At 41.8% G+C, this 123,141-nt stretch overlaps 3 protein-coding genes across 12 annotated transcripts; 1 reads left to right on the forward strand and 2 right to left on the reverse strand.

Annotated features, from left to right (window-relative positions):
- The first annotated feature begins 1,521 nt into the window (after positions 1–1,521).
- fam113 (family with sequence similarity 113) lies at positions 1,522–24,630 on the forward strand. The gene is made up of 13 exons (XM_088921339.1): positions 1,522–1,534; positions 6,588–6,705; positions 8,965–9,044; positions 9,383–9,615; positions 11,705–11,855; positions 13,780–14,014; positions 17,339–17,428; positions 18,398–18,487; positions 18,906–19,094; positions 20,568–20,715; positions 22,514–22,596; positions 23,036–23,092; positions 24,491–24,630. The coding sequence occupies exons 2-13, from the start codon at positions 6,633–6,635 to the stop codon at positions 24,628–24,630; spliced, it is 1,569 nt and encodes a 522-aa protein (XP_088777465.1). The 5' UTR covers positions 1,522–1,534; positions 6,588–6,632.
- A 1,259-nt stretch (positions 24,631–25,889) lies between these two features.
- Positions 25,890–108,554, reverse strand: LOC148842017 (dynactin subunit 1-like). 7 transcript variants are annotated; one of them, XM_088919472.1, is made up of 32 exons: positions 108,454–108,554; positions 88,580–88,831; positions 83,606–83,684; positions 79,419–79,450; positions 74,265–74,285; positions 69,654–69,671; positions 67,265–67,285; positions 65,407–65,601; positions 64,792–64,989; positions 61,433–61,637; positions 59,678–59,756; positions 59,095–59,254; positions 58,271–58,375; positions 57,646–57,837; positions 56,608–56,724; positions 55,971–56,123; positions 55,264–55,424; positions 53,868–54,036; positions 50,803–50,871; positions 50,176–50,238; positions 46,525–46,674; positions 43,758–43,919; positions 43,105–43,236; positions 42,549–42,677; positions 41,321–41,463; positions 40,505–40,671; positions 39,687–39,701; positions 38,746–38,876; positions 36,286–36,472; positions 35,002–35,075; positions 33,114–33,203; positions 25,890–28,048 (listed from the first exon to the last, which is right to left on the reverse strand). In XM_088919472.1, the coding sequence occupies exons 2-32, from the start codon at positions 88,805–88,807 to the stop codon at positions 27,911–27,913; spliced, it is 3,783 nt and encodes a 1,260-aa protein (XP_088775598.1). In that variant the 5' UTR covers positions 88,808–88,831; positions 108,454–108,554; the 3' UTR covers positions 25,890–27,910. The 7 variants fall into 7 exon arrangements, with proteins under 7 accessions (XP_088775598.1, XP_088775579.1, XP_088775589.1 ...); XM_088919453.1 differs by lacking the exon at positions 108,454–108,554 and adding an exon at positions 95,952–96,316; XM_088919463.1 differs by lacking the exons at positions 39,687–39,701; positions 108,454–108,554 and adding an exon at positions 95,952–96,316.
- A 6,762-nt stretch (positions 108,555–115,316) lies between these two features.
- Positions 115,317–121,546, reverse strand: nat8 (N-acetyltransferase 8). Of its 4 annotated transcripts, none has more exons than XM_088924748.1 (3): positions 121,325–121,546; positions 118,814–118,872; positions 115,317–116,521 (listed from the first exon to the last, which is right to left on the reverse strand). In XM_088924748.1, exon 3 carries the CDS (start codon positions 116,510–116,512, stop codon positions 115,850–115,852), a length of 663 nt encoding a protein of 220 aa, XP_088780874.1. In that variant the 5' UTR covers positions 116,513–116,521; positions 118,814–118,872; positions 121,325–121,546; the 3' UTR covers positions 115,317–115,849. The 4 variants fall into 4 exon arrangements, with proteins under 4 accessions (XP_088780874.1, XP_088780894.1, XP_088780902.1 ...); XM_088924768.1 differs by having other exon boundaries at positions 121,364–121,487; XM_088924776.1 differs by lacking the exon at positions 118,814–118,872 and having other exon boundaries at positions 121,364–121,540.
- Positions 121,547–123,141: the final 1,595 nt, after the last annotated feature.

Below are 123,141 nucleotides of genomic sequence, written 5' to 3' on the forward strand. Positions count from 1 at the left end.
GAGGTAGAGACTTTTAGCTGGAAGGTTGTGGGTTTAAGTCCCCGTTTAGGAAACGTATTATATTCTTAATCACAGTAAATGACTCAAATTGCTCCCCAAAAATGCAAAGCTACCCCATACTGTAAGTCTCTTTGAATAACAGCAACTGCTAAAAAAATCACTCCACAGTGACAGGAGACAATACTTTATATGTAGGGCTGTGTGCAGAAAGCACTTGTATATAGAGTATTTCTTGTCAGAAAATCGGGAAACTGCTTTCTATTTAAGAAGCTTATTTGAACTTTTGAAACTATATTTCTAAAACTTAAACTGACGACTGACACCCGTCTTCATTTCTACCAGCTTTGACCGATTTAATCATTCGAATTAAGTTTCACGCCAAAAATAAAAAATAACCGAGTAAAAGCGTAAAAAAGACCAGGAGGTACACTACAGGAAAAAAATAATTGAATTTAGCTAAATACAGAATCTTTCAAGGCTAAACGTTACGTGAAAATTCCAAATTTACGTGTCGGCTTCAGTAGAAACCAAATGCCATCAATAAACTTAAATTCAAAATCGCGGTCTACTTCCCAGGGTTACCGCCAAAGACCGCAGCCCGACCAGCGGAGAGCAGATCGATCGATTGGTCGAGTCTAATGAGCCGGACGAAGCTTTACACCTGACTTGAGCTGCTGCTCGAGTAACTAGACTTTTGAAAAACAAGCGCTTTTGCATACACTGCAGACTTTCCCAAAAGCGTGAGTTATAATACATGTTCTTTTTTCCTATGCATTTCTGTGGTCAGCTGTTACTTGATTTTGATGTAAAATCGTACAGTATGTGCCTAGGATTATACTGTAATTCTTTAAACAAAAACGAGATATGCAAAAAATCGAGCAATGATTAATTATTAAGCATTTCCACTGTACTATTTATGTCATGTATGGTATGATATGTACTGTATATGGTCTTTGCGGATAGGAGGGGAAGAGAATATCGAGGGCGTTCTCTATATTTTATTTTCCTTTTGGCGGCTTTTGATATGCAATGATATGCAGAAGTTTTGACGACAAGAGCTGTTGTTTTTTTGTCTTCTAAAGTTAAAAGGTTAGATAATTATTTGGTGGTTTCAAGGGCCACTGGGAGTTGAACTTTCGGTTGGGTTGTAAAATCGGTCGCAGTTTCGTACGTGGTTTTGGCCGCGAACACGCGAGTGAAGCCGAGCTCGGTCCTGCGAGAACAGCGCGACCTCGATTGAAAAAATGAGTACTCAACCAGCCCCGTCACAAAACACTTCATAGGAATGAATGCCATGCTGTAAAACGAAGGAGCACTAACAGGAATTAACACTAACGCTGATGCATATTGTTTTTATGGTTATTAAATTCAAGCTTTACAATTCATCCATCCATCCATTCTCTAACTCTTTCCTCCAATTCAGGGTCCAGGAGGAGCCGGAGCTTGTTCTGGAGAGCAGCGGGCACAAGGTGTGGTACACCCTGGATGGGACACCAGTCCATCGCAGGGCACACACAGACACACTCACACCAGGGTCAGTCCTCCCAAATTACCTAGCAGTATGTCTTTGGACTGAGGGAGGAAACCGGAGCACTGGGAGAAAAGTGTTGAAATAGTTCTATCTACCTTAAAATAGCTAATATAGTTTCCTGAACAAAAATTGCCATATTTGTAAATGTCACAACTGCTTTTTGTCTATGGCCAGTCTCATGTACTTGTAGTCATTGACAACCTCTACAACCTGACCATTAATTACAGGAGATTAATTAATTGGAAAAGTGTTGCATTTTTACTAAAATCAATATTCAGTTCCTTTGTTTTCTTAACATTTAACTTCAAACATAAGTCATCATGCCATTTAGTAAAATTGTTTAGAGTGGGCCAGTGATGATTTTCTGGGTGTTTTATAGGTTGACCAGGGCTGTTATATCAGAAATTTCAAAGGGATCTCTGTGTGTTTGCTCTTACAATTGTTAGTGTACCAAATATACAACAGGGTGATTGTCAAAGATTCATTTCCCCAGTATGACCTGTTGAAACCTGGTTGTTAAGAATCTACTGTATCTGTCAGATACTGGTTAATTTGAAGTTCTTTTAGAGTTTCTGTGCAGGCATCAGTGGTTGTTCTGTACTGATGTATCGAAAACAGAAAATCAAGAAATAAGATCCCTACACATGTCTTTGCTTGGTCAAGATGCTGTTAAACCAGATTTAATGATGCAAGTATCGTGACGTCCACTCCTCTCCCTTCTCTGTATGCAAACTGCAGGGAGTCGGTAAGTGCAGAACTCTTCCACACATTATCTGGACCTGCACCTTTTCTTGCATTCATTCTCCTAAAAGGTTCAAACACCACTGCCATGTTGATTTTAATAAACTCTTTGGATACTGGAAAAACAGCACTATTTCTAGGTGGTTGTGGATTCAAAACGGGTATAAAACACATCTAAATCAATTGCCAGCTGTTGCCCATGCGATCAAACACAGGAGCACTATTACCATGACCTTTCTGAGAGAGATTGGCCAAGGATGTAAGATGGATCACTTTATTGGCCATATACAATTTCTTGTATTAGGGATTTGTCTTTTACCCCAACATACCCCAACTCTCCATGAGACACACAGACAGGGAGAGAGAAGCTTGGGGTCAGAGCACAGGGTCAGCCATTGTACAGCGCCCATGGAGCAGTTGGGGTTAAGGGCCTTGCTCAGGGGTCCAACGGAGTAGGATTCCTCTGCCAGCCGCGGGATACAAACTGGCAACCTTCTGGTTCGTAAGCCACAGAGCCACCACACCGCCCCAATGCCTGATATCACCTGTAGTGGTGGCCTTCTCTTTTTTTTCCTCAGACTGATCAGTATCTTTCCTGATCTCCCTTTTCACCTCTTTTCTGAACTGCACTCCTTGTCCCTTGAGAAAAAGCCACTTTCTTTTTAAAGAATACATGTTTGAGGCTTTTGATTACCCGACTTTTGTTAGCGGGGGGGAAAAACCTTAAAGAGTTTGGCAGGAATGACTGAATCTACACAGAAAGAAATGTATCTGGTACTACAGTACATCAACATGTTCATCAGTATCCTTCAATGTGTCTCTAAACACATCCCATCGCATGCAGTCGAAACAATGCTGTAGTCGCGCAGTTGGTTTTGTCCCAGAGCTGTGCTTTTCTTGTCTGAGGCTTGTTTCTCTTGAACAGCAGCTGACAGATCGGCCGGTGAAGCACTGTTGCCAGGTGGAGGTCTTGCGAGGAAAGAGTAGGCATTTGGAATTGTCCCGTAGCAACGATCGATAATTCCGTTCAACTGTGTAGGGCAGGTCAAATATTGATAATATGTAAAAAGTCTGTTTGCTTTTTTTAGCGTGCAACTGTTAAAATCTCCTAACATGAATTTAGGAGCATCTGGGGATGCAGCATTCAGTTTCTGGTAAACATCAAAAATAATTTCAGATGCCTTTTCTACATTCGCTTTAGGGTGGCTGTAAACTGTTATAAAACACTTCAGGTGGGTAGCTGCGTCAGCATGCGTAGGCTGCAAAGGAACAAGTAATAGGTTTATTATCATACATCAGAAAGACCACCAAAACTAAAATTATTCTGCAGCTAGGATCACACCTTCTCCCTTCCCTTAACGACAGACTACTGTTCTTTTAAATTTTCTCCATTCATTGGAAGTTTCATTTCACACCTCTCTGCACCCATTCTGACTTAACACCTCTTGATTGGCCTCTCTTTCTGTCCCCTGCTCCCGCCTCTCACTCCTCCTCCCTCCCAACCTTTGTTCTCCCGCTACTTTACCTTTGCCTACTGCCCTGTCTCTCTCACACCTGAAGAAGGCTCCACGGCCGAAACGTTGTGTTCTCTTTCTTCTTTTTTTCAGCATGGAATAAACCTATTACTTGTTCCTCTGTTATAAAACACTGTGAGAACTCTCGAGAATAGAAGGACACAAAGCGAAGCTGAGCAGCTTGATGACAGACTCACGCGCACTCTTATGGATGATAATATCGTGGCACCAGTGGTTATTTATTATCAGACAGACTCTTCCACTGTGACAGTGCATTTGCTCCTACAATGCCCTAACCCTCTCAGAGGTGATTAAAAGGAGACTCGATAGGAATATTCAGAATTGGGGAAGGATTTGGGAGAACTTAAACCAACTGGCTTTTTCAAGATCAACAAACAAGCACGCTGACAGAAATTAAGATGTAGCGACTGAGAACACAGGGGGTTCTTGTTTTCCTTTAGTTAAGAATTTCCAATTGTTTTTTTTTTATATTCTCACCCTATTTGAAATAGCAAATCGTATGGTTTTCAGGTTTCACATTTCTTGGCTTCCAGCAACAAACCAGCACAAGGGAGAGAGAAAGTTTGGGCAGACGCTTCCAGGCACTTATCTTTTATTAACATGTCACAGGCAATACCACCCTGTGCAGCAAGTTCAATGCTGATTGGAGGAGAGGTGTGTCCCTCACAGACAGTATGTCACTGTGCAGCAAATTCATTTCTGATTGGAGGAGGATTGTGTTAATCAGAGGCAGGATCACATGCCTGCAAGGGTCCAGAGGGCCACAGGTGTTGCTGAGAGAGATCTTGCTGACTCATCCCCCTCTTCCCTCTGGGACTCACAGGGGAATTTGGGAACTAATCCTAGTTACTCTTAACTGGTGACATGGTCCTCCCCAAGCTCAAACCCATGATTGTAGAGCTCAGGCTGTGCCCGCACAGTTGGGTTCAAACAAGAAAGGTTACAAATGAGAGGAGTCCTTAAAGCCATTCTAAATTGTTTTGTTGCTAATTGTTGATTGATTGATTGATCCAGCTGCTTCCCGAAAGAAGTCAGCGTCTCCCTTTCAGAAGCATGGCTAAGTGGCGTGTTCCAGACCTCTGCAACCCTATACTGGTGAAGCCACTTGTTTACTTGTTTGAGGTCCAGCGATTTACACAAATGGTGGTCGGCATGTGAAACAAGCCGCATAACGAAGCTCTTGAAATTGGTGCTCTCTGATCTTTTGAGGAACAGCTGGATGATATCCGTGGGACAAAGTGAGGAAGATAGGTCTACTCTTATTTACTTGAGGTTTTTATTTGACATTTTTAATTTCCTGAAATGGAACAAACTATAAATCAAAAATTAAAAGATGCACAAAGGGGGGAGAAAGATGGGCTAATTACACAGGTTTTGAAAATGGGAAAAATCACCTGACCTAGCTGTCACAGGTTTTACACTGGTTGAAATATTCTTTAGCCCTACGTCTTCCCATAAGGACAGTTTCTGTAAATGAATGCAGCCAAGCATGATCTGAGTTAGGGATTTCTATGTCTACTTTTGACTGGATAAGAGATTATTTTACCTGTAGGAAAACCCAGCAGCAAAAGTCATCATGCTTAGAGTATGACAGTAACGTGAATTGCCATTAAGAGGTGAGGTTATGCTCACTTCCATCTCAGAATCTTTTTTCTTTGCTATAGTAATCGCAATAAGTTCTATAAATAGTTGATTTCACTTATTTTCTTACAAATAAAATATAACTTTTTTTTTTGTGTAGGAGTGCCTGTTATCACTCAAGCCTGTTTTGACTGCTGGGGCTGTAAAAGCTGTCAAGGTCAGTCATGTGGGGAGGGTTTAGTTAAGAATGCAGCACAGAAAAAGGCCAGGATTTCTGACACGATGATTGAGAAGGAAATATACATTTTTTCAAGATCCCTTTGGATTAATAGAACTCCCTGGTGCTGAGGAATAATTTTGTGGGGCATGATCCACTTATCCAGTTGAGTAATTCTGGTGTTGGATTACAGGTATGTTGACCTTATGTTCGGATTTAAATTCCTGAGTGTAATTTTGTCATGATTGCAGAGCCGTCTTGAATTCAGACTTGTAGTTATTCAGTTAATTGTGGGTTAATTGCTTAAACCAGTCTGTGCTAAATGATTCTGGTTGTGCTTGTGTGTAGCACTGGCAGAAGTTTCAATGACAAAGTCACTTCCTTGCAGACATCTTAGTGAAAGCCTCTTTTGTAGCCTTAATTAAAAGGTGATTTGGAATAGTTAATTGAGAATGGTATTTGCATTTAGTGTTGCATGCAGACATTTCTTTATAGGTCTTTTCGCAAGTTAGGAAAGGAGTGACTTTGGCAAAAGTCAGTATATTGGCTTTTTCCACAGGATGCCTTTACTAATTTAGTTCTGGTCTCTAAATGGGCACCACAGTTCAGCTTCTTTCTTGGCACAGTGTTAGGTGTTGATGTGGAGCTCCTGTCTTCAGTTTAGTTTAGTGATCCTCTGAAGGTTTCTTGGTGTCCTGAAATATGCTTTATGTATAGATTCCTTATAGTAAAACTGTCCCTTAGGTGCTGCTGTGGATGTCGTGTTTGAAAGAACACTTTTCTTTGTCCCAATTATCTTAATCGCTAAAGGAGGCATTTGAAAGGAACACAGTTTCCCTTCCTTGGGGTGGGGAGGAAATCTCTTAGATAATGTTAACCTTTCATCAACCACTCACATTAGATCTTAGAACTTGCCATTACATTTCTCTGTTATGTGCTGGAACACCACGAAGGTATAAATATATTAATTATTATTTTGCAGTGTCTTTTAGCTTCTTACTTGAAGTGTCCTGGATTGGAAGAAGGCATGAAGCAAGTGAGACAACTCCAGGCTTGTCATCTTCTGCACAACAAGTTTGTGGTGGTTCTTGGGGACTCCAGTGAGTGGTTTTCTTTATGGCGATTATACAGCGGCTCGTCTTCTTCAGTCACACAGCACTGAAAGAGCGTGGCTGGAGTCGAGCGCATGCGCACAGCAGAACAGATATCGATGTCTGGCCTCGCAGGCGAGCTGATAGTCAGGGGGCGGAGATAGTGTGGGGGACGGAGCAGTCACGCTTGTTTGGGGATGGACGCACATTTCAGTGTGGTGACAGTTTCCGAAATGCACTCCGGTATAATTCATCTGGACTTCACCTCTGTCATCTGAAGTGAGTAATTTGTACACAACCTAGTTCAAATATTAAGACTTCAAGAGAGAGGATTCTGTTTTTCAGAGTTTTGTGTTAAAACATAAATAATTCCTTTTCCTATTGAAATCCATTTCCAGAAACACTAATATTAAAAAGAAAATGCATTATCTAATGAAGAGGGAGTGTGTTTTTACAGTAGCAATGTTAAAAGCCTAACTGAGAGTATTTTTTCTGCCATCCATGTCCAGATTTGCATTTAACCTTCTATCATTATTTTGGCAAAGCCATTATTACAACACAAAACTATTTTCACTGCATCTTAATAAACCAATTTTAAATCAATAAAACCTATCAGCCATATATTTTTTATATTTTTGTATAGGATCTGCGTCTTGAAAATAACCAGATAGTTATGTATACCCATTCAGAATATTGTTTTTACGGTCCAAGATCCAATGGGTTTTTAATGGAACCCATTATCAATAAATTATCAATAAGAATTATAGTTCTTTTTTTAAGAAAGATAAAGGATTCCATATTTCCAAAAAGTGGAATATATATTTTTTAGAACATAAGAAAGATTACAATTCCAGTTTTAAGTTCACTTCCACATGTGGGAGTTTGGAACAAGCTGCCCAGCCATGTGGTTGAAGCTGGTGCCCTGGCTTCTCTCAAAAACAATTAATCCGAAGATCTCGTCCAGCTATCTGCTAACTATCAAATGGGCTAGATGGGCCAATCTGGTTTGTAATGGTTTGTAACCATTTTTATGCCCTATTCCACGGCCACTTCCAGTCTTGTTATGGCTGAGTCAAAGCACACTAAACACTAAACAGGGTAGGTTCACCATCTGCTCAGTTCTTTTTAGGCTACTCAGGCTGCTCTTGGCACTGGAGCAGCTGTGTTCATCTTGAATGAAGCAGGGAAGCATCTGAGTACCTGAGCTTGTGCTGACATGGTTAGGGCTGTATAAGTAGAGTTTCTGAGTTTCTCTTTCGAATGCTGACAGTTATCATTGACTGAATGATTTTGGAATAAAGCTTTTTTTTTTGGTTCAAGGTCCAGATCCAACAAAAGCAGTTGTGCCAATCTGACTTCGATCACATTTTTGCCTTTTTGTAAATAAAATGCAGTTTTTTTTTCTGTGCAGCATTTAATAATCGATTTACAATATTCTAAGTATTGCTTTATGAGCTACACGAGTCTACTATTAGATAGCAACTGCAAAAGGATTTTTCTAAACATTATTGTATACTGGCAACCAGAGGAGCAATATGTTTTTTCCAGCACTTGTATAAATTGGTAACATACATTGCCAGCAGTTGCCTGTTAAATGCTATTTGCAGTGTTTCCTTAGGTGGAGAGAACTCTCGCTGGAATGCTGGTACTTAATTATGGCCAAGCTAATGTATTCAAGGCTCTTGCACAGCCAGCTCTGTTTTCTTCTGGACTTCATTCTAGATGGACCACAACGCAGGCTCCTCTGTCCTTGTTTTAGCTCTGTCTTGTCTCTGTTGCTCTCAACCCTGTAGCACAGCAAGGAGGCTCATTTTGACATTTTGCAGATTTATGGACATCTTGAATGTTTAGTTCTGAAGTCTGTTTGAGAGCCATGTTTATTTTTGCACTTACGGAATAGATACATCCTTGTTCTGTATATCCATTTGTATTGGAGAAACCTCTGAGTGTTCTTCGGTTACTTCCTGCCTTGACTGTTGCAGTACAACACACGGCTGTTTTCAGTTGTGCATCAGAGAGACAGCACTGGGCCAAGACAGCAGCACAGGGCACATCATGCTAGCTTTAGGAAAGCAACAAGCCAGGGTAAGATCTCTTAAAACCTTACTTTGGGCTTGCAAAGTGTTACTCAGCCTTGGCTCAGAAGTCTAAACATCAGATGTCACTAGCAGCTAATAAAGGTCCTTTGGCATCAGTTAACTAGTTACTCATACTGCTGTGCATGAACTGTGTGACTCTGTTGATACATTCAGATGTTTTAACTTTCAGTTCAGCGCTCAGTTTACAAAGACCTTGTGATGTTGCTACAGAAGGACAGCTTTCTGTCGGTGGCCCAGCTGAAATGCAAGGTAAAGAGCCCTATTACCTACTGGTACAGGGAGACAAAATGTTTCTCCCATTTGGACTGGGTGCCAGTCCTTTTCCTTTGATCTTAAAGCAGTGATGAAACAAGACAGGAATATATTGATTTAATTTTCGCAAATCGTCTGTAATCTATGATTGCTTTTTTTTACTCTCTCTTCTGACCCCATTTAGGAGGAAAGGGGTCAGGTGTTTGGAGTAGTTTCTTTTAATAGAGGGCTGGTATTATTTTAAGAGGTAATAGGGGAAAATATTCTAAAGCTGTTTGGCTGATTGCAAGCATGTAATTTGAATGGAGTGTTTTTTGCTTGGCTGTGCATGTCAGGGAGAGCTCAGTTTTGCGCAGGACTGTCTGGTGGAAGGAGGTGTCCAGAGCCAGATGACCAATGGGACGAACTACAGGGAGGTCCGCCAGTTCCGCACCGATCACCACTTGGTGCGCTTCTACTTCCTGACGCGGATCTACTCCGGCTACATGGAGAGCATCCTGGCGGACTTCCGGGCTGGACCGCAGCCGGACGTGCTTGTGGTCAACTCCTGCGTGTGGGACGTGTCCAGGTCTTTTCTCCCCTTCCAGCAAGATTTTCAAACCTACTTCCGCCACATGAAGTGCAATCTGAATCTGTGCATAAAATCTTTCCACTTTTAGGATGATTGATGTTTCAGATTTGGGGAAATTCCCCTTGGTTGTAGAATCGAACCTCACTCTAGTTTTACTTGGCATTGATGAGAGAAAGTTGTTAGAACTAGTGTTCCAGATGGCCATGGAGATATGATTTTACCTGGATTGGAAACTAAAGGCATGTAAAACATGTAGAGTTACAATAACCAATAGTCTTTAGTTCTTGATGCATTTATTGAGATCAATCTTTCTGATTCCTCTTATTGCATGCAGCATGTATGTTATTCTCTTTCTGCTTTCAGATGAAGTAATCTAATTACAGCTGATTATCTGAATGCTGTTTTATCTGTAGTTTTCTTATTCGTTTTGGTTACCAGCCAGCAAGAAAATAGGAATACCCCAAATAAATTAAAGCCTTATGCTTTAAGGTTAAGTGGGAATTTCAAGTTAAGTGGTTAGCGTTGCTGCCTCACAGTTCTGGGGCCCTGGGTTCAATTCCTGGGGTGCTGTCTGTGTGGAGTTTGAATGTTGTCCTCGGGTTTGCGTGGGTTTCCTTCAGGTGCTCTGGTTTCCTCCCACAGTCCAAAGACATGACGGTAGGTTAATTAATTAGCTTGTGAGAAAATTGGCCCTGGTGTCAAGTGTGTGCGTGTTTGTGTCTGTGTGTCTGCCCTGCGATGGACTGGCGTCCTGTCCAGGGTGTACCCCATCTTACTCCAATTGCGTGATTGGTTCCAGCTTCCCCGAGACCCTTAATTGCATGACATGGTTAGAAAATGGTTAGATGGATAGACTGGTGACTCAAACAAGTTTGTGAATTGGAGTAATTGAACTAGAAAAATCTTTATGAAATTCTGTTCAGTGAGCAGGAACGCAAAGGGCATTTGGACAGAATTAATTGACTTTCTGAAATAAACTGGGTTATTTAGATAGTAGTTTATGAATATGGACAGTTTCTTTTATGCAGAGCTTTGCCATATGCTTGTGAGTCCTTTGTAAACATATAAGCAGTCTTTTTATAAACTGGCAATAATAGTAACAGTATAGTTAATGGTATTTACTGTCGTGCAAAGCTATGTAGTTTTTTAACACTCTCTTTCGGGACTGGAGTTCCCTTGGCAGAGCTGCGCAGTGCAGGTTCTGCTGGATTGCTGGTGGGCTTGCCAGCCATTAGCCTTCAGGCGCCTGTGGTGGCACTACTGTCGGGGAGAGCTGCACCAGTGCTCCAGCAGCGGCTCGCTCTGCCGCAGGCCGTCCGTGACTCGCAGGACAGAATCGGCTGCGGCTGAGTGGTCCCGCGTGGTCCTTCGTGGTCCCGTGGTCCTTCGTGGTCCCGTGGTCCCGCGTGGTCCCGCGTGGTCCCGCGTGGTCCCGTGGTCCCGTGGTCCCGCGTGGTCCCGCGTGGTCCCGCGTGGTCCCGTGGTCCCGTGGTCCCGCGTGGTCCCGCCGCAGTGGTCCTGAAGTGCTGCAGTCAGGTTTGCAGTGAGGAATTGGAGACTCTATACAGAGAGTAGGGGGAGGGTAGACGAAATACAATATGAAATAAATGGAGGTTCAAAATTACTATAATAAATAATTTATGTATATTTTGGATCAAGAAGATTGCTAAATCACATTGTCAAACATTGTATCTCAAGCATTTGAAACTCTGAGGGTTCAATCAACCATAATCACTAGGCTGTGCGTACACATTCAAAAGCTGTTTTAGCTTGGAAAATAATTTAAAATGAAATAAATCAATAAGGAAGCACACGGTGTGGTATGCGGGACGTTAATATATATACTTAAAAGCTAATAAAAATGAAACAAAGCCTTCAAAAACAGAAACAGAGTGTACTGTATGTTTCTCCTACTGTGGCGTTCAAACGTTTTCAGTAGTTTGGAAACCCGGGCTATGAAATATGGTTTGTTTTGTTGCATATTGTACACTGTTTTGTCTGTGGACCAGGACTGCTCATTAACATATGGCAGGGAGGTGGTGCCGTGCCTTTCGGGCTTTCAGCTGACTGCTGTGTGTTGGCCCAGGTATGGTCCGAATTCCATGAGCGAGTACGTGGAGAACCTCCAGACCTTCTTCAGGAAGCTGAAGGAGACCCTGCTCCCGGAGTGCCTGGTGCTGTGGAGCCTGGCCATGCCCCTGGGCAGGAGGCTCACTGGAGGGTTCCTCGTGCCGGAGGTGAGCGTGGCAGAGCTGCTCGTTCGGGCGGAGTGAAGGGGCGGGGCGATTCGGAGGGCCGAGGCTTTTCAAAATGGCAGCTGTTTCTTGTAATAAAATCCATTTATTTTCCTGTTGTTGCAACAGATGTTCTTCAATATAAACTCTTCAGTCCAAATTACCTTTACATACAAAAAAAAACATGGGTCAAGGTAAAAGCAATCCTGTATATTGCTGTCCAGGAATGTGCTATTAGCCAAAAGGGATTAAATTTTCTGAAAACCTTTGTGTTCTTTGTGACGGGGATTTTAATACCCATCCTTTAGTGTTAAGGGTATCTTAAAAGATCTGTACTTCAGTTGTGATGTTGATCAGTGTAGAGTGGTCAGATTTCCAGCATGGTGCAATGCAAAATGTATTTGGTTTCTTTCGTCTTTGTGTGGGAACTCGGAACGGCAGTTTTACTAGGCTGAATCTGTGGCTACACTGCAGGTGTCATACATCAAAGGCAGCGTCTCCTGTTCCTCCTGTCTTCTTGATTGTGTGTGGTACTGCAGTACACTACACGCTGACAACCTTTACCATTCTGTGGAAAGCTGTGTCTGATCTGATAGTACTTGAGACTTTTCAAACACAATTTAAAATATCAATATGCATAGTCAAATTTCTAGACATTTATACAAAATTGCTTTTACCTTGACCTGTGTTTTTTTTTGTAAAGATAATTTGCATTGAGGAATTGTATTGAAGGACCTCTGCTGTAATAACAGGAAACTAAATGCAAGTTGAGGATTTTATTTGACGAAATAGCTGCTATTTTGAAAAGTAGAGTGTCTGTCAAGTATGATAATAGATTGATACACAATGTACTGACTCTCTGTAAGCTTGCATTAAAAAAAACTGGGTTTATTTTAACAAGCTATTCATCTGAGTTTCCAGAATAATTGAGATTTTCTGGCTGGTAAACACTGGCTCATTTGATCTGTGTGCCATAATGTCATAGGATATAAAATTGTAGCAGTGCTACAGCAGGGATTCTTGAAACCATTATTTAAAGTAATTCAGGTCTTCATGTTCTGCAGCTAATCTGAATATTGCCTCAGCTTGCCATTAGAAAGTATTTCTCTGTGACATAAGCAGAATTTTAATTACAGTGTCTGTATAGCAAATAGTATAATGGTGCAGGGGTTAGCATTGCTGCCTTCCAGTGGAGGTGGAGTCTGTGTGGTGTTTGAGTGGGTCTTCTCTGGGTGCTCTGGTGCCTTCCCACAGTAAAAAGGCATTCTGATAGGTTAATTAGGTTTGGGGAAATTGGCCCTGGTGTGGGTGTGTACTGTATGTGTGTGCCGTCCTGTCCAGGGTGTATCTGCGCACCCATTGCTTGCTGGGATAGGCACTGGCTTCTCCTGCGACTCTGAATTGACTGAAGCAATTAGAAAATCAATTTGTGTACGTCTTGAAATCATTGGTAAATATTAAAATTACCATTTTATTGCAGTGAGAGGAAAGCTGTATTGCCAGCATTATCCAGGCCAATATAAATCCAAAAGGTTGATTTATTCAACGCTTTTTATTGTCTGCTTCTGTGGAAATTTCTTTGGCTTCTCCCATAAAGGTACAGAAACACAAAACAGCAAAACATAAAAGTCACATAAAATCACATGAAGTGCATGAAACCACAACAGTATGTGATGCATAAATAAATGGATAAATAAAGAGGTAGTGGGGGACTACAGCTACATACAGGTACATTCATTGAGCAGTTTTATTGCAGAGAGGACGAAGAGTTAGAAATCTTATGACGTTTCTTTGGGGAATCTGCAGTTTCTGCCATATCTAGAATGGGCTTGAAGCAGGCGTCACTGGGATTGGCTTCCAGGGCCTGCTGGAAGGCTGAGCCGGTTGTGCCAGCTCGCGTGCCGCCTCCTGTTTCTCCCGCCGCCAGGTGCAGCACTTGAGTCAGACGCTGCGCCACGACGTGATCGAGGCCAACTTCTACAGCGCCGCGCTGGCCGACCGCCACGGCTTCGACGTGCTGGACCTGCACTTCCACTTCCGGCGCCGCCTGCAGCACCGCACGGGCGACGGCGTGCACTGGGGCCCCGCGGCCCACCGCCACATCAGCTGCCTGCTGCTGCGGCACGTGGCCGAGGCCTGGGGCGTGCGGCTGCCCGACGGGGGTGAGTGCGCCGGAGCTCGTCCCTGTGGGATCGCTCACCCCAGCCTTGACATGAATAGGACCGGCGAAAGGCGAGGAAAAGAAACGCAGCGTTTCGGCTGTGGAGCCTTCTTCGGGTGTGTCACCCGGTGTCGCCTGCAGGAGGCTCCACAGCCGAAACGTTGTGCTTCTTTTCCTCTCTTTTCAGCACAAAATAAACCTTTACTGGTTCTTTTGCAGCCCATGCGTGCTGACGCAGCCGTCTACTTGGAACTACTTCAGTTTCCATGAATATTTACCCAGTGTTGTAGATGTAGTAGTAGAGGAGTTTATTGGCATCTGTACATGTACATGGGAATTGTTATTCGTGCCGATCTCTTAGGACACACACAGTACAGCAGAAAAAAACATGGTAGTCTATGCAAAAAGTGCACGGACTACTATGTATTAATGAATTTGTGTATTCATGCATTGTTTTCAGGCTGAGGTATGCCTGGACAAACAAATCAAGGTTCACAAGCAACATCAAAAGCATTTGCTTAAATCTGGGTTTCCCTAAATTCCTTCAGAAATACCTCTTTGCATGAAGCCCATTTTAAAATATGAATTCAAAATGTAAGTGTTGAGTCACAGGCAGATGTAGCAGCTATCATTGGATTTCACATAGTTTTGAATATAAGATGATGGTGCAGAGATACTCGGACAAGGTTGTGCCAGTTATCTGATACTTCCTGCTTGTGTTTGAGGAATGCACAAACAGTAAGGTAGGTAAAATGAAAATGGCAGAATTAAACTATTTGTGTGAAGTGTGACTAAGTGGGTACTTCTTTATGGCAATGATTCCATAGGAGAGGAATGTTGTTGACATTTTCACAAATGGATCACTTTACCCTGAGAGGTGAAAGAAAATGGGGAAAGGGTTTGAAAGATTCCCACTGAAACTGGACACCTGCAGATTAAGAATCACAGGAAAAGAATCATTTTTCACTGATCAAACGAATTCCACAGAGTGTAGTGAACGTTTGGGAGTATGGGCCTGTGTTCCCTGAAGATCGTGCACACAGGACAGTCCAGCCGCAGTGTGGGCAGTCACAGCCTCACTCCCCTGTGGCCATGTGGCCAGTGAAGCTGTGCAGTTCGTGACCGATTCGTTCACTCTGCAACTCACAACTGGCAACCCACTGAAGCTAAGCAGCTAAGAAGTGGGGCCAGCAGGGGGCGCTCACCCTGCGGTCTGTGTGGGGCCTAATGCCCCAGTATAGTGACGGGGACACTATACTGTAAACAGGCCGTCCTTCGGATGAGACGTAAATCCGAGGTCCTGACTCTCTGTGGTCATTAAAAATCCCAGGGCGTTTCTCGAAAAGAGTAGGGGTGTAACCCCGGCGTCCTGGCCAAATTTCATGGCCTCCTAATAATCCCCCCTCTATGAACTGGCTTCATCACTCTCCTCTCCTCCCCACTGAGAGCTGGTGTGTGGGGAGTGGACTGGTGCACTATGGCTGCTGTCACATCATCCAGGTGGAGCTGCACACTGGTGGTGGTGGAGGGGATCCCCATTACCTGTAAAGCACTTTCAGTGGAGTGTCCAGAAAAGCTCTACATTAGTGTAAGCAATTATTATTAAAATTATAATTACTCTTTGTAAACCAATCCCTTCTGTGAATCCAACAATTCCATTCGCAAGTCCTCAGGTCTCTCTCTCTCTCGGAGTGCTGGCTGAGCCAGGGCAGGAATGATCCAGCTGCAGTCTCAGACCTCAGGCAACCAAGAGAGGAACTAGGAAACTTGAGCCAAGTGCGAAACAGTAATTATTAAACAATTGTGATAAATTGCTCAATAAATATACAAATTAACCTCCTATTAATGAAGTGTGGATCTTTATGAATTGACATAGCTAGTTCCTAGGAACAGGATGTGGTGCGAAGGAATAAGTGTTGTCATGCCACCGCAAATGAAATAAGACATGTTACAAGTGAGTCGGTGTTTCCCCTAATGTTTTTAGATCAATTCTAGCCATGCCCAAGCTTAATATGTTTAACACACCCTCAAGTTACTCAGAGCACTGGTGTGTACTCAGGAGATACTCCCATTTGTTCAGTGTAAATTAGAGGGACCATTGGTTTTGACTGGGAGATTTTAATCAACCACTAAAGATCTGGGGGTTAACCTTGGCTGCCCTTAAGTCATAATCAAGTCCAGAAGGGAAAGATGAGTTGGATATTATAACAATGGGTATTTCAGGCGCCTAGTGAACTGACAAAAATGTTTTACTGAAAAAAATAACAGGCAGTTATCTTTGAGCATGCAAGAACAGTACAGTATTTTCACAGTGCCATTCTTTGTATTTTTTTTGTTAAATCTTGATAGTTGCTGAATATCAATTTGTGCACTAACGACAGCATTAAAATACGTTCAGGAAGTGTTGGAAACAAATCAATACACTTGATTACAGCATAAATTAATGGTTGCGTTTTTGTGCTCAAACAGGAAATGGAGGTCCAGTCAATGTAGGGTTCAAAATCTGTTTGTTGCAGCAGAAGACATTGTACACATTTATGGTGTGTTTAGTGAGTAGAAGTGCCGGGAGGTTTTATTACTTGTAATGGTACAGTATGTTCCACCTGCCCCAGCTACCCCCAATTCCCTGCACGTAGCATATTCAATTCCACCGTGTGATGACATGTGATGGCTGTCCTTAGTAATTTTCCTTTTGCTGGCACTGATAGCACTTTTTGGGTTAGTGGTTGGAGTCCTAATGAATTGTCAAAATTGGGATGAAATATTAGCATTACTGTAGCATAATGAATAATTCCTGCCCAGTGCGATTGTTTGGCTGGCGTTATCTCTGCAAAGTGCTGCAGTAGGTATTCTTGAGGACTGTATGCTTTGGAGCAGGAGCCCTCATTTGGTGTGCCTTATAAGTGGATCTAAGCTGTTATGCTTCCTAACCAGAGGTACTTCGCCTGCAGTGACATCGGCCCATCATTCACCCTTTTCTTTTTGTTTCTGTAGAGGCAGGCTCCTGGTTGCTAAGACCCATTTCTGTGGAAGTGAAGGCATCTCTTGGTAGCACGTTTATTTTCTCCGTGACAGGGTTTCTTAGCGTATGAGCTAATGGGTCTGTTAGCTAAGGCAATGGTTTCCATACACAGCAGACTAATTTCTGCTTTTTTAAATATGTATGTTTTAAGTTTCTGACCCTTTACACGCACATCCTCACATGCTCCTCTCTTGCTACTAGTTGGTAAAGGATGTTTGCTCATTGTTTATCACGAAGGTAATCACAACCAAGGAGCACTCTCCTTTCTGAAAGTGTTGGTTTGAACGGTTCTGTTTTCCTCAGATGCTGGTGACACTGAGAGAGCTACCGGTGCCCTTCCATTCAACATTCTGCCATTTTACCAGCCTAATCTGGACCCAGCATCTGGCTCAGGTAAACATTCAGCTTAAGTTAGTGTTTGCAGTCCTGTTGACATACATTGCCATTTTTTGCATCTGGTGTTTTTATGCCTAGTTTTTTTTTTCTTCAAAATTATTTTGCTTTCCCAGAAACTTCCCATAGGAGAAATTACATGTGAACACGAGATATATTTTATATCCATCTCCAAGATCAAACATAAGAAAGGTCACAGTTGTGATGCGGCCATCCAGCTCCATAACGCTAATTTGTTTGGTAGCAGCTGATTCCTCACCAGTCCTTCAGGTTAGACTTTTCGATGGTTTTACTGCCATCCCACCAGAAGGTGTAGAAGAAATATCATTGCTTACAGTGCGTTTCAGTTTTCTGCTTCTACGCCTCCATTAACGATGCAGTGTTTGGGCATTGTGAGGATAATGTGCATGCAGATGTGTGTGTTGAGTAGCATGTATCTAGAAGTGCCATTCCTAAGAGCTGGGTGGCTTTCTTTCCATCACTGTCACACTGGCTCGCTGAGGCAGTGCACAGTCCGAGAATATCTCCAGTCACATTCTTCAGCACACTACTTTTATTGTTATTGTTTTGTGTTTTTTTCCCTAAAATAATGATACTGTACAATCATTACGTCTCAATGTCACAGTGGTGCAGTTTTCATTTTAAATCCAGTGTGCACGATTCACTGTGGAAATGATCCATTGTTCTTCCATCTGGGGAAGAAGCCTTTTTTCACCAAGTTCAGCCTTTTCTGTTCTTCAGAATTTAGATCTCTCCTCAGGAACTTACAGGGACACAACATCACACTCTCAACATGGTAAAATTGTTTTCCAGTTGTACTGTAGGTGCTTTCCACACCCACTGTCGGATTGATCATAATTCAACATAATTAACCTCGATATTAAAATTTTGAGGTGAGAGCGAGAAGGGCTTCTCTTGGCGTGATCTTGATGTAATGATAGCGAGCTGCTGCCTGCTGCTTGTCCCCAGGCCTCCCCGGCGGCGAGGAGAAAAGACTGCAGTCCTCTGGCGCCAGCCGTCAGGGCCTGCCCCTGAGGATGAACGCCTTTCGCTATGATGGTAAAGAGCTGGCAGCTCGTGCATTCTCATTGACGTGTCAGTAAAGATACAGTGCCCAGCACTCTGCTTTAACCCTCCCAATTTCAGCATGTCAGCATGAGATACTTTTCTTTGTCTATTGACAGGTTCAAACCACACTAGTCAAGTCGCACTGGGGGTTTCAACACCAGATTCCACATATCCAACATTGTTAGCCTCATTGTTATCACAGCCTTTTAGAGACTCCTCGTTTGGATGGAGAAAGATAAACAGGATGTGTTGAGCTTCTCTGAAGAAGTGATGGAAGTCACTTTTCCCCAAAGACGTGTTCACGATACTTCTGACGACAGGGCAGCTACTGTAGGTGGAAGTGAGCTTGGAGAGTGCTGGGGGGTAGATCTCTTCTATCCACACATCCTGTGCCATTTTCTGTTTTCAGGACCAGTGTCGGACCCAAATTCAAGATGCCAGAATCTGGCATTCAGATATGGCACCTGTAACAAAGAGAGCAGTTTCAATCCCTTCTTCTATGAGGACACTCTCCTGGTTGGTACAGCGTCGGGCCCCCAGTTTGTCACTGGATACATGAGCTTCGAGGAGAAGTACAGACAGGCAATGTGCTGCCCAGGTAAGCAAAGGCATAGAGGAAAATGCTGTGAAATATTTATGTTCAGGATTGTTAAAAATCCGCAGTTAATGAACATCTCCAGCATTTTTCTCACCCCTATATATTTTTAGACCTCTTGTTTTTAACAAGGAACATCAGAATAGTAATGAGATAAGCCAGAAACAATGCAACACGTTTAATAGGATTTCTCAACCCTCCCCAGCCCCAAGTACACTAACACCTGTAGTTTGTTTAATGGAAGTGACTGTTTCTGTGGATGTGTTATTAAAATCTTTTAAGGATAAAGTGCACTGTGGAAAAGCTGCACGAGTGAAAAATAATAATGCATGCCGCACATGAGCTCTTTTGTCTAAAAAAATCTCTTGTGCAATCGTGCTCGATTTCATGTCCAGCATTGCAAAGACTATCTGATAAAGCAGAGTGCATGAAGACAGGCAAGCCTGAGGCATTTCAATTGCTTGCTGTCTTAGCTGGCACTCTTCGCTGCTGTGAGGAGAAGGACAACAGTGGCGCATCTCAAGGAAGAGGGTTGATTAATTAAATGACCACTGTTCTTGAGTCAGGAATCTTAATACGGACATGAGAGCATTTCCAAAAGAGAGGAGGCAGTCTGAGCCTGACCTGGGCTGAATATGATCCCTGTATTAAAACCCAAGGAGTGAGAAGGACCAATCATGTAGGTATACAGTACAGCACCACGGAAACTCAGCCCCATTCAGTAAGTCTTTGGGGTAATTATTTTCAGTACTATAAAGCATGTTTGTGATTTTGATATGCACTTGGGTTATTATTTATGAAAAACATACTGAAAAAATGGATCACCGAGCATTTTTGCATAATGTTTACACCCTCCCTGGCTTCAGTAAGTAATAAGTGTTATTCAGTAACGTGTTGACCCACCCCCTGACAAAATACAGCACACAGGCATACTTCATCAGCAGACTTGAGCTGCATTGGAAACTTGTGGGAGGAAGTGTGTCGGCGTGGGATCAGAGACCTGTGGATAGACAGGTGCACCTCTAACCTGGTGCAAAGCTTGTGTTGTTTCAAGCACTGTCCTCGCATGCGAACGGCCTTTCCCTACAGAGCCCCTGCTGATCAACCTCGCTAATGACAAATGTTCATCCGCATCCTGAACAAAATGACAGTGCATCTGCTTCAGGAAAGATTTGTGTAGTTTGTTTTTGTACATGCATGCGATGCTCTTCACTTTGCAGTAGGCTCAAATGGATCTGGGAATAAAGCATCCTGCAGCTCTCCCATTTGAAGCCAAAGAACAGAGATGTGCAGGAAATGTAGAAATACGGTACATGTGTAAAAGCATTCTCAACAGTGTGCTGATAGCATGATGGTTTTTTTTTAACTTGGTAGGATCACACTTGCAATGGGTTGGAAGAGCTGTGAATTTCCTTCTTTATTGGGTTAGAAACATTTTAAGCTTTGCTCTTACTCAGTGTCATTTTCTATCCACAGGTCCAGATTTCAGTCAGATGAGAGTTTATAATGCTTGCCATTTGCAGCTGACTCAGGTTAGGACCAGTAACCATTGTGTGATGAGGCAGAGACCAGCCAGGAGGCAGTTTGCTCCCTACAGCCAGCATGGGTTTCATCCCCGTTGGAGGTACTGACTCAGCGGGGTGTCCCGGCCAGACGGACACCTGTCCCAGCTTTGTGTTGAGAATCATTTACACCTCTGTTATATTGTCAAACTTTTTTTACACGTTTTGGCTGTATGATTACCTGTTTTTGCACTTAAGAATTTTCATCTCATCATTAGATACTTTTTGATTTGCAGAATGTGATTTCTTATAAATGTTTAGACTTAACAGCTGCTCTGTGTTCTGAAAACAGGGGTGTGTGAATCATTCCCAGTGTTTTATACCTCGTTTTACAGGAAATGCGTGTGCTGTCCTCTGCGTAGTTCTACCATTTCCGTCTCCATTTCAGATAAACCTTGCGAACTTCAGCAGATGAGCCTGTCTGGCAGATAAAGTACAAATGGGGGCAGATCCATGCCTTCCGGAGTCTGTGTTGATCCCAGGTTTCGAAACTAGAAGTTGATCATTGTTAACTTCAGAAGTGTAAAATGTTGGGAAAGGGTGGCGTTTGTGTGTTTTTTATGCTGTAGCTAAAGGGAATTGTGTACGTATGGAGAATGGGGAAGTGGTTGTTGTATAGTGGGCTATTCAGGCTAGAGTGACTGGAGGAAGAAATACAGAACCCTGTCCCTATTTTCTTCTAAATATACATTTGATTTTCTTCAGAGGCCATCAGGCCTCGTGTCACTTACATGTATAATTAAAGCATTTTTATGATAGTATATGGTTGCTTTTTTGCATTTTGTGTTTTTCCTTTAACCCCTGACACCTCTTGGTGGTGGCAGTGAACCCCACGAAGTCCAGCTCTGGTTCAGGTACTCCGCGGTGTGAAATCCAATGGTCTGTAAGGGGAAGCAGTTGCCTTAACACAGCACAGCTCCAGAAGAGGCTGGTTTACAGGCCGGTCAGCGGTCCGGACTGAGCACATCTGGAATGACCTGAATGGACACTCCTCTTGAAAAGACGCCTGACAAACAGAGGGGGATTTGCATCTCGTCTTGCCTGTGACTGTATGACGCATCAGGTGAGGCATCGTTGAGAGACACCTGGGGATTAATTCTCGTGTAAATTGCAGAGAGTAAAGCTGCTTGCATTATCTTCATAGATGTATTAATGAGCTCAAGTTATGATTAATATTTGTATTCCTTTGAACGTGAAATGCTCTCGAATGTGAGAAACAGTTTTTCAAAAGAAAACATTTAAAAAGTGAGTTAAATTTTAAATAAGTCGTATTGTTTTTTTGTTTTAGTATAGTACCATCAAGTTCAAGTTTGTCATGTGTACCCGAGTATGATGAAAAGTTTACTTGCGTGATTTCCTCACATGACAAATGACATAACAAATGATACAGCACTGACATTGAAAATGACATCACAAATGATATTACAATTCTTCGAGACAGGAAAAAAGTAGCAGCTAGAATTTTAACTGCATTTAGATACAGGTAGCAGCTGTGTGCAAGCTTTGCTCTTTACAAAATGTGTGAAATTCAGCAGTGGCAGTATTTTCAGTTCAGTGCAAAACAGAGTAGTGTAAGTCGAGGGGAGGATTTAAGAGGAGTTTAGGAGTCTTTTGGCTGTGGGGTAGAAGCTTTCTTTGGACCTGGAGGTCTGGGCTTTATACTCCTTGATTATGTTATTCGCCCTTCTGAGGCAGCGCGTGGTGAAGATGGTCTGGATAGAAGGGAGTTCTGTACCAGTGACGGCCTCGACTGTCTGTAGTTTTTTTTTTTACGGTCATGAGCGATTGCCATACCAACCTGTCATGAATTGAGAAGGCTTTCAGCTGTGTATCTGTAGAAATGTGTGAGTGTTTGTGAAGACACGCCAAATCTCCCGAGTCTCCTGAGGAAGTGGAGGCGCTGGTGTGCTGCCCTGATGACGTCGCCTATGTGATGGGGCCAGGTCAGATGTCCACTTCCACAGCAGCCTCACTGATCTAGACAGAGGCATGGCCACCTCCCAGCTTCGGGAAGCCAACAACCAGTGTCTTGGTTTTGCTGACATTGAGGGAGAGGTTGTCCTGGCACCATACCACCAGTCCCTGACCTCTTTCCTGTATTCTGTTTCATCATTTTTTGTGATCGGACCTACAATGATGGTGTCAACAGGGAACTGAAGGAGGGAGTCAGAGCACACAGCCTGGTGAAGGTGTTCATATTGTCTAAATGAGCCAAAGCAGAGTGCAGTGCAAGGGAGATGTGGACCTATTATATCTGTATGCAAATGGAAGTGGATCAAGATTGTGACACCAGAGTTAATGTGCGTCTATATTTCATATTCTGATGCACATTTTCTTATGGTTTAGTATTCCATATCTTAAAGTCTTTGCTCTGTGTTGCAGCTAAACTTGATCACTTCCAGATGTTGCCCTGCATGCCACTCCCATGTGGCCTCTCAGGTGAGGCGGGACGCTTGGGCTGTTGACCCTGGGAACTTCACTTTTTCATTTGCCACTGGCTAATGTATGCCACTAATCTGCACAAGACTGGGAGACTGTTTTTTGCGTCACCTCTCCTTTATCAAAATGAGGAGGTTACAGACGTATCCAATAAAATACAAGGAGTCATTTGTTTAGCTTTTCTTGGAAAGTAGTGTAAACATGATCCAGGAAAAGCCTGATATGTTACAGTCATTTCTGTATTAGCGTGATTAAATATTCTTTAACTTGAATGCAGTGCTGCTCTTCTTTATTCACTGTTAAAGCAAATTACTGTAGGTCTTTTTCTTTTATTCTAGTACCAAGAAAAAAAATCCCAGAGTTCATTTTAATTTATTCAGGTATTTATTCAAATAAGGTATTCTTGTAAAAAACACTATTCTTTAAATATACTTTGGGCTATGTGAACAATTGAGTAGCTGTATTAAGATATCCAAAAGCAATTTAAAAAACGTACTAAAGGACATTGGTGACGCTAATTACTGTTTTGATTAGTTTACACATTAAATCTGAGCGGTTGAAAGAAATGCTATCAAATATTTTATTCTATACCAGCATTACTGTTGACCTGGGCATATTTAAACAATTGCGGTGGGGAGCAGCATCAGCAGCATCAGTAGGCTGCAAAGGGACAAGTAAGAGGTTTATTCCATGCTGAAAGAGAAGAAAGAAAACACAATGTTTCGGCTGTGGAGCTGTCTTCAGGTGTGAGAGTGTATATTTAGACAATTGCAGTTTTCCTTTTTAAAGAAACTAACAAGAAAGCTGAAACTTTCTTAGCTTATAAGAAATAAGACTATTGATAAGATGCCCTTTATGGCATAGAGCGGTTTGTCACTGAGGTTCTGTGCTTTTTAATTTGGTGGTAAACCTCCGGTTTATTCTTGTACTTGAGATTTTAAAATTATCTGTTATGAAAATAGTCTATTGCAGCTAAATAAAAAGATATGAGTCAGATTTTAATGAGTGTGCATTTATGTTAATATACCATTTGTTCATGGGCTACTGAAGAAAGATATAAGATGTGCAAAAGGGGTTAACTGCTTTCTTTCTGCACAAAGATTTCTTGTGACACAAGACATTCCATGCTTAAGCACTTTTGAGTTACGGCAGGGATGGGAGTTAACTGATAAGAGAATCCAAGTGCAGGACAGAAACTCCCTAACTAAGGAAAGAAAAAAGTGGTCAAGGTCTTGGGAATGCCCAACCACAGGTGACCTCCCCCCATTACCATTAACAATTTGCTTCAGAAACGGCTGAAGTTTTGCACCTATATTCTGACCAATACTTTGATCGTATTGTTCCTTGCATGCAATAAACTCAGTTGTTAATCCAGAACTTTTTTGTCTGTTACAACAGCTCCCAATCCTTCCTTTAAGAAAACTGTCCAAGTCAAACTCGCAGTTTGTAGGAGCACTCAAGGAGCTTCCTCTGGTGGTCCCAGCAGATTCAAGGAGCTTCCCCTGGTGGTCCCAGCAGATTCCATGAAAACCCCTTAATTGAATTTGGGATTTTTAAAACCTGGTGAACACTTGAATAGAACAACTGTGATGTTGAAGAACTTCCATCAGTTTTGTTTGCCGTTTGAGCAGTATACCATTGATTTAGTGTAATTTGCCAGTGGAAGTGCTGCTAAAACCAGTGCTCCAACTTAATCAGCAACCACGAGACCCTCTGTTCGTCCAACACTGAAAGCAGAGATTTCACAGAGGTCACGTCTCCTGCCATAGGATATCACCCATATAACTCGATGAGCTGTGGCTTCTTTTTTCGAGCTGCTCCTGGATAGTCAAAGCTGGGCCAGTTTCAAGTGACAGATTGTGCCTGTGAGTCTGGGCAAATCATGAATTACATCATTGGCTTTGCATTGACATTGCTGGAGGAGGAGAATAGTACAAGTTCCCCTTCAATCTCCGCATTTGTTTCAGGACATCATGATCTTTATTGATGAAATCTATTGCTCTGGCACGAGAATTGAAGCATTTCTGTATGAGGAAACAAAGAAAGTCTTTCCTGAGTTGTGGGATATCTGCAGAAAGATTGTTCTCCTAGAATGTGCTGCAGAGAGACAATGGTTGAAAGAGGGCCCTTTCAACAAACGTTGAGACCAGACACTGATGAAAGAACAACAAGCCCTATAAGAGGAAGCATGATGAAAAATATAGGTGTTAGCAGAGTTAAAGAATTTGGAAGTAAAACTGGAATATAAGAGTTCACATGTAGGACTTCAGCACTACAGCAGATTTCAGAGACCGAGAAAATATCATAGTGCTTCAACTGAAACTCTGATATAATGAAGCATGCAATGAAGCATGTCTTGTCTGTAAATTAAAGACCAGATAAATGTTTGTTCAACATTGTTGTTTTTGTAGCTGCCAAGGGTAGAAGCTCTCATTCGGTTGGACGTCACAAAAATAATTGGTAAGTCTTGATTTTACAAAAAAAGCATCTGATAACTTCGCAAGTCAGACACAGTATAAGGTGGATCTCCCTAATAACTGTTTCTTAAATAACCTAATAACCTTGTTTATCAAACACCCAACCTGGCCTGGTCCCAATATATTGTAATTTGAGCTGGTATTGCAGAATATTATACATGCTGTAATCTTTATAGCATAGGGATACCCACTACAGTGACAGGTAGATCTCAGAAAGCCTGTAAAGGCAGTGGAGCTGGGATTGTTCACCAGTGAAATAAGTCTCTTAAAAGTCCTACCGAATACATCTTAGTCTCAATTTATTAAAAAAGACACAGTGCTCCTTAATAATAAATCTTTATTTATTAGTGTACGGTTACAGTACAGCATGACCAATGTGTGGTCTAAGATACACCATATTGAATGTAGTGCTTCAGCACATGCACACACAGGAGGCATGGGAATGGGAAGTGGGCTTGCTATCAGGAATTTGCTGATCTAATCTCAGACGCAGTCAGTGCTGTCTCAGTATTGGGAAGCTGATGGAAGTGATAAGCTGCAAACAAAGAAAAGATGGGCATGTAGAAAGAAAAGTTCTTTGGCAAGTGTAACGTATGCTGGAACGTGCTACTGTACATACACAGGATCTAATATCGAAGAGTAAGACATCTTAATAAGGCTTTACTGAAAAAGCTGATTATCTAAGGCTGTTGCATCATTATACTCATCACCAGAGAATCGCTAGACATTCTCCTGAAGCTTCTCATTTTACTCAGCCCAGAGTGTTGGTTGAATACAAAACGGTCTTCTACCCTGAAATAAATATTAACCTAAGGGATAGAGCGTTATCCATTTTTTACCTATGTATAGGTACCTATGCAACCTATGCATATTTTTTCTCTATCAACTACAAACATCATACCGCTGTAGATTCTGATTTAAAGCTGTCCTGTGTCAAATTCATGACTTGCGAGAGCACTGAATGTGGCCACTGTAAGACCACTGAACTTTACTTTTCTAGGGGCAAAGACCATTAAACAGACTGCAAAACAGTTTTCCATATATAACTGAAAATCATGTGTACAGTCTGAATGTTGATAGCGACTTCTCATTTTCATGTCAAACTTAAAAATGAGCCTTCGGTAGATCTACTGTCAAATTACAGTGGAGTAGACTACTCATAATGAAATGTGGTGCTACATTTCCCTATGAAGCGTTATTAATTTTATACCTTCTTATCCTCTGTTTTGTGAAGCTACTAAACAGACAAAAGAAGCAGTTTTCAGTCAAAGATACTATGAAAGTAAATACTGCACATGTCCATCTTTTAATGTTACAACAGTTAAGTTTTTCTGAATAATCCTGTATTTGCAGATTTTTACAAAGGAAACCTCCCATGTCAGCTCACCCAACTGCTTAACAATTAGTAATAAGTGCCATGCAACTGAAAAGCATTTTGCTTAGTCTTAAAATCTCAACTTCAAAAGACTTCAGTTGAAGTACAAGGGTTTGAGGCTGTGTAACAAACACCAGGTGAATAAGAATACTTAACAGCTTTATTTCTTTCAAGAATCAACTTAATAAATCTGGTCACTTAAATACTTAAGTTCATTCAAGACATAAGGAACACCCTTCCTACACAAAGCAAGAATTTTAGCTTTTTCCCTACAACTGCTTGAGTGCACATTCTTATAATCAGTACACTTTTCTGAAACAAATGAACACATTTCTCAAATAAAAAGACTACAGTAAATAAATTAATAACTTCAGTTTCAGATGCAGCTACCTCCACCCATATGGAAATAACCATTAACTGGACAAGCCATTGGACTGGTGGTATAATGTGCTGAAAAGACATTTTCAGGAATGCAATGTCCTGGCCTCTGATGAAACATAAAGGACTTTTTTGCCAATGAGTATTTTTTACATGGAATAAAGAATAAAGTTCATTTTCACTGTTATGAGTAGTTCTGAGATACCCTTTGACTAAACAGAGTATGACAGATGTGACAAGTATTACATCAATTAAACAATTTCACAATTTAGTTCACATCAAGATTCAGTAAAAATGTCGAATCTAGACTAAGTATGAAGTTGTGGCGATGGGAAACTTTTTTAAAACGTATGATGGTGCTTCATGAATAACGCAGATTTTATTTTTCTTCGCAATTCGATTTTGTTAGCTAAAATTACTTCTAAAGAAAAGACTCTATGTTGCTGAACTATACTGGCGAAATCCGAGCGGTCCCAAACTTGATTGGTGCTGTGAAGAGCAGCTCTGAAGAACCCGCGCTGTGGAGGAGGGCGGCCTCAGCCCGCGGGATCTGAGAAGAGCAGGGCTGGCGGGGGCCTGGCTGGCGGCCTAGGAGCCAAGGAGACGGTGCACTTTGTGGAGCTGTGGCTGCGACAGCACAAGCTTGTGCACCTGCTCCTGTCCCTTAGGGCACGGGACCATCACCTTCCCAACGTACACCATGTCACCCTTCTTCTCCTCCTTGGCCTGCAGAGACACAACAGTGAGGCTCAGGCTGAAACGCCTCATTGACATCGGCACTGGTACCACTGATCCTACTACTGTTGTCCCACATCCTTCATTTCTGGGGTTAACATTCATATATTACAGCAATACAGTGCTCATTATATTACTATAATCACTTTATACTACCATATTACAGGGTGCCACACAGCGCAGCCGGCAGCAGCAGTCTCTTCTCTGTAGCGTCTTTGTTGGTTTGTTTCTTAGTGTTACTGTTCAGTTTATAGCTGGTGAGCAAACAAGTTTAAATTTAAAAGGGACTATTTTTACTGCTCTGGGGAAGTTTTTAGAGATGGTAGTGAGCCAATCAAATAGAACACAATACAGTCGGGAACATCTGTTGGGCCAATACTGAGACGCTGAGGTTTTTCAACAAAGTATTCACTTTCCTGCTTTCCTGGTGAGACAGCACAATGAATATTTTGACACAGATAATAAGACGTCTACACACGTCAGAGAGAGAGGAAAGAAAGGCGGTGTGTGCCAAAGACTCGAGAAACTTCAGCAAATCGCATACTGATCTCTTCCTTCCATTATCCTGGCTGACACGCAATCGCTCCGGAGTGAAACAGACAAGCAGCGAGCCCAGGCCAAATTGTTATCCCAGGACAGAGATGCCTGCCTTTCGGTGTTTACAGAAATATGGCTAATAGAGCAGGATAAAGATACCGATGTGCAAATCGACAGCTTTGGAGCGGCTGTGCACTGGGAGCAAGATGCCCATGAGACTGGTATGGGGCATGGGAGAGGTGCCTGTTCGGACACTAGCGCTGGCGCAACACCGTGGTCATGAGAGGAAGTGTTTACAAGCCTGACATCCAACCCCTATCAGTCTCACTGCATCCAGTTCACCTCCCGAGAGAGTCCCCTCAAATTTTTGTAGGTGGGGTCTATATTCAACGCAATAAGGTTGGCGGAGCGAGTAGCCCGGACCGTTCAGTATTTTCAAAACAACTTCCCCAGTGCTCCTGGTTTTATCAAGGGAGATCTAAACCACTGTACCCTACAAAGGTCACTTGTTCGTTCTCATGAATGTGTCACCTGTCCAATGAGGCTTAACAGGATATTGGACTTGTGTTCCGGATCAGTGAGATCCACTGCTAAAGCTCCACGGGTTCACCTGACCACAGTGCCGTGTAAGTGGTCCTCACCCACAAGACTGCTCTGAAGAGAAGTAAAGTCCAGCGCACGGCCTTCTGGTCGGGATCGAGGACTCTGTGCAGCGACTGCAGGATTGCTAACAGTACACTGATTGGTTCACCTTCAAGCATTCAAGTTCTCATCTCAACGAACTGACAGATACAATTACAAGTTATGTGGTAGTTTGCAAAAATACCGTTATGCCTCTAAAATCTTGTATTCTCTAATGACACGCCCCAGGTGACAAAATCTCTCTCATCAGCTCTAAATAGGATTAAAAAAACATTCACCAAGGGGATGTTGCTTTGAGTAGGGGGGCTCAAAAACATTAAGTTGGCTAAAGTAAGATATAAGGATAAAGTGGAGGGTGAAATGGGTAAAGGTAATGTGTGCTCTGTGTGGTGGGAATGTATAAGAAGGGGTGGGGAGTAAAAACAGTGGCTGACTATGCAGATGAATTGAATCAATTTTATCTTCGGCTTGACTTCTATAACTTTAAGGTTTGTAAATTGTTCATTCACGTTAGAGGAAGTGTCCTGGTCCTGCTTCTGCTGGGGGTAGAGTATTGAAAAGGTTTGTTAGGCAGCCGTGTGGCATTTTTTGCTGTTTTTCCTATTGTCATGAAATCAGAAAAAGGTTCCTAGGATCTATAAAGCATCAGCTGTGGTCCTAGTGGCAAAAGTCAAATCCCCTATGATTACAGTAGCCCTCACCTCACTGGTTATAAAAACTTTCTTTTAGGGCAGATAGGGGTGTGGAAAATGCCACAATACGCCTTCTTGACCTTATCCCCCAGCATCTTGAGGAAAATAAGACTCAGGATATGTTGATATATCGAATGTGGATTTTTTTTTGTATTTTATTGTATTTATCCTTATTTACTGGCAACTAAGGCATTGTCTAATTTTGTTATTTGTTATTGATCTTAATGTTGTGGGCAGAGTTACTGATTTACAGATAGAACTCAGGCTTGAGTCAAGAATGCTTTGTCCAATAAGCTGTATTCTTCCACTGGTTCGCCCCAGGGATGTGTATAGTCTCCCTAACTCTGCTGTGTAAACAACCGATTGGATTGTAAGAGTTATCACAGCTCAAGGCACACAATTACATTTGCAGCCGACTCTGTTACTGTTAGTTTGCTGCAAGCAGATGACTTGGACCACATGTAGATGGGGTTGCCACTTGGTGTGAATAAAAGACATGCCAATGGATTTCAGGAAGAACCCTCAGACCTTCACTCAAACCTGCATCGGGGAGGATCAGTGGAGATGGTAGCTAAAAACATGTATTTGAGGACTGCGCTGGACTGCAAGTCAAATGTTGAGGCAGATGTTAATTCTATTTTCAAAAAAGGGGCCAGCGTATTTTATCGGTAGGTCTTCTTTATACTGTCTGCTGCTGTAAAACAAGTTGCCCCCTGGGCATAATAAAGTCTCTCTCGCAAAATGTCGACGCTGTTTGGTTGATACAGAATGGAACACTGACTTCTTCCAACACCACTATAATACCTAGAAGAATCCTAAAATATACAATTTTACCAGATTGCATGGCTTAAAACACTTTTCAGAGTTGCTTTTTGTCTTGCAGCACTGTGGGAGATTAGGAAAATATGTCCATATACTTAAGCACATTGGTGTTTCCGATTTCCTCAAAGCTTTGATTTCAGAGGACTGAACAATAAGGCACTGTGTGCTTCACACTTTTTTCTTTTTGTGAGATTCAAGAACACCTGCTCTGAAAAATATTTTCAGTCTGCAATCTTGTACTTTTAGTTTAAAAAGAATATAACCCTGCACAACTTTTTCAAGATGAAAGCTTGTGTGGCTTTGTATAGTTTTGTGAGCACAGCGTTTTAGTCCTCCAGGAGCTAGCCATGTTTCAAAAAGCCTGCAAGACATCTCAAGACAAGGTAATAAGCAGGAAAGTTTTCCTTTTGAATAGCATGTAGCCACATAACATTAGGGCAAAGAATATTTTTATATTCTGTCACAGCTTAAGATTTTTAAACAAAAAAAATTCTCTGATGTTCTCTCACCATCAGCTTTGTAAAGAGCACTTTTTATGTTTTGTGCATAATGTTAAGACTTTTTTAATCTATTTTTCTGCATATTTTCTGCATATGTATTTGAATTTTGTTAGTTATATCCTTGCTTGGTTCATCATTGACAGTTGAAATAATTTAACGGGAGATATCAGGTTGCTACACATGAAAATTATTCTTGGCTTTGTGATCAAGAGGCACAACAAAGACCCTTTATGCTGCCTGCACTGTTTTTCTTGATAAGTCATCAGTTTCAGTGATTGTTTGACCAAGGAAAAGGCAAAATGATCCCAAATTAAATAATTACTGATTAAACAATTGTTAAAAAAGCAATGGAAGTCAGAGGTTTTGGGCTCATTGTCACATGCAGCAAGTACTTTTTTTCCCATTGCCTCTGAGTTGAAAAAATGGCCATTTGTTTTTACATCCAGAACAATACAAATCTCTCACAACTATGTGAATTACTTGGATAAAATCAAATGTCTGCCACAAGAGAAGATGCTACCAACAGGCATGTTCAAGCCAGAGGATTATGGTATCCATGCTGTGCTCAGAAGTGAACACTGTACTTGATCCACATCAGTCTGCATATAAACACCGGCGAGGCACCGATGATGCAATTAACAGCACTGTGCATCTGGTTCTTAAACACCTAGAGGACCCCAATGCCTATGCTCGGATGCTGTTTGAGTACTTCAGCTTTTCATTTAATACGCTGCAGCCCCATCTATTGATAAGCAAGTTGAAGCAAATATCCGTTAACCATAACATTATAAGATGGTCCCATTCGTTTTTAACACATCATACACAGTATGTCAGGATCACATAAACTCTTTCCGAGTCACGATCTATTAGCACAGGTACCCCTCAGGGCTGTGTGAGCTCTCCAGTTCTGTTCACACTTTATACGAATGATTGTACAAGCAGTAGTCAAAGCAACTTCATTTTCAAATTCTCAGATGATACAGCTGTTCTTGGCTTAATGCATAGAGGTAGCAGCTCATCTGTATACATGTCAGAAATCCAGAGATTTGTGCAATGGCGTGACATCAATAGCTTAATTTTGAATGCTAATAAAACAAAATAGTTTTCGATCCCAGAACAGTTGGTGATCACTCACAGGTAGTAATCCACAACAAACTTATCACTCAGGTTGACTCATATTAGTACTTAGGTGTACACATAGACCGTAACCTGTGCTGGTCTACTCATGTTGAGAGTGTTTGCTCCAAAGATCAGCAGCGCTTATATTTCCTGCAAAGACTAAGAGTGTTTGGGGTTTGACAGGAAGAAATGCTACTCTTTTACTGTGCTGTAATCGAGGGCATTATCAGATATGGTATTTCAGTGGGGTTTGGTAATCTTTCAGTTCATTCTAAACCGCAAATTACCCGCCTCATCCAGACAGCTTTGAAGGTCATTGGAGTGAAACAGCACCCCTCCCTGCAGACAATCTTTGAAAAATCCCTAATCAAACAGGCAGGAAAAATTATACCAGATCCTTCTGACATCTTCAACTCTGAATATCAACTTCTTCCTTCTGGCAAACGTTTCAGGGTTCCCAAATGTAAGTCAAACAGATACAAACCTTCCTTTGTTCCACTCTCCATTAAAGCTGTCAACGCAAATGTCAAGGATAAACACAATTTTGACTCTTACAACCCACTTGAGTGCAACATGTTTTGTGATGTGTTATAAATGTTACATGTTGTTATGTGTTATACTGTACAAGTGGAATAGAGTGATGTGCAATGTTTTTCCTATTTTTTGTAATAGACAGGCTGTCAGAACCAGGTGCCAGACTCCTGATACTAGCCAGCGCACTGCAGGTCATCTCTTCATGCTCACCTTGATGAAGGATGAGGAGGGGAATGTGGCGAAGTCTGAGGGCACACGACCGCCTGGCCTCTGTGACACCACATGCTCCACAACTTCATCCTGAGGTGGAAAAATGAAGTCAATACTCTTCTAATGTCATTGACAAAACACAAACGACAGAACTGTCCATTGAGAAGGCATATAATTCTGATGCCACCCTGTGATTACCCCTCAACCCAACACAGTAATACTCACAGACAACCATCTACTAACGTCTGTGGTATAAAACAAAGAAACGGTGAGCATACCAAGAATTAGGTTTTGGTAAATCCAATGAATTTTCTCACAATCCCTTGCGAGTTGTTCTAAAGCAAATACACTGTAGTGGCAAGGCTTATTAAAATACAGGAATTAAGTTTTCTTCTCCCTTACCAGTGAGGGCCCATCTCTCTCTTCATCTCTGTGGTGCAGCCACAGAGAAGCTATTCATGCAGGCTGATTTAAAGATGTTTTCTTTTGATAAGGGACAGCTCCCAAATGGGGATGCACTTAGCTAAGCCTGGCTATCATGATCAATGGTCATCCATTGGCGCCTATCTGTCTAGGGAGTGCCAGATGGACATCTGGACTACATTCCTAAGTGTCAGGAGTAAGTGACTCACATCTCACCTTGATCAGCCAATCAGGAACTGGTAGGGCCGAGTAACCCACGTGGGTCTCTGATGCCCATGAAACTTTCAGCCAATGAACAACCTGCAGTTCCTCCAGGTAAAATCAGGCAACACAGAGAGCCTGAGAACAATTCCAGCGCAGGACGGCCCAGGAGCAGAAAGGCTCCCAAGGGCAGGACATTCTTGCGGTGCTAACCTCCTGAACATCCTCAGACTCAGCCCGGACAACCACGGAACGGCCAGTGTGTCCGAGTGCCAGAACTTTGCTTTGTTCTAAGAGTCGAGAGCGGAGGTTGCCACGAGTAACCAAAGGATCCACCCGAGGTTAGCACCAGCAGCAAGCCTCGTGAACAGGTTGGAACTGTGGACAGCTGAATCACTATTCAGAACTAGCGCTTCATCAGGAACGAACCGGTCTTCTTCCTGACCTGCTGGGACCCACAGTCATCTTTTCTCCTGTGCACAACTTTGCTAGTTAAAGCCAACACTAACTAGCCGGTCTTCAGAGAGCAGCGCCGCAGGAGTCTCCACCAAGCCGCACAGCACAGCCTGGCACAGAGCCAGAGAGCGCGGATTGGACAGCAACAAGCCTGCAACTGTTTCTTTGTGTCTGCAGGAGATCTGAATCCCCAGAGATTGGATGAGTATTCAACTTTACTGCATTACAGCTCGAGAATTCAATTGTTATCCCAACCAGTTGATATCAACTTAATTCCTAGGAGTTATGTACTTGTTTTGAGTATCTAATGTAGAAGTTATAACCAAGTTCATTTACGAAGCGGTCTTAATGAATGATATACCGAACGTATGTCCTCTTGATATGTGTAACTCTTCGTAACTGAATGAATATATATCTTTTGTATTCTGATAACCCTCACGATAGGATCTGTTAGGTTTACATGCATATTCTATGTATTAATAAATGTATCCTCGTGTATTAGTACCTGTGTGTGTGCGTTGTTTGAGTTATATCGCATGGTTGGATTCTAAGGCCATTAAAAGAATCATTTTGTGACTTACTGCTACAATTAATAATTGTCCCAGTAAATGCCCCTACAGACCCCTACAGAACTGGCGCCTCGTGAGAGCACACTACAACACCAACCAAATGACAGTGAGCTGGAGCCAGACACCAACACATATTAAAGGATGCAAACAAGAGGAGCTTGTCGGCAGTTTAGTAGCTAAGAGCAATTTAAATTTAACTGCCCAGCCATTTCAGTTTATTTTTCCAGCTTTTGCATTACCTTCAGCCTGTCCAGCGTGTCACTCAGGGACTTGAGGCGAGCTGTTTGTTCCAGCAGTTGCACACTGGGGCTCACTGCAGGACAGGAGAGAGGGGATGATCAGTACTGTGCCCATTTTAAAGAACAACGCAAACCTGCTTCAGCAGTCAAGCCCCCAGCTGTCACACAAGGCCCACCACAAGCACTGATGGAGGGAACAGGAATACGCATACTGGGAACCGACCTCATACTAAGCAACCGCTACCGAAGTGATTCTTACATACTTTTTCCCCCAAATATTTTATATTCGTTCCAACTGTGCATTTTCGAGTCTTGGCTGACAGTTAAACTCCCCCCAGAAAAGGCAACGGATTGCCATGCAGGACGTTTCCAGTGCCAGCTGGAGAAGAACACACCCCTCTGGAAGAACAGCACTGCTTGCACAGCTGGCCAGGAGCGAGCAGGTTGGAATAACCTAAGTAGCCGGTGTCCAGTAACGAGCCCGTGACCCCTGGATCATAAGCTCATCCTGCACCTCTGCACCACCTGCAGTCTCTTCACCAGAGACACCCTCACAACAGCCTAATGCTACACTTATTTGAGAACCTCTCATGCTTTAAAGCTGACTAAAATGGCCCAGTGCCACAAACCAATTATACATAAGCTTTCAATAATTTTGCAGATTAAGTCAGAAATAAATGATCAAACAGAACTGTCCTAGCTACTTGGGGTTGAGAGCTAAGCCACGCCTGGCAGGACGGATTAATGAAATGTTTTTCCCCACTTCCTTCCATGCTTGAAAAGGGGCATTTACAAGGAAGAAAGTGTGTATTTGCTACACAGAAAGGGGCCTTAGCCTGGAATCCTGCCCAGGACCCCATATTACCCCCATATTAACATGCTTTCACACGACTGAAAGAAATATTGAGACAAACTACCACTAACTTTGACCATTAATGAATTAGTCGTCATCCACTGTTTTCCACTTCAGAATTGCGACTAATCAGATTTGTCGTGTGCTAGATTGGTTAACTGAAAAGGTGTTTTGGAAAGTTCCCTGACATTTCTAAACCTGTATCTGGAATTTACTACAGGTGTGGACCCACACTTTGGCACCTTGTGTATGTTATATCCACACGACAGGCCAGGGAGAGCTTTCCTCAATAGCCCATCCAAAGAAAACCCCTTGACTCTGGCCTGAGGAGCTGAGCTGAGCTGAGCTGAGCTGTGTGTGTCAGCAAGAATCCCAACGTACATGTACATACGGCAATAAACCCCTCGACTCTCTCCACTCGCGGTCCTCACCTGGTGTCTTGCCGGTGATGTCCACCACCTTGGTGTTGGCGCTCATCTGCAGCAGCGTCTCCAGCAGCTGGTTGGTCTTGCGGTAGAGGGCGCCGGAGAGCACCTCTGTCCTCACGCCCTCCTTCAGCGGCAGCTTGGAGACGCACAGAGGAGGCAGGGAGGCCAGCTGGGTGCTCATCTTCTCAGCCTGCAGTCAAGCGGACAAACCCACATTCAAAAGCCTGAGGCAGGCAGCACAGGCGACACAATGTAACCCTCACACCAGGCTGTCACAGACAGTGGAGCTCTGACTTCATCCCCAATTTCACAGTTCAAACTGTTCCAGGTATTCCATAAAACTAAAAATACTCTTCAACGAGAGAAGTCTTTTCAAGATTCATAAAAAAACTGTAAGCATGAATGACACATGCCTATGAACAAAGGGAAAGTAAGTACAACTCTGCAACTTTCAGAGTGTGTCACAAGACATTTAAACAAAAATGTTGACAGGGAAAATGTTTAAACTATTTTCAGTATTAAAATGGCATAATTAAATCAATAGGTTTACAGTCATATGACTTCCATGTGGTGGGCGTTCTCTGTGCAAACTGGAATACTTCGCTAGCACTGAAGCTCAGCCAGTGAAGGTCCTTTACCACAGTTTTACTAAGAACTGCCTGCAAACCATTCTATACCCTGTACATCTGTGGGTCCAAAGTGTGAGTATATCTGTTTTACCTATGACTTTCAGCTGATCACACTTACTTTCTGCCCAGTATTCCCTGTGCTACGGAGGAACTGGACTGCAGCTCTACCAGCTGCACATCTGTTTAGCTAACTGAAACACAGCAATCGGTTCCTAAGCTCACAGCAGGTCAGCACAGCGATTAGAGACTCCAGGACAATGTACTGTGCCAAAACAAAGAAGTGAGAAAATCCTTGAAGATTCTTTTTTTACCTCCTGAATTTCATTACTCCGTTTTTACCCTTGACAAGCACTTATAGTGCCAAGTTGAACATAAGGTTAAACACCACATTCCTCTTTCTAAAAAAGCACTCAAAACATTTAGTCTCAGTTATAAATCAGGACCACACAGCTGCTGATATGTCATATGAAGTAATGTACGCGGCTGTTTTTCAATTTAGAACTGCCAGTAATCTGCACTGCTGTGTAATTATCACATCTCCATCGCGATACATCTGGATAACTGACATCCATACTTGTTGCAGAATTAATGTTCAACACAAAATTCTGGCAAAATTATAATTTCATAAGAATAAATAAGTATGCACATGTGTACACACAGCACCATGCAGTGAGCTGGCCTGGAACTACAAGCAAATTCAAACCCCGCTGGACTGCTTCAAACTGGAACTGAGGGGTCACCAGGGCATAGAAAAGAAATGGGTTCAAACTAGGCTCCTTCTACTTGAGAATATTCTGTCTGTAATATTCTGTCCTGTATGGCAAGAACGTTTTCCTCTCTTATATAGAAAGGTTCATTGACAAACTATCTTGTCTAAACTGCAACTATGTAGCCCCCAGCCTGAGACATGAAATCTTCTCCACACCTGCCGAGAACAACTCTCTAGGAGCTGCTCCAGAGTTAGCTGAACCACCGAACCAGGAGACGGCTGATTCTGTCCTGGCGGTGGAACAAGGGACCGGCTCTGCGCCGTCCCACAGATATTTCAGAAGTTGTGGGACTGTGCCAGTCCGGTCTCCATGATCGTGGTTCCCTGAGTGCGAGGTTCTATGGGCATACGAGATGCCAACAAGCAGCTCACGGACTCATTCACGTGTGACAGAAGGCGTAAGTGGGAGGTCGGTCGGTCGATGGATTGGTGCAGCATCTGCTCTACTGCAGACTCTTTATTTCTGGGAGCCTGAAATGAGGTTTCTAGCTCATTCCCCATGACCTGACGAGTGGCTCACCCTGAGAGAGCCTCAGAGTTGAGCTGCTCTTATTCAGGATTAAGAAGACCCAGCTGATGTGGTCTGGGCACCTTATAAGGACGCCAAATGGAACTCTTTGAAGCCCATACAGGCACAACCCAGTAGGTGAAGAGCGTGTTGCCAGTCCAGGACTGGCCGGAGGGATAATAGCACACAAGTGCTTGCGAATACCTGGGAGTGTCCTGGGATGAGCTGGAATGACTGGAATCAAAATATACTTTGCTGTTAATTTGCTGTGTTACTGTCAATTGTTATCTGCAAAATGGGGACAGAGGAGGTGAGCCTAACCTCGCAATTATCGTCATTGAAAGCTCCTCTCTTTCATAGTTAAAGCTGACGGATTTTGTTCATAACTGGAGTTGCTCTGCTATTTCTTTGCTACCATAGGAAATCAGCTACTACATAGTGATGGAACAAAAGGCTCCATCCGGAACATATCAATTATTGTTGTTCTCAAGCTAGAGGCCGGGACTGAGAGTTTTTACAATGGCCATCAATTTTCTGCACAGGGAGCCCCTGCTTACCTTAAGACGGTTGTTCTCGTTCTTGAGGTTCTTGATGCTGAGGCGCTGGGCCTCAATCTGCTGCTGAAGGAGAGGAGAGTCGATGACTTGCATGGGGCCAGCGCCCATCCCCATCGCGGGCACAGTGCCTCCTGTGAAGAACAGCACACAGCCTGGTGAGCATCACCACACTCCACCTCCATCACGAACCAGTGAGCGCGGAGATTGGTGCCCACAGGTCACTGAGCTTCAGACCTACTACCAGGTGGAAATCCAATATTCAGTCATTATTCAAAGGCCACTGAGTATGATATTTTTCACTTGGCAGTCTGCTCGTAAGGGTCATGCATAGACCAGAGCTTCAGCACAGAAAGTCACCTATTCTAGAAAACATGCTAGCACATAGTCGAGCCACATGTGCAACCCAGACTACATTTAACAAGAAACATCACTTCTGTGGCTTAACCACTCAAACTTAGATCTGTCATAGGAAGTAATTCACCTTTGAAGGTTTTTAATACATTTCAATAAACATATAAATAAACAGAACTGTAAGACCATTTGAAACAGCAAAATGTCCTCACTTTAGGTAGAAGTGAAGTAATTTCAACCATTAACAGTGTCTTATTCAACCTAAATAGCAGAAAATAAAGAACCAATGTGTTGCTTTTAAAAGAAGCACTGGTATGATTTTAATTTTACTTTCCAAAAATGAAGAGGATGCGGAAAATTCTGCCAACATGCAATCTGCTTTGTAAAGCAAAATTCAACACCTCAACATGCAAACATGGTACTTTGAATACCCCTACTTAGTATCATACATTAGCGTACTTTATTAAAGCACTGCTACTGAGAAATTCACTGTACAGCATGAACCCCCGGGTGAAGGGGGAGGGGGTTTGGAAGAGGCAGGCAGGTGTGATGACAGGCAGATGAACTATAGCTGGCAATGGATACAATACCTTTCTGCTGTTCATCTGCAGATTGAAGAGGGGACAGCATTGAGGAGAAGGGGAATATAGAAAGACAGTTAAATCAAAACAGAGGTTAGGTGGAGACTCTGTTCCTGTGTTGTGATAATGCAGAATATAGCTTGTTAAGAAGCAGAGTTTAGAAGCATATTTGAAGCGATAGTCTTTGATACAAAAAAGATTAAAACATAGCATAAGCTTGCCTTAGGAACACGTGAAGACTCATTAATTGGCATGTCATAATTTGGTCTGGCATTTACCATTAAGAGAACTGAAATCAATATCAAAACATTTAACTCAGTGTATGCATCTGTAAAATGAAGGTAGGATTTTGGATGCATGCCTATTACTCTGCATTTAAGTTACTATTATATTGGATAAGGCTACTTAGTTCATTTATTTTCATAATCGCAAAATCATCACATACGTCTTTGCTGCACAGAAATTGACATTTATCCATATCAAAGATCTTAGTGTTACTTTTCCTGATTGTTCTTCCCTATAGTAGGAGATTAAGTATTTTTTAATTCTAAATGAAAAATCATAACAAGCACCAGCTTAGTCAGGGTTATGAGGTACCTGAGATACTGGGGGATTTTTTTAATTTTGTGAATGATTTCCTGAGCTAGATTCTTTATCGAGACAAGTCAACTGTTATGCATGTGAAGGATCATAGGAGAAGGACCAGTCCTGAATACAGCTTCAGAGGTGCTCCGGTTCCTCCAGCTGAACCCACAGACCGTGTCCTCGGCTCTGTGTAAGAGAGCCCCTGGATGGCAGTGCTCAGGACAGCCAGCTGGCAGACTCACCCCCTGCCAGGCCAGTGACGATGGAGGCGATGCCAGAGGCGGGGGGACCTCGCAGCCCCTCGATGGTCATCTTGGACTGGTTGTTGATGCGCTGTTTCAACTCTGCCTTCTCCGACTCCAGCTGGTCGATATCGGCCTGCAGAGCGTCCATAGTCTCTTCAAACTCCCTGCGGAGAGGGAACAGCGTCAGCAGAGCGCGTCTTCAGGTTTCCATGCACTGGGCATCGAAGCTTAATAATGTACACTTCAATTCAGATAGAAAGGGCACTTACGCAACATTTTACTTATCTGAATAAATAAAATAGAAATAAGAGTGGGAGTTATCAGAGAGGGAAAGCAACGACAGAAACACAAATTGTATAAGAATCCTGCTTAGGCACCTAGCTTTGTCCATCTTTATTTGAGTTCTGCTTTTTAATTTTGTAACATACTCATTTCCACTGCCCTATCACTCTCTCCTACTCTAGTTAAAGACCAGGTGATAAGTTGCTAATATTTGCTTCAAGAGGGACTCCCATTAACGGTGCTCATTCAGAGCGCAGGATGAGGTCAGTCTGAACCTGGTCTATGGGTTCAGCGAAAGACACAGTACACGATTAGCAGAGCACTGTCACCGTTGGCTGGGCTTAGCTTGGTCAGGGTATTATTATTATATATTATTTTTTTACATTTACTTCATCATGCACCTCCTACTTGAGTGTAAACGGCCACTCTCTCCCCCTGTGTGCTCTGACCCCTGACCAACCCCCTGGCCTATGTATTTGTGGTCTCGCCTGGGTCACCAGCACAACACAATCCCCCCAACCCAACTCTTACTTCTCTTTCTTCTTGAGCAGTGTCTGGGTCTCGTCCAGCTTGGTCTGGATCTTCTCCACACGTTCATCTGCGTCTTTAGAGGAGCTGTCCAGTTTCTTCTCTAAGAGGCTGAGGCGCACATTGGCCTCACTCAGCTCCTCTCCCTGTGCAAAAATAGCAGGGAGGTTCATGCCAGGCCATTCGGATTCAAGCACACACAAACATGAACAAATAGTAGGAATTTTTTAGGAATCTTTTAGGAATTACATTTTACTCAAATGTAACATCTGGTAAAAACAAATGTAATATTATCTAAACACATCTTGTAGTTTAAGGTACACATTAAAATAAACATGTATTATAAAGGTTTTATACAAACATTACATTAGCATTATAACCAGCATAGTCCCGAAGTTCATCTGTTCATTCTGCAGCTTTAAAAGCAGATTAAATTAAATGTGTTTAAAGGCCTTTACAGGATCTAAAAGTTTGTGGATGGGGTTTTGACATCAGTGGTGGCGTAAATTAAATATCTGTCATTCCAGCTGCAATAAATCCCAGTTAATCATGATGAATCAATTCAGTCATGTCAGCATCAAGTCTACATGCAAGCACAGAGATGGGACGATAGTTAGCACACAGAAGGCTCCTATTGTTTTTTCAGTAATATGAAATAGCATTTGTCACCACCACTTCGTATTAATAGCGGGAATATTCTCAAAGATTTCGTTGTGGCTGAGTCAGTGAAAATGCTTATACTACAGCTTTAAAAATAGTAATTCAGTCTAGGCTTATGGATACCTCTGCCTGTAGTCTGAGGAAAAGACCAAGTTCCTTCTTAGTGATATCCAATTAAAGTGCTTTTAAGGAGTGCTGTCTCAGATTGCAGTTCTGCAATACTGCACAAATGAGATTTGTTAAAATTGGAAGCAGGCAGTGCAGCAGCACACCCGATAAAGCCCTTTTTTTCCAAATCCTCAAATCATAAATTGTTGAACCATAAAATGTAAGGGTCATGCCTCACTAAGGCATGAGTAAAACAAAACATTTTTACATTTGTATTAAAGTGAGAGTTGAAACGAATCCTTTGGTAGTACAGCAGTGTTGAATCATCATCTTGAAAATGTATATTTGCACATATACTGAATAATGTCTAAATATATTGTGTTATGATAAGTGGAACTGTAGTAGCAGCCTTTCATTCCTGCAGGGGTGCAGTGCTTCTCTTCAATGAAGAGCTTCAGCTCACCTTGATTTTGAGAGACTTCTTCAGCTCCTTGATGACAGTCTCCCTGTCCTCCAGTTTGAGCCCCAGGCCTTCGGCATCAGTGATCTCAGCCCGCAGAGCAGCGGCTCTCAGCTCCACTGGAGGAGGGTTCTGTGGAGAGGAGGGGCTTCAGACTGGACAGCCTAGAGAGCAGCACACTGAAGCAATGCACCAAACATCACTGAAGAAAAACAAGTTGGTTTCATTCATACATTTCTGCCGCTAAGAGATAAGAGAGAGATCACTTTATTGGCCATAAACAATTTCTTGTATTAGGAATTTGTCTTTTTGCACACCCCAACTTGCCCTCCATAAGACACACAGACAGGGAGAGAAGCTTGGGGTCAGAGCGCAGGGTCAGCCACTTATACAGCGCCCCTGGAGAAGTTGGGATTAAGGGCCTTACTCAGGGCCCCAATGGAGTTGGATTCCTCTGCCGGCCGCGGGAAACGAACCGGCAACCTTCCAGTCACAGGCGCGGATCCTTAGCCACAGAGCCATATCGTGCTTTAAAAATACCCTCTTCCTTGTTCCTGACCTTGTACTGCGGCCGCTCGGCGTCGTACTCTCCCTCCTGCATAGCAGTGGCCATCTTGTTCATGGTGGCAATGACAATACTGCAGGACTGGCGCAGACACTCGTGTGGGTTAATGCCCTGGGAGCCGTAGATCTGCAGGGAAGAGACAGTTGGTTTGACACACGAAAGAAGACAATAACACTGGGAAATAAACATAGTGCAATTTTCAGCTTTCAATAACGTGCATGTATAGGGTGAAACTGCTTTTCGTATTACAGAACGTAAATCTCTGGGCTTAATAAGGACCCTGTAGAATACTCTTTCTGTCCTAAAATCAGTGAGGACATACATGGGCATGTTAACAAAACAGACAATAAAGCCATAAGACAAGCTTTTTGAGAACTAATTTGTATTATTTTGTGAGCATAAACCTAACACAGAACAAAAACAATCCCTACATTTTCACAATTCTCACACATTCTTCTATACTGTAGGCCCTTGTGAAGTTCATAAGCAGACATCGCATGCAACATCTCTACTATTTCATCCTTTTGGTTTGTGTGTCAAATCCAATGTATACAGGTACAATGCTTAAAAACCAAAAATCAGCAACTGGGATGACAGGCACCCCAAAACTAGCAGGACCGCAAGGCCCCTCCACACCACTTGCCTACCTGCTCTGCGGCCTTGAAGGCCAAGTCCTCCAGTTTCAGGGCCGACAGCCCCTCCTGCTCAGTCAAGGGAGCAATCATCTGGGCCCCGGCCGCAGCCACCTCCTGCAGGACAGCCACCACCCAGGTCAGGTGCTTCCTGCAGTCCATCAGAGTGTCCGACACCTGCGAGGGGGAGAGAGGAGGGGACAGGACCATGCAGAGCTGGTGTTAAACCCAGAGCGCGGAGGGGGGCATCCTGACGTGCCCCCCACAACCCAGGTGCTTATTTGCAGAATGAACAGGGATGCATCTGACAGACAGGTAATACAGCCCTTTCTCTAAGGTACTTCCACACCCACACTGGTACTGGATAATGCAAGAAACCAACTGACTGTAGACAGTACTATACATTATACGCCTAACACATCCTACAGAATAATGGAAACGAGTCAAAGAAAAAATATTTTTAACACTGCTAGGAATGTCATTAGATTATCAACATATATTTTTTCAATTGTAGTGACCAAAACTGAATGCTAATTCTAAAATAAATTTTTCTAGTGCATTACAGTTATAAACAAAATCCCTTAAATTAATCCTAACACATTCTAACACTATTTGCCTTTGTGTTTTGTAATTAATTTAATTGAATACCTACGACCTGCAATTAGAGAATTAATCTTTTATGAAGAACTAAACATACCACATCATGTGTTGGAAAGAGCAACTAGGTACATTCTCAGGCTCTGACTTTCAGAACTGAATGCTTTCAGTCTTAAGCAGAGAAGACTAAAAAAAGGAATCCTGAATCAAACATTCAAAATCCTCAAAGGACCCCAGCGGACCTCTTTAAAATCAACAGTGAAACATGAATCAGAGGATGCAAGTGTAGCCTACAAGGAAGAGCCTGTGAGCACAGGAGGAACATCTTGCCATTAAGGCTTGTGGGAATCTGGAGGCAGATACCCAGCCCTGTGTTCAAAGCTGGTACCATCACTTCTTCCTCAGATCAGCTGCTACAAACAGAGGAGACAGACTGACAGAACAGATTAAAATGATAGCAAAGTCCTATTTGTCTCAATTTCATCAATAGGTCCTCCTTGGTTCTGTAATGTAATGTACTACATCTTTTACAGGACAATTAAAAAACATTTGTTGATCTAATAAGAGAAAATTCACAAAAACATTGAGACATTTTTCATGAAGCAGCAAATTAGAAAGCCATGTGAATTTCCGATAAAAGTTGATAACTACTTATTACTTAGAGGTGTAAATTATGTAAAATCTTATATTTAATTATGTTTTCAGTTTATTACATTATAAAATAAACACAGATGGACGTTGTCAGATATAGTGAAGCATCTTCAAAGTCTATTGGGAAATTACAGCTTTAGTGAAAAGGGATGCCTAAAATACTGCAATGGTGAATACACGTCCAGGAAAAAAACTAAACTAGCCTAAAAGGAGCAACTGTAAATGACGTATTTTTTGGGACTGCCTTTATTGTTACTGTTGGTACTGTTGGTATCAGCTCTAGCTCAATGATACAGGCAGTGATACATTACGCCCCATTCAGCTGCAGCTGATATGATACTGTGTGTTTTAAGTACAGCAGCTGGATTTTTTTTTACGTTAAAAGGGGATGGAGGATGATTCACATTTTCTCTGATCTCTTTCCAACAATGAAAATAAAAAGATAGCTTTCACTTAGGATTAACTGCTGCTTACAAATTAACAAAACAAGCAATAAACATCAACAGCCATCTGAAAAAGACCTACAATTAAAAACACACTGAATGCAGTGACCCTGGGTTTTATAAACTGCTTTTTTCCTTTGTATCTAGAAATCCCGGATAAAAATCCTAATTTACAAAATACTCTTTATTGCTTCAAAATGTCTTCAATAAGGCTGCAAAGAACTAGAGGAGGAAAATATTTCCGTTTAAAGTAGTTGCAGTACCCAAGAATACAAAAAAGTTGCTAAGTAAATTACTTTGTCATTTATTCACAAATACTACCTCAGCAAGATTCCTAAAAAGACATACCAACTTGATTATACCATAGGTTGGAGAAACAAGTAGAGGAAAAGCTGAGAATTAAATTGCTGGAAACTGTTTGCAAAACATGAGCCTCAAGTCAGTTACCTGTGATCATAATTGTCCACTCAAAGCCAACCTTAACGTTCCCATGTCATTTTGTGATCTTTGTTTTTAACACCTACTGTCACTCGCTGCCGCTGCAGCTCCGCTGTTTACACTGGATGAAGTCCTCAACCAGCACTTCGTCACGTGTGAGGAATAACTCCCACTGCTAAAAACTCTCCGACCACTGATGAACTGAGCAGATATTTCTATGATCCTAGTGCTATTGGTATGTGGCGTGCAGATTAAAAAAGAGATGATTTCCCCAAAACTAAATCTAAATAATATCAAAGAAAAAAAGTGTGAATGCCGGCAGAGGGTACTTAAACCACGTGTACCAGGAAATTGGAAAACTAACCCTGGAAAATACCTTTTATTATCCTCAGAAAACACTCCTTCTGAAGCTCCTTTCCATTATGAAGTTGCAGCAATTAAATGTAAAGAATGTGGGACTGACTTATTTCTATATAACGTCAGATGACACCAGGAACATTTGAGAACATATTTGCTTTTATACTGTGATGTTTTTCTTAATATTTAAAGGGCTGTATGTTGCCTACATGCTGTGTTGCAACACACTTAATTGTTCAGCATGATCAGCGCTATGGAAATGCCGCTTGGACTGGCTCGGAGATTTGGTGAAGTACCTGCTGCCCAAAGGTAAGCGCGGCAGGAATCCCGGGGACGTCTGTCCCTGGCATCCGGCGGCGGATCTTCTTGCAGAACTGCCGGATGTCGCTGCAGGACGTGTCCAGGTCCTTCAGCAGGATGGCGAGACCGGTAGCTTCCTGTCCTGTCTGCAGGGGAGAAAGGGAACCTGCTGCTCACAACCACAGTCACTGTGGATCTTAAAACCATGAATCAAACCACGAACCTCAGCAAAGACCCATCCTCCCAGGACACATCCGGTTATTACTACTCTATTCTAGCAGTCACGTCAACGGAGAAGAAACTTGGCTTGGAGAATAATTTATACAGCAGGGCATTCACTGGCGCAAGCTGAGGGAAGCTGCTTGCGGTCCGGTGTCTAGAGCTCTTTACTCCACCCTGCTGCCGAGTTACACGAGACAATAATCACAAATAATCAGACATTTAACATTGGCACGGCCATAATCTATTGGTCTAAAATGTTATGACCTTCATTTTGTTAATGACTACTATTTCAACATAAGACATGTCAATAATCTCTATAGCTTTTTCTAGTATAGTATTACAAATACACCCCATACAACAGAATTGTATGCCGAATTGTAAGCTATACAATTCAGTGCAACTGAAAAGCACTTTTTACAACAGTTACTGCACGGTGTAAACTCACCCCCACATATTGCTTAATTAGTTCAGGAAGATTTTTGTGTGCCTGAGTTCTCCAGGCAGCTTAATTAGTTATAGATACTCATTGCGGATTATGTGTGCCTCACATTTCATGAGGTCAATTACATTATGTAAAAGAAGCGTAACTGTGTTTAAGCACATGTCCTTTCTTGGTCAGATATTACGGATTCAGCCTTGCTAAATAAAACAATTACAGTGCAGTTTTACTAGAAACTGTAGAAGTATATTCGAGACCATGGACTAAACATGAAAATCTGTACTTGCATCATGTGAAATGGCAATAAAATGGAAATTAAGCATCCACATTACAAAACACTTTTTGCTAACATTAGCATTCATTTTTTAAAGTATGAATTCATTTTAATACATTCTAAATCATTCACTGGCCTTCTCCCACAGCTGAGGTTAATCACCTCCCATGAACCTGAAGGAGACTGGTTTGACTGATGTAGGACCGCACACTCTCTGGCAGGCTAAGCAGGTGTCTTGGGAGACATCTGGTCTCGTACTGTGTGATGAGGTCATGGTAAGCTCTCATCAACACTCCTGCTTTGCTTTCTCATTCTGATACCTTTGGGTCTCAAAGTAATGGGCTCCTTCCTAAGTATTCCAATCTGGTTTGGCCAAGGACCATAGCCTCCCAGAATTCAAACAGATGTTTAATTTCTACCTGTTTGTTTATAGCATATCTTCGAAACATTTCTGCTCTCTGCTGGTGAGACTGCCTTGGCTATGCAGGAAGAATAATACAACCAACCAAACGGAGCTGACAGCAGATGATCATGGCTTCAACGTTTGTGGTGACTTCTTGGGAGGGAATACTGAGGTCAGTGCAGCTGTCCTCTCACTCGATGTGTAAAACTTTTCATAATTAACGACGGTGATAATAAGCGTTTCCTATATGGTGTCTGTGTTTCAGCTCCATGCAGCAGAAAATACGATGGAGCAGCAGATCATCAGTTCGGACTGTTTTTGTGGCGTGATCCTCAAACACCCACATCCCACAAACACAGGGCCAAAGACTGCACTTTTTCAGTCTTCTGTAAAGGGATAGGGAGTGCTCTACATTCTCCAGACACGCACTGTGGAACTGAACTGATGGCGCTGGGACGTGTGCGTTTGGAGCTTGCTGATGGAGGACTGAATGTTAAGTGTAATCTTCTCATATTCCTCAGTAAATATGTTGGCAATTGTCTGGAGATTCATTTCTATGAAGAACACATACTGCCGCATTATCAGCACACAGGAATTCGATGACAGAATTTAGAGTGGTTTTAGTTGTGGACTGTTTATTGGGGTCATTGGATTTATTCTTCCATTCAATAAGTCAGCTGCACTCCAGCAGGAAGCTTGTCTGTAATCAAACAGAGCAATGCGCTGCAAATATTGAGAATATTGGAATACTGAAAATAGAAATGGGTGCAATGACACATCCTTGGTTAACTCCTGTCTGGACTTCAAACGTCTATGTGACATATCCATTTGTAAGCATTACGGCATGTATAAAACACAAATTTTATACATGAATTTTGAAGTAACCTATACTTGATGATGATCTCCCAGAGTTCCTCAGGATTCAAAGGAACACAAAATCTTTGTGAAGTCAAAGAATGCGAAGCAGAGCTACTGGAGCTCTTCCTACATTTTTCATGTACAGTACCTGGAATTGACAGACTGTAAAAGTCAAGCCTGTCATGCCTCCGAGACCAACACTAAGAATGTGGGAGAAGCTCATTATCAAGAGAAATGAGACAGCTCAGGGAAAGTCCTATAATCATCCTTCCCGAGAGGCATAGCAGAGATTCCTCTATATTTTTCACAGTTGTTATTTGTCCTTATTCTTGAAGATTGTCAAAATCACGACTCATCACTGAGCATCATCTCTTCATTCCAGAGCTTTATGATCAGGGCACGAATCTCCTGTCCACCGTGCTTAAAAATTTCAAGGTGGATTCCTTCACCTCCAGCTGCTTTGTTGTGTTGAAAGTGAACATGCAAATGAAGAACATCATGAAATACTGGTAGAGAGCCCTCCCAAACTGTCGGATGAAATTGAATATATTATCGATGGCAGTGGACTGATGGAAAATATCCCGCATCTCTTTCTCAGGAGGTCTCACCCTTCCTTATGTCTCAAAAAGACTGGTCCTGGGCCCCTGCAGGCTGTGAACAGTCCTTGTGGCAGTAAATAATTTAAAGGTTTATGTCTGTAAGAGGCTGAATTTTGTTTATCTGTCCACCTACAGAACCATTTCAAAGTTCTCCAGTGCTTGTTAGTGGTCCAGCTTCTTCTTTGTGTTATTCTGCTGGTCGTTCTGCTTTAGACGTGTCATAAGTGAGCAGGTCTGGTCACTTTTGTCATAGCAATCCTGGCATTTCCTGGTACAAATTCATTCAGACTTTCACTTTAATGATCCTAGATTCCCTTGGTGGAAACTGATACAACAATCTAAAATCAGCTGCTAAAACAGGATGAATAAACATCTGAATGAGAAACAAAAGTAATCTTCTTCAAATCTTAAATGCGTTTAACACGACAGGTATCAAGGTATTCTTTTTTAAGTAAAAATTAGTAAATTAGTAAAGTCATCCATCTGTCCTTGATCAGAAAGCTACTTGATCCCAACATGAGCTACAGCAGCTTGTAGCTTAAACTGGAAGCGCAGAGAGCAAGACGGACCTACACCCTAAAAAGGACACCAGTCCATCGCAGGGTGTGAACACACTAGCGAACAGTGATAACTTAGAGACAGCAATATACCAATTAAGCTAGTCGGTGTGTCTTTGGTAAAGTCACAAGAAAAAGAAAACCTATGCAAGAATATGAACTTGATAATGATCTTTGCAAAATCTTGTCCTTCTCTCCTTTCTCTTCCCTCAAACACCTCAATGGAGGTGGGGAAGTGACATCCCGAAAAAAAAAACAAGTTTATTTTACTACGAATAGGAAGAAGAAACCCCACCTGAAGGAAAGCCCGCAGTCGGCCCACTTCAACTGCCATGCAGTCCAAGGCACTCTGGGTAAACTGAAACCAGAAAAGAAATTTTGACACTCATTTACACTGGAGGCCAGAGCTGTTAGAATAGGACCAAAAAGCCACAAGTAAACAATGTATCGGAAATTAAAATGAAGGCAGCACATGCTCCATACTCTCATCTCACAATAACAAATACATAAAAGATAAAAAATCTGACTTACACATTCTGAACCTTAACATTAATTTTTCTAATTATTAGGATACCACTCTCACAAGTAGATAAATGAGTACTATTATTAATATGTTTAAACATCTCTTCTAAGAGGAAATGTTCTTAATATACAAGCTCTTATAAAATATGGTGCTCTTAATTAAACACAGTAAGGGGCTTATCTTCAGTAAGAGGGTTATCCCCTTGTCAACACCTACAACCAGATCCAATTATCCACCTAGCCTCATTTTCTGAAGTTAGGAAGTTTATATTAACAGAGCAAAAACATTGAATACGAACCTTGAAATATGTTCAAGCCCACAGAGTAAATGGTGCTTTCCTACTGCAGCCTCGCTAGCAGACTGCTGCAAGGGCAATGGTGCTGAAGGCTATGCACTTACCCTGATGTGGTCAGCCAGCTGCATAGTGCAATCCTCAGGCTGGTCAGCCAGGTGGATACTGTACAGGTGCTGCAGGAAAAGGAACAGCTCAGCTAAGCCTGGAACAATATTCCTGCACAAGGCAAGCCTCTCAGGATTGAAAGGAACAGCTCAGCTAAGCCTGGAACAATATTCCTGCACATGAAACGGGCCTCTCAGGACAGCAGTATGAGCTGGCATGCTCAGAATAGTCTAGGTGAGAAAAAATGCACTACAATCACAAGATAAACTGTTAGCGACCTGTAAACAGCTCATGCAATTCCATCTGCCCTGGGGTGTTCGTCCTGAACAGGTCCCCTGTCACATCGAACAGTAACATGTTCTAATATCAACAATTTCCCCAAGGAAACTACACAAATTATGCTGAAAATAATGCTGTGAAATAAAGTGATTCTTATTGTTTCTGCGTTACACTGAATTGCTGCTTCTTTTCACAACTGATTTCTCATATGTACTGGAAATGAGTCAATGTCAATCCCAACAGTCCTTGAGAAAGCTATTTCTTTTCATTTTTCATTGGTACATTTGCCAAGAAACAAAATAATTTAAATTTCAAAAAGGAGGGAGAGGCCGCGGTCAGAGATTGCAATAAACTGTAGATATAAAATAAAGAATGGAAATTTAAAAACAGAGCTTCAACTATCAACAACAAACAAATAACTAAAAAAATAATAATTTGATCTTCCAGGGACAAGATAAAGCTATATGCTAAAAAAACAATCTGTGTATGAACACATTTTTGAAAGCAGAAATGTCTTGCTTTGGAGCGTTATGTTACTATTAATGGTGTGCAACATCTAGATCTGTATTCACGACAAGACTCTGCACCTGCACTTTCTTAGCCTTTATCCGATCTTTCAATTCCCAGTATGTGGCTCAGAACACTGGAATAGCAGGATTTCTGTTGCTCCAAAGCTGTGGATTGATCTCCAGGCCGATACAAGATCTTGCAAGTCAACTCTTTAAAAATACTCTTAAAATTCTTTCATGCAATAGGCTTTAAATCTGTTTAAATGACTGCTTTATGTTGGGTATACTTCCCTCTTTTTTGGCTATTTTGCATGTTTTACTACGAAGTGCTGCGAAAAGAGGCACCATGAAAGACACAGGATAAAATAGGTTATCACTATCAACAAAAAGGAAAGGATGTTTAAAATAGGAACTGAACCTTTTGAGTCTTTAACAGAGATGGCCACAAGGGAACCCGATTCAAGAATTTAAAATCATGGATGCCGTTGACAAAGGTAACGCAACTTCTTCCGAAAACAAAGTGAAACACAAACCAGAGGGCACAAAATTGAAAACAGGAGGCACTCCTTTAGCCAAAGTGTTGTGGGAATCTGGAACAGGCTCCCCAGTCGTGTTGTTAAAGCCAATAGCTAGATGAGATCCTTGAGTCAATTAACTAACGACCATATGGTCTAAATGGGCCACATTGTAACTGTTCTTAAATTAATAAGCACTCTCCCTTCACTGCCATAAAAATCATCTGTCAAAGTAATTTTATGAGGATTCTCCCCACATTATGATTTCATTATTAGCCAGAGAAATAGTTACAGGAAAAGGACACGAGGCAGTGGTGATGACAATCCAGATGTGTAAATTGAAGGTTGTGGTCCAGGGATTACAGATAAGTGTGGTTTGATGATTTACTGAAAATGGCAAATCAGTATCATGTAATCCAGGTGTAGAATTAATTTGTTTTCGTGTTTTAAAAAGTAATTCACTGGTTGTAGGTCTGGGATCCTTATTTAGGTGGCTAAGACCTTTGAAGAATGTGTAAAATTTGCAAGCAGCTGAACACATTGTAGAGCTAGTATTCCCGTGTCTGAATGCGCCCCTTCTTCGTGTGAAGACATATCTATTTCAAATAGATTGTTTTCCATAACACAGCATTAGATTCTTTATACAGTCATGAAGAAGGTTGCAGTTAATGTATAAAAGGCACACAGCAATGTCTATAATTCACTGTGCAGTGGATGAGAGTGCATTGTTACTTCTCTACATAGCTCTCCGAAGGTTATCGTAATAAACAAATCTGCTCCAAACTGCACTGAGAATTCTTGCCTCCCTACACAGGGCAAGGCAGGTGATCACATCTGTTTCTAATCACAGGAAACTGGGTGTCTGCAGCCCTCTCTCTATATTGCTACACTTTGTTCTTCATGCACTTTACTGTCTTATAAGAACTGCAGTGTTTTAATGTGTCCTTAATGATGTCAGAGGGATCAAAGTAATAATAATAAAGCCCTTGTCTGGTAGGGGAAGGCCGTAGAGGATCGTGCCAGCTTACATGGGGTGGGGAGGAGAGATGTGGCATGTGTGAAAGTAGTAAAAATGTTTGTGTCTTCAATTAATGAGGTCTATATCAATCTCTGATATTTCATGTAAGGGCCAACTATTATGCTGCTTAAATTTAGTTTTTACTGAATTTGGTCAAATTCATTTTTCTTACTATATTCAGGCAGTGTGAGGAAGAAAAAATCAAGATGAATAAATAATGGCAGGCAAGGAAAATACTTTTTTGGTTGTTTTGGCGATCATGTTTACAATCAGGACATTTAAATGTATGCGCTCTTCCTCACAGAAACCTGCTTAAGGTGGTAACTAAAAACCTATGGCAAGATGTGGAAAATTAGTTTGGGTTATTTTCTATAAAAATGTAAAATAATCTTCATACTGTGGGATTTTTTTCACTATCTCACCTTCATTACCAGTAATGGAATGAAAGCTCTCCCACAAGACAAACAAACCATTTTCCCTGCACTTCTACAAAGCTCACAAGCACAGTTCTCTTCTACAAAAATGTGAAACCTATTGGCTCAGCAATGCTGCTATTCCCGTCTCCACACACAAGTAAAACAAACGTATGGAAGACATTTCTGCAGGACAGACAGACACCACTGAGTATCGGTGGCGAGTGAATCCATACAAGATAACAGGTGGAATTATAAAGGCGATGGTCTAGTGTGGTTTACTCTCAAAACTTCGCTTACACTGTCCCTCCCTGGTTTTCTGTGCTGTACCTGGTAGTACTTGATGGCCTTGGTGAGAGGCTCCACGTGCACGGTCTCATCCAGCTGGTCCTTGTGCAGCAGGTCAATGAGGAAGTCCAGGGAGCGCTCGTGGACACTCATCTCGGGGTACAGCAGGCCGATCTTCTTGTAGACCTCAACACTGCACTGGTTCAGAGCTCTGCAGGGCAGGACAAACCAAGCTCAGAGCCTGCTGACCGAGAGGACACCCTGCTCTACCAGCAGCCCCTCAACACTACCAAACTCCTGAAGATACTCCAGATTAAGGAGAAACATGAAACGTGCTAACATAAAGCTACACCACAGTCTAGGGACAAAACAGTTAACAGGGTGCAGCCACTGATCATTTCAGTTTAAAATGGTATTAAAAGTCCTGAAAAAATCATAAGCACTTCATGAGATACACATCTTGCTCGTGTATATACTTTGACCTTATGTGGGAAAAACTAAAGATTAAAACATTTTTATTGGATAAACAAGGTTATCAAAAAATCATACTGTTGAACAAATGTGTGCCTCTTAAGTATAGATACTAGAGATTAGTCTTCCAGAGTAATAAAATAGCATTAACATCGCCCCTGAAGGAATACAACAGCTGCTCATATGTTGAAGATTCTATAAGAATTTCAACTCAATAATATTTGAAGCACTTCCCAGACACCAGTCAAAGTCTGTTGAATCATACTGCAAAGTGAAAGAGACAGCTGCTAGACGTAGCATCCGAACTTTACAATCATGTGTTAGTGAAAAAATGTACAGGGGCTTACACAATCCCAAATACTCTTTCATCTTTAAAAAACAGCCAAAAGGAAGGTTTAAGGCACTGATGAAAAGCCAGGCTTTTTAGTATCAGTATACCAAACAGTCACCACAGCAGATTTAACACTGGTGTTAAACTAAAATATGGAGGCCTAAGATACTAAACTAACACATCCAGCCTCCACCCTCTCGTGTACTGTATGAGTACACCATCTAGTGGCCACATGCTGATGATCAAGCTCTCCCTGACTGCTATACACCCTGCTAAAACCCACTGGATCATTAAAAGAGTTAAATTGAGCAACTTTACTTCTGGTTTTGTGTATTTCAAAAAATAAAATTTAAAAAAACAAAACCTATGTCAGTTTTGAAAAAGGACTCATAATTACATATTTCAAAAAGGAGAGACACTACGACCGAGTTGCATTTAATACATACAGTACTAAGGGGGAACATCTCCCGATGAACACATTTAAAAAGTTTATTATCACGGTATATTTTTCTGTATCTGATTTATTAATATTTCACTTTTCCAACACTAGTTTTAAAACGGTTGTTAAAATGCTCTCTCGCAGCAAGTGCAAGCAGGATTTCCTGGGGCTCGGCCCGCGGGAGGTACTGTACGTACTGCTCGTATTTGTGCAGCGTCGCCTGCAGCAGGCTGAGGGAGTAGACCAGGCCCGCCGCGAAGCTCAGCTGCTCGCCCGCCGCGCCGCGCAGGCCGGCGCGCTCCACGCCGCTTTCGTTCAGGTCGAACTTCTCCTGGGCCTGCTTGCTGATCAGCTCCGCCTGCCACACAGCGCACACACGCCAAGGTCAGAGCAGCCTCTCCACAGCTGCGGCCGGAGGTGCACGCCTGGGGCCCAGACGGGGCAAACACCTGGCCGGCAGCTGTCACACGCAGGCGACAAAGGACAGAAAGCAGCAGACGCTGACCTTGAAGAGGCTACTCATGAAAAAGATGATGGTGTAGGTGCTGACACATCCTTTATATCTTCTAAACAATGTGGTGAAGGAATAAAAAAAGCAAACAGAGTGTTAGGATGTATAGTGTAGAGTAAAATTTAAAGAAGGGCCTTAGTTAGACCTCATTTAGAATAATGTGTACAATGTTTGGCACCTCGTTATAAAACGGATATTGCCCCAGTCCAAGGGACAGCAACCTATTAAACTCCCATGATATACAACCAAACAAGCAAGACGGGCTGAAAGGTCTCATCATGTTAACAGCCTTTCTAATGACCCGTTCACAACACCCCATGAGGCTCTTGTGGATGGTTATAAGCTGTGAATAGAGAGAATGTACCAAAGCTCGCAAGCAGAGCTCCAGTATACCTTGCAGATGAGCCTGGGGATGAGCAGTAGCACCAGAATGCAGTCGTGGTCTCCCCCGTGGCGCAGAAACGAGTTCGGCATGAAGGAGGTGAGCAGAGACACCTGCCTATTGGCCTGGTTCACCTCCATCTTCCTCAGCTCCATCTCAATAGCCTGTGAACGCAGAGGGCATGGGGATACATGAATCTTTTGTTCCAGTGTTTAGGATGTGGGTGAAACAAGGTGACGAATTAGGTAATAACAGGTCAGTAATTAAGAAATCAGTAAAATTATTTTCAGTCCAAATTTTCTTAAACTATTATTAATAGATCAAGTAATTATCCTTCCAGATTAAAATAAAATACAGGATCCTGATACTTTCTTTCTTTAAAGGCTCAGAAAATTATCCAAACCAGAGCCCCAAAATGATTTATGGTTAACCAACCTGGATGAAGAACAGTGAGGTTATAAATTGAGGGTCAATTTCTTTTTTGCAATTTCTTCTTTGAATAACATAAAAAATGCTGCAGAAAACCCTTCTTTTATTTATAGCCCTGACAAGAAATTGAGGACAGCTTTTTTTTCTAAATACTCGACCCTCCTCTCAAGCTGAAAAGCAGCGTGTGCCCAGCTCTTGGTGACTCAGCTCAGCGCTCACCTTGGCGTATGCCTTGGTTTCTGCAAACTTAATCTTGAAGTCAAACATCTCAGCTGGGGGCTGCTGCTGCTGCTCCACTGACGCCTCCTGTCGGCTCATCAGATCTCGGTTCACCTCCTAAAAACACAGCACACAGTAGGGGGCAGGCAGAGCCGTCTGCACGTGACCACAGCTTTCTGTCAAGCATGGGTACAGTCTTTTCCATGTGTGCACAGCCCTCTGATGGAGATGGGGAAAGCCACATTTGTATATGGCTCTTTGTTAGGGATGGACACAGTCGTATGTGCACAAGTCCCTCTGACAGGGACAGACACAGCTGTGTGTGCGCTCAGAGCTCTGACAGGGACAGACACAGCTGTGTGTGCGCTCAGAGCTCTGACAGGGACAGACACAGCTGTGTGTGCGCTCAGAGCTCTGACAGGGACAGACACAGCCGGGTGTGTGCTCAGAGCTCTGACAGGGACAGACACAGCCGTGTGTGCGCTCAGAGCTCTGACAGGGACAGACACAGCTGTGTGTGCGCTCAGAGCTCTGACAGGGACAGACACAGCCGGGTGTGTGCTCAGAGCTCTGACAGGGACAGACACAGCCGTGTGTGTGCTCAGAGATCTGACAGGGAGAGACACTGTGATGTGTGTGTGCTCAGAGCTCTGACAGGGATAGCCATACACAGATATAACTTAGTCTAGGATGGAAGTGTATTCTTACATTTTTGCATCAGCTTCACCACTAGATGGCAGCATTCGTTAAGCATTTTAAGAAATATGACCAATGTTTTCTAAGCACTGTACATGCTGTGCTAACCACTCCTTAAAGGGTTTAAAAAACCCTAAATTGACAACAATGTTATCACCCTATATCCTGACTTTTGTGAGATCTCAGAAGATAAGCAAAACCGCATTGTCAGTATTGGGATGTCCGACTTCCAAAGAAAATCTGGACTTCAGCTCAGTGCTCTCCCACACACCTGCAGTCTAGATTCATTGTAGGAGACATGAGTGTGCTTCACTAGGCTGGGGCAGGGTGTTCTCCCCTCACCTGCAAGTGTGCGGTCAGTTCCCGATACTTCTTGATGGTCTGCTGGTAGTCAGCCACCGTCTCCTGCGCCGCCTCCACCCTCTTCTCCGCCTCTCGCACCCGGGCAGCCCCGAGGTCCAGCTGCTCCCGCAGCTCCAGCTCCGTCTCTCGCGCGTTCTCCTGCAGCTCGTCGTTCATCTCATTGATGGCCTCCTGCGGGCAGCCACGGACAGAGGGCGGGTCACTCGCACAGAACACTCAGCAAGGCGACAGGCGTGCAGCACGCGGCGCTCGCTCCGCGGCACACGGGACAGCCAACAGACGGGATGCCAGTCAAGGAGTTATCAAAGCAGGACCCGAAACAACAGGACAGCTGTCCAGTCAGACAGCACAGCCGCATTGTACAGCGGAACCTGTCCGCCCTGCACGCTAGCCCCTGCTGTGCTCTAAGGCACATGGCAACTCACGGGAAACGTGTCCATCTCAAAAGCTCATAACCAAGTAATCTCTAGGTGCACGATCAGTTTCAGGAGCTGCTCATCTCTGCTCGTTTTCATATTTCTCTTTTGAAGCCGGCTGAAGAGTTTCCCAACAGAATTTCCGATTCCGAAGTCCCAAGACGAGGCCCTGGCGGAGGTGGGCTCACCAGGTCACTGACGGTCTCCCGCAGCTCCCGCACTTTCTCCTCCAGGTCCAGGTTCCTCTCCGTCAGCGTCTCCACCATCTCTTCGGCACCCAGAGCGGCGTCCACCTGCACAGAGACCGAACCCCAGAGCCCCGTCAGCACCACACGGACTCGCGCACACCAGCAGCCCCGGTGACCTGAGGTGAGCTGTCACTGCCGGAAATCTCGCGCACCAACAGGAACTGACGCCATTTCAAGCATGTTCACCCTACAGGGTTTTATAGCTTTCACATGAGTACTGAATTTATGAACATACTTCTTACACGATGTACATCAGAGAAGTGCAAGGAATGTAAGTGTAAGGAATTATTATTAAATGGACAAAATAGAAGCTCTGATATAGAGCGCAATTTCAATGTAGTTATGTAGTTAACACAGAATATTGTGTACAATCACTTCGTTGTAAAAAAAAAGCTATTGCTGAGCTGAAATCGGTCAAAAGAAGAAAGACCAGTTACTTTACAGCATGAACTACACTGACAGTCGAGAAGAGCTGAATTTCTGGACTCAAACGGAAGCTTCAGGAAGATGCACTTAAATCATCAGGAAGGTTATAAACCGGAAGTCATGTCTGTCTCGTCACACTTGACGGATCAGTGGCAGTTTAACAATCTACGGTTCTTAGTGGCAGCGAGACGTCAGTTATTGTGGACAATCCACATAAGTGATAACGTGACAAAGAAAGAAAAACCCGTCTGAAGTATACATATGAACGGAGCAAGAGAAACGACCGCAATAAACACACAGAGCCCAGGCGGGGGCGGCGAAGCCTCCGGCCCTCTGACCTGCTCCTTCAGTTCGTCGATGGTCTTCTCGGCCTGCTGCATCTCTTCCACCAGCTTCTCCTTCTGCTGCCGCAGCGCCTCCATCTCCGAGCTCTTCTTCTCCATCTGCTTCTGCAGCTTCACGTGCTCCTGCTTCTCCGAGGCAGACAGGTCTCGCATCCTGCGGGGCAAGGAGGCCGGTTTAGGACCTTCGCGGGCCCGGTGGGGGGCGCACTAGGGGCCAGGAGGACGCCTCTGTAGAAGGCAGCACCTGGAGGGGCAACCAGACTTCTACTATGTAGAAAACTGGCTGTACATCCAAAGAGTGCCATTAATTTTTGCATTTGGAAAAACAGTCGTCCTCTATTTGGAAATCCGCTTAGCCCCAGTAATCACAGGGGACAAGGCAGGAACACCCCTGGATGGGACGCCTGCCATGGGATCTGTCCACCCTACCGCCTGAAACAAAGCTGACGATGGGCCTCGAGTGACTTTTAATGGCTTTTGCTTTAAAAAGCCTGGTATTCTAACATAAAAGGTCTGCAAAATCAGACATTTGGCAACCCCATTATTCAAGGCCCAGCCTGACGTGAGCAACACTGACCTGACAAGAGCCTCCTTCAGCCGCCCGTTCTGCTCCTCCAGCTGCTTCACATGGTAGCTGGAGGCTGCGCCGTCAGAGCCTGTTGGAACAGAGACCCCAAATCACTGAAGATATCTTCACATTGAAAACCCAGGGATGTGAATAATAACATAAACCTTATCACTGCTCTGCAACCTCATAATGAAGCAGACTGGAACTGCCTCCTAAATTCATTTCTGCTACCTACAGAAAGACTATTACACCCTTTAAATATTTGCATTAATTAAAACTTAGCTTAGCCTTTTTAATGCATGCAAAACAAATCTCCTAAAATTCTCATCGATTATTGATTACATTGGTTTCTTAGTTGCAAAATAGAGTGAATTATTCTGTCCCTATTATCTTCCGCTGTCTGAATTTAAAGGTTTATAACCTCTCTTATGAAATGGAACAAAAAGATAATATAATGTCAAATCAAGCAAATTAATTTAAAGTTTCATATGAACATAGGAAATGTTACAAAATACAGTCAAATGTGAGTCAGACAGTAGAAGTTAATTCATTTTTTCCTCATACTATAGTTTTTATGTGCTGCAATAGACTCACTTGTATGTATATACAGAGAGATCACATTAACACAACTTGTCAAGTTTAATACCAAACTACAAAGGAGCACAAAAAGTCAGTCACAGAAGAAAACTAGAAATATATTCAAATGATAACTTAAAACCACTACCATCACTCAAAGCTTGACATCTTGAAAACGAATGTCAGAAATATAAGACAAGAAAAACAATACTATAAACACTTTACTATAGTCTAAGTGGAATGGTGGGGTAAACAAACAGGTTTTTTAATTATCAAGAAAACAAACCCAAACACACTCATACTATTGTCTTCTACTTTCCCTTTATTAAAAGCTCATCTCATCAGCCTATGCAATCTAAGAAAACCCATCTTCTTTTATGCTTGTTAGACACTACATGTGTCGAAAGCCCCTGGGAAACGTTGTACCGCATTAGTAATCAGAAGAACAGCATAGTAACAGTGATTATTTGAGTAACAATGTGCTACTGGGAGTTGTAAAGAGCTCAGCAATGGGGTAATGCAAATGATTGTGAGAGTCAACAACTCTGCTTTCTTCTGTATTTTACAGATAACACAAACTCAAAAATCAATCTCTTTTGCACCACACAGTATCTCTGGATATGTAATGGCAGGCATAATATATAGCTCTATTTATATTGACTTTTGTCTGAGTTTATTTTATTCAATTTCTAATACATTATTATCTATTATTATGTCACCTTATTTTGTAACTTTAATTTTGTGATTTTTATCCCCCCCGGTGAGCTCGTAGAAAAGACATTTCATTGCCAGCAACTACTGCTGCATGCTGTATTCTTGTGCATTTGATAAATAAACTTTGATTGATTGATTGATTGTTTGATTGACCAGCTTGTCTCAGATGCGAGTTCTAAAACTTCCATACGCAGCTTTCAGCAGAATATGCCTTCAAAACCACATCAGTCATGTAGACGGAAGATGTAGTTTAGGAGATGTATCAAAGTATGACTGTAAACAAGAGATCTATATCCATTACTGAGAACACTGAACACTCATCAAACCTATAAGAATCAGACAGGACATATCTGGCAGAAGAAGTCTTGAGTTCCTTCTCCTTCAGTGGCAACATAACCCATCACCACAAGCTGCTGGTGACGTCAGATCATGCACTGGCTGACCTCAGGTGCTCTCACTGTGGGCGCAGCTCACCTTTTTCCTCAATCTCATGCTTCAGGATCTCCAGGTCCATGGTGAGCTCCTCCACCTTCTCTTTCAGGGAGTCCACCTCCTGCTGCAGAGACTCGGCACGCTCCTCTGCCATCTCTTTGTCCAGTGTGGCCATCTCGATGGCGTCGGCAGTGTCCGCCATCTCCTCCATGTACCTGTCCTTGGCCTCCAGGGCCTCTTTGGCCTCCTGAAGGGATCAAAAGCACAGACAATGCCAACATTTCCTTTTCTTTTCTGCAGAGGCCCTGCTGCTTTTTACAAAAACCTCAGCGGGGCTCTCTAGACATTATAATGACTTCATCTTCCCAGAACCTCAGGATTGTGAGGACTGTGAGGATCATCACATGCCTCTCCCTGCTGTTCCACTTTACCCTTTCCTGAAACACGTTAAGGGCTCAAAGCAAAAGTCCTTTGGGTGCTCCTGCCTCTCTGAAGTTGACACATCACAGACAGAAATTTGAGTTCTTGCAACTCTTTCTACCTGCCTATCTTCCTTTTCAACACAGGGACCACAGCTCAGTTCTCACTTTTTCTGCCCCTAATCTGAAGATACTTCTGAAGGTTCTGAAGCTTTCTGTAGAATTTGGAAAGTGTAATGATATTTTGGCAATTTCAGAGTTTCATAAAAAGTAACGTCTGGGTATTTCAAAAGCAACTGCAAAAATTAAAATGCCTTGCATTATTCAGCCTGCGCTTTAAGGACTCATATAAAGACACACTATATTTACAGGACTGAAAACCGAATGAGATTGAACACTCACATTCGGCAGCATATCACGACAGCCAGGGGTTAACAAACCCTGTGAGAAATAGTTAAGCTTTGCAATCTGAGGATCTGTAATCGTTTTTTTTCCCACTAGGTGGAGTGCTGCCACAGCAAGAAGAGAAATAAAAAGTGGGCTTTCCCAAATCGGAAGAAAAGATACAGGAAAAACACACTGGAACCTTCAAATTACGTTTTGAATGTTTTGGAATTGGATGTGGCATCACGTCATCTCAGAGCATTTCCTGCCGAGCACGTCCTCAGAAGGCTGTCAGCTCTGGCTTGTTTACACTATTTTTAGCCATTCCAAGCCTCATCCCGGATGTCACAGTAGCCACTCAAAGAGAAAAGGCAATGAGCAGTCATGTGTACTGCTGCCTTAACTCGGTGAGCATGACAGCAGACAGTTATTATGTGCAGATCTATGAGCAAACTAATCAATGCATGCTTGTTTTCAGTGCTTTGCGTTATATAAGACTGTGGGGCTATAAGAGGCACAGGGACAATAAAAAAGCAATAATGGCAGAACTGGTAATATGGTTAAAGACAGGCAAGGACTGGAATAAATCTTCAACCCTTTCACAGGTGAGGCAAGAAAAGGAAAAGTATCCAGAGAAAAGTAAAATGAAAACTTAAAAAATACTTTTGAAGATGAATAAACCAGATAAATTTTAACAGATTTGCATCACTTGTTTTGATAGTCCTTTTTTGGGGAAAGTGCCATTCTTACAGGAATTGTGGATCTGCAACAGCAGAAAATCCTGAAATGTTGATAAACGGAAGCAGAGTGTCATGGAGGAATGGGCCAGAATTATTACACAGTGATACGAGACAGATCACCAATTACAGGACGCATTTGGTTGCAGTTATTGCAGCTAAAGTGGTGCAACTAGCTACTGAATTTAAGGGGGATGTTAACCTCTTCACACAGGGACACTGGATGTTGGATGACTTTGTTTATTGAATAAACTAAACAAGCACCAAACTCTGGTGTTATTTGTTCACTTAGACTCCCCTTTCTATATCACTAAGACCCACATGAAGCTCTGATTACATTCAATGCAAAAATATGCAAAAGTTCAGAAAATCTGAAAAACTTTTGCTCTGTACTGTAATAAAATAATAACCCTTCTTCAGCTGTCCAAAGAAAGGTAACGTTAGAGAGTCCATGTTTATAACTACGTCTCCTACAAATAACTTTAAAATGCACTGGTTTCCTAATCCCTAAAAAATCCCAAATAGCTATGCCCAGTATGCTTCAAAAATGAAGGTAATTTCCTACTTTTAAACCTTCAGTGGGAGAGTGAACATCATGCCTTAACCTTAGCCTGTAGTCTGCTTCTCTCGACTTTCGGAGGACACTAACAGATCAGAAAGGCATTTACCCCAGCACTCAGGGCAGCAAAAACAATAGTTCCAGTTCTACCTCTCTCACCCAAACCATAGTAATACAGCAAAAGCTATTCATATAAACCCACAGGTTCAAATTCTTTTTTTTTTACAAATGACCATGATATATTGGGTCATATAAATATATATTACATATATAAATACACAGAAACTAATGTACTGCTTAAAGTATGTTTATTATGTTTTCCAAAGAAGGTCGTACTACATAAGAGAACTGATATTTCAGTTGTCCTGTGCTCTCTCTATAAGATTGTTTTTGCAAGGTATTTATTTATCCTAAAATACACACTGCTGTGTGTTTCTTCTTTGTTAGGAACCCTAACATGCAAGTCACAGCTTGTAATTTGGGAAGCTCTTACACGGTATGATGTCCTTTAATTATATTTGTACTGTCAGGTTAAAGTATCACTACAGGCAAAAGGTGCTACATTTTTGCACATGGTGTAAAGCCAGAGCAACCATGGTTTTTTGCAAGATGGTTTTACGTCGGATGCCCTTCCTGACACAACCCTTTTAGTCGCCTCTTACGACAGGCAGGGATACCCAGGAGGTATTCTGATCCCCCTCCCGAGGGAAAATCTGCAGATTTCAATGAAGGATAAGATCAGAAATGAAGAAATCCGTAGACGATGTAGGGTGGTGGATGTGGTTGAGAGAAGCGAGAGGCGAGGTTACGGTGGTATGGACATATCATGAGGAGGGACGTTGAGGAAGTAACAAAGAGGGTAATGGAATCTGAGGTGGAAGGTAACAGGGGAAGAGGCAGGCCTAGAAAGAGATGGATAGATTGTGTGAGAAAGGATATGGAGGTATGTGAAGTGAGTGAGGAAGATGTGCTCGACAGAGACAAGTGGAGAAGAGCAACCAAAGCAGCTGACCCCAGGACAGTCTGGGACTAAGGCTGTGAAAAAGAAGAAGAAGAGGTGTAAAGCCAGAGCAAAGCTTCCTCCTAAGTAGAAGTATCACTGCCAGGTCGATTCTTAGTTGACATTTCCCCTTTGAAATAGTTTTTTGAATAGGGAAAAATTACCATGACTAAAATCAGTGGCCTCCTCATAAATAACAAGCACAAGTATCTCAGGGCTCAATTACTATAATTATTAGTATCTGAAGACAGCTTTTGGGACTGTGAGGTCAGACAATGCACAGTGAAAGTGAGGTACAGTACCTTCTTCGCCTCTTTGAGCTGCTTCTGCAAATCTGCCTGCTGCTCCTGCATCTTGCTCTTCCACTCCTGCAGCTGCTCCAGCTGGATCTTGTACTTTTCCAGCTCCTTCAGCTTGGCCTTGTCCTCATTGCGCTTCATTTTCAGGGTCTCCAGCTTCTCCTCCAGGTCCTTCACCTGTGCTTTCAGGGCCTCCTCCTCCTACAGAAATCCATACGAAATCGAAGTCAGTAAACACTCACCTCACGTGCCTCCATTAAATCACAATAAACACCGTTATACCTGGCCCCAAAAGGATAACCTGCAACTTCAGATATAAAGACAGAAATTGATTTAAGATGAGTAACATGACAAACACAACTTATCTGAGATCACATTGAGATTTTTCCTGGACAGCACAGGATTCTAAGGAATCTAACTTAAGCAAAACTTAACGGAACAAGCGACACCACCACACTGTCGAAGTTGATTCCCTGGTTTCTTACAAGAAACAGCTGGAGGAGATCCTCGGACCAATCAATTACTAACTCTCAAACGGGCTCAACAGGACAAATGGCCTCCTCCCATTTGCAGTCTTTCCTAGGTTAGTAAATCTAAGCCGGAAGCAGGACACCAGACCTTGCTGGGGACGGGGGCTTGTGGAGCCCCCGGAGAAGGCAGAGAGGCACTGGGCGTGGGGATAACGGGCGCGGCCAGGGGCGTCTGGGCGGGCGTGCTGGGCTCGCTGCTGCTCATCTCGCCCCCCGAGGCGGAGGCCGACCCCGAGGGGCCCGCCGTGCCGCTGGAGGCCGCCGAGCTGGACGGCCGTGTCGGCTGTGGAGTCAGGAGGGAGAGAGGGAGGCCGTCAGCGACAACGCAGAAAACCACGGCTCTGCCACGGCCGCCGCACAGGGCCTGCGTCCACCTGCTGACGGGCAGCCCTAGCCATCCGTCGACCCAGCCTTTGAACCTTTACTGAAACAGACACATCCGTGAAAACCAAATTCCGATGTAATGTGTAACCTGGACGAAGCGGTGACAGACGTGAAACTGCTGTATATGACGGTTTCGCTTTGTCAATCAGTCACCTCTACGACTAAAAGCCCCCACAGCAGCTCTAATTTGAACTTTCACTGTAACTCGTTCTGGCCCTTTACTCCTGCAAACTGAAAAAAAGAGGAATGACAGGGAGCAGGAGAAGCCCTGGGGAAGACTGAATGAACTAGATCAGGGTTTTTCAGGTCTCTTGTATGAAGAGAGGGCCAGTTAATTAAGAGTGCTGACTGGACTGCTGAGCTCCGTAAGGAGTACCAGATACAAACAGCACAAAGGTATAGAAACCATCCAGCTTCCTTTCCTCCACTTAGCTGTGGGCAGTACAATTTATGATAAATCTGAAAATATTTTACAAACCATCATTTGTGCAAAAGTGCATTAGAAGTTCATGGTCTACCTTGCTACAGTATTTATCCACATCAGAGAAAGGGTAATGTATTTCATCTGTAAAAAGCTTTTTTTTTTGTTTCCATGCATGGGTTTACTAACATTATTTTGCTGAATAACAAATGCAGTTCTGGTAGCTTTAAATTGTTTGAATGGAATAAAGTATTGATTGCGAAATCCTTTTAAGATTTTTTTTTCTATAAAATGCTTTGAGAAGTTACTTTTTAAGTTTTTACTATTATTAAGATGACAATAATACCTTCATGACCTATCCCCAACACAGGCTAAAACAGTACCCCACACAGTACACTGCTGAAAGCTGAAAGATTGTTACATTAAATAAATTATTTTTCATATATATATATATCACTTAGTACATGGATTAGTTTCATGCTATTTTCATTCATTCACATTTGTACCAATGCACAGCAGACGTTCAAAAAGAGGAAAAAAATAGTTTTGGTTTTGGTTGGTTGTTTGCTGTCATCTGGACTGCAGCTTCAACAGCACCACACATACAGTACCTTCAGCAAGACTCTGAGAAAATTAGGCTGGGCATGAAAACGGTATGAGGCAGGCTGAGTCCGCTCTCTGCTTTCAGCTGAACACAAATAGGCATTTCTTTCCATATCAATTGAGATTAAAAACTCAATGACAGTAAAAACAAAAGGTTCCAATAAATGTTGTGCACAGTTCCAAAGGATGCTCAGCTAGGACAGCCTGGATATGATCAAAGCCTCCTCATCTGCAGATATGGGCACCTGCTTCAGTAACCACATCTGCTTAAAGCAGGTACATTACGTCATGAACTATTACCTAGAAACCAAAAGGAAAATGCATGCACTACTTATTGGTAAGGTAAATCTGAATATACTCAACCCTTCTGCCAAATGCATGTTTCATGCGTTAATCTTGAGGTTGGATTTGTATTTTCACTTCCAAGCGGATGCTGTTGATCTCTCTATTTATTGTGAAATGGTCCTGAAAACTGGCACTTAACAGAGGACTGTGATAAGCCCATTGCGTGGGGCGCCTTGCTCGGGCGAGAGCTCACCTTGGTGCGCCTGGTGGTGGTCTGCAGAAGAGTGGGAAGGCTCAGAGGAGGAAAGAGTCACACAGGGAGGAAAGGACACACAGAGAGACACAAGCAGCAGCAGCAGCAAAGCCAGCAGTCACCGGAGAACAAGAGAACAAACACACATCGTCGTGGTTAAATGTGGTTAAATGTGCACAGCAGGCAGTCCTCAGCCCAGACCGGCCAGGCCAAGAAATATTTTGAGTACATCATACATCACCATGAAAGCCTCAGGTACAAGCTGAATACATTTGCCAAGAGAGTTGTCTGTCTTTATAACAAGTTATACAAGGCAGCATGAATCATTTTGGCCTCTTTGTCTTCCTCATGGCCTTTCAATTGTAAATAAAACATTACCATTACCCAAACCCTGTTAAACTAAACAAAGGCTAAGTACGTCTTTAAGACTGCTGAAAGTGTTAAAAGTCACTTGTAAGGTCTCTACTGAAGTTTTCATAATGTGGTACATATCCATGAAGGAAATTCCACTACGGTTAGATTTCACATATTCTTTCTTAATTTGAAAGAATAACAATAACAATAATGTCATAGACTGTCAGGTCAGTCTTGCAGAGTGTGAATTTAAAAGTTCCTTTAAGCAGATTATACATTTTAGTTTCACTTTAGTTAGATAAGGATTTTTGAAAAAGAAACTTTTACAAACTGAATGAGTTAGATTACAGTTTATCAACATAGTCCTCAAGATTATTGTTGAATGAGACATCATTACCAATACCTGCATCATTACCAATAACTAAAAAAAAAACTTTTCTTTGAGAAAGTAACACAAATATCCCACATCAAACCAAGCTTTCATTGGCACTGTACAGACTGGTACAATAATTGCTTTTTAATCACTCCAGCTGGTTTCTCAAAGAAACTACAGTGTAGTTTCTTCAAGACTGTAGTTTCTTTTATGCAAAGTCTGAATAGTCAGCCTTAAGAGCAACTGCTCTATTGTCAATTCTCTAAAACTATGTTTTCCTGTAATACCATCCCACACTCCACAGCTTTGGACAATAACTGTGGATCTGCTGATATACGATAAACTGTTACTGGGTACATGCCTCAGGGATAGAGGGAAGTAAAGATAATTACTTTTTCAAACTAGGGTATAAGTGCATCCATATAATACTCTGAAATAAACGCAAGGTTTAGAAAACAAAAATAGTGTGGCTTTTATGAGGTCAAAGCCATTCAGTGTTTTAAGTTTCAATATTCACTTATTCTATGATGTTTTTAGTAATATAAAATTGATAATAAAGGAAGAGATTAAGAGAACCTTTCAAAGTAAAATATTAGCATTTATCTCAGCTGGCAACAACTGAAAGAACAAAAAACAACAGTTGTTGACTGAAAGAGAATAAGGTGATTATAAACGCACTGTTTTTTGTAACAGTTAACGTCTCTTAAAGATCAAAACCAGCTTTCACGGAAACAAGTTCTTACTTTTTGGAAGTTAATCACACATTGGAATGAAACATCCAGGTAACCCCTGAAACCCGCCAAACTGTGCCACTTCCTCAATAAGATGGTGCCTCAACCTAAACTTATCAGCCTTTGACAATAATGTTTGTTCAAAAGAACATAAGGTGTTCTGCTTCAGCAAACAGTAGCACAAATGCCAAACACGTCTTTAAAAACAGCACAATAAAACTTATGTCCTAGACATCTTTTACTGGCCTGCAATGCTCCTGCTGAGGAGGAAAATGATTGACAAAATCTATCAATTTATGGACCAAAACATTCAACACCTGCCACATCCTTAGGCGCCTAACCATTTCCAATGTTAAAAACACCCTAAAGTATAAGGCAAACACTGAAGGAAAAAAAAGTCCTTATTAAAATTGAGAACACACATCTCAATCATAAAAAGAGGCAAAAATGATTAGCTGAGCTGTTTAGGTTCTGTTCCAGAACAAAATTAAAAAACATTTTTAAACTGCAATGAGGATACCTTACTTAAAAACAATAACATGTTGCCATTATTATCAAACATATCTTGTAATCTTAAACTATAACCAAAAGTTATCTAACACTTACAAAGGTAGACCTGACAGGCATGATTCAAGTCACATGAAAGCAAAACACTGCACATAACACTTCCATCAGCACTTAAAAAAATGTTCCAACTTAAATTACACATGAAAACGGAATCAAAGATCCAGTGATGGTATCTGATTCTTAAATCAAAGACTTAAGAAAAAAAGTACAAGAATAGTGCCAGAAAACCCAAATGATGAAAGAAGCAAACAATAACAAAAGAGCTATGGAAACACCATTCAAATCTCCTTAAAATAGCTACAAATAAAACAGCAACATCAACAATGAATGATGACAATCAACAGTAAATGTAACATTTCTGTACCTTCCTGGGAGCTGGGGTCTGCCTCATCATTTTGCAATAAGATACACAGAGGGATAAACAGAGAAAGACCTTCAGTGACAATCACATTCAGAGAGACAGAGACGAAACACCAAAAAAAACGGCTCAGGTTCTGCGAGGTGCAGTATCACAGCCTGGAGATGCTGGGGAAAAAAAAAGCTTGCAAATGGCTGCAGGGACCCTTTGAAGGGGGTGAGGGTTGGGGAAATGATTTTTTTTGCCTTCCTGTCCTCTGTGAACCTTTTGTTTGTCCACCTAAGCCGCTCACAGATCCCTCTTCCCTCCCAGAGCAATCCGCCACGGTGCTGGGCTAATCAGAACCGTGCCATCTTCTGCCGTTCCCCAGGCCGCAGCCCCGCACCTGCTCTCGCAAGCTCCCTCACTGCTGCGATTCTCCAACCACCGCCCTGCGCTCACATTACATCACCACTCACGGCCCCCCCGTCCCTCTCCAGCTCCACCCGAGACAGGGAGCAGAGGATTGCACCAGTAATGGATTCGCAGCTTTGCTGCGCTGGGGAGGGGGGGGGCGGGCAGGGGGCAGGATTGATGCAAGGCTCCTTTGTATCCTAGCAACACCCTGCGAGCTCTTTTGCTAGCTAATTAGAATGGCACACAAGTCCCTTCCCAAAACAATGGAACAAGGGACAACAGCCTGTGACATATGCGTGGGCTTAGAGCAAAGACGGCTGGGGCAGAAGCCCTTGGTGCAGCCTGCTTGCCAATACACAGTGCGAGCTGACTCTATTATTGGCCCTAAGTGATCGTCACACGGCCAAATATTATGAGATGATCAACACCATAATATTGCTCGGCTGGACTCTGACCTGCCTGATTATTTTTGTGGGTTGAGCTGTGAGCTGCACATTGCACACACTTGTCAAAGCAATGATTTTAAGACCCTAGAATTGTTTTTATTTATTAATGATAATTTAAGAAAATGCATATTTAACCTTGAGATGCGAGAAAGGTTACAGCCATTCATTTCAGATGGCAGGAAAATCTTCAAGTGTTGTAACTGTAGCATTAACTGCACAAATACAGATACACTGCTACTTTGATGTACTTGTGAGAATCTGCAGTGAAAAATTAATTTACATATTATACTCTTTGGAATTACCAGAGGAGAACAGAAAGCAGCTTTAAATGCTTTATAACATCCATTTATGCAACACCAACATAATTTAAATGATGGAAAGAGTGTGCTTTTTCATAAGGGCAAAAACCCGACACCCTTTGTATCATATATATAGCTCCTATTATTATAGAGCTCCTATATATTAACTGAGACTGCATGACACAGAAATGTCCAAAACCAGAATGGATTGCCAGAGTGATTTCAAAGCAAAGCAATTCGTATTATTCCTAATCTATTGCAAGGCATTTGATATTCCGCCTGTGCTATCATGATGATAAGTTAAAAGGTCAAGATGTTTTGTTTTTTTATTTTAAAACCCAGGCACACAAATAGATATAAGAAGCAGGAGGCCCAACGTGGGCTGACAGTGAGAGAAGTGGAGGAGCCTGGCTCCTTTGTGCTGACACTCATGAAACTTCCTATTACACACACAGGGGGTTTTCCCTGAGCATCAGTATCATTAGCAGTACCCTGCTAATGGGGCTGTGCTGGGAGGCCAGAATATTGCCTGCTTTCAGCTATATTGTTACCTGACTGCATCAAGACAGATTTACTTTGCACAAGCGCAGTCCTGTACAAAAGCTTCTGAGCTTAAAACCTTTTTTTTTCCCCAAAGACCATTATATTGCCGTAGGATGGTTCTGTAATGTGCTCACTGGCAGAAGGTGGAAAATCTATACTGTTAAAAAGAGAGAAGCATCTGTCCGGCTCTGGGCAGACGTGGTCTGGTGCAGTGAGAGATAATATTACAGTGTGAAGCCCCATTAGCACGGCAAAGTACTGCAACCTGATCACTTTTAACTTTTTTTGCAATCTGGATAGTTTATTTTTAGTGCAAGACAATGGATTAGGATGTGACAAGCATAAGAAAAATACAATAGTAACAGCTGGTTAGGTTTTGCAGCAGCTTGAAAAAACACAGCATCCTATGATGACCTTGAGTTGAACTGATTCCACAGAACTGGAATATAATTTTATTCATCTTTCACAAACAAAAATGAATACCGAATACATTTTATTCTTTAATGCCTTGAAATTCAGGATTCAGATCAGTCTGAACAATAGCAGAATGGCATAAGGGATGAAGAAAACAGCGCAAATCCTACATATTCACTAAAGGCTGTTCTGTTTTAGGTTTTATTTTGCACTATTCAATAATATAACAAAATGCAGATATTTGCTAAGGAGAAATCCTTTCCTAGGCTGTTAATTCTGCCCCCAAAATATTTTCTAGACCTCTCAGTCTAAGATTGGGATGTCGATCTACTTTGCAGCAGGATACTACACAAAGGCAACAAGAGAAAAAGCAGTCACACCACCCAGGTCTCAACTGCATCCACCCATTTGCAAGCAAAAGTACTCAGCACAACTTCAACCCATCAAAACCTCTCACAGAACCTGAAGCAGGACCACTTCAGAATGTCAAGGAAGAAATGAAAGATACAGGATTTGTTTCCCAGACTAAGACACGAGGAGCATTATAGAAGATCAACAGAAGGGGGTGTAGTTGGCAAGGAAACAGCCTCAGAAGAGAGCAAAGGCAGACGGCAGGGAATTCAGACTCATATTTACCCACAGTGAGGGATCCAATACAAAAAAAAAACACTCAAAGGAAATCTGGCCCAGACTCTTTGTAAGAACAGTACTTATAGAGGTACTTAAAGGAATATATTACATTAAAGATAAAGTAAAACAAGCTTTCTCGGATTCTGCTTTGCATCCAAACCCAAGCATTAAGATGACATGATTCCTAAATATTCTGCTCCTGAACACTGCCCTTTCAAGCTTCTTATGCTGTGGTGTTAAGATATGAAAAGGCTATGGTCTGCCTGAGCTGAACTCTCACACACAGCCTTCATTGCTCTCGGAGAAACCCAAGTCCCACGAGGCAAATATTACAAGCCTACTACCTGACTTCACAAAAACAAAAACATGATCACACTCTTTTAAAAGGTCAGTTGAATACTCTGTCATTTCTGGCAAACAAAATACAACTCATCACTTAAGTCAAGCCACCAAACATATAATAGGATATAACAGGAACAACCCATGAAAGACCAAAAAAAACCTCAAGCCGAGAGTGAAAGATCTCCCAGGAGTGCAGCCAGGCCAGCTCTGCGTGTCTCCTCCAGTTTACTCGTAGTACAAGCCACACACTCCACAGGACAACACAAACCATGGAGCTTTCAAGCTGCCCTGGTGCAGCCCTGTACCTCTTGCGCACGCGAACGAGAGGCAGACGCAAGAGAGAGCCTGCAGCGGACGGGAGGAAAGGAGGGAGGCAGAGGACGCACACCATGCAGATGTAGGAACGTACAGAGGCCCGCAGGCTCCGCGGACTGGCAGGGCAGGAGAAGCTGCTCAGGAAGGAAGAAAACGGGCACGCCATCATCCCCACCTGTCACAGCCTGTCATCGGGCAACAGTCACCTGGTCCCGAACAGAGTCAAAATCCTCCTCCTCACGCCTATCGCTTTCCAGACCTCACTCTGTGCTTTGCTCCCTGGCAGAAGTGATGACCAAGCTGGGGTTGAGGTGCATTCACCCTCTCTCTCAGAAGGAGGATTCTGAAGGTTGAAGGAATAAGTGCTGCAGCAGCACTACGGCCTTCCCACAGAAATTTCCAGCCGTCCCGAAGGAGAAACCCAATCTTTCCGTTTAGGCCATTCTGCCTATCTCCCACCCTCACAGACTGTGACACTGCAGTTAACATTACAATATTGAACTTTTATCAAGAGCAGAAATCCTAGCACATATACAAATATTATTTTGCCATTTCAGATACAAATAAACTAATAAACATTTTTTTTTTATAAAATGTTCTTTATATTTGTGTTTGATGAATGCACACCTGTTTTATTGCGTAAAAAATGCAAGGCAAAATGCAAAAAACATAAATGTACCAAGTACATTCAAATGTATTTTTTCTTGGGAACCGTTTTGGCCTTTTTTCTATTTTGGAAACATTTCTGTTTACACAGAAAAGGCTTTTGCTTCTCTAACATGCCTCAAGAACATAAAGCCCGACATTTTGTAATCCATACACTAGTAAAATGCCCACAATCTCAGGTAAATGTGATTTTTTTTTTCAAAATAAAGATGCAGAACTAACCTCTTGGCAGTGTTTCCCATAAGTATCAAAGCTTCAAAACATAAAACAAATTCTCTGCTTCCGATAGCTATTTTAAAATCCCACCTGCCCATTTACGTGATACACCTACTAATGTTTAAGGCTGGAGATGATCACAGACGGTTGCGCAGGCAGAGCTCATAACATGCCAGGGAGTCACATGCTGTTTGTGTTATCGTTGGTTTCACAAAGTGGCTGAACATACACACGCATGGACATGAGGGAACGGCAGAGGTTAACAACAGTAAAATGGCGATAAGGGATGGAGTTCCTGACATGCAGCCTGATGGTCTGTGATGATACACATTAAAAGAAGCATGCACCACCTTTTTTGGTTTCACTCCTCGCTGCATGGTTGGGAGGGCAAAGGTCAGAGGTTAGAGGTTGCTGTAAGACTGGAATTATGGATGCTTTGTGATTACTTAGTGCTGTCTCTGGCTGGCAAGAGAAGATGCAGTGCGTCTTGGTCAACAGCAATACAGAGACACTCACATTAAGATCATCAAGAAAGAGTTTCTTGTGCAAGAATATGTACGAAAAAAAGTTATCATCGTTTTGGAAAGAAAGAACGTAATACTGTATAACCAGCACAATACATCAATCTTTTTTAACTGATATTTTAACCTATTGAAATATTCTCTTAAAACAAAACTTGTTAGTCTCGATAATGAATAACATTTCTCCACTCAGGTGTACCAGGTAATAACAATCACAGTGACTCTTAATTCAGTCCCAACCGTTCATGCGGCACTACGTACTGATCATCACCCAAGTAGCAAGAGAGCCTCTGTCTGAAGTAAGCTGTAAGCACCATAGAGGGCATTTCTGATGACTCGTCTGTACACCCTCGAGCACTCCAGTTCAGAGTTTTGTAAAGATATTTGTTCTGAAACTTGAAATTTCATAGCTACATCACAGTATTCCACGAATACTTGTAATTTCACAGCTGTCTATGTAAATTGTGAAGGAAGTGCTGTCCAAGAGGATCTTCCATGTACTGCCAGGTAAAGCATACAGTACAAGAATCCAAAGTGAGGCGCGAGAGGTTTTTGCATAAACCAACTTCAAAATACACACCACATTTTTCTAACTAAAAGTTTATCGCAGTTCAGAAGTAGAAATGTGACTTCACAGTCAATGACGGTTATTTGTGGTTTTGTGTTAAATGGGAGGGGGGGCACTGTGTTTCAAGGTTTAGAGCCACTGGAACAGAGTGAAGGGCTTGAAAGATTCAAGACGCATGGCTGGACGACCGTAAGTCCAAGGACTTAGATGAGCCGAGTGACCTCATCACATTGGTGAACATCATTTTCTTACTCGTCTAAGCTGGAAGCATTTACTTAAACCTCACTAGGTAACTTCTACAAATTTACAATATACATTTAACTTTTTTACTTATTTTACTTTTATTCAACAAAAAAACTTTTACCTTGACAAATAACACTAATTTTCTCCTTTCAGCTTTCGTTTCTACAGTTACATTATGTTTTTATGCAATTAACTATTTACATTGTGCCAGCATACTGTAGATGGTAGGTTACAAGTGGAAATACAATTATTGAGCAAAAACAAAGCAAACAGCAATCCACACAAAACGATTGTTTGCACAGAGTGAACTCAGGTCTCAGTGACGTTATAAATCCAGGCTTGCCAGCACTTGCTAACAAAATCTATTCTTCAAATAATAATGTTACAATTACTTAAAATTTCTTTTATGTGCTTGGGAAGCTTTTTAAAAATAATATATAGTATATGTATGAAAGAGTGAAGAGTTTCTTGAACTAATGTGAATCCCAGAGCAGGTGGACACGCTGTGCCCCTAGTGTTTGAGATAATATACACTCACACCACTGGCCTGTACAGCAGCACAGTCTCCAGCCATTACCCCTCACCTACTGAAGACATCCACACAATGTCTTAGCTTACCTGATGTTTATATTGAACAAAAACTTACAAATCAATGACACCCTAAACAACTGAGTGAAAAAAATAATGCAAAACAAATTCAAAGCAAATCAGTACAGTAATGAAACAATTGTTCTTATAGCTTTTCCATTTGGTAAGTAAACATATTAAGTAAAACAGTCTACAATTAATAATTGGCTAACAACATGAAAAGGATGAAATGTTTTCCTATATCTGTCTTTGAAAAGACTGGATGGGAGATTTTAAAAGTGGCGTCCAGATGAGTCTATGGGCACGACTGTTCCCTTCACATTTTACATGTAATTGTCAGACATTAACAGTTAGTTTAGAAATGTTTTTTAGTACAACTAAAACAAATAAAGTGTTTTTGTATTTAGGGGTTCAAAACCTCTGGCTGGGAGTGGACCTGGAACATATCCCTCTCCATTTATTTGTGTTTCAGAAATGTATCTGCTGCATATATCGAGAACAAATTCTCTTTGCATCGTTGCTCTGCTGTGGACCCACTGGATGGCCACTCACTTCCAAGCAGAGACTGAAGGAAGGCCTCAGACCGAATGACCACAACAAGAAGGTGTCACTACCCCCTCTAGTGGAACAAAAAGAAACAAAAAAGTTCCTTGCTTATTTTTGGTATATCACGTGATTGCATTACGACTACTTAAAAGTAATAAAATAATCACACTGGACATAAGGCATGCAACATTATGAAAACTGTGTATGCGGTTTATTTTATATTGCAGACAAGTCTGTCATTTATAGCAGACATGTAATACAGTGCTACTACAGTGCTAAACAACATTAATCACTGCTGCAACAAAGAAATTAGTATCTTATTTAAGATGCTTCTGAATTTTTTGAAAATCTGAGATATTTTGCAATAATTAAAATAAGTCAATATAAAGGCAAATGGTCCCAAATTAAAGCAGTAAGACGGAGTAAAACAGCTTTAACAAGCTGAAGATTACGAATGTCAGGAGGTCATTCGGATATTCTTAATGATCTGGTTAGTCGATTCTTGTCTCATTCAGCTATTTACTGTAGTCGAATATGGTTCTGGTTCCACATTACAACACTGGCACTTGAATTAGTGACCTTGTTTAGTTGTTTTGTCACATTATTAATACAGTTCACCGTTAATGAATTGTAATTGCTGTGTCAACAGGGACAAAAAATGATATTTTCCACTAAAATAGTTAGCAAGATCTTTTACTTATAAACCTAAATAAAAGCTGTTTTATATGTAACTGTAGATTCTTCTTTGTGAAAAAAAATATTTTAATTTCCACGTTTTAACTGTAATTCCACAAATTACAGAATCACAAAATCTGCCAAGTTTTCTGTAGCAGCTTAGTTAAATTACATTTAATATATTACGGTTAATGGTTTTAGTAATTTAACAGTTACTGGTTTCTGTTTCTAGGCCTGCCTTGTCTTAAATTGGCCTGGTGATGAAGACCAGGGATAGAGATCTCCAGCGCCCCCGCCTGGGGAAGCTGGCCAGAAGTGAGCGGGTAGGGATAACAACAATTAATGGCTTGTATATAGTGCTTTTCTTCCCAAACACTTCACATATAGGCGGGAGCTACTTCATCCACCACTGCACTGCACCTGCACCTGGGTGACAGGTGGTGGCCATCAGGAGCTATCGGCCCTGCTACACCACGGATCAGGCAGAAGTGTGGAACAGGCTTTACAAGTTGAATTGTGAAGGGGGGACATCTCAGTAATCTCAGGGTGAAACCTAGCCAGGACACTGGAGTTAACAGTGCTCTTACAAACAGGGCTACAGGATCTTTAATGGAAAAGTAGTCAGAACATCAGTTCAAGGTCTCATCTAAAAGACAGCCTTAAACAACATTGCTCCCCCTGCCACTATAACAGGACATGAGTTTAGAAATATCACCAACATCACTTACAGCAGCAACCTGGTTTTCCTTAATACTCTCACATCCCAGTACTGACCTGGCACAGCTTGGCATAGCTAGAGCAGGCATTCTTAATTTACAGCTTCAAACAAAAGTGTTTCTGCCTTCATTTCACAGTTATTTATTGAATGAATAATGGTTTATCAGACTAATGTTTATCTGACTAATTCACCAATAATAGTTTCTATATAAAGATACTGTAACTTTATATAAAAAATAAAATATAACCACCGAGCAGGGCGGTGGCTCTCTGGCTAAGGATCTGCGCCTGTGGCTGGAAGGTTGCTGGTTCATATCCCGCCGCCGGCAGAGGAATCCTACTCCGTTGGGCCCCTGAGCAAGGCCCTTAACCCCAGCTGTTCCAGGTGCGCCGTATAAATGGCTGACCCTGCTCTCTGACCCCAAGCTTCTCTCCCTGTCTGTGTGTCTCATGGAGAGCAAGCTGGGGTATGTGAAAAGACAAATTCCTAATACAAGAAATTGTATATGGCCAATAAAGTGATCTTCTCTCTCTCTTAACTATGGAGTTGAAGACATTAGCACTGGTACCCTATGCTGAACACAATTAATTAAATTAGTAACAGCTTTAAATAAAGTGTGACAATATGTCTGTGACTGTATCACTAGCCTGGAAGTTGCCATAGGTAGGGTACTTCTTAAATCCTGGAGTAATAAAGCAGTACATACAGAGCACTGAGCAGCAGCTGCAGTTGACATCTTTCTCTGTGACCTGAATTCTCGTCCACAAATTGCTCACTCTGCATCTGTGGAATTGGCTGGAACTGCAAGGCAGAGTCTTGCCAACATGCAGAGATTAGGAATTAGGCAAACACAAAAGTAAGAGCATCTGGCAACCTTCGGCACAGCTGTTTTACTGCACTTGTACAGTTATCTTTCTGCCACTCAAAGATTTCTCTTAGCAGTTCGGCCTCAAATCTGCATTACTGCTGCACTCAATCTAGAGCTAAAACATTTTCTGACCTTTAGTCAGATAATGACTGCCACATTCACTGTGTTTCACAGGTCAACAGACACTGTCAATCGATCAATTTACTGCCTAGTACGTTTGTTGCTTAGGTAGTGGCTCAGGTAGCCCTAAGAAACACATAACTTTAGCAGGTTGAAAGGGAGATCAATAAGAAAGGCCTTTGATGCACTATCAAGGAGTTCAGGCTCCTGATGAGGTCCACTGGGGCCTGGCCAGGTGGGAGGTCAGGGAGAAGCGAAGGTGGAGGATTTCCGTCCAGCCCTGGTGTCCCAGAGCACAGATCAGGAGAAGAGGACAGACGGAGGAGGACTGAAAAGACTGACAGCAAACAGGGAGACCACCAAACCAAGTCAGCTGTGAGCCACAGCGCACCATGCCTACGAGTGTGTCAGTACACACCAGGCTTTAATTATATAATGTTTCATGAATAGTGTTTCCAATAAGTCAGCAGGCAACTCCAAGTCTCGTTCTCTTTACCAAGGTGACTTACCTTTGGCAGGTTCAGGTTGTTCAGGGATAAAACAGTAGCGAGTTGGAGTTATTACACCGTAAGCAATCTTGCACAGGCTTGTGAAGCAATTTTATAAAGCACACATTAGAAAATACCTTTGTCAAACAAACTAAGTTTTCTCACTCACCAGCTTGCTTGTTTTAGGCGTTTCCAAAAGCTCTGTAAGATTAAAAAAAAACACAGATCACTGTTACAGTTTGCAAATGTTTTCTAACTTGTATACAGCACACAACGGAGTACACCACTAGCACTCAAGTATTCACGAAATAACCTCATGACTTTTAACAGTTTTGAAAAAAACATTCAAATCTGCAGCATTCACACACAAATTCATGATTTATCTACTTAGGTGCTTTAGTGTCTCTCCGAGGAAACTATGTGTTTAAACTACAAGAACGTGAGGTGGGCTGGAAGGAAGGGGATTTTGCAATCCAGTATTCAATGATTCTGTTGAATGTTTCGATTGGTTGCTTTTAGGTTAAAGGATTTGTGAACCAACTTTCTGAACCACAAATACATTCACTGCACCCTCTCACTCCAACACATTCTTTAGGACCCAATAATGGCATTACTGCATAGGACAGCTACTGGCAGTGATGTTTACTTACAAAGGCAAATACATTAAAAGATGCATTTTTGAAAAGGAAAGCTTTGAAAGCATCCCATGGACAATTATCCACAGAACTTTTTCATTTGTTTCATTCTTGTGAAAGGTAAAAGAAACAGGTCATATTATCATAAAGAGCACTATATCAAATCACCAGCAGGTGTTTATGAGAAAATGGATGGACACTTTTACTCTCGTACTCACTGCTCCTTGAAAAAGCATCAAGACCCTTTAAAGCTTGTGGCCATAAAACCTGTGAAGGTCCACACAATTGATGTTATATACAGTACACAACCTACTCCCCACAGTCAAAGCAAAAAAAGAAAAAGGACTAAACAGATCATTCATCCATCCGTTTTTTATCCACTTCTTCCAATTCCAGATCACTGGGCAGCCGGAGCCTACCCCTGCAAGCAAAGGGCACAAGGCAGAGTGCACCCATGACAGGACTCTAGTCCATCGCTGTTGAACTGTGGAAATAAACTGGAGCACCCAGAGGAAACTCAAGCGAACATGGGGAGAACATACAAACTCCATGCAAATAGCACCCCACTCTGAGGCAGCAATACTAACCACTGCACCCCCATGCCACCCTTTACATAATTCACATGAAAGAAAGACGGAAAAGGTCATGACCGCCTAAGCACTCAGACCCTTTGTTGTGTTTATCTTGGGGACAATGCAATCAGAGGGACAATATGTCAGTAAAGTGCAGTCCAATGTGATCTGTTGAAAAGACTCTTGTTAAATCAAATTGAAAGAGACAAAACAAACATCAGCTGATCGTCAGGCTTTATTACAGAAAGGGTTCATTCTTGTCTCTCAATAGAGGGTTAGATGGCTCCATGCAAAACCTACTAGCTAAGTAAAGAGCAATCAACAGCAGACAGAAGCTGCCTTCCTTGCACAGCTTTAATTTAACAAGTCCTTTTACAGTCCACAGCCACACTAATGGTTCTAAGTCATCAGCTACACAATAAATACACAATACAGCTACACAATAAACACAATGCATTAACAATGTGGAAAATATTTAATTACTCTTAAGATCATTTTTACCAGAAAATCCTTTCCATAATTTGAACACATTCATAGTACACAATTGCTGAAGGGAAGGAAGTTCTTGCCTAAAATGAGAAATGCAGATAATGTAACTCTGAAAAGGGGGAAGCAGACTTTTTTTGTTTTAGTTACTGAGCTAGAAAAGTATCAAAAAGAGAAATCTGCATGGGCATATGCTGAAATATTACGATATTTTTAATTAAGACTTCCCTGTTAAAAATCCACACATAATAGAGGTAAACGAGCTCTGTCAGTGCAGTGCTTGACAACAGATGAAACCGTGCAGCCCCTCCCGTCAGTGTGAGAGCTGTACAGACAAGGAGGCTGAAAACTGCAAAGCCTGACAATGCAGCAAAACTAGAGGTAGCCATGGCAACAGCAGCCACCATGGAATGCCAGGCATTCCTAAATACATCAGACCATAAGAGCCCTGGGATCCTCTTTAATCATGACTTGTCCTTTTGATCATTTCTCTTTCCTTTCTAATTTTATTACTTTACTAAACCAAAGGTGTCTTCCAAAAGTACAATAAGTATAATATTGGCAGAAATACACAAGCTTCAGAATTTCTTAGGGAGTAAAAAGATTTAAAAGCCAGTGGTGTTTTGGACAAAGTTTCAAGGAGCAGGAGAATCCATTACCAAAGTGATGGAAAGGTTAAAGTGTGGAGGAAGAAAGGGACCGCAACTGCTGCAGAGAACACTATCTCATCAGTGAAGCATGGCGGAGGTAACACAGCCGCCCATGGGACCATCTAATTCTTTATTGATGATGTAACTGATGATGGCAGCAGCATAATGACTTCTAATATTTACAGAAACATCTGGTCTGCTTATGTAGAAGAAAAAGCTTCCATACATCTTGGCTGGGACTTCAGCATGCAGCCCGACATCGAGCCAGAGCATGGCCACTTCAACCAAGGAGTTCATCAGGAGGGAAAGTCTTAGGTCAAACCAATCTCCAAATCAAGGGATTTAAATCCAATTGAGCAGTTGAAGAAAAAAAGTCATTTAAACCTTGGAAAAACATATCATTACACAGAATTTGGCGTGCTAGTGTTGTCACAGATTTCATGCAGTTATTGCCTCAAAGGGATGGACCTAAATCTAAAATAAATACTCAGAATTCAAACCTAAAACAATTTAAGAATAAAATGTAATTGAACTGTGCCACAGTCTATTATTTTTCTAAATCTTTCAACAGTTCCAAAGAGAAGAAAATATTAAGAATTCAATGCATACTACAGTGAACACACATGCTGTAAAGGAACACAAGACTGACATCACTGCGGCAGCGAAGGCAGCTGAAGAACATTACATCAGCAGACCTCCTGGAGAATCTTGAAAAGGGTTTTTGTTTTCTCTGCCTTGATGGTCCCCATGGAAACCAACAGTGAAACAAATAGTGAGAAAAAGGTTAGAGCTGAATATTTTCTTCTGGCTCTAGAGGCCATCCCAGAAAACACAGCAGGAGATAAGTTAAAAATCAGCATAAAGACAACTCTATACATTATATAATTCATATTAATTGGCCTTTGTGAAGTTAGTGACAACAATATCCATAACTGACACAGCTCCTTTGTTATTAAACTCAAAATACATTTATTTGATAATCACTATATAAAAAAACATGCTGTGCAGTAGCAGGTCCTGCGGCATTCATACAGTCTGGCAACAGCAGAAATATAAAACTGAACTTTGGGCAAAAACCTATCAAAAGACTGAAGCTAAAGCACATGGCTGCCCTGCAGAGCAAGTCACTCCCGCAGTAGCACCGTGACAAAGCTCTGACCAGTGTCCTTGTCTTACACTGTACAACAACACCAGGCTCCAAGTGTGCAAATGCTGTTGTGTGTATCCTGTCCTTACACAAAATCAATTAGCCTGTAATTAAAAAATAAAATTAAATGCAACGGGCCAAATATTGAAGATACAGACACAATTAAATCCCCAGGTGACGCAAAGGAGATTTGAGAGTATAAACTGTGCATGTACTCAAGCAGGTACTGCAGGCAGGCAGCCTGTTTTGCAATCAGCTGGCTTGTCAGCAGCAGCAGCACTGCACACTCACCTCACGCTGCACAGAACAGCTATCACTTTTTTTCTACTGCCCTCCATCTTTTTATCATGTTGAGAGCTAAACATTTACTGCAAAATGGCAATTTGCACGTTTTTTGGCACAAAAGGAATTCCTAAAATTCCAGCTATACTGGGGTACAATCTCCTTTTCCAACATCGGAATCTGCTTCCCTTTCCTTACAGGGAATAAGGCTGCTTTTTGTCTTATTCCAGTATGTTAAAACTTATGTTAAACCCTAAATCACTAACGCTGTGTCAACATTGTTAATATCACTAGTTTTGTTACTTTTCATAGACTCAAAATACTCAACACTTCCATGTGGAAAAAATGAGCAATTTTTATATTCTAACACACGCAGGACAGGAGTTTACAGCACAAAGCAGACACAATGAAGGAGGACCAGCCAGACTCTGTGTGCTCTGGGAATATTTCTGGACTCCCAAGCACCTTGGGAGCAGTCTTCAGCATGGCCGTATTATGAACTTCAATACACAGGACATGAACCTTCGATCACCCCCCTCCTCTGGTTAGACATGTAAAAGCTATGCTCCCGCAGGCCTCATTACCTCGTTTGGGGACTTTGGGCACTGATGATTCTGGGGTTTCTGGAGAAGTAGTGTCTGCTCCATCATCAACCATCTGGATCTAAAAACAGGTCAACAAGGTCGGTTAGGATGAAAGGCGGATTTCTGTTTCAGAACTGGACTTCAAGTTTTATTGTGCTCCTATGAATAGCAACTGGACCAATGGATACTTCTAGTATGTGCATTTTGATAATAGTTCCTTGAACATGAGACCTATCTTTTTAAGAAATCCACTTTTCTCAAGGTTTGGTTTATGCTGAGAAATAATCCCCTCATCTGATTAATATAACCATGGATGTGAAGAGCTGTGAATGAGGAAGCCTGGGTCTAGATACAACACACTGCTACATGTTAACCAGTAAGAGTCTGAGAGTCTAGTCAGTTAGCACTGATTGACATTTCTTTTGTTTTCCTTACTACTCAATTTTACATGTTTTTATTGCTTCAAAATTCCAGAAATAAATAATGCATTATGTAAACTTTTTTAAGGGTCACTTGCTACAACAGCAAATCAGTTTTTGTGTGTCCCCTTACTCATCTTTTATATGACTGTAAGTCATACAATTAGCAATAGCTCTTTTTATCTCCTAGGAGAAGACAATGTCTCCACTGTTAATATCTTTGAACTTTGAGTGTGAGAAGTCACACCAATGTTTATGTTATTAACCTTGTCCATAATGAATCTGGAAAACTGTACTTGAAAGGTAAATCCAGCCCCAAGCACGAACACTGAAGCACAATATCCTAAAAAGACAGGCCTAAACAATTTCAAAAGGCATTTGACAATATCTAAAATCAAATACAATAATTAATGCCTGCCTTTGTTAACTGGCACTAAGCTTTAAGCTGCCAGAGGCACGTCCAAAGCTAAAATTGTGGCAGCAGGAAACTCTCAATGAACATGTTCTGATAAGCAATACTAATTGTTATACTTGACAAAGCATATTTTGAACAAGTAATTATAGGACAAAGAAAGCAGAATATCAATGGTTTGCATCTCCTAGACAACCTCTGGAATCAACTGCCCCTGTTAAAGGACTCGCTGTATCACAAGGACTTTGAATAAATAGACAAACAAGTTCTTTCTCTATTTTTTCCTTACATTTATTTTTAAAGGCTGGGTATCAAACCTGAGATTCAGTAGCAATGGGAATGTGGCAATAAAGCATGCCCTTTGAAGCAAATATCTGACAAAGCATTTTATTGTCTGACTTTGGGGCAAAATAAATTGAATCTAGTCGTCCACTGGAAAGGAACTGGCTGAAGTGCAAGTGTGCAGGCGAGCTGTTCTGCCAGGGGCTGTCATATTTCATCCCTGCCCGGTGCAAGACAGAGCATGGTGGTGTAAATGTCAAGTTGAAAAGAAATATCAGGGTTAAATTGAACATTAAACATTTTTATCTTGAGCCCGAACAGGGCCCGAACAGTTTAAGCTGAAATAAAACCAAGTAAACCTCAATCCCAGGCAGGAGCATTACAAACTTTTTGCTCAATCACATTAGATATCAGAAGCTCAGCAAGGCAGGACCTGGTCAACCCTGTAACCAGCAACCAGGTCACTTCTGCGAACGATATTGGTCGACCAGTAGGCAAACGATATTGGTCGATCAGTAGGAGGCAGTCTTTCCTCCAGCCCAGGATTTCCAAGAAACAAAACCCAAGTATTTTAACTGAACCACCATATTTAGAGCAAACTGCCCAGATTCTACATCTGTCTGCCGGCAACCCACCCCCCTTTATCTTCCCAGTTGATCCAGAAACACCACACTGTAGGAAGTGCCATGCTGGGGTGACACAGAGAACTGAGGGTCTCGATACTTGCTCGTTAGAATACAAGAAATGTAACAAACGAGAGAAAACAATTCTGCCCACCTAGCCTTTTTGTTAGTATTTCTTGAAAGAGGTAAAATTGGTTGTACATAATTAAAAATAAATGCTTTCTGTAGACCTCAAAATACGGAAACTTTAATTCGTTTTTTTTTTAAACATTCAAAAACAATATGAACTGTCAAAAAAACTGCATAAAACATATAATTGTTCAGACAGCTGGTAGGAAACTTTGTTTTACAGTGAACTATATCATGTCACAGCTGAACTACAGGTAGAGTTCATTACACGAATACACGAATTACACGAATATCAACAATTTGTGCCAACGACCTTTTTATCTGCTTGACTCTGCAAAGTAATAGTTATGACTGAGTAATGACATTCTCCTTTCAGCTAGGATGGAGGGTCTGTACTAGGGGGCTGGGTTTACTATACCCACATGAATCAATGGTGCATTAATGATCATCTTCCGGATAATTTTTCTTTAATTTCTTAAATGAGACAATTGTTACCCCTTAGACGTGGAAAAGCTGTTCAAAATTCTCTTGAATTTCACAAAGAAGAAAATACATTTTGTAAAGAAAGTAATACTTTCAAAAGAATAACCTCCGATTCTATTTTTTTTTATTGCATTTTATTTTCAGAACTGAAATTGTTCCAGTCCAGGGGATCTTCAGCCTTCAATCATATCATGTGTTGACTACCCGACTATCGCAGACTTATTGTAAATTCTGAATTCTTAGCAATGAGAAAAGAATATCCTGCGCTGGGAAGAGTAAATGTTGGGAATCGTGTCCGTGGGTCATTTGAAAGGTTTTACATATAAAGAGTGACCAGTGAAACCGATGTGTGAAATACTGATGTACGTTGATGAAAAGGAAACTCCAATGGAGAGTGGTGTGAACCTGCCTCAACCAAAAAATAAAAACCCTTACAGTTTAAGCTCTAGAGGGCTTTGACATGTGAGGTAAAACCAATCTACCAACTGTTCTCTGCAGTTTCTCAATTTCAACCAATGCATACCTAAATATTTTTACTAGACATGAGGTGATCTGATTTCCATCTGCCCAACTGTAAACACCATGTATACAGTGTGTATCCTATTATTTGATTTGCATCTTATCCTAGACTAAAACACATCAGACCTTAAACCTGCTAATGGCATTTCAGATGACCTCTTCTACATTCTCTCCAGTTAGACATAAGACATTTGTGTGAAAACAATCGTGGCATTTGGGAGGTATCACTGCAAGACTTTGGTATTCACCAATAAAACATTGTTATACCTAAGATGTATTTTTATTTTTTTTCTTCTAGAAGAGAACCCTCAAGATGAGAGATTATCCCAAGAGCATGCATTTAATCCCCAACTTAAATGTGTAAATTTACAATGCAGGAGCTACGTTATAGATGGGCAAACAAACTACTTTGCTCTGAAACAAATGGGTGTAGGCATTGCTTTAAATAAATATTGTTGTTATTATTATAAATAATATTAATGAAATGTTATTATCATTAATATTAATGAACAATCATTATTTTCAACATTTACACATATACATATTTTAATTTAACATATTTAGTACATCTTTAGCACTAAACAAGGCATTTATTATAAGCAAGAAAATTGTTACTCATTAGAAAATGGAAAAGCAATTCAAAATTATCTTGAAGTTCATTAAGAAGAAGAATGATCTACTAAGGAGTAAAATGTTGAAAATATCTCAAATTTCCCTTACAGGTCATGCAAGTGTTTGCAGCTGCCCAGCTATCAGGACCAAACAACAATTCATTTACAACAGGGAACCTAAAAGATCAATCTCTATTCCACCCTTTTACAACAGGAGATAAAAGGGAAAATTATTAAGTTTATAGTTGTTATTAAGTATATATTATTTGGAATCTTCTGGAAATAGTACTACTTTTAAAACTAAACAAAAATGCCAATCTTTAGTGGGTAAATTGAGCATTGTTTTTAGACCACTAATCAATATTCCGTAACCATTAATAACACTTCACATAGTTCTCTTCAAAATGCAGTAACTTGTGATCTGCGTTAATGAAACAATGCATCATGTGAAACGCCTAAGTAGGCAAAGGCTTTATTGACTGCAGAGATGAGGGCTTTAAAGATTAGCTGTCTCAGTGCACCACATCTTTTTTCGTGTAATTCACCAAACATTCAGTCTTGAAAAAACGGTTCAATAACCTATACAATGTTGTGCTTAATCCCACTGATAACATATGGAAATCCGATGGAAAGCAATTTTTCACCCCAAGCATACTGTATACTGTACGTGCTTTCACTTCACTGCACTAAGGACATAGCCAGCGTTGTACAGTATGTCTATTTATTACATCAAAATCGGTTAGCCTCCGGGCCTTGTTCTACATTTCCCTAAGACTAGTGTTAATGATGTAATTCTTTTGTAATGCGTGTCTACTGGTAACAGAGTAGCTAAAAAGAGAACACATTTGTTCTACGAGAAGAGGGCACTATTCTAAATTCTAAAGAATACCACAACAACCTGGTAAAAAAAATGAAGAATCAGATAAAAAAATAAGCTGCGATGGAAATCCTATTCTATGGAAAACAATAACAAAGATGAATGAAGATCCGCGATGGACAATGAACTGTTCTAGAAATGTGAGGAGAATCATTCTCCATGCTTTTCTAAAAAGGTGTGTGTGTCAGGTGGAAGTGTTGGTACATCGGCCAGCTGTGAACAGCAGTGGCCTCTCTCGTGTCACATGTCCGGCCGGCGGGACCGCAGAGCGGCGCTTCTCCTTCGCTGCCCCGCGGCACGGTCTCCAGACATTGACAGGAGGGTCGTGGAATTGGAGAACAGTCAAACACGAGCAAAATAAAAATATCAACAAGTTAGATATTATTTATAGATATGAAAGCTTTGTGGTGTAACCACAAAACTGAGAACGTTCAAGAGCTCGTGAGTTATGTGTATGTGAGTGTAGGGAGGTGTGCTAGAACTGTGCTAGGTCTGTAACTTAGAACTGAGAACTGTGGAAGATAAAAGGCTTTTATCAGAAGGGCTGAGAGAGCTCTTGTGGGTCTCTCTCAGACGCTGGGGGCTTGAGGACACAGTGACGGACGAGGGGAAGGGTTACCTGGGACTGGCGCACAAAGATGCCATGGTTCTCTTCGCAGGTGAAGTACTTCTTGCCTTGGACTGTCCCGTCGTTCTTGCCCTTGGCTTCGTCCAGGACCACCCCCACCCACCGCCCGGTGGCGAACAGGGTGGCCCCGATGTAGGCCACAGTGCCCCGGTAGCCCTTGCCGATCACCTCCACGCGAGAGCCCACCTTGACCGGTCGGACACCCCCATCCGAGCTCATCCTGCCGCTCCCACTGCTCGGGGTCTGCAGAGACAGAGCGCACAGCAGTCAGGTCAGGTCCTGGCCAGCAGCAAGCCAGCACTGCTTCCAGGTGAAGATCTTTCTACACCAAGTACCTTTAAATCTGGAGCTGCTCACGTCTCACACAGACAACATGTCAGGTGTTACTTGAGCTATTAAACAATGATATTTCTGTCCCAATAAAGCTCCAAGGATCTACAGACTATATTTCTGCAGGCCCAATATCTTGACATTCAGCGCTGGACCGGATGAACTGTCTGCTGGAGGAGAAGTTCTCCAGTGCCAGGGTTCAGCCAAGTTCAGTCAATGCAAGAACTGTATTAAGACTATGGCAAAGTACAGCATGTTACAGCATGCTGAAAATAAGGAATAAGGCTGCGAGATATAAAAATGCCTAAAATAAAAAAAAAGTTTAAAAAAACAAAATGAGGTCAATATCAAACCCATTGATTGTAAGAAACCTCACATTAAAAAAGGATGTTGCAAAAACTGAAATTCGTGGGAAAATAGTCCATTTTATGTGTGACAAGGGTACAATATACCACCAGCGGGTACTCAGCTTCTCAAGAAACACAGAAGAACTCTGACAGTCTTTAAAAATATACACTATAACTAATAGCTTGTGTTCAGTCTGTAGACTCATTGGTGTGTAAGATTGCAGATACAGACACCCACACAACAGGCTGCACAGGTCAAGGTGTGCAAATGCAAATCTGAAATCAAATTTAAAAAGCCAACAAGACGTCATTAAATTTAGATTTAAGCCATAAACACTTATCTAATGTAACATTCTGAAATACTGGTACCACAGGGCAAATTACTAACTCTTGACAAAATAAAAATCTACCATTAATCTATGAAGGGCTTTTACTGTTTTCCTCCCTGTCTTCCTGCAGGCTGCCATTCAGAAGGCATTTTGAAAGAAGTAAAAGTGACATGACTGTAGAACTCCGAAGCGCTAGACCATCTCTGGCAGTGTCTTTCTGGCCATGCCTAGCAGCTGCTATTATTATTGATCTGAATTTATCACGCTGTGCAGGGAGTTACACTGAGAATCAGCCTCTCATATATAAACTATTGTTAGATGTACAAAGATACACTTTTCTCCCTTTTTCATTCTTCTTTTATAGTTATCTTACTGGCTTTCTGATAGACAGATGCCCTTAAATAAGCCTATCAAGATCATCGTTTCGTAGTGGTTAGTAGCTAATTTATCCAAGAATCTCATCCAGCTGTTTCTTGAAAGGAGCCAGAGTATCGGCTTTAGTCACATGGCTGGGTAGCTCTTGCATCTCCGTTCATAAAGAAGTGCCTCCTATTCTGTTTATATGGACTTCCAAGGCGTTTTCACTTCTTGTCCTTCTTGATTACAGCTCAATGTTGTAATTAGCTTTTAACAGAGTGTTATTCTGAAACATTTGTTTTTCCAACAAGATATTCACCATCACAGTGCCTGTGGTTCTAAAGATTTGTACTTAAGGGACTCATTATTGAACCTCCTAATTTCAATCAGAATTTGTCTCCGACTTCACACTAATGATATTTTAATGCAAAACTTTAATATTAAGATCATTATTAGTAGTTTACTTGGCTGTCATTTTTTCGAAGCAGCTTAAAGGTGTGTCTTTGGAAAAATAAAGTAGTAATAAGATAGTTACAGTAACAAGTAACAGGTTTATTCCCTGCTGAAAAGAGAAGAAAGGAAACACAACGTTTCGGCCGTGGAGTCTTCTCCGCGTGTGTAAAAGTCACATAGCGCAAGCATGTCTGCTGATAGTGATGTATGAAAAACAGCAAATCTCTTTAGCTGCACTGGTCTGGTGTGTTTGCTCAGGGAAAAAAGGCTGGCTTTACATCTTGAGCTAAGCTTAAACACACACAAAACAATTCAAGAAAACACAGACGCAAGGAAAAGAGCAAAGAAGTAATATAGACTTTTAGCAGTAAAAGTCAGTACAGGCTTAGGTGGCTTTCTACAGCTCCTGATACCATGGTCAAATAACAGGCAGCCTGGGAATGGACTCCGCCGTTCAGTGGAACACACATGACAAAGTCAGGTGACACCAGCGCTCAGCAATCCACTGAAAAAATATTTGCTTGCCTGTATATTTCTGACTGCTGCAACCGAGAGCACTGCAGGGAGTAGTGGAGCAACAGCCAATATCCACTCAGCATTTAACACTCACCCAACTGCTTGGTCCATGAAGAGCCATACTGGAATTGCCTACTGAGTCACATCGTCCATCCATCCATTCTCTAACGGCTTCATCCAGTTACAGGTCAGGGGGGACCTGCAGTCTATCCCAGCAAGCAGCAGGCACAAAGCGGGGGGACACAGTCCATCGAAGGGCACACACACACTTGCAAAAAGGCCAATTTTCTGAGAAGCCAATTAGCCTACCAGTATGTCTTTGGACTATGGTAGGAAACTCATGCGAACGGGGGAGAACATACAAACTCCACACAGACAGCACCCCCGGTCTGGAATTGATCCCAGAGCCCCAGCGCTGTGAGGCAGCAATGCTAACCACTGCATCACCGTGATGCTCCTAGTCAGATCAATATAGATCAAATTCCATTGATATTCCCATTATTTGTTTTCTCAACACTAGCAATTGGATTGTTTAGTTTTCTTCATACCATGTTATTACATTCATTTACAGTGTGCTTTTTAACTCAAAAGATCTCAAAGCACTTGACATATATAGATGCAGTCCCACTTCATCCACAGCTGAAGTGCAGCTTCCACCCTGGTGTTACACAGCAGCCCTTCTGCACCAGCAGCCCCAGCGCACAGCCGATCAGGGGGAGGAGTGAGAGGCTTCCTCTGCAGTTAAATCGAGCAGGAGTGTTCAAGAGGACAGACTGTTTAGGCCCAGAGTGAACCTAAGCCAAGACTGTGGATTTAACACCCTACTCTTAGAAATGGGATCATAGTATCGTTATAAACAGGAAGGAAAGCAACAACATAGAAGAACAACAACAGCATGCAGATCTGGACGGGCCACTTCTTACTTGAGTGCATTGTACTCATTTTCTACAGCTACATGGAGATGTCCATGGCTCCAATGGGAATGTCCTAAGCACACTGACACCCATCCTGGGTGGACTCTGTTTTGTGCCTGGTGCTGCCAGGACAGGCTCCAGTTCCCCCGTGGGGCTGTATTGGATAAAGCGGTTAAAAGATGGATGGATAGACATGGCTGCACGAGCAGAAGCTGCTCAGTGCTCAAACCAGGTTTCGCAAGATATAGCCAAATATGTTAATTCAACCCTTCAGCAAAAGCACAGGTTTTGCAACCAAAAAGGTTTGTTTATCATAAACCCGAGACTCAGGAAAACGCACGTCTAAACTTGACTGTCCGAAAGCCTGAAAAATGACAAAATGTCTCTCCATTAAAGGCCTTCATGCACTGAGCAAATACATGAAACTCATATAAGGATTTCAGACTCGCAAACATGTACTCATTAAACACAAACACTTAATACAACAGTGATGCTTAAGAAGCTGAACAAAGTCTCAATCAGAGAATATTTGCAATTGAACAAAAGGTCAGTTTGCTGTAAATATGTTTAAAGGATAACTGCAACAGATCAATAACTGAAAGCTTAAGAAACATCAGGATATTCATGATACGTTCAGCAAATGGAACTGCCTCAAATACACAGTTGAACCTCTTTAGCCTACAGCAAAAAGAATTGATTGAGGCATTTAAAATCCTCAAAACCGTAAGCCCAAAGGATTACTTCAAATTCAACACAGAGCACGGCTGCAGGAACAAAAACATAAATATATGGAAAAACATATAAATGTAGTCAGGAAAAAGAGAGCAGAAGGCATGTTGTTATGCAAACAGTTGTGGGTGCAGAAAACAAGCAGACGAGCACAAACTACTGCTGCACGCTGTATTGTTGTGCATTTGATAAATAAACTTTGATTTGACTGTGGATGAAGATATTCATTCAAGGTTCTTCCAAGACTATATTCTTGGATAAATGTTCTATTAGTAGTCAAATGTTCAAGATGAGTTAGGCCAATGTGAATGATCTGTCATATTTTCATGTGTCTACATAAAAAAAGAAAGAAAATCTCCTGTTTTCGAATTACAAATAGCAGGCAAGGATGGTTCTCATTTCCCATAACTAATCTGAACGTGAGGAGAGGCAGCCCTCATGAACAATGGTATCTTCTGAAACAAGCATCTCCTGGTCTTTATCACACCTAGCCCCAAGTCAGCATGACGATTTCACCATATCTATACTTCAGCATGTTTTTGTATTAATTTTCTAACACTTTTGCAAAATTAGCAGTCTTTTCTGTTTAGCATGGAGTCAAAAAATAAACAGATCCAGACTGTATACTTTCACAGCACAGGCACAAACATTTCAGCGCAGGCCTTAACACAGTATGCCAGCCAAAAGTGAAAACCTGAGGTCCAAGCAGGACCAGATAATGATGATATTTCAGATCTGGCAAACCTGGCAGCTTAGGCACATGAGTCAGGATGGTGCAAACACCTCTGACTCAGTAAAACAGCCAGACAGATGAGATCATTACATATATTGTATAACGTATAGCACTATACTACTATTTGTTTTCTTTTGTTAAGAGATGGGAGACAATGCACATAATATTAAGCATAACAGAATATTTCCTCAACCACCAAACATCTGCAACACATTATGTTATCAAAACCAATAGGCTGTAAGAACTATTCTCTGGACTTGGTACACTATCTCACAATAAAAGATCATTCCAAACAACACTGGGAATATGCTACAATACGAGCAATGCCACTGATACAAAAAATAGTCATCAGAGTGAGCAAACAGTACAGTTTATATTCTAAACATCCATATAAAGGCTGCTTTTCCTTAAGGTCAGTAGCTCTTTTGTTTTAAGCAATGATTATAGGTGGCACAATCTGTCCCATCAAAAGATAATATCAGCAGGTATGAGAATTGATGAAAAGGCACTAAAGTGTGGCAGGTTTGGCAGATGACCCCAATCACATGTTAAGTATGGATGGATGGATGGATGGATGGATGGATGGGGAGTGCCGTCGAGTCGGTGTCGACTCATGGCGACCCTATGGACAGCTCCCCCGTCACTATCCATAGAGTTTTCTGGCAGGATCCGGAAGTAGTTCGCCAGGCCTTTCTTCTACGCAGAGAGTGCGAGAATTGTTGCCGTTGTCATGGAAACATGGTCCTCCGCCGCCAACACCGCCCCCCCATACTGCTGCTGCCCAGTATGGGTTATTAGAGAACCTTGCGCCCCACGTGGGACACGAACCCACTACCCTGAGATCATGCTCTACCAACAGAGCTAGTCGGGGCTGTTAAGTATGGTGATACACAAAAGTGTGGCTTTTCTTATATAATACTTCCTACTAGCCGGTATTACATGGCACGAAAGATACTCTTTTTTTAATATCCGTCTTCTTACAGGACATGTGTACAACTTGTGACCAGCATTTCAAGCAGTACTTGTGGAACAGGGTCAGACAACGGGGGGATGCCACCACCATGTACTGTAGGTGGATCTGATCACAACTCTGAAGCTAATCAAGGCTGAGTCTGGACAGCAATGGGGTGGGAGACTTCCAAGGAAAACCAGGTTGCTTCTGTAAGTGGTGCCTGGGGACCAGTAGGCGGCGCTCTTTCCTGCTCTTCATAAGGTGCAGGAAATGCCATCGTGCAAAAGAGCTGTTAAAATGAAATCTTGACTAGTTGGACACTAAAGATCGGTTTGTAAGAGTAAGGCTATGTTCTACTCTCGAATTAATGGCAATCCCTAAATTCCATCTCCACTGCTGAAGTAAATCCTGCCTGAATCGGCTGTGCAGCGGTGCTGCCGGCACATAATGGCTGCCACAGGTTACTAAGATGGGTCCAGCACTTGAGTATTGGATGAAGTGAGTCCCCCTCCATGTGTTAAGTATTATGGGATCCTCTGGGAGGAAAAAAGCAACAAGAATGCAAGGTATTATTATTATAATGAATCAAAACCCAAGACTGGAAAATCAGCTTAGAAAAACAAGATAATGTTTGAGTGACTACAGCCCACTGAAACACAGGGCAGGGCCCAGAACATCTCCATAAGGTAAGGCTAAAATCTGTAATAGGATGTCACAAAGTTCATGTAACTAATTTATGCATGCATACACGATACATAACGGTTAACATACAGTAGTACTTTGCCTTTTAAATAAAAACAATCACACCAAAAACATTTTCATGAGACTTGTGCTTGTGAAAGAGTTGTTCCAGTTAAAACCATGGTTCAATTTCATAATACTGGTAAGCAGAACATGAATTATGTACACAGATATTTCAGATAACACAGATAAGACAAAAATGTCTTATTTCCACTCACTGTTCCTCTTATCTGAATATTTGTGCAGGCTCTTCCTAGATCTAGGCAGTACTTCGTTACATATGAACTCTGGAATTTGATTTTTACATTCATGTTTGTGCAATTCACAGTGACTTCAACAAAGCCCTGATCCATATGTCACTGCATAGCGAGGAACAGGCCTACAGTACACCTACACTGACTTTATCTCTGAAGTATCAGACTTCGCTTACTGAAACAGTTTAAGTTGTGTGCTTGCATACTTCAGTATCTGCAAATCACACAGTAGTTAACGTCTTTGCCTGAAATTAATATATTAAAAGTAATTCTCTGAGTTGGCTCACCGCTCTTTTAGGATCTAGCCCTGAGTCTGAAATTGGAGCTAAAGGCACAATTTTACACTTCAAAAGTACTAACTGAAAGTCTCCGTAGGAAAAAAATATTCCCCCAATCCATCAAGCAGCTCATTACTAGTTTATTGCTTTGTCTTTTTTTGAAAATGATCTTAGAGGACCCAGCCAAAACACAGAAAACATACATTTATAACACCCAGTTATAAAATGAAAAGCTGTCATCTGCTTACAACCAGAGAAAAATAACATCTGAACACAGTAAAAGAGGACTTGATGATGCCACTGTATTGTTCCTGGTTTAAAAGCCCTTAGTTGTCAGCAATCCTGTTTTGCTCTGTGAAACACAGGCAGACAGTAACACCCAGAAGTTCACACACCTTTCATTAAACATTAAATCATTTTTCTTACTCACCCGACTATACATGTGTCTTTTAGTTTGAGCCATGCTGCTTCTGCTGTTATAAAGCTGGCGTATGCTCTTATCCCTGTCCCTGTTTGTGGTGATGTTTCAATGATTTTGTCTGTGTTAACAGTGATCAGACCATGGCTGCTCAAATCCCACTCAAGCAGACTGGATCACCAACTTCTCTACACAAGGCCTTTAGCTTCCAGGATCTCTGGCGTATCTCGATCAGGGTCTAGTATGAAAACGAATCCTCCTCCTTCTGGCTGGCTTTTATGTTTTTATAAAAAGAAAACCTAATGTCAAAGCATCTGCTGAAAGATTGCACTGCGCTATTGCCGGCGTTGCCTGCTGCAGGAGGGCTGTCTGTCTCCGATCAACTGGGTCCTAACGCCTGCTGTGTAACATCCAGAAGCAGAGAGCTCATCTAGCACTGGCTTTACCAAGTACACAAAATACAGCATCAAGGGAACTCCTGATGCCGGCTACAATGCCACTGTGTACATTTTATTGAAGAAGAAGGTGCTATTGCATTACTTCATTTACCAGCCTTCATTCATAATAGAAGCCTAACCAATAATTCAGTAGGATATAAATATTAAACAGTCTCGCAGTGCTGTGGCCCTGGGCTCAACTACTGGGCTGCTGTCTGCATGGAGCTTGCATGTTCTCCCTGCGTTCACGTGGGTTTCCTCCCCCAGTCCACAGACAAGCTGGTTCTGTAGGATTGGCCCCGGTGCGAGGGTGGGTGTGTTTGTGCCCTGCGATGGACTGGCATCACGTCTAGGCTGTATCGTGCCTTGCGTCCAATGGCTCACGGGACAGGCTCTGAGACACCTTGACCCTGAACTGGATAAGTGGTTACAGTGGTGATAGTGATGGGATCTGAGTACTGTGGTAAACATTAAGCAGATGCACGTTACTGTGAATTGTTTCTGTGAATTGGGTCCTCTCACTGCCACTATTTTGAAGATCACAGCAAGTTTTAAGTCTAAAGAAATAATGCTTGTCACATCTGTCAGAAGTTTTCATAGTGCACCCAGCTACTGGGAACGAGACTGAAGGCACCCTTCGTTGCAATTCCTTTCAAGAATAAGACGACTGCGAATATACTGACTATTTAAATTTTATGATTCCATTTCAATCTAACCTCTAATATTATTTTTTTAATATTTTCCAAATCCCTTTCTTGATAAATGATGGAACTATTTTAGGTATTTTAAATCATGTGCTTAAAAGAACAGCTTTTTTAACTGGGAAACAAAAGCACTGCAAAATACATATCTAAGATAATACAAAATGGAAAAGGGCACTGACAATTTAAACCCAAAGTGAGCTAATACTCCCTGGCTGCACAGTTTGGGTGTATCAACTACGTGCTTTATTAAAATTAGAAAAACAAAAATAAACCATCATCGGGTTCTCAAAAATGTTATTCAGGTGGAATAAACTCTTTACTTCCTTTCCATCCAATTGCAGGACTTCAATCAGCCAGCAGATCAGCTTCTGATGAGGGAAATGAGCTGAGCCCCCTGCAACCTCCTGCCATTTCTCCAGCCTGAGGGATGGTGCGGAAGGTGAAGGCAGGGACACTGTCTTGATGTCCCGTGTGGAGACTGCCACAGCCAGTCCCCTGCCTGCTCACTGCCCTGTCGCTGGCACTACTGCAAGGACCCCCCCACTCCAGCGGCGAATCTCCACGACGCAGCCTCCGCAGAAAGGCTCTTCTCATGTGAGAGGCTGGGCGTTTTTCTTACTTTCTTTTTTCCTTGTTACCATTTTACACTGAGCCTAATTCCCTGTTTCAATATTCTTTCAGAAACCTGTGCGTGCTGTGGCATTCCCACGAGTGCTGCATCAAGAAAGAAACAACTTCGTTTTTTCCCAACGAAGCTAGATTTTGAATTTCAAAAACAGGCCTGCATGAATGTGCCTACAGTACATACAGGCATTTCTGAATACACATAACGCAGTTTAACCAAGTGGTGGTTTTGTGGGAATCAATCAATTGATCAGACTCGCCATTTTGTTACAAACGCACTGAATGCAGACCCTGCAAGGGCTTTACACAACAGATAAAGAGTTAATAAGGAAATTCAGAGAGGCTGAGCTAGCATATTGCCTCCTAAGGTTAGGCAGGGCCACTGCACAACAAACTTAGCAAACTGATAGCACAGCTAGGCACAGCAGCTGTCTACCCTTCGAATATAAAAAAGGTCTTTTTGATGGGATGCAATAAAATCAACACCCACAAAACAAACTAAAGCAACTATAAAGAGAGGGTCTGCAAGAAAATACAATACATCACAAATTGATTCAAAGGAGGTTACAGGATGAGGCCTCCCAGTCGCATTGCTGTCAGCCAAATATTTCTATTCATCCCACATCTGGCAAAGAAAGGCTGGAAATTATCGCTCAGAGTGGCAGCCTGTTATTAGCCACATTGACAAGAAAGGAGAAGACCCAGCTTATCCAAAGCTGTGATCAAATGATAAATAACACACGCAGAGTGAAAACTGCAGCTACACAATAACCATTTTTACACAGATCAAGAATTTGTGGGGAAATACTGTATCAGTAAAGAATGACATGACTAAGACTTACGACAAAACAGATAACTGTCTATTAAACAGCAGTGTATGAAATTACTGAGAGAAACTTTCCCCAAAAAACTGATTAGAGATCTTATACAATGTGAATGTGTATCTATATATAACAAGCAAAAAGACAAGCCCTTTCCCCAGATTTATTTTCCAAGTTCCTTTTCTGTTCAGCTCAATCCTGGAACACTGCCACATGACAACACAAAAATCAGGACATCCAAAGCCCCAGATAAAACACAAACTATGGCATGAAAGAGGTTGTTTCAGAACACTACTATCTCCTGGATCATTTTCCCAAGAAGAAACACTGTATGTATGAAAAGGTTTAACATCAAAGATGTTCCATCACATGTTCTAGTGACTGTTTCCAGCTTTAATGTTAAGCTTAATAATACCAAGCCTAGAAATGAAGCAACATTGCCTTTTTAATCATAAAATTTAATTCTGTGAGCTTTTCACATGCATAAAAATACTAAATACAGTCCTGCAAAGAACTGCTTTGTTCAGACGGCGTTTTCTTCTGTAATCTTAGCCTGGTTTGAATATTAATTCATTTTCTTTAGGTTGTTCACTGCACTGTGGCCAAACATCTTTCTTTCTAACCTCAGTTTCCAGTGAACAATTGGTGCAAAAATATTTTTTTTTTAAATATCTGAATATTTTTTCACATTATCTGAAATTTCAGCAGCTGTTAGTATCAGAAACAGTTCGTAAGGATGGACATTAGGAGATCTGAACACTATCGAAAACACAGTTATCTGTTGTTAGACCATCATTTAGAACTTTCAACAGAAATACTGGAGAGGCAGATGTCTGTTTCCAACAGCTCACCTACAGTATGTAATGTGCTCCTCAATGAAGCAAACACTGAAAAACCTCTTCCTCAAAGCAATAAGAAAGGAGTGCTGACAAAACCATAACCCAGGGAGTGTAAACATTGCCTGAATGCAGCAGCCCTAGCGACCAGGCACAAACAAAAGGCAAGGACTGGCCATCTTTAAGTTGGATGTGCAGTGCTTTTGCCTTTGCTTTGCTTCTATTCAGATTTCTTTCTGTCACCCAGCCAAGTCTTTAAAAGGAGCAGGTCTGAAAGGTGGTCCCATTAATATCTCATTATTCCACTATCAAGGGTCTTCACTCAAACATGGGGTCTGAGAGGTGAGGAGACTGTGGAGCTTTACAGACCAAGTAAAAAAGATGCTATGCTGTAAGGGTGCTCAAGAATCACCAATGCTGAATCTTTCATTATGCTCTGTATTTGGAACAATTATGGCACCTTCACAAGAACCTAAGATAGGTTACAAACAAGAGGGGGCATTGTGCCGACCCAGCCTGCTTGTAGCATGTAGGCAACACCTGTGAGAATCACATCCTGTGTGCGCTGGAAATGGAGAATCTCGAGATTCCTTTGACTCTAGATTGAAAATCGGTCTTGCTGAATATATTTGGAAATTACTGGAAATGCGATGTTTTTAGCTCTTTAAAGCTTTCTGGGGGACCCGAGCATGAAGGGCACTGTACACAAAATTGTATCAGATCAAACCGTGACAATAATTGGATGGCAATATTCAGACGGTGTGTCTCAGAGGTCTTTGTAAGTTCTAATGAGATATGGATGCCTCACTAAAACAAGCGAGCAAGGTTCTTTTTTCACTTGATGATGCCAAACCCCAATAAAGACGAAACCTAAGAAAGCCCAGAATGTGTACTCATTGGGTTTACTATCAACAATTAGGGGTACCACTGCAATCATAAGGTAACAAAGAGAAGACTTGGTTCCTCTTGGCTTTCGAAGCTTTTATCTGTTTAATGGTAGTGAGTTGTCGTATTAAAATGCAGACCTTCAGCCTGGCATGTTACAACAGAGAACAGGCAAAGGTGACACCTAAAGAGAAGGCTCCACGGCTGAAACCTTGTGTCTCTTTTCTTTTCAGCAAGGCATAAACCTTTACCTGCCCCTTTACAGCCTACAAAGATGGAAAGGAGGCATCTCTGTGGTCATCTTCCTGCGCCTGACACGAACCCTAAAAACAAGACTGCTGACTCATCACTAGACAGCCAGGCTGACACCCTGGAGAGCTCTTTTTTCAGAGCACCTTCTGAGTTCCTATTAGACAGTTTGAGAATAAACTTGGATTTTGCTCCATTGAACACACACAGTACAACACAGGGTTAAGAAACGAGGCGGCCCTGCACTGACACAGATTCTGAGGTGGCACTGAAAACCCTGCTGCCAGAGCCCCGTGCTGCTCTGAATGCAGTACTTGTGAAGCAGGGACGCTGCGGTACCCACTCCCTCACCCGCCCCGGCAACCAATCTGGCCTTAGGACCCATCAGAACAAGATTAAAGGCAGAGCAGGCGCTTTCAAAACCTGTACTGTACCAGTTTCACAGCATCAGCACAGCCCGGGAGAACAGCAGCCTCGGATCCCAGCAGCTGACACAGCGGGAAAGCAACACCACAAAATAATACGACACGAGACGGAAATACTGGCATCTCAGCCAGCAGGAAGGTGGCAGTTACCCTTCGCCGTGGCCCCTGGCCGGCTGCAAGCAAGGGGACCGAGGCACCCCAAGGAAAGAATGCCCAGGGGCTCCGCTGCATGGAGGACACCTCATGGAGCTGCGTTTTTTGGGTGCATATATTGTTTTTGTCTGTGGTTCAATTCAAGCCCAAAAGCATCGCCATGGCAACCAGGGGGCTGCAGGTGCGGCAGCGGTATCCAGGGGAACAGTCTGGAAAGGACAGCAAGGTTAGTCCCCTTCCAGCCTCATCAATCCATCCATCTCAGGTCCCAGCTGAACGGGGCTCATCGCCTCATTCAGATGGGCTCTGATCAATGCCATACAAAGGGTGCTCTCTGTTGTTTCTAGACTGGGCATCGTTCTCGTTTGAAAGAGCAGTGAAGTTCACCAGCCTGCTCATTTTTCACAGTTTAGAGTAACCCTTTCATAAACTGTCACCAAGGTGCTATTACAGCACGAGTCTATTACAATATCAATCATTACGTCACACAGACTGCACATTGCAATACATTTGATTTTCCAACAGATTGTGATGGTTTGCACTGGGCCACAAGATATATCTATATATCTTTATATATATAGCATTGTATAAATCCTCCTTATAATGGCAATCTATGTTTGCCTTTTGCACAGTCAAAATTTAAAGTCACTTAGAGGACAATACAGCCACTTATGTTTTAGTAGACAGGCAGTCAAACCACTGTAGGTCTGGCAGATTGTGATATAAACTCATGAATATGGTTTCATTTGCAGTTGTTTGCTATGTCTTAATTTTAAGATTTTTACAACTCTGAATCAATGTCAATAGAATGTGTTGCAGTGAAGAAGACGTGCTTGTCACGACTCAAGTAATGTCTGACTTGGGAGTATTGTTTCCAGGACAATACATGCAGTACATGTCTTTAGGCCCATTAATGTATATCCTGCTGATAGACTCTTTCTCTAAATGAACTCTGCATTATGTAGCTTGAACATAATACCCAGCAATATTGATCTGTCCAATTCACAAGGATCCTTCAAGGAAGATCCAGATGAGTTCCTCAGTTCACCAAGGTACAGAACCCAATTATCCAGCCATTATCAATTATCAGAAAGCTACTTTTACTGACGAGGTTCATGGAAAGCCATGAGGAGGGACCGAGAGCACATTCCTCTCATCCTGTATAGAACCTCAGTACAGGACAATTCAAAACAATCAAACCTCCTGGGAGGAAACGCACACAAACATGGGGAGAACATGCACGCTCTGCACACAGGTCACCCCCAGTGTGAATCAAACCCAGGACCCAGGAGTTATAAGGGAACAGCGCTAACCACCACACCACTGTGCCCCAGTCAAGTACAAAATACTAAGCAAAACAGGTTCCTTGCAACACCTGTCAAGTTTATTTTCTCATGGTGATCATGTGTTATTATGCACCCTCTGCTGTGCAAATGTCAGAAATGCGCTACGATGCACTAACAGACCAGCCTTTAAAATGACTGGAGAGGTGGCATTAAAACTATTAGGCCTATTCATTTGGAATAAACACCTAGAGGATACCAAAACCAAATTACAAAACTATTAAGAGTTATAAATTACTATTCCATGGCATTAGAAAAACAAAAATTGAAAAACAGTATATTAAAGCAACCTCACAAATCTTTGAATAACAGGCTCCTTAAGAATTACAATATTTTCAGCAATTAAGTTTCCTTTACCACTGTGCAAATGCTACTACAGGACACGACAGGTGTAGGAGTGGTATAACACAGCTATAGAGTTATTTAAATTGCTATAAAACTATCTCAATGTAGCATTTTACACTACGTTTATATATTTCTATATATTGTATGTTGTGTCACTAGTGAGGAGAGAAAATGTTTGTCTGAAAGGGGCTTCAGCGGTCAATTTTGTCTAAACTGTGCAAAGTGCTCAGCCGATCATCATGTACACAAGAGCTGGGTGAGCTCAGGCCATGGCAACAGCTCCATTTCAACTCGAGACTTAAGGCTACTGCGCTTGTTGTCAGTTTCAGTCACGATGAAAATGAAACCCTTTCTACTTGTTCGCTTACAAAACAAGCCCAGATTTTTTTTTATTTGGATGTTTCTTTTTTTATTACCACACAATGCAACAAAGGAAGATACTGTACAATGGTACAGTAATTAATGGCATATACCGTTACCTGCAGATTTCACATTTTTAAAGTTGATTATAAGCTCTGCATGCCTCACAACAAAACAAAAATGAATAAATATGAGCCTTAACACACTGGAGATTTCGCACCTCTGAATATGCATTAGATGAAAGGTTCAGTAACTGCATTTCTTTCATTGTGCATGGGTCGATTTCATTATCAGTGTTTAAATTAGATCACATTTAAATAAATTACTGGGGGGCTGGGTCAGTGCAGTTGCAAGGATTCACTTGAGACTAGACGACACTAAAACAGAAACATTTTAGGAAGAAAAACTTGGATATAAATATTTCTGAGAAAACCATATCTCTGAGAACGAATTCCATCAAGTATATACTCTGAAAATCACAGCGGGTGAGAAGAGAACTATAATGTTGAACAAAGGCGGCTCTGTAGTTATACACACTCCCTTAAACATTTCTTTACATTGTGCACTTTGGGTGCTAAGAAGGGTCCTTAATGGCTAGACTGCAATAATGATCTGCTGAACTCCTGAAACAGTGGACATTTAAGAATATGTCTGATCAAAAAGCATATACTGAATTAGTTAAGGTGGTTCCATCCAAAAGAAATTGAAGTAGAAGGCAAACAGGATGAATACAGCATTCCATACAGAGAGTCTGCTGTGTTACTACAGTTACAGGAAGGAAATGACTCCTGGCTATCCATCTGTTAAATATACCAGGCATAGTGCCCCGTTTGAAGTATCTATTAACCTCTTAACCTTTCCAGTTAGGATTGTCATTTGCTCAAAATATGGTACACTCAGGGTTTGGCCCTATCTGTAAAGGCCAAAACATAAGAAGTGCTTTAATGCATATTCTGCATTACCAAAACAGGGGAATAAATCTTGTCTGAAATTCAGAAATGAGAGAAAGGCAAGAGTCTACTGCATCTTTAGAAATATGAGAACATAAAAATGAATGCAATCAAGAGGAGGCCCTCCAACATATCAGCTCTCTATTAATTATAATCGATCTGAGCACCCCATTTTACTTTTTCTTCAAGGGAACCAGAGTAGCTTCAACATAATGGCTGGGTAGCTTGTTCCAAATCCCCACAGTTGTTTAGGAGACAACTGTTGTGTCAAATGTTTTATAGGAGACATTTTAAAATAACATGGGAGAGAAATGCTTAAAGGGAAAGTCTGAGCTGAGAGCTACATTACCATTCAAACCTTAAAGAAAGAACCAAATGATAATTATCCGATAAAGAGAAGAAAAACAACATTCTGGCTGTGGAGATTTCTGAGAAGGCCCTTCACCTGATGAAAGCTCCACAGTTCAAAATATTTTTTTCTCCTTTTGACTTTTCCTCATGCAATTAACCTCTGCTTGTTCCTTTATAATGAAAGTGGAGAGTAAACCACCATTGAATTTGTCTCTTGTGATGTATTCTTGACTAATGAATTAATTAATGAGAGATTACACATAATGCATGAAGGAACACAGTGAAGTTATCGATTACTATGAGGGACTGCATTAAGCAAGAGGGTTTTTGTGGGAATACAATGTTTCTGCAAAATCCAGACTTTTGTCAACCAGTTTGCTTTTACACCTACAGTGGTGAGAAAAATTTGGAATTATCTGTATTCCTGCAGTAATGGCTCCTAAAATGTGACCTGATCTTCATGTCTGTCACTTTAATAGATAACAAACAGATTAAAGAAATAACACACAAACAACTGTACTTTTTCATGTCTATAATAACCACATTATTTAAACTTTCACTGTCTATGCTGGAAAAAGTATGTGAACCTTCAGATTTAATAACCAGTGGAACCTCCTTTAGCAGCAATGACCTCAACCAAGTGTTTCCTGTAGCTGCTGTTTAGTCCTGCACATCAGTTTCGGCCCATTCCTTTTTACAGAACTGTTTCAATTCATTGATATATTGGGGGTGTCTTGCATGAATGTCTTGCTTTAGAAGTTCCAACTGGCTACTTCCTCTGTTTAAGTCATTCTGTGGTAGATTTACTCCCACGTTTAGGATCATTGTTATGTTGCATGACCCAGCTTCTATTAAGCTTCAGATCATGGATACATAGCCTGACATGCTCTTGTAGAAGTTGCTGATATAATCTGCCCCAAACCATGATGCTCCCTCCACCATGCTTCACAGTTAGGATGAGGCTTTTATGTTGGTATGCATTTTTTTCCTCCAAACATAACACTGCTTATTTATTCCACTTCTGTCTCATCTGTCCACTGAACATTGTTCCAGTAGCCCTGTGGAACATGCAGGTGGTCTTTTGCAAACTTTGCAGACAGGCAGCAATGTTTTCTTCGAGAGCAGTGGCTTCCATCCTGGTATCCTCCCATGCCCACCATGCTTGTTCAGCGGTTTTCTTATCGTAGACTCACGAACACAGACATCAGCCAGAGCAAGAGATGCCTAGAGATCCTTAGCTGTTATCATTGGGATCTTTGTTACTTCTTAAGCAATGTACAGGTCACTCTTACAGTGATTTCTGTTGGACAACCACTGCTAGGGAGAGTAGCAATAGCACAGAGTTTCTTCTATTTGTGCACTATCTGCCTGACTGTGGACTGATGGAGGCCTAAGTCTTTAGAAATGCTTTTGCAACCCTTTCCAACCTTATGAGCACTGACAGCTCTTGTTCTGATGTCCTCTGAAACCTCCTTTGATGGAGGCATATTTCACTTCAAATCTGTGTTGTGAAGAGCAGACTCTATTGGGAACCACACTTTGTGGGGTTTTTTATAGGGCAGGGCATCTCAAACACACACCTGAATGTCATCTCATTGATTGGAATTACTAAATCCATTACTTTCTCTAACAGAGGTCATTATCCTGGAGGTTCATATACTTTTTGCAGTATACTTTTTGCACACAGACAGTGAGTGTTTAAACAATGTGTTCAATATAGACGAGAAAAAGTACAATTGTTTGTGTGTTATTTGTATTATTTTTTATTATAACTTAGGTGAAGATCAGATCACACTTTAGGTGCCACTAATACAGGAATAAAGATGATTCCAAAGCACTTCTCACAACTGTAACTTCAGAGGTACATCTTCTTTTGACGTGCCACTCTTTAGCAATACACAATGATGTGAAGGTCTTTTTTTAGACACCAGAATCATGGTCACGTGCAAAATCAGAACAACCTGAAAGGACCCTGCAACCGACATCTTATTTGTTTTTTCTATTGAAGCAAAGAAAAATACCAGTCAAAGACCTTTTCAAACATGGCTCATTTTTTAAAAATGTTTTTTACCTCAATCATCATTGCAAATCATTACATGGCTACAAAAAATATCTTAATACCTAATGTAATAACATTAGATGTACACAAGCATAGTTAGATTAGTTTTGATTACTGAACTCTACCCCTGCCACTGGCTCACACTGATGTTTTTCTTGTCTTCTCACACTGCTAGTTTGACCTTTTTAAGTTGTATGTTATTTAACTTGTGCTTGTGGCTGCTGCTGTTCCATTTATATTTTCAGAGATTCCTTTAATGTCTTTGTATGGGAGCATACATGCAAATAAGCATTTCATTGCACTTGTGTGTATGGCAAATAAACTGAACCGATACATCGTCTCCAAAGCTCTGTAACCCGAGGAGGAGGAACTGAATTTAGAAAGCAGATGACTAAATCATATCAACTGCAATCTGAAAATATACACCTTTTAACAATCTGTGCTACTATCCAATATAAGCACACAATTAAGAATTATTTTTATAAACACAAACCTACGAATCATAAGAGTGATATCAGGAGAATCTACTGCTTTGATAACATCAAATTCTTAAGTGGAGAATTGTAGTGCTTAAACACTTTTCCCCATGAAGCAGTAAATGCAAAAAAGGTATTTTTCCTGGATATGAAGCAGCTACATACATTTAGAAACCAGGGCAGCATATTTACAGTTGTAAAAATTCAACTATTCTCTTTTCTAGAAGCCAAATATTACAATTAATGATCCTGTAAAAATGTACATATTTTAGAATCTTTGCTAGATGGTACTAGTTCAAACTCATGTGATAGCAGTACCTACTATATTCATTATACTTATGCAATACCTCACTATTTCAGGAGTTAGACTTTCAGAAGCTTTCATTAACACTAAACTACTGTTGTACATTTAGGCTGCACAATGGCTCCCTCTGGGGACAAGCAAATGTATTGCATCAACAAATCCATGAAGAATGTTTTCATTGGAGAGGGTTATATTACTGGGTAGCCAATATTGCACAAAGCACATTTAATTAATCCTTCAGCATTTCAAAGGTAATAATGTCAATTTATGTAAACACGAATTCCACAGCAGATTCCACTCCAAACGTTATACAGAGCTGAACAGGTTCGTGGTGTCAATGCTTTGTCAAGGAAGAGCAGCGCCTCGACTCCTTTTTAATCAAAGTGGATCTATATGTCATGAGCACAAATACAGTGGCTGCTCCAGATGCTGCAGTATATATAACCACATCTCAATGCTGGACGTCTAGCAAAAGAAAAACGCCATGTTTACAGCTCTTTTTTCTTTGGAGTACATTTACTCATTCTTTATATGGCGACCCTTTTCATAAATCCAAATTGATTTGTATAGTAAATAAAAAAATATATAAACAACATAAAGTGTTTGTTACAGTATTATATCTTTCTGTGCGGTTACAGTTCTTTCTACGACGGATAACTAGAATTACAAACATAGAACGTTATTTTTTTCAAAAAAGGCAATTGGATCTAAAAGAGAAGCGCTGCTACTTTCCCCCCTATTACAGTACGTAATTTCACACACGTTAATGCTGTCTGCCAACCTAATCCCATTTTAAAGCATGATTAAATAGCCTACAGAAGCCCTCCCTCCACGTTTTTATATGTAACACTCGTTTTGATGTAGTACTGTATGGAATGGAAAAAAACTGCATGAAAAGCGTTTTCCTTTTTTACACTGGAAATAATTTCACGCAGTTTTCTCACTAAAACCGCTCGTATTTATAGCATTCCGGGTGCACACCCTGGTCCTGTCTTCCTCCACTCCGGGACTGTAACCCAGTATTCACAGTCCACACATCAGCGGGCCTGAAGCCGGCACCTCCCTTCCCCTCGGACAGCTGGCCAGCTGGCTCCCGAGCCTGTCCCCTTCCAGATACACCCTCCACTGCCTCCGAGAGCCGTGTCCCCCATTCGCTGGACCTCCTTTCTTTTTAATTGCATACCATTCTTACCTGAAATTAAGATTCAGATCAACCTCTCTCTCTCCTCCAATTCACCAAGCAGCAACAGCCACAGCAACTTCCTGTGCTTGCCTTTGGCTCGCCTGACTACTGCCTGGACCAGCTCCGGGCGTAATGTTTTTAAACCTTTCTTTTCTTGAAGCAACTCGAGTGATAAATACAGATTTAACACTCATACGCTATTTTTATGTATTTTGGTTTAAAACGGTTTGTGTGAAAATTGTCTTAATTTCAGACAGGCATTCTTCACGGCCACCCCCCTTGACGCACATGCGCAGATGCGGAGTATTTACTAGGGTTCAGGAGTTGCGAGCGGCTGTGAAGTTTGAGAAGAGTCGATGACACGCTGTCTCGTATTTTTAACTTTGGCAGACATAACTCCATGCGCTACACATTTACCTTCTAGACCTCACATTATGGAAAAATAGATAGTTCGCTTGTCTTGAAAATAAATAAATAAAATAAGTTAATAATATGTCTTGTGCATAAATTGCTTAAATACAATTTAAAAGCAATTACATTGAATGTTTAGCCGACATCGAAGATAATATACAGTATCCGTTTAGTTCAGTTTGTCATATGCACAAGTGCAATGAATAATAGTAATAATAATAATACATTTTATTTTATTTAGACCTTTAAAGGTGGCTTCTCAAAGCACTTTACAGAATGACAACAAAAAACAAAAACACAAGATATGCATCTGAAGAAGGCTCCACGGCTGAAACGTGTTCTCTTTCTTCTTTTTTTCAGCATGGAATAAACCTATTACTTGTTCCTTTGCAGCCTACGCATGCTGACACAGCTACACACCTGAACAAGATATGCATGATGACAATATACAGAGGAGACAGTAGATGGAGGCACTGAATTCAGTAGGAGCAGAGAAGGAAAGAACAGAACCAGTTCAGAAAAGGCTCTTCTAAAGAAGAAGGTTTTGAGTCTGGATTTGAAGGAGTTTAGAGAAGGTGACTTTCTTCCAGAGCTTGGGGGCAGAACAGGAGAAGGCCCTGTCAACCACAGAGTGTGGACGGGCTTGGGGGACAGTTAGGAGACCAGAAGTAGAAGAGTGAAGGTTGTGAGGTGGGGAGTAGGGCGATAATAGTTCAGACAGGTACTGAGGTGCCAAGCCATGCAGAGCCTTATAGCGTGAGGATTTTAAAGTCCATACAGAATTTGACAGGAAGCCAGTGCAAGGACTCCAGGACAGGAGTAATGTGATCACTTGCACTAGACCTGGTCAGGATTCTGGCTGCCAAATTTTGGACATACTGGAGTTTGTTCAGTGTAGATTTAGAGACCCCAGTGAGTAGAGCACTACAGTAGTCAATTTGGGAAAACACAAATGTGTTGATCAGCTTTTCAGCCACAGTTAGTGATAAAGATGTTTTCACGATATGCTGCACATGTGGGTCGAATGTCAAGCCTGAATCAATGCTCATTTGCATGTGTGCTCCAATACAAGATATTAAAGGAATCATGTGTGATGTGGAGAAAATACAATGCATAAAGGCAGAACCAGAGACGACAAGCTATTCAAATCATCTTTGTTTAGTAGACGATTGTCACTGGAAGCGGCACATATAACTGTTAACATATACAACTTTGAATTTTTAAGTGATGATGATGATGATGATTATTATAATAAATCCCTCCAAGCCACATTTGTCACACCTTACCAATAATTGAACGTTCATTGGCAGGCCAACAAAAGTTGAACTTTTCATTGGCAGACTACGTTACATGTCCTTTTTCTTTCTTTTTATGACCCTGGTTTGTAAGATCCTGATGCTGGAAACATAAATCATAAAGACAGAAAGGACTGTGCGATATATCCTCTCCTGGTAAATACAAGCCGTGGGTGCTACACTGTAGGGGCTTTTTAGTCTTAAACAGAGAAGATTATGAGGGCCCAGAGACAACTCTTCAAAATCCTCTAGTCATAAATCAGAATGAATGGTGAAAAGTGCAATTAAAACTGAGAACAGAAGGCACTTTTTTAACACAAAGGATTGAGGGAGTCTGGAACAAGCAGCACAGCCATTTTGTTAAAGCTGACTCCCCGGCTTCCTTCAAGAGGCAGCTGGATGAGATCCTTGGATCTCTTGTCTGCTGACTACCAAACAGGCTTGATGGGCCTCATGGCCCCCCTGGTTTCCGCCCGGTCTGCTGTTTAACGGGAAGAGATCGCCGTCTCCAGCGGCGGTGCACACAGAGGCAGGGCCAGGTGCTCTAGCCTCCTGCAGCAGGCGGTGATGTTGGGACGGGTCGCCCCAGGAGCACTGCTGGCCCACCACTCCGGGGGCATGCTGGGGCAATCTCCCCCCTCGGCCAAAGGGTCCTCCTGGGAAAAGTGCCATTCAGCTGGGTGTCCCAAGATTTACACATCCATCAATTCCCTCAGCGGACGCTTTTATCCAAAGCCACCCAAAAAAAACACACAGTCAGGATGCAAAGGATGCAAATAATAATAATAACACAAAGCAAAAAACCCACAGAAAACAGGAAGAGAGGAGTTGATGAAGTGCAGGGATGTTGCCCACAAATCCTGTCGTATAGACTAAGGTGTCTTGTCTCACTTCTTCCTAACCTATTGTGAAGTTCAAAGCTTTCCACCCAGAATATTCCGACAACTTCCTCCGCGTACCAGATCATCTTCACCCAGTCAACAGCTTGTGTCTTCATTTCTTTTATCCGTGAGACAAGGAAAACGTCTCTTCTCTATAACAGCTGGCATTCGGATGAAGAGTAAGTGTGCGTTTCATTCCAGCACAAGGGGGCAAGTAGGCTCGTAGATATTTTGATTCAAATCTGAAAGTAAACTGGAAGTGAAAACAGATGTATAAAAACAAATGTCGTGCAAGATTGTTAGCTAAAATGTTGTCCTCAAATCCAACAAGAATATTTCAATAGATCTTGTAATTCTTTCTTCAAATATCATTCACAGATTCGTAATAGCTTAATGAACTGACGAGAAAATACTGTAGGAATATACTGTAAAAAAGATACTGTAAAGAGGGTTTAAGATGTTCATTAACATATCAAAGCTTATTCTCAAATCACACGGCCAAAGTTCTCATTCAAGCATTGTCAGAAAAAAGAAGTTTTGATATTGTTTTAAATTTGTTGTAGTTATAAGTGGTACTTTTTATTCAATGATTAGTACAGTTCTTCCTTGTTTAATATATCACAAAGAAATACGCTTTTTATCTTTTATGTCTGTGCTACCTTAAATATTTGTATTACTTGTTACATAATAACAGATGTGTGTTCAGATAGACAAGAAATGTCAAATAGAGGCTAATCATACTACAAGAAAGGTAACAAAGAGACCATTCAGTCTATCTAGTCTTTTTAGTAGTTAGTAGCTACAGTAACTAACCTACCAATATCATCTAGCCCTGTCCTGAAAAAAGCCAGTGCATTAGCTTTACCATCATGGCTGGGGTAGCCTTATCCAGACCACCAAACCGCTTTGTGTATTGGAGTGCCTACCGTTCTTCGTTTTAAATGCACTTCCAAATAGTTTCAGTTCTGGTGCTTTGATTTGTGTTGCACTATTGATTCTGTAGGCTGCTGGGCCGAACTTCTGCACAGTCAGTCAAGATTCATAGTCTTCTCTGTTCAAGAGCTCAGTCTGTTCTTCTGCAGGTGGAAGGAACCATCACCAGGCGTCTGTGGTGTGAGTCTATATGACGTTTAGGAACAGCAGTTGTCCCTCTTTATTCAAGGACTAAGAAAGAGAGAGAATTCCTACAATTTTAAGTTACTAAAAAAACGAGGACGAATTGCCATCCTGCCTTCTTACATCCTATGTTAAATAATAATATAAATAATTGCTTACACTTATATACAGTAGCACTGTTCTGAACTCTCCCCTCAAAGTGCTTTACAGGTAATGGGGACTCCCCTCCACCACCAATGTGTAGCTGCACCCATTGCAGCAGCAGCCCAGTGCACCAGTACGCTCCCCACACATCAGTTATCAGTAGCTGATAGCCTCCTAACTGTCACACCATGACAAACACAACATTTGTAGGCCAAACCAAATACAGTACACGCCACACAACAGGGAATCTCACTAATCTTACATGGTGAGTGAGACTGTCTTCCTTTTATTTTCTGTCCTTCTTTCTAAAAAAAAACCTTTCTTTTCTTGAAGAATTTCGACACTGATAAATAAAAACTAACACTGAATATGCGTTTTTGATTTATTTTGGTTAAAAACCGCTTGTGTGAATAATGTCTTATCTCCCGATGTAGAACAAGGCAGAGTTGTGAAGCAAACAGCATCAACTCTGTCTGATCATAATACTCCTGTGGCTCCACAGTGTCAACAGAAAACAGCCCTCCATATCAACCCAGCCCCACAAAACTATTACATTGTTACCGATCCACAACTGACTCATATTGAATTGGAAAGAACAATAGTACAAGAGAAGTATTTAAAGTGTTCTATAATAAGATAACGCTGTACTCTTATTAATCAAAAAGCAGAAAACAGACTTCATATGCATTTTAGCCAGCAGCCATATCACCCTGCAACTCACAACTGGCAACCCACTGAAGCTAAGCGGGTGTGAGCCTGGTCAGTACCTGGGAAAAACTAAGGTTCCTTCTGGAAGAGGTGTTAGTGGGGCCAACAGGGGGCGCTCACCCTGCGGTCCATGTGGGTCCTAATGCCCCAGTATAGTGACGGGGACACAATACTGTAAACAGGCGCCGTCCTTCGGATGAGACGTAAAACCGAGATCCTGACTCTCTGTGCTCATTAAAAATCCCAGGGCGTTTCTCGAAAAGAGTAGGGGTGTAACCCTGGCATACTGGCCAAATTTCCCATTGGCCTTTACCAGTCATGGCCTCCTCATAATCCCCCTCTATGAACTGGCTACATTACTCTGCTCTCCTCCCCACTGACAGCTGCTGTGTGGTGAGCGTTCTGGTGCACTATGGCTGCCGTCGCATCATCCAGGTGGGGCTGCACACTGGTGGTGGAGGGGATCCCCATTACCTGTAAAAGCGCTTTGAGTGGAGTGTCCAGAAAAGCGCTATATAAGTGTAAACAATTATAATTATTATTAATTATTATTATTATTGTAAGCAATTATTATTATTCATTAATTTAGAGCTTTGGTCACCACAGTTCATGAATGACATACTGTAGGTGCACTGGAATCAGTCCCAATAAGGACAGGTTTATTCCTGACCTTAAAGGAATTTCTTACACTGACAGAGTAAAGGAACTAACTCACTTTAGCCCTGAACAAAGACAATGCAACAAGACTTGATTCAAGTACCCCAAATCCTCAAAGTCATTCACAAATCAACTTAAAGGAGTCGGGGACTCAAGAGTGAAACATGACCCATAGCACTGAGATGGAATTCAAGGGAAAATATATTTAAGAACAAAAGAAAGTCCTTTACACCCAGAGCTGTGGGAGTCTTGAACAACACATTATGGAAAATGGATACTCCACTCTTCTTCCAGAAATGGCTGGAGAAGATTCTCGGATCAATCACATACTAACAAAAAATGATGCGACACCTCTTCGTTGGAACTGATCTTGTGTTTGATTGCATAACTTTCATGAAATAAAGAGAAAGTGGCGCTAATTGATTTTCAAGCACAGACAAGAACCCCCATTACAGCCTTGAATGGGCCTTAGATTTAAAATTAAAATTCAAGTCTACCTATCTGAATTGATGACTAAACTCAAAATTAAACTAAAGCAAAATTTCAAAACAGAACACAAATGTGTCATATGCTCTCCAAAGAAATTCAAGTCTAGGGTTGGTGAGGGGTTTATAAAGTCTTGTACCTGCTGTTGATTTGAGTTATATTAAAAGTAACTGAAACAGAAGCAACAACAAATAATGCTATCAAACACAGCTTTTAAAAATACTCCTAACAATTAATATTCTCTAGGTGAAGTGTGTTTTTTTCCTAGCAGTCAAAGAGAGATTGACGCCTTTTACAAAACACACTCAGCTAGCAAGGCAGTTAGCAGACGGCTCAGATGACTAATACAGCAGAACAGTATTTTTAACCACATGCAGAGGATAATGAGGAAGTGCAGGCAATAAAATACTCCAACGAAAGACTCCTTAGAAAGGTTAATTCCCCATAAAAAGAATAATTCTCTCATTACAGAGCATTCTGGGACACGCCACTGGTTGTTTGGCTTGAGATTCAGTTAATAGATGGAAACAGTAAAGATAAGGGGTGAATACTCAGACTGGGGTGACACGATCTGTGGATCACTGCTGTTGTGACGTAGAGCAGACTCTGGGCTAACTAGTAAACTAGTTACATTTGCAGATGATACCAAACTAGGAGGATAAGCAAACACTGAGCAAATCACCTAATGTAAGTGGCTGATCTTTGTATTCGAGCCTCAGTGCCTCAACAGGCCAGAGCTTACTTTTGTAGCCATGCCACTAAGGGAACAGAGACCACATGACCCCAGCCCTTTCCCCGATGGCTCCTGTAGACTGTTCTCCCTTAGGGAGCCAAACACCAGCCATGGCACTGCCAGAAGCACCACTCCCTGTACGCATGTATGATTTCTTGATTTTTCAGGAAGGCCCTTGTTCAAACTACAGTCTATATATTTATCTGCCCGTGTCCCTGATAGGCTCTAAACACTATCTAAGAAAATCTGGAGATGGAGACCCGCAGACACCCCGAGCTCAGCTCAGTGCAGGGCTCCTTCAGAACATGTAAAGGTTTATTCCATGCTGAAAAGAGAAGAAAAGAAATCTACCTACATGAGCTATTTCAGAACACATTGGAACACTGCAGGAATACTTTAACATCAAGAGAAATCAAGAATAAAGAGAAAATGTATCATACGTTTTTACAGACCATGGTTAAATGTTTATTTAAAAAAAAATACTTCCATTAATACAAAAAGCAAATAGCAGAGCTTTTGAAGTATTCGTCTCACATCTGTTCATAAATCACCTAACTGGCCCTGCTGTCTGGACCCTGTATTAAAAACACTCAGATGCTTACAGTACATCCGCTTAGGAAGTAATGGAGATTTCAGCCCCTACACAGCCCCCAGTAAAGTTTATTATTACACATTTCCAATACAGGCGCCAAGTTGTCATCTTGCTACTGAGCAATTTATATTGATTGATGATTTAGCAGGCAAACTCAAGAATGACTAGAGTATCTTTCACAGGATTCATGTTCTGGCTTAATAAGTCACATACACTACTTATGACTTAAACGAAGGGTACAATAATTCTCATCAGAATGGAAGCTCGTGTCTGAATCTGATTCAGCACAATTCAAATGAGCAGGTGTGATGTCACCTGTATTCCAGAGCGTCCTGAAATGAGGAGACGAACAACGAGCCAGTTGGGTTTTTTTTCCCTACGCCTAGCTCTCCAACACGTCCAGCCTGTATTCGAAAATCGTGAAGTTGGTCACTTTACCAACAAGATTTGGCACGAGGGTTTCGCTGGTCTTTTTGTAACCTATTCCCTCGTAGAGTTTCTGAGCCTCGTACTGGACGACGGAGGTGCCCAGCAGCACGGCTCCGTAGCCCCTTGCCCTGGCGAAGTCTGCCACGGTTTGGGCGAGGGCTTTGGCCATGCCCCGGCCCCGGTGACTCTTCTTCACAGACATCCTCTTCAGCTCTAAGCACCCCCGCTCCCTCTCAGAGGGACAGCAGGCCACAGTGGCCACCACACTGCCGTCGCTCTCCGCCACCCAGAAGCAGGAGTCCTGGCCTCCCATGTAGCTCTTTCGAATGTCGCGGAGGTCTTCCCGCAGACACTGCTCAATGTAGCTGCTGAACATGCAGTTCAGCCCCTGACGGGCTCCCGCCAGCAGCAGCGTGACGGCCATGACGGGGAAGACGAGCGACTTGGAGCTGGCCAGCAGGGCGCAGAAGACGCACATGAGCACCATCTGGGGGAGGGGCTGCTTCAGCAGGTGCACGAAGGCGGCTGGCACGTGCTCGCTCATGCCCAGGGTGAAGATCTCCTTCACCGTCTCATAGTCCTCGTCCCGGTACTTTCGGATCTGGAAGCTGGCCATGACGCCTTCCTGGAATGCACAAAATCATCCAAACACACCCATGAGGCTTGGGAAACACACACAAGAGCACCTATCCCTGCATCAGGATGAGATAACCAGAGTGCTTCTAATACCAAGCATTTCTCATAACTGGGGTAAGCGGGAGTCTACATGCTACCCAGTCGTGTTATTAAAGCCCGTACTCTGGGTTCTTTTAAGAAAAAGCTAGATGTGATTCTTGGATTAACTACTACCCAACAAGCTAGATAACTGCTCTTTTGTTTTAATTGCTTATGTGCAAAAACCTGCAACAGAGAAATTTCTTTCTGATTGTGTTGCTAAATGACAAAGTTCTCTCTCTCGTACTGAAACTTTTAAACCAGAGAGAAGATATACTGTAATTTTCTGTTTAGCAAAGGCATTCAGAGTTGATATTCTTCTTAAATATATTTTTGCTTAAACTGTTTTGCGGAATGACTGGTGATTGGCTGGCCATACCTGGGACATGATTAGAAACAGAATTTAGTTACAAAGCTTTTGCCTAGTCAGACAGGGCAGTGGGTGGCTGTGGTGAGAACTGAGTTCTCCAAAGCCCTCTGAAATAAATTATTCTTAGAACTACTGGTATAAATTCATCGCTTCTTTGGAATAAGAAATTGTGTCTCACAGTGCTAACCAGCTGCTTAACTACTTCTACTTCATGTGCCTGAGAGCTCCAATCACCAGTCAGTCTGGTAATTCTTCAGACTAAAACCTAAAATTATTTTCAATAGTATATTGGTAATGATGTTTTTCCTTTGAATCAGAATCTCATATGGCACAATAAAAGTTTTTTTTTTTTTACAAAAAGGGAGTGTTAACTGAGTGGAATTAAAAAGAATTGCTGTTCTACATTGTTTGGGGATAAAAATAAATAAATTTACCTGCGTTTCAACATTTCAAGTCAAACACAGCCTCTATATCTAGTTTAATTCAGGTACTGCATGCAGTTATATTCAACCACTCCTTCAACTGAAGAAACCCTTTACAAACAATGGATCCCAGGCCCATGGCATCCAGCCAAAGAGGTAACAAGGTAAAACAACCTGTTCTTTCTTAACTACTAGCACTTGATGTTTTCCTTGTGTCTTCAGTTCAATGCCCATCTATCCCCATGTGAAGACAGGCAGCATTATGTGGTAGAAGTCAGGGCTCTTGACACCTGAACAGAAGGTCATGGATTCAAACCCCAGGAGGTCTGTTTGCCCAGCTGTATACCTGGGTCCGCAGGTCATTTTTGTAAATGAGAATTTGTTTTCAAATGACTTACGGTATCTGCTTAAGTGAAGGAATAAATAAATTCTATAAATCCTATCACTCTTTGTGTGGTGTGTTCCTTAGCCTCCAACAATAATCATACCATGCATGTTTTAAATGAGGTAACAAAGTTTTATTTAGTCACGTTTTTCTTCATTAGAACACACCTTTATATACACCTGCCCATAAGTAACAATTAGTTATACATAACTGAAACATCAAGGACAGCTAGAAAACAGTCCTTCTAGTCCTGAAGGTATATTGTATGGCTCAGGAAGCCACTCTGATATTTGTGGCAAGAAATTACGACATTTTATTGGGAGTGCACAATGATCATACAATGGCACCCAACACTTTGACCTCCAACCCGGCACAGTCTGCATTTGTGTTTGTACTGCAAAGGAATCGTCACAGGTCTACTACCTGAGTCAGAAAAACATCTAGAGGTTAAAAGATGGAAATTCTACTCCTACATGACTTTTTAAGGAGAAAAATCATGTTCGTGGAATAAAAGAAAAACCATATGAATACTTGGACATCTTCGCCTGCGGAATTAACATGTTTAGATGACACTGAATATAGAACAATTTCATGCAGCTTGAAACAAGATGTTGAAGTCCATCCCCGAATAGAATGATTTTTAAACAGAAATATCTGAGGTACTGTGAAGAAAAATGTTTTTATTTAATGATTATACAAGAGTGAAAAGAAACTGACAGGCACACTATACATACTCTCCATAGAAATCCAGTTAAACAAGTAACATTCTTTTAAATATTTAATATGAGAAGTCTATACAGAAAAATAATTTCAGTACTGATGAAAAGTCAGTATTATCAAAAATAATAGTGCTTAAGATTCACAACGTACAACTAGTGACAGAAAAAAACACCTAGTCTTAAACACATTAAACAAGAGGACATGCCAGATTTTGTATGCATTTCTTTTATTCAACAAAAATGGGCTCATTTCAAACCTTAGCCAGCTGTGCAGAACTGCTTTCAAAACAACACCAAAAAAACACACCTTTGCTTCAGCTTTGTTCTAGGCAGCTGCTCAGCTAAAACCTTGCTTGGAGTTTTCTCCTGCAACACCAGCAAACAGGACATGTTACACACAAAAGCTGGTCCTGCTCATCAATTCCTTTGCACAGAATCTAGAACCCCATGTCTTAAACAAGTTTCAATCACCAACCCCCTATACTCACCACTCTCTGCATCAGTGACCAAATCGCTCCTTCACAAGCAATTGAATACACATGAAGAAACAAATGAAAACAGTGAATTCAAGTCCACTCTGTTCAGTTTTTAAACGTATCCCTTAACAGTCCCCTAACAGACATCTACGAGAGGACTCATCACTCGTCAGCCGAGACCAGGATTCCCCCAGCAGCGATGCACAATAGGCCAGTTCCAAAAGCATAAAAACCCCTCAAGCTGTGCTATTCACCTCTGAAGGGGGCATCATGTGCTCTGCTTTTCATTCCACCCTGGACTCCTAATGATTTCATTTCAGTCAATTGTTTACTGTTCCCAGATCTTTCTTCACTGAGGATTATAAGTCGCCTATAAACTCTGGTGAACTGCAGCCCGCAAGGAGCAGGAGTGAATATCACTGTGTCTTATGCCTTTAAAAGCTTCCCTTCAGTGCTTCTGTAGTATTCTCCATTTCCTGCGTTTCTGTTTCCAGCGCTATATAAACCACTAAACTGTAACTTTGCACTAAACTCTTGTGCGTTACACTGAACTGTGACATATTACACATTTACAATTGAAAATACTCTTTGCATGCATCTGCAAAACATTTTTATAGTAAGAAAACAAACTGATACACAGTCAATGCTGTGGGCTTCTTTACAATGAACTTCTTTACAAGGGAAACAGCAGCAAGAGGACACAAACAGAGACTATGCAGAAGTGTATTTAAACCCAGGAAAAGAAGCTCTTCTTTATCCAGGAAGGGTTGCGGGACTGGGGAACAAGCCACCCAGCCAGGTGGTTGAAGCTGTAGTTTTGGCTTCTTTCAAGGGAAGATTAGATGAGACCCTACTGCACACTATCAAAGAGTCCATATGAGCTGAATGGCTTCCTCTCGTTAGTAACCTTTCTTATACTCTTAACAGAACACTATAATCACATCCCAATAAGGAAGAAAGGTACTGTACAATTAAATGACCATAATAAATACCCTTCACTCCCACCCGCTGAGATTCTGAAATGTAAATCTCAAAAATTTCAAATATAGCCACATTACAGTCAATATCACTGTTACCATTCAAAATTATTAGGTTTCCAAATGTTAAATATGTCTAGAAAAGGGAGTCATTCATTTCTCTCAACTGCAGAAATGAAAAGAGAGTGACAATGGACAATACAGCTCAGGCTGTTAAATCAGTATGAATCAAATCTCTCAACAAGAAATCCTCACTCACAATCTCACGTTATCAGAGTAACAGGCATGTTAAACAGTAAGCCTCCCACAAAGTCATGAACGTGCACAAAGATATCGTAAACGTACTATTAACAATAGCAGGGTGAACATCTTGTGGTCAAATTTCAGAAACTAAGCAAAGTTGGGCCCAGACAGTACAGGGGCGGGAGGCCTCTAAGGAAACCCAGGCTGCTGCCGTGCGTGCTGGTGGACCAGTAGGTGGCGATCTTCCACCTGGGGCAGAATGTCCAAGCCAGTGCCTCACTGTGGAGATTTGGAAGCTGTAGGTAGTGCTGTCCTTCGGGTAAGAAGTTAAACCCACATCCTAACTACCGAGTCATTAAAGATCTCCCAGCGCTGTTTGTAAGAGCGGAGGTGTTAACACCAGAGTCCTGGCCAAAGCATCTCTGCGCTTGTTAAATGTGGCCCACTTTCCGAAATGGTGAAGTAAGGTCTCGTGTTTCCACCAGATGGGCTGTGCAGTGGGGCTGCTGTGCGTCACCCAGGTGGGCTGTACATCCACACTCAGTGGAAGGTGAAGTGCCGATGCAATTATATGGTAAGAACTGCGAGATCTTCTTGGTTGAAAACTGTGACGTAAATACAAGGAATTTTGGAATTGTTTGCTCATTTCTAAACCACAGGACAGTGCTCTAAAGGACAAATTCTGGCTGTAAACATGTCATTGAGCAACCTGTGACCTATGACCTTGACAAGCTCTTTTGGAAACAAAACCGACAGGACGAAATGTTTTCTTTCTAAATACCCATTCACTCTATAGAGTTATTCATGGACAATTCACTTCAGAAGTCTTTTCGTGAATTAAAATGCAACAATGTGTGTATGATTTATTTCAGCAATTCAGTCAGCCCTGAACAAGGTATTTCACAACACAGCGTCCACCCACGATCCAGGAATGTGCCTTTAGCACCCCCGAGTCCGGAGTTCAGATTGTTACATTTAAGGAGGAAAGCCGGACCTAACAACTCCTACCCAGAAACGGTGGCCGATATCTTAGACGTGTATCTCTGTGTGCCAGGTTAGACCCTATAAGAGGCGATGCTGAGCAGAGGTGCAGGAGCCAGGCGTTGGGTGCTGTGACCTTACCTGGGGCAAGCCTGCAGGGCGACCTGCAACCACACTCACCCGGCCGCCGCGCTGGTCCGCCCTTGTGTAGCGTTTGCGACAGTCAAAGCGGCACCAACCAACACCCTCAATTGGCCTCCCCCAGTAAGTCACAGGATAAGCAAAAAATCTCTCATCCTCCTCCTGATGAATGCATTGGCAAAATACATAGCAGGCAGCGCTCAGATTTGCGGAAACGCCTCCTTACTTCCTGTTTTCCTCCCCGCTCCTATTGGAGCACACGGGCTTGTTGGGTCATGTGACCGACTGGCCCGGCCGTGAGGAGCGGCTGCTCCGCCGCACGTCACGCGTTTCGTCTGGGAATACACTGCTGACGGGTTTATTTAGCCCGACTTGAGACAGACAGGAGAGTTTAAAGCCGCTCTGGAGCCCAACCCCACCTGTGTGTTTACCTCCCGGAGGCCAGAGAAGCCAAAGTGAAGTCCTTTGTAAATGTGAAAAAATAAAATGTCTCGAGTAGTTTAACATTTTATTTCATCGTTTGCAGTCGGGCGGAAAGGATGATGGACATAGGGGTATTACTCGTTCTTTTTCGTTGCAATCTCTATTAATACAATTCATTTCTGAGCAGAGAGTGAATCTAGGATTCACAAACCATAAATATAGTTGTTTCCCCCAGACCAGTTCCCCCTAGGCATACATGTTCACTCTAACAAATACCTTTCAGTTATGCTTCATCGGAGACTATATTGTTCCGTCTTGAACTTGCATGGGACAGAAAAATCAAGATAAAAAGATGGGCACCATCTAGATCTCCAAAAAACACTTCATGTGTCTCGTCCTAAATTAAGTGTCTCGTCTTAAATTGGACAGAAGTCCAAAAAAAGATGCAGTCACTAGAGAAACAAAGCTGCTTTAAGTTTTACTTTACATTTCTCACTTGTTCAGAGCCGCTGCCTGCTTGTTGAGTTACAGGAATGTCTTGATGGGTATCTGGTAGACAAGTATCAGACACGTGAAGTAAAAGCCCCCCTCTCAGGAAACTGGCATCAGATTCTTTGCTATGTCACCCAACAGCAGTGGCGTAGAATATGCCAGGGCATCGTCTGGCTGTGTAAATTTGTCTCTGCTAATATTGCTTGTGGACACAGTTGCAGTACAGCCAAATCCATGATCATTTTTTCCAGAGGTCACAGTAATTACAGTAATTATGGTATTATGGAACTGAAGACTGGTTTCTCTATTTAAATCTTACATGAATAAGTATTCACTGGCTTGCATCCTGTTCAGGACCCTGGTACTTGTGCTCTGTCTCCAGAATCTTTCTCCTCACTTGAACTCCTCCTCAGCTGCCTTGTCCAAACAATGATGTTGCTGATGCTACAGCTAGATTCATCCTATACAGTATGTACTGTATTTGTGGCAGGCCTGAGAAGCAAAAGGGTGTAATTACAGAACACCGCCACTAGAGGCTCCTATAGGCCTCTAAATTATTGTAAATAGGCATAGTAATAATAATAATAATAATAATAATGATAATAATTGCTAACATTTATATAGTGCTTTTCTGGACACTCCACTCAAAGCGCTTTACAGGTAATGGGGATCCCCTCCACCACCACCAGTGTGCAGCTCCACCTGGATGATGTGACGGCAGCCGTAGTGCACCAGAACTCTCACCACACATCAGCTATTAGTGGGGAGGAGAACAGAGTGATGGAGCCAGTTCAGAGATGGGGATTATTAGGAGGCCATGATTGGTAAGGGCCAATGGGAAATTCGGCCAGGACACTGGGGTTACACCCCTACTCTTTTCGAGAAACACCCTGGGATTTTTA

The sequence above is a fragment of the Atractosteus spatula genome, chromosome 1 (genome assembly GCF_055471065.1).
Source record: "Atractosteus spatula isolate fAtrSpa1 chromosome 1, fAtrSpa1.hap1, whole genome shotgun sequence".
Lineage (NCBI taxonomy): Eukaryota > Metazoa > Chordata > Actinopteri > Semionotiformes > Lepisosteidae > Atractosteus > Atractosteus spatula.

Coding starts and splice junctions, on each gene's coding strand:
- fam113 (XM_088921339.1), top strand. CDS start 6,633: ATGAAGCAAGTGAGACAACTCCAGGCTTGTCATCTTCTGCACAACAAG. Junction 22,597..23,035: donor CGCCTATGTGATGGGGCCAG/GTCAGATGTCCA, acceptor TCTGTGTTGCAG/CTAAACTTGATCACTTCCAG. Junction 23,093..24,490: donor ACTCCCATGTGGCCTCTCAG/GTGAGGCGGGAC, acceptor CTGTTACAACAG/CTCCCAATCCTTCCTTTAAG.
- LOC148842017 (XM_088919453.1), bottom strand. CDS start 95,984: ATGGCTCAAACTAAAAGACACATGTATAGTCGG. Junction 74,286..79,418: donor CGCCTAAAACAAGCAAGCTG/GTGAGTGAGAAA, acceptor CCAACCATGCAG/CGAGGAGTGAAACCAAAAAA. Junction 56,725..57,645: donor AACTGACCGCACACTTGCAG/GTGAGGGGAGAA, acceptor CTGTGTTTTTAG/GAGGTGAACCGAGATCTGAT.
- nat8 (XM_088924748.1), bottom strand. CDS start 116,512: ATGGCCAGCTTCCAGATCCGAAAGTACCGGGACGAGGACTATGAGACG.